At 39.1% G+C, this 144,179-nt stretch overlaps 8 protein-coding genes and 5 long non-coding RNA genes across 21 annotated transcripts; 5 read left to right on the top strand and 8 right to left on the bottom strand.

Annotated features, from left to right (window-relative positions):
- Positions 1–6,124: 6,124 nt before the first annotated feature.
- On the bottom strand, positions 6,125–10,253 carry LOC133742573 (short-chain dehydrogenase reductase 3b-like). 4 transcript variants are annotated; one of them, XM_062170257.1, is made up of 3 exons: positions 10,151–10,253; positions 7,191–7,288; positions 6,125–7,093 (listed from the first exon to the last, which is right to left on the bottom strand). In XM_062170257.1, exons 2-3 carry the CDS (start codon positions 7,202–7,204, stop codon positions 6,316–6,318), a joined length of 792 nt encoding a protein of 263 aa, XP_062026241.1. In that variant the 5' UTR covers positions 7,205–7,288; positions 10,151–10,253; the 3' UTR covers positions 6,125–6,315. The 4 variants fall into 4 exon arrangements, with proteins under 4 accessions (XP_062026241.1, XP_062026240.1, XP_062026239.1 ...); XM_062170256.1 differs by having other exon boundaries at positions 7,191–7,285; positions 10,075–10,238; XM_062170255.1 differs by having other exon boundaries at positions 10,075–10,237.
- A 1,644-nt stretch (positions 10,254–11,897) lies between these two features.
- On the bottom strand, positions 11,898–18,179 carry LOC133742575 (uncharacterized). The gene is made up of 5 exons (XR_009862634.1): positions 17,909–18,179; positions 16,795–17,189; positions 13,264–13,324; positions 12,049–12,754; positions 11,898–11,945 (listed from the first exon to the last, which is right to left on the bottom strand). It is a non-coding gene; the product is annotated as an uncharacterized LOC133742575 (long non-coding RNA).
- Positions 18,180–26,657: 8,478 nt separating this feature from the next.
- Positions 26,658–27,995, top strand: LOC133744545 (uncharacterized). Its single transcript, XM_062172639.1, has one exon. It carries the CDS (start codon positions 26,658–26,660, stop codon positions 27,993–27,995), a length of 1,338 nt encoding a protein of 445 aa, XP_062028623.1.
- A 30,787-nt stretch (positions 27,996–58,782) lies between these two features.
- Positions 58,783–59,865, bottom strand: LOC133742572 (nicotianamine synthase-like). Its single transcript, XM_062170254.1, has one exon. It carries the CDS (start codon positions 59,817–59,819, stop codon positions 58,965–58,967), a length of 855 nt encoding a protein of 284 aa, XP_062026238.1. The 5' UTR covers positions 59,820–59,865; the 3' UTR covers positions 58,783–58,964.
- A 3,269-nt stretch (positions 59,866–63,134) lies between these two features.
- LOC133742576 (uncharacterized) lies at positions 63,135–64,400 on the top strand. The gene is made up of 3 exons (XR_009862635.1): positions 63,135–63,273; positions 63,431–63,516; positions 64,195–64,400. It is a non-coding gene; the product is annotated as an uncharacterized LOC133742576 (long non-coding RNA).
- A 3,356-nt stretch (positions 64,401–67,756) lies between these two features.
- Positions 67,757–76,134, top strand: LOC133742570 (probable serine/threonine-protein kinase At1g09600). Its single transcript, XM_062170253.1, has 10 exons — positions 67,757–68,782; positions 68,871–69,489; positions 71,113–71,397; positions 72,123–72,440; positions 73,321–73,548; positions 74,053–74,153; positions 74,617–74,713; positions 74,834–75,304; positions 75,390–75,777; positions 75,931–76,134. Exons 2-9 carry the CDS (start codon positions 69,073–69,075, stop codon positions 75,594–75,596), a joined length of 2,124 nt encoding a protein of 707 aa, XP_062026237.1. The 5' UTR covers positions 67,757–68,782; positions 68,871–69,072; the 3' UTR covers positions 75,597–75,777; positions 75,931–76,134.
- Positions 76,135–77,483: 1,349 nt separating this feature from the next.
- LOC133707364 (uncharacterized) lies at positions 77,484–81,448 on the bottom strand. 3 transcript variants are annotated; one of them, XM_062132921.1, is made up of 6 exons: positions 81,207–81,448; positions 79,316–79,453; positions 79,096–79,215; positions 78,769–78,871; positions 78,190–78,690; positions 77,484–77,730 (listed from the first exon to the last, which is right to left on the bottom strand). In XM_062132921.1, exons 2-5 carry the CDS (start codon positions 79,408–79,410, stop codon positions 78,217–78,219), a joined length of 792 nt encoding a protein of 263 aa, XP_061988905.1. In that variant the 5' UTR covers positions 79,411–79,453; positions 81,207–81,448; the 3' UTR covers positions 77,484–77,730; positions 78,190–78,216. The 3 variants fall into 3 exon arrangements, with proteins under 3 accessions (XP_061988905.1, XP_061988906.1, XP_061988904.1); XM_062132922.1 differs by lacking the exon at positions 77,484–77,730 and having other exon boundaries at positions 77,840–78,690; positions 79,316–79,460; XM_062132920.1 differs by lacking the exon at positions 77,484–77,730 and having other exon boundaries at positions 77,840–78,690; positions 81,207–81,447.
- A 2,596-nt stretch (positions 81,449–84,044) lies between these two features.
- LOC133746564 (glucuronoxylan 4-O-methyltransferase 1-like) lies at positions 84,045–85,395 on the top strand. The gene has a single exon (XM_062174733.1). It carries the CDS (start codon positions 84,106–84,108, stop codon positions 85,009–85,011), a length of 906 nt encoding a protein of 301 aa, XP_062030717.1. The 5' UTR covers positions 84,045–84,105; the 3' UTR covers positions 85,012–85,395.
- A 13,702-nt stretch (positions 85,396–99,097) lies between these two features.
- Positions 99,098–103,005, top strand: LOC133745185 (ras-related protein RABD1). Its single transcript, XM_062173203.1, has 8 exons — positions 99,098–99,254; positions 99,334–99,406; positions 99,553–99,600; positions 99,690–99,737; positions 100,274–100,345; positions 101,073–101,228; positions 102,320–102,423; positions 102,742–103,005. The coding sequence occupies exons 1-8, from the start codon at positions 99,241–99,243 to the stop codon at positions 102,830–102,832; spliced, it is 606 nt and encodes a 201-aa protein (XP_062029187.1). The 5' UTR covers positions 99,098–99,240; the 3' UTR covers positions 102,833–103,005.
- Positions 103,006–114,872: 11,867 nt separating this feature from the next.
- LOC133745527 (ras-related protein RABA2a) lies at positions 114,873–117,372 on the bottom strand. Its single transcript, XM_062173611.1, has 2 exons — positions 117,138–117,372; positions 114,873–115,702 (listed from the first exon to the last, which is right to left on the bottom strand). The coding sequence occupies exons 1-2, from the start codon at positions 117,300–117,302 to the stop codon at positions 115,217–115,219; spliced, it is 651 nt and encodes a 216-aa protein (XP_062029595.1). The 5' UTR covers positions 117,303–117,372; the 3' UTR covers positions 114,873–115,216.
- Positions 117,373–118,319: 947 nt separating this feature from the next.
- Positions 118,320–121,639, bottom strand: LOC133746409 (uncharacterized). 2 transcript variants are annotated; one of them, XR_009864111.1, is made up of 4 exons: positions 121,378–121,639; positions 121,120–121,270; positions 120,292–120,361; positions 118,320–119,748 (listed from the first exon to the last, which is right to left on the bottom strand). It is a non-coding gene; the product is annotated as an uncharacterized LOC133746409 (long non-coding RNA). The 2 variants fall into 2 exon arrangements; XR_009864110.1 differs by lacking the exon at positions 118,320–119,748 and having other exon boundaries at positions 119,755–120,361.
- Positions 121,640–126,586: 4,947 nt separating this feature from the next.
- LOC133706635 (uncharacterized) lies at positions 126,587–128,889 on the bottom strand. 3 transcript variants are annotated; one of them, XR_009844641.1, is made up of 4 exons: positions 128,626–128,889; positions 128,368–128,518; positions 127,540–127,609; positions 126,587–126,996 (listed from the first exon to the last, which is right to left on the bottom strand). It is a non-coding gene; the product is annotated as an uncharacterized LOC133706635 (long non-coding RNA). The 3 variants fall into 3 exon arrangements; XR_009844640.1 differs by lacking the exon at positions 126,587–126,996 and having other exon boundaries at positions 127,003–127,609; XR_009844642.1 differs by lacking the exon at positions 126,587–126,996 and having other exon boundaries at positions 127,003–127,601.
- A 10,034-nt stretch (positions 128,890–138,923) lies between these two features.
- LOC133706767 (uncharacterized) lies at positions 138,924–139,993 on the bottom strand. Its single transcript, XR_009844711.1, has 2 exons — positions 139,386–139,993; positions 138,924–139,250 (listed from the first exon to the last, which is right to left on the bottom strand). It is a non-coding gene; the product is annotated as an uncharacterized LOC133706767 (long non-coding RNA).
- Positions 139,994–144,179: the final 4,186 nt, after the last annotated feature.

The following is a 144,179-nucleotide window of genomic DNA, read 5'->3' as shown; positions in this document are numbered from 1 at the left end:
ACTCAATACTTTTCAAACAATAGAAAAACATCTTTTTCCACAATATTGTTTCTATGAAAAGTCTCATTCAACAATAATATGAACCCATCATGCATATTATTCATCACACGTCATTCACAAGAATATATATATTTCATGTAAATATATATATACGTAGTCATTCGCTCAAGAATGCCTACTAATACCAACTATAGTTTGCAGTTAAATAATTAACGCCAAAACGATAATGGTAATTCCGTTCATTAATGAACCTTGTGAGATTACTCACCTCGAATTCCCGCTGCGTCTTCAACAAAGAACAAAGCGGCCAATCCGCCAAATAACCGTCCAAATACTTCGTCAAGTACCTAATCACAAACGGTTTCCACTTAGTAACGATTCACATTTGATTTAAGTCTGAAACCCCTGTTTTGAACTAAAATCCCCAAAGTGGCGCCAATCGAGGCAAAACCACATCCGAGACCTCCCAAAGTCTCCGGAATACGTCCACGATCGATATGACCCAAACACAAGCCGATCGGACGCTCGAATCCTCACGGATTGAATAAATCGATCGGTATGAAACCGTAAAAATCATAACAATTCCATATGAACTCCAAAATTTGCATATATAATACCAAAAACAGTCCCCTACAAGGCCGGAACACCATCGGAACGCCGCCACAGGCGGTGGCGCACCGCCGTCGGCCAAAAACTCATTATTTCACAAAACTCCCAACATCAAAAAGCTTCATCTAAACATGCTTATGAATTCTCATAACTAGCTCGAAGTCAGAAAACAAGCATAAGGGATCGATAACTACCTCACAAGGTTTGGATTCATGCTCAATCTGAGTTGAACTGGTTTTTGATAGGAGCATAAAATGCGACGTTTATAATGTTTAAACCCTATATTTTGCTAAGTTATTTCATTTAACTTGATCAATTTAACTTAGTTAGTGTTTTACAGGTGTAAATGGAGTCTCAAAGTCCAAAAATGGCTAAGGAAGGCACAAGTGGCTTGAAAATGGAAAGAAATGAAGAAATGGAAGTTCTCCTAGTTTGACTAGGAGAAGGAATCCCAGTTGGAGTAGGAGTCTGAAGCTGACTTGGACTAGGAGTTCTACTTGGACAAGGAAACCAATTCTATTTAGATAAGGAATACTAGTGTGACAAGGAGTACCTGTTGAATAAGGATTACTCAAGAAGGTTCCAGAAGAGTCCAGAATATTTCGGCAAAAGGAAGCAGTATTTGACTAGGAAACCGGATTGCATATGGATTTCTAGTTGCACTAGGAGACCTGTGGAAGCTAGGAGAGCCAAAGGAGTATTCATGAAGCATCTAGAAGTGGCGTGGAAGACATGTGAAAGGCATGTGATGTGAAGGAAAACCGAGTTGGACACAAGTTATGCTTTAAAGTCAAATCCATTACATATTCGGAAATCTGCCTGTGCAGATCAGTCAACTTCAACGAAGTGCCAAAAATAGTTCAGAGCTCAGAAAATTATGATCTTTATATGGTTGGAAAGCTACGGATGTCTAGTTTCCAGAAATTTTTACATCTCGTCGATATCTATTTTTTAGAGGAAGTTATGGTCGATTTAGTGCACTGAGGTCAATCTGGCCGAGAATCTGTTTTGTGTCAACAAAGTCCTAAATCAACAAGAACTTGGAGAAGTCAAGTAGAAACGAATTGGGAGAGCTTTGAGACGTTCTCCTATATATACCTAGTGTATTTGATGTTTCAAAGGGAACAATTTTCTCCACAATTTCGATTTCTCACTTGTTCTCTCAAGTTTTCAGGTTTTCACAATCTTCAAGGAGCTTAGCCGTGCCATCCTCTTCCATTGCCGTGATCTTCACTTGTTGCGACAACTTGGAGCTACTTTGGGTCTTTGGGACGTAATTAAGGGTTGTTCATATGCTTTACCATACATTTATTCACGGTTTGGTGTATTTGTTAGATAGAATTTCTGCTTTGGATTTTCTATGTGTGAATCTAAACTTTAATTTGAGTATGCAACCTGATTTTCGAATTCAATTTTGATATGGTTTTCAATGTTTGATTTGTTTGTGTGTTCTTGAGTCTTGTTAGTTGTCAACCTTAATGGAATAATAATCTGATTTTGTGGTAAATGCATGTAACTATTGTCTTAATGGCCAATAAAGGAATACTTGCATGTTATGAGCTAGTAATTAGGTTTGATGCTTTGTGAAACCCAATTCGAATAAGTAGTAAAGGCTTGCTTTGAGTCGAAATCAGATTATGCATGTGATGATAAGTTGTGACGTGCTTGGATTTGCATGTTTATCAATTCTTTCTTGAACTTAATGATTTGAAAACGGATTTTCAACGCAGTTGCTTTGATTGTGTGATGTCGACTTTTCAAAATAAATTGTCTTGGTGCGTTGCTAATTCAATAGGCTTAAGAAAGAAAGTTAAAAGGGACATTGGTTGCTTTGATCTTTGTGTCTTGGTTGATATTATTTCATGATAACTAATAAAGATTAAGGGATGCATGAATGAGTTGATTCTTGAGTTGTTCTTGATAAATTGTTCTTCGAAAATTCTTCTTTTCCCACCTTTGTATAGAAACGATTTTTACTTTTTAATGTTTTCTAAAATTTCTGTTTTCAATCTTCAAAAACCCCCCATCTTTATGTTTTCTTGTTTGTGTAAAATAAATAAAATTAACTTAGACTTTTTAGGTAGCATGTTAATATAAATAAAATAAAATAAAATAAAATAATGTTTTTAAAAATTCGTAAATAGTAAATATGTGTTAGTGTTTTCTAGGAATTGTTTTGGTGGTTTTTAGGAATTTGTTTTGTGTTTGTTAGGGTTTCCTAATTTTTAGGGATGTCTTCCTATTTTTTAGGGTTTGCTCCTATTTTCTAGGGATTAGTTCCTTAAATTTAGGGATGTTGTTTCCTACTTGTATTTGTATTCCTAATTAGTGTATAACTAGTATTCCTACTTGTATTTGTATTTCTCATATAACTATGACTTGTAAAATGTATTCTAGTAGGAGTAGGATTCCTAATTTAACTCTAACTTGGATTCTTTGTAAATTTCGAATTGTTGTCTATATATACTTATTATTTTCGTTTGTCTTGTAAATTCTTTCTCTTATTTTCGTTTCACATGTAAGTACCCTTAATCCCCGGCTTGAACGATCCCTGCTTATCCTATACTAACGCTCGACATTTTCAGGGTTTAAATTGGCGAATGCTTTTGCACGTACCAGTTTTCACATGTATCGATCCAAACAACCACCAAGGATCGATCAAGGAGGCTACTCTGAGCTCCCCAAGCTTGGCCAAAAGCCTCGCTGACGTCGGAACAAGGATTTCCTCAACTGCACCTCCTTACTGCACTTCCTCCACCGAGAATCGCCGCAAGAGGACACCACAGGGACGACCAGACGGAGGAGGCGAACCAGCTGTCCAAAATTCACGGCCAGAGATCGCCGGAGCTCACCGGAAAAGCCGGGTCGGATCACCGGGTTCGGGTCGGGTCAGTCGCAAATCTCAGATAGTGAAGGCGTCGAACGAGAGAGAAAAGAGAGAGAATGAGAGTTTCCGGAAAAGGAAACCAAATGAAAAATAGTAAGTTTCTCCTTCGGGAAACTTCTATTTATACCAAAATGGAAACTTCTTCCAATTGCCATAACTTTCTCATACGAACTCCGATTCTCGCGTTCCGCATGTCCACGAACTCGTATCGACGCGCTCTACAACTTTTGTGAAGGAAGTTTTCGGAGAATCCCAACGTATCAAAAGGCAACCTTTGTGCCCCCCCTAAATCCACATTTTTCAAATAAAAATTCGTCCGAAACACTTCCGCTCCGTCCACGAGCCACGAAACCGACCGATACCCACAATTTAAATTCCGAAAAATCCTCGGAAAGTAAATACGAATTTCCGGGGCATCACAGTTCATTTACGAACAAAGTCACCTTTATTGTTTTGTGAGTTATTTAGTTAACTGCAAACTATAGTTGGTATTAGTGGCATTCCTGAGTGAATGACCACGTATATATATTTACGTGAAATATGTATATTCTTATGGGTTGATGGGTGATTTAAGCAATAGGGATTGATGGGTTTCATTCTATTGTTTAGGGCTTGACTTTTCGGGAAACATTGTTTTAGGAATTGGGAATTTCTATTGTTTGAAAAGTGTCAAGATTTGGTGTGAGTTGTTTAATGTTTTGATCTAACGACCGGGGGTCGGAAGATCTGAGAGTCACAAGTGGTGATTTCTCCTTTTGATTTGATTTAACATTTTGGGTCCAGTGGGACTTGCTTAATGTTTTGATCTGACGACCGGGGAGGTCTGATGATCGGAGGTCACGGGGTGACATCTCCTTTTGAGAGTTGATTAACTTTTGGTCCTGAGTAACCGCTTTGAAATGTTTTGATCCGATGACCGGGGAGGTCTGAGGATGTGGGGTTGTTGGGAGTAACCTCAGGCAAATATATCGGGACTTCACGCCTTTGGCCGGGCTTGTGGATACGATCAGTTAGAGTTTTAGTCTGTTGCCATTTTACATCATGGGGGGTAGCGGGGAGCTATTCGATGCTCATGAGTACGTGTTTTTAAAAGGGAGTGTCGGGGATTCTTTCTTTTAAATGTCCAAGGAGGACTTGCATGTGTATCATATTAATTGTCAGAGTTTCAATTAAAATGATTTCGTCACGGTGTGACTTTTATTGTGATTTTTGGGAAATGCATATTGAATTGTCAGAGTTTCAATTAATATGATTTCGTCACGGTGTGACTTTTATTGTGATTTTTGGGAAATGCATATTGAATTGTCAGAGTTTCAATTAATATGGTTTCTGTCACGGGGTGATTTGTGTTGTTTTCCTTTGGGAAAAGAATGTGTTGTTTTGGGGAAAACAGGGTGTGTGTGTTTTTGAGTTACTCATACGGGCTTGCAAAAGCTTACCGGGTTTGTTGTGTGACAACCCAGTACACTATTCAAACGGTGTAGGGGTTAATCCTGCTGGTTAGGATAATCGGGGTTGAAGTGGAGGTAGCGCCTTTGCAGCTTTACAGTAGGAAGTTATTTTTGTGACTTTACCGTTGATAAGGACTTCCGTTGTATAGTTAGCTCTGAGCAGCATTTACGTTTTATTTTGTTGTTGACAATTTAATTCGTAAGCTTATGTAATATATGACTCTGTGGAGCGGGTCAATATTGACACAGTGGGTTCAGGGCATCAATATGTAATTTGTTTAAAAGGGAAAAAGTTTACAGGTATATTGTATTGATGGCTGAACGATCACGCATATATAATTATGGGATTGTATATCGATTTTTATTTGTGTTAAAAATCAGGGGCGTGACACACAAATACTCCGGACGTGATGATTCAGACATCGACACAAAATACCAACGATATATTTTTTTTCTAAGCAAACTTACAACAATGTCCTGAACCCACAATGTCAATACAGACTCAATCTTTAAAATCATATATTACATTCACACAAATTACAAATTAATTGAATCTTCAAAATAATAAGTAAATGTCCTCATAGACAAATCCACAACGGAAGTCTAACTTACAACAGCGGAAGCCTAAAACCATAAGTACAATTCTATGCCCATGCTACAACGACAAAAAAGCCTCAGCTTCAACAACAATGATTCTGACTTGCAAATTAACCCATATACCATGGAATAGTGCACTGGGTTGCAACAACAAACCCGATAAGCTTTTTAGGCTTGTATGAGTAAACTCAATCACAACACTAAATCAAACACATGATTAAAAAATCTCAACTCAAGATTAATTATAGCAACCTCACATACCACCACCAAATCACCTTCTCACATCAAGGAAACAAATCAACACAATGATTATTTTCAAAACTCAATATCCTTTTCTTTTAATGAAGACACAAATCACCACAATGACATTTCAAATCAATTGAAATCTCAACAACAACATCACACAAATCACATTTCTTTTCTCTTAAAAGAAAGCATTTGACACCTCATAAGTCATAACTAGAAACCTGAGCGAGCCTCGATTTCTTTACTATTATCCCATTGCTTATAACTTAAAAATAAACAAAGAAAAATCAAATCAGAGGGAATTTAGGAGACATATATAATGAGGCAACGAGACTTGAACGGTGGGAAACATGATCCATAAACATTGCAGATTACAAGGAAAGGCACATGGATTTACTGCTAACGGTGTTTGACTTGAACAGGGAAATTCTGTTTAATTCAAAAAAAAAAAAGCAAAAAAGAATGAAATTCCAACCATGCATTAAAAGTTGGTTCCTTGAGCAGACAACTAACTCGCAGCTCGAGTTAGTTGGCGGGTGGAACACTGTGATCAACCACCGAGAAGCCTCCATCAACAACCAAGTTGTGTCCGCTAACGTAACCGGATTCATCTGAAGCAAGAAACATAGCTGCCTCTGCGATATGCCTAGCCTTCAACACAGTCCCCTTCAAGTTTGCAATGGCACTACTACTGGCTTCGACCTCTTTCGGCTCCAAGTTATAAGCCTTGCACGAAAGAGGGGTTGCAACACCAAATGGGGAAATGCAGTTCACTCGAATCCCATAAGCACCAAGCTCACTGCAAGCCGATCTCACCAACCCGATTAAGGCATGTTTCGATGTTGTATAAGCATGTGGAGCTGTACCTCCAAGTGAACTTGCAATGCTTGTAGTGCATATAACTGAACCTCGGATTTTTCTAGCAACCATGGCACGCGCGGCGTGCTTGATTGTCGCTGCAACTCCACGGACATTTATGATCATTGTGTTGTCGAAACCTTGAATGTCGAGGTCTAAAATGCCGGTCATTGGACCCATAATGCCTGCATTGCTGAACAAAACGTCTAGGCTACCGTATTTTTCCAATGCGTAACCTACTGTTTGTTCAACTTGGTTTTCGTCTCTGACGTCGCAGTGGAAGTAAGAGACTCTTTCCGAGGCTATTGAGGCTACAACTTGAAGACCCAATTCATCTTGAATATCAGCTACGACAACAAAAGCTCCATTCGCTGCAAAAAGTCTTGCTGCTTCCTCACCAATGCCACCAGCTGCACCAGTGATGAGAGCCACCTTGCCCTCCAACCTAATGGAAGCATTGGAGATTTTGTGTTACATGAAAATACCAGATCTTAATGGAAATTGAGATAATTGTAATGGTAATAATTGTAATTAATGGTTACCTTGACTTAGACATTGATGATGATGATGAAATGGGTGTGTACGTTCTTTATTGATGTGCTCCTCAAACTTCCAAATGAGTTTTCTTCTCTTGGATCTGCTGTATATAATACCCCAGTTGTCTCAGTCTCACATATTATAATGCCTGTATGCTAGGTTACAGAGCTCAAGGCATAGACATGTGAGAAAGAAATTATATATATAGAGTGAAACGAAAATGAGAGCTAGGTGAAAAAAAAAACATGCAGAAATCTTGTATGGTGTCTTGTAAAAATCTTATTAATGAAGAGAAATAGAATTGCTTTGATTGATGTTTGATTACAAAGGATAACAAATATATAGACTACAAAGCATAGAGATGTGCTAAACAAGCGTGGCAGACAACATTGATATGCCAAATACAAATTGTGGTCTTGAGCTCCTAAATGTCTTTTGCATGCTTTGTCTGTTGGTGGAGAGTTACTCTTATTATCCCCCCGCAAGCTGATGCGGGGATGAGGAGCAAGCAGCTTGGAACTTGGAACTAAGATTTGCAAAGCAATGCCTGAGAAGTACTTCTGTAAAGATATCGGCAACAGTGGCTAGATTGGAGAGAAAACAGAGAAGAAGTAGACATAAACACAGTGGCTGAAAACACAGAGAAGAAGCAGCAGAAGAGGTGACACACTCCAAAGATGAGAGAGATTGAAGAAGTAGTGTGCAACAGGTTGAATTTTGAGAGAAGAGTAAATCCACTGTACCGCAGACGCACGAACCCAAAGGGCCCCTCAAATCTGCGGACCTGGAGCCGGGATTGAAGTGCAAGAAAGGAAGACGATGAAGAAGAAAGACGAGCCACGCTGATGTAGAAGAGAAAATTGCTGTGCAATTAAAGTGTGAAAGAAGAACATGGTCAGAGAAGGAGAGAGGAAAGTGAATAGTCCACACAAGCAAATTGGGGAGAAGAGAAAGATGATGTGAATAACGATGAAACAAAAGAAAAGGAGAGAGAGAGTGGGCAAGCATGGACTTCCAGACCCAAGAAGTAGTGGAGGGGAAGATTGGCAGTAAGCAGATGAGTTGCCAGTGAGAAGAGTAAAGAGTGAGGAAGAGTAAATTCACTGCACCGCAGACGCACGAATCTAAAAGATCCCTCAAATCTGCAGGCCAGAATGGAGATTATAAAAAAAAAAAAAAAAAATGTGAGCTCAGTGTTGGGTTGATTCAAGGAAGACGACGACGGTCTGGACGGGAGATGGATTTGATGATATAGCAAATGAGTAATGCAAGTGGTTGTTCTTTTGGGGTGCCGATGAAGTAATTACCATGGTACATATGAGAAGAAAACCATGAGTGGGCAGGCTATGGTGCGGGAATTTGACCTTGAAATTTCAGTTTTCAAAACGATGAGGAGAAGAAGAATGAGATGGAGAAGCTATTAAAAGAGAAGTTTGGAATTTAGATGACGAAGACTTGGAAGTTCGCTAAGTTTGAATTTCGCTCAACTTGGAATTTCTGTCAAGTTGGAAAGAAAATATGTGTACGAAACTGGAAGAGAAGAATTGGAAGATTAGAGAAAGAAAGAGATTTAGTTTGTTTAAAGAGGAGGAAAGACAATAATCACACATGCATAGAAGGAAAGAAAAATATGTAAAGAGATTGATAGAAAGGCAGAAAACAAAAGCATGGAATAGAGAGACTAAGCCAAAATAATAGCAAGAGAAGAGTAGGGTATACAGGTCGGACAAGAAAGGAAGAAAGAGTTGGCAAGCATGGGAAGAAGAAAATAAACAAAGGAAAAGGGAAGATGTGGCAGACAAGACTTTTGTCTTGATGCATTTGCTTTGTCTTGGTGTGGCAGACAATGGGGAAGATGTGGGGAAAAAGAAATAGATGTAGAGCATGGAAGAGAGGGAGATAAAGAGAGGGAATTAAAGATGAGGAAGAGATGATTAGATAGAGAAAGAGAGTTTGGAATATAATATCTCAAAGGATGAGGAGATGAGAAGCAAAAGAAGAAGATACGAAGTAGAAGAGAGAGATTGTTGCAAAAGAGCGGCCAGTGAAGAAGAGAGAGAAAGAGCAAGGCCTGCATCACTGGGATTGATTTAAGATAGCAAAGTCTGATGCCCGGATTTGAGTTCATGGTCATCGGGACGCTGCTCCGGCATGGTCATCGGGACGCTGCTCCGGCATGGTTCATCGGATACGCTGCTCTGGCATAGTTCATCAGGACGCTACCCGGCATGGTTCATCGGAGACGCTGCTCCGGCATGGTTCATCGGAGATTGAACTAAGAAGAAGGTTCATATATGCTGCAATCAGCAGAAGAAATTGGTTGCTATTTTTCAAAGAAAAAAAAATCCAAGCTTTAATTCGGAGGAAGCTATGGAGGAGAAGGGATGTTGGGATATGGTGGGGAATTGAAACATGGTGCTTCTGCCATGATTGTGTTGAATTGAAAAAAAAAGAACTAAGAAGAAGGATTCGGAGATGCTGCAATTGGTTTAGACCCGTGGGTGCATGGAGAAAATTACTCCATACACCCAGGGAAGGTTTTGGAGATCAAAGGATCAAGAGCTGTTAAGCAGTAGCTCTGATACCATGAAGAGAAATAGAATTGCTTTGATTGATGTTTGATTACAAAGGATAACAAATATATAGACTACAAAGCATAGAGATGTGCTAAACAAGTGTGGGAGACAACATTGATATGCCAAATACAAATTGTGGTCTTGAGCTCCTAAATGTCTTTTGCATGCTTTGTCTGTTGGTGGAGAGTTACTCTTATTAATTAAGTGTACATGGAGAAATCCTGATCAGTGTACAAATCTTGTTAAGTAACTTACTATTGAAAGTGGGAAGCAAGAAAATTGAAAGAATTACATTAACTGAATGATAACTTACCAATTCAAAACCTTAAATGCATATGCAAGGTTTAGAGAGCGTTTACAGAGAGTTTAACTGGTAAAAGAAAACGTACAGATGAAGACTAGGAATATTTTGCTCGGTACATGAGCTCCTAAGTTTACAATGTTTGGTGCAAGAAAAAACCTGCCTCAAACTGAGGGGGTAAACATTCTTATATAGGGTGAGGAGGTAACTACCATGCTAAGATTGGCTAGCTCATGAATAGTGTTTTTCTGACTGCAGACTTATTCTGAAACCTTTCTGACTGCAGACTTTTCTTCTGCAGACTTATTCTGACTGCAGACTTTTCTGCAGACTTATTCTGACTGAAGACTTATTCTGACTGCAGACTTTTCTGACTGCAGACTTTTCTGAAACCTTTCTGCAAGGTATGGAGCTGAACTGGATTATATAAACATGATGAGGCTGCTGAAGATTGAGCTGAACATGAATAATGTTTTGCTTGAGTGGAGGTACTATTCAGTAATCATAAGGGTCTTGACTTGTTTGTTATTCAAATGAATAACTCCCAACAATCATAAGGGTAATTAATGCAAAAGGCAAACAAATTACTGTCCTTCAACAAGAAATTAAATTCAAACGAATTGAAAACCAATTAAAGGACAATACTCTTCAACAAAGAATAAAAAATGTTGACGAGCAACTCAAAGCAGAAATTTGTTTAGAAATACCCAATGCTTTTTGGTATAGGAAGAACCACATAGTCAAACTTCCTTATATCAAAGATTTTAGTGAAACAAAAATACCTCCTAAAGCTCATCAAATCCAAATGAGCCAAGAAGTTATGGAATTCTGCAAAAAAGAAATCGCAGAAATGCTTAATAAAGGAATTATGCGAAAAAGTAAATCGCTTTGGTCTTGTCCAGCTTTTTATGTTCAAAAGAATGCTAAATTAGAAAGAGGTACACCTCGCCTAGTAATTAATCACAAGCCATTAAACAATGTACTCATAATGGATAAGATATCTCATCCCCAACAAATGTGATCTCATTAATAGACTACATGATTCAAACATTTTTTCAAAATTTGACATGAAGTCAGGTTTTTGGGAAATACAAATTAGTGAAGAAGACAAGTACAAAACTGCTTTTGTAACTCTTTTTGGTCATTATGAATGGAATGTAATGTCATTCAGTCTTAAGAAAGCTCCTTGTGAATTTCAGAATATAATGAATGATATATTCAATCAGTTTAGCGACTTTTGTATAGTATACATAGAGGATGTCCTTATTTTCTCTCGATCCAGCACTAGACACACGTAAATCAATTTCTCAATATAGTCAAACTCAACGGCCTAGCTGTATCTGCTTCTAAAATAAAGTTATTCCAAACTAGCATTAGGTTCTTAGGATTCAATATCCAACAGTCTAAGATTAACCCTAATGATAGAGTCATCCAATTCGCAGATAAATTCCCTAATGTTATCTTAGAAAAAAACCCAGGTACAAAGATTTCTAGGTTCATTAAACTATGTCAAAGATTTCTACGGACTTGCGAAAGAAGTCACTACTACAAAACTGAGCTATAAACACCATTGTGAATGGTGTGTATTGAAGTTAAAGACAACCATGATTGGTGTCTAATAGCAATAGGCACCTTCTTTGACACTAATTAAAGAATTGTTGGCTTGGTGGCGTGACATATACTTAAAAAGACACTATCACTTTTTTGGTGACTTTCAAACTGTGGGCCCCATCACCAGAAAACACACTTTCTAACAATGGTGACTGCAATATTTCATATTAAAAAAATTAAAATTAATATACAAATTCAATGATTCCTATCAAACCAAAGAAAAATTTATTCTAGGCATGATACTGCAATTTCCTCTTCTCCTCCATGGATGACTACATCACATAAAATGAAAGCAATATTTAGAATTAAATATTTTTGTTGTGGAGCAATTAAAATTCTGAACACATAAGCTTAAGGAAATGGTTATATGATTACCTTATATATGTCTGATCTCTAGAAGAAACTGTCAAGCAAGTAATCTGTCAATGTGACAAAGTATGCTGCCATACCATTTGCCTGCAAAATTCACAGGTTATATTAGAACAGGAAACTTCGAATATACAAGTGCAACTATAGTACTAAAGTATAGCAGCCAAGTCAAACAAAGGAGAGCTCATGGCCTAGTCTCCTTGATTTTCCTGCACCAACAAATCATTAAACTGCTCAAGCATGCAAGAAAACACCAACTTCAATATACAGCTCCATTGGATTAAATAGAAAGCAATAGAACATAATGGAGTCCCTAGCAGTAACGTGCATAATTCTATACAGGCACATGTGAGTTTTATCCTGACTGTTGCTTTAGAGTAAGAGCTTGAGGTCAGAACATACTAGAGTTGCAAAACAACTATCTTGCTTGTGTTTACAAGAATTAGATAATTGAAAGTTTATAGTTAATACTTATCTTAATAATTCCACAACAAAAGATGATAAACAAGACTATGAGTTAAACATTTTGAAATCTACTGGCTTGTATAAAGGCAAAAAGTGTGAAGGCAAAGCTAAGAAATAAGCATTTTTGTAATCACTTTAGCAAAGCAATTTGAGAAAAGAATCAAGTGTCCAGCACCTTGCAGACAGGCCGATTCCCAGCCGGATATATTGTAAAAGAGAGCCAACAGCATGTACCATTATATACCATCTGCATCAGGTATAGAAAATTCCAATCAGCATATAATAAGTTCTTCGTTGAGTCAACTAACAGAAGTACAACACTTGATGTTTGAAGTCTAATTCTTTGCCAGCAGTTTCTCATCAACCAAACACAGCATTCGAAAACAACAGAAAATGAAACAAAAAGCCATCAAGTTCTCAATGGATCTGCATGAGACATAAGCTTCATATACAAGTTCAAGAATTTCTATAATTGAAACAGCAAACCATAAATTAAAAAGAATATAAATCATCAAGGACGTATAAGCAAGAAATCCTATCAACTTCAATCACATATGCTGTATCTTTCAATACCTAAATGCTGAATGGCATATATTAGAATTCCCAGCTTATAGCACCAAATTGATTCATTCATCTTGTATTCATTTTAAAAGTTACAATCTCTAGTGCAGTAGATCTACCCACATATGATCACATAACTCCGTAGACAACCCAAAATAGTCAAAGCAAATAGACATCTCAGAGAACTGAACTCACCAGGTCAACAACGTCAAAGGCTTCGCGGTAGCTATCAATAGAATTCTCAACATTGTCATTCCTGAAACAGCAGTAACAAGGTTAAGCAACCAAATCAATCTACGGCTAATCACCATCATTCCTACATGTCTGACATGTTTAACAGATTTAAATATAAATTTCACAGCTATTCAGTACATAATCGTATTTTTCACTACTAGATAATTGAAAATAAAAACGTCATTGCAAGCAAAGAAGTTTATACAAATCTAGCACTGTCAAAAATAGAGGAAAGCTTAAATTACTTGGCTTAATATGTAAAAGAAATTAAAGATATAAAAGAGCTTATTCACTTTGTTTAGATTAATGAAAGCACATAAAACAACCAAGGTAACAATTTTGAATATTAGTTCTTCACATATGTTGCACCCTCTGAGAATTATAAAAAAGGAAGAAGAAAGAACAGGACCTGATACAACTGTGCTAGGCCAAATTGTTGAACATCCTCAATTATAATGGTGTTTGCATTCTGTGATGCCCCGGAATTTCGTATTTACTTTCCGAGGATTTTCCGGAATTTAAATTGTGGGTATCGGACGGTTTCGTGGCTCGTGGAAGGAGCGGAAGTGTTTCGGACGAATTTTATTCGTAAAGTGTGGAATTAGGGGGGTTTCAAGGTTGACTTTTGATACGTTGAGATTCTCCGAACACTTCCTTCACGAAAGTTGTAGAGCACGTCGATACGAGTTCGTGGACATGCGGAACGCGAGAATCGGAGTTCGTATGAAGAAGTTATGGGCTTCGGAAAAACTTTCCATTTTGGTATAAAAGGACAAAAAAATCCGGAAATTGCAAAAGAGCCCAGATTTCCCAAAATGGAAACCCGAGCTCGGTCACTTCTCTCCCGAGCCTGCGTCGCACCCTCCACTTCGCCGGCTTCGTTCTTCCTCCTCCGGCCACCATAGGACTCGATCCAAGGCGGGTTGTGTTCGCCTTGCTGCCCTCTACACGTCTGTGGAAGCAATCGAGGGTGGGTCGAGCTGCAGCTCGTGCTACAACGTCGAGAAAAACCCGAGTAGAGGTCGGAATCGCCTCTATTCGCCGATCTTCGTTCTCCCAGCTCCGGCCACCTTTGGCGGTGGTTCCAAAAGGGATTCTGCACTTCAAGGGACGTAGATCATTTCCCCCAAGGTGGCTTGCATCGATTTCATTTGTGGAGATCGAATTGGAGCGAATTCAAAACTAGGGTTCATCGGATCCGTCGGCTTCTAAGGTAAAATTCGATCGATTGGTTCATATTTGGACGTTGTTGTAGTTATGAAAGTTGAAATTGGGGTTGAGATGAAGAACTTTGGTGTTGGGAGTTTTGTCAAATTCCGAGTTTGGTTTGGCGGCGGTGCCGCCACTGTGGTGGTGTTTTCCGGCGGTTTCCGGCCACCTCAGGGATAGTTTCTGTTCCTGAGTTCGATCTACTCGTCGATACGAGCATTTCGATATATTGTTTGTAATTTTTGGAGATCGTATGAGCATGTTGTGATTTTTACGGTTTCGGACCGTTCGATGTTTCGATCCGTGAGGATTCGAGCTTCTGATCGACTTGTGGTTTTGGCATATCGATCGTAGAAGTATTCCGGAGACTTTGGGAGGTCTCGGATGTGGTTTCGCCTTGATTGGCGCCACTTTGGGGATTTTAGTTCAAAACAGGGGTTTCAGACTTAAATCAAATGTGAATTGTTACTAAGTGGAAACCGTTTGTGATTAGGTACTTGACGAAGTATTTGGACGGTTATTTGGCGGATTTGCCGCTTTGTTCCTTGTTGAAGACGCAGCGGGAATTTGAGGTGAGTAATCTCACAAGGTTCATTATGAACGGAATTACCATTATTGTTTTGGCGTTAATTATTTAACTGCAAACTATAGTTGGTATTAGTAGGCATTCCTGAGCGAATGACTACGTATATATATATTTACGTGAAATATATATATTCTTGTGGATGATGTGTGATGAATAATATGCATGATGGGTTCATATTATTGTTGAATGCGACTTTTCATTGAAACAATATTGTGGAAAAAGATGTTTTCAATTGTTTGAAAAGTATTGAGTTTGATGTTACATTTTGGAGTCAAGCGTGACTCATTTTAAATGTATTGGTCCTTGTACCAAGAGTCACAGATGGTGAGCAGGGATGGGGAAAGCCGGAACTAGATGGTCGTAACGTTTTTAGGTCAGGTGTGACTTACTTAACGTTGACTTGAGACCAGATGGGGTCTGAAAAGCATGGGTCGCAGATAGTGACCAACGGTTGATTCTAAGACCAGATGGGGTATGAAAACCAAAAGTCACAGACGGTGATAGGTTGCAGATGGTGACCAATGATTATCTGTGTTATGTGTCTAGGTTAGACTGATTGGTTGTTGGTACATCATGGGGTTAGCGGGGAGCTATTTGAGGCTCATGAGTACGTGTTTTTAAAAGAGAGTTTCGGGGATTCTTTCTTTTAAATGTCTTGGGAGGACTTGTGAATCATTTTCTATATGTCACAGATGGTGACAGGTCGCAGATGGTAACCAATGGTTGATTCCGAGATTTGATGGGTTCTGAAGATCATATGTCACCGATGGTGACAGGTCGCTGATGGTGACCAAGGCAAGAGATAAGGAATCGCGCAGTTAGCCGGGCGAGTGGTTACGATAAGCTAGAGCGCTAGTATGTCTGCCATGGTACCTCATGGATCTAAGTAGATTACTTATGACTCCTGGGTACGTATTTTGTCCAGGTTGGACTAAGAATCATATGCTATTTGTTAGGTTAACGATAGGTATGATTGATGTGCTTATGTGTTTTATCCAGATTGGATCGATTAATCATATTTGAATTGTTAGGTTAACGATTTATATGATTTTGTCATGGTGTGACTTTTGTGATTTCCTTTTTGGAAAAAAGTATTGTTTTGGGAAGCATGGTATGTTTTCCTTATTCGCGAGTCGAAAGATGTTCCTCGTGTTGGCGTGAGTGGTGCGGGCTTTTATCCCGTAATTTGGTGTGAGTTGTTTTGAGTTACTCATACGGGCTTGCAAAAGCTTACCGGGTTTGTTGTGTGACAACCCGGTGCACTATTCAAACGGTGTAGGGGTTAATCTTGCAGGTCAGGGAAATCGTGGCTGAAGCTGAGGTAGCCTGTTGGCAGCAGAACTGGTAGGAAGTAAATTTGATTGGCTTTGCCATTGTTGCGACTTCCGCTTTGTAGTGAACTCTGAGGAGTATTTACGTTTTATTTTGTGATGGCAATTTAATTCGTAAACTTATGTAATATATAACTCATGTTAAGCGAGTGTATATTAACTTGGATTGGTTCAGGGCATCAGTATGTACTTGTTTTAAGGGAAAGATGTTCCAGGTATTTGTATTGATGACTGAACGTTCACGCATATATAATTATGGGGTTATATATATCGATTTTTATTTGCGTAAAAATCAGGGACGTGACACATTCTGAATGTCAAGCCCACTTTCTACTATATTAGTGCATGTGAGAATCGTAATTTCACCTTGTGAAAATTTCTCCATTGTTTCCTCTAGCTTCTTTCAATATTGCTGCAAAAAGACACATCTATGAATACATACTGCAGAGAAAGAAATCCCATCTGATGGATCCCACCCTGAGCTCTAGTTAATGATGCATAACAAATTACACATAGCTTTGCTTTTCAGATCTCGATGCTCCCTCGATTTCATGACAATTTTACAAAGTAATTTATAACTCATGGCACCAGGCTATCTAAAAATGACAGTTTCTCATCAGGGGTCTATGCTTTGATCTCATAGCAGCTCCCTTAGGAGATACCAATTGCTAAAGAAAAGGAAGAGCGTACTTTCCCAAGTTCAATAGCTATTTCAACATCAGGAAACGACTGTTCAAGAAAACCCATCACTTCTTCAAGTCCTGCAACATAGAATAGAGGTGAAATATGTTGAGAAGAAAAAATAAAAAAATTAAAACAAACAAACAGAGCACCAAGAAATCACAGGAGTGCTATGGGAAAACCAGTTCCTCCAGCAAGTTGTACAACAGTAATAGAATTTCTGTTGTCCTATTGACATACAGCATAACAGGTAGAAAATGAGCATGCATATAATTCCCCATTCATTTTTAAGCATAAAAAACGTGTTACATACATTCAATTAGACTCAACATGTGTATCTAACTGCAAAACTAATGCTACCAAGGAAACAACATGAGTACATGACAAAAGACTCTGATTAACTTGTGTATAAATAACATATATAGTATATATCAATCAGTACACAAATTTCAATACTCAAACAACACAAGCCATCACAATTGAACTTGTTGTAACTCAAATTGCCTATTCACGACCCAGTAGCAATTCTCATGTTCTTGGAAAACCCAACACGAACACCTACTTTTTAAGAGAGAGTGAAGAATAGTGATGAACCTATTCTTCGATCCTGATAAATAATCTATTGCAGAAATTAAAGGAGTTTAAGATCTGAAATGTAATTAGACACCAATAAGTTTGAGAAAAAAAAATAAAAAATAAAGCCAAAACCTTGAACAATTCCAATTTAAATCTAAGTAGATTGATAGATGAGCATGAAACAAGCTGACTGCAACAACAATAGAATAGAGAACAAACTTACCCCAAGGCAAGTTGAGAGAGAACGAACATGCAAAGGCAGATTATGGGAAAGTACTCTCGCGATTGACTTAATTACCAATCGACGACAACGACATCCAGAACTGTCGATCATATCATAGCTGATCGAGTAACGCGCGCGTATAGTTTGTAGATCGTTGGTTGGTTCCTACGGCAGATGGGTTGAGCGGTGATGGTAAAAGAGAAGGGAGAAGGGGAGAGTGAATTCATCTCGACTTTCATTTTTATTTTTGAGGACAGGGCTTTGCCCTTGTTTTGGTAGATAAGTAGGTAGATTTACTAAATAAAATTGCGGTTGGTGACTTTGAATAGTTTGAAATCTTCCTTTTCTATGTTTCTTTTAAATTTGCAATCACACATTTGAGAGTACTAGAAAAGGCAACCGCGCGATGCGCGGGAATTGGATTCGTTAGTTGTTAACAATTTTTTATGTAGTGCTTAGTTGTTAAACAATTCTTTTTGTAATTCTGATCAAAAATGTCATAGATCATAGTTACATAAGTTTGAGAAGTATAATTTTAGATTGTAGCTTAAGCAGATTATGGCTGATTCATAAACAAAGTCTCTATAATTACAAAAATATGATTAATGAAACTCTTCCATTTTTAAGATTAAAAAAAAAAAAAAACCTACTTTAGGTATCATTTGTAGAAATTTACAAATACAAAACAGAATTGTTTTCCTATAAAAAAAAAAAAATATATATATATAAACTGAAAAGATATGGCAAAATTGAAAAAAAAAAAAGACAGATTGTAATTTTAGTTAAAAGTTGGGGGCAACACCGTCATTCTACTGTTACATGAACAGTGGATCCATCTTTAGTATTACCGGGAGGCAGAAGGGAGGAAGATAGAGGAAAAAAAGGACAGTGGCAGAGTCGTAAAAAAAATTCAAATGAGGGTAAATTGTCTTTTTTTCATGAATGAACAGTGATTAATTAATGGTAGCTTCGTATTTTTCCATAAATGGGAGGGTAAAATCGACTGTTCACTGTACTTAGCACAGTGTAACAGTGCATTCACGCTTTATATATGTATAATTGGTGAGTCTTTTTTTTTTTTAGAATAAGATCCTTTATTGAATGAAACAAAGTTACATAACACGGGAATGACCCGTGGTGGACAAGAATTCCCCACTCTCCTCCCTAAAACCTAAACCAGTTACGGGTCCGTCACCATAAATGACTTCCATGAGCCGAAGGGGCCCAACCCCTAAGCACCTATACCGCCCAACGACTCGGGCTACCGAGAATTCCGAAAATATCGATACCACCTCATAGACAACCGCTAAAACAACCAACGTCCTCTTCCATACCGTGTCCCAAAGATACCAGACCACGTGCCAGGATCGCTCGTCAGCACATTGACCATAAGATAACACCAACAATAAACCACTTCGTCCCCAGAAATGACACCACATCCATGACACCTCAATTTGACCCAACCCTAGCCCAAAAGAGTAGGGACATGCTAATGACCGAGAAAACCTAACCAAAGCACTAACTAAAAACACAACTTTAAACAAAATGAAAAAACAACCGCCATACTCCTCTTCCTTCTCCCCAGGAGGCTCGCCGGCAGACACCCACCACAAGGAAAACCCTTCGAGCTCACCTTGCCAAAGAAACCCTAACCACGCAGCAAGCCACGTCAAAACTCCTAACTGTTTTCGGCCAGATCCAGGGGTAAACCTGTCACGCCCCGAATTTTGAATAAAGGAATTCAAATCCGAAACGCGAGAACAAACAATCACAAGAAGACTCTTAGAAAAATTTTCAAATAAACTAAGCAACAAACAAACTGAACTCACAATGTCAATACCGACTCGTTCTTTAGAGTCACATATTACATTACAATAGTTTACAAATTAAACTGAATATCAATTCAACGTGTAACCACACTTACCAACTCACTACACAGCGGAAGACTACAAGTATAAGCGCCCTTCTACACCCACGTGACGGAAAGTCCACCTCAGTTTCAATAACGATCACCCGATATTCTAACCTTCACAATAAACCCTACACCATAGAATAGTGCACTGGGAATGTAAACAACAAACCCGGTAAGCTTTTCAGCCCTTATGAGTAAACTCAATTAAAATGACTCACATCACTCATGCTTATAATTTCTCAATTCGTGAGATAATTAAAGCAACAATATTTAATTCCACAAAACACAACCAAACATCAAGTTCATATCATATCATATCATCACAACGACAAATCACACTCACTTCTCTTCAACATAAAGAATTTGTCAAAACGATGACCTCACAACTCATTCCCCAATCACTACAGATCACAACCCACAACTGTACCCATAATAAGAATTAAGCAAAATCAGTAATCCCTGCATAGAAACTTAGTTCAGGAGATCACATGAAAACAAACAAAAGAAATCATATAAATCCCTGCATAGAGTTTAGTTCAGGAATTTACATTAAAACAAACAATACAAAAAGCGGTAATCCCTGCATATAACTTAGTTCAGGAGATTACATAAAAACAAACAAAAGAAATCATATAAATCCCTGCATAGAGTTTAGTTCAGGAATTTACATTAAAACAAAAAATACAAAAAGCGATAATCCCTGCATATAACTTAGTTCAGGAGATTACATTAAAATAAACAATTCAAAAGACAGTAATCCCTGCATATTACTTAGTTCAGCAGATTACATAAAAATAAACAATTCAAAAGGTAGTAATCCCAGCATATAACTTAGTTCTGGAGATTACATTTAAAGAAAACAATAGAATTCATAGAAATCCCAATCTCACGTAAACACAAACGAAAAACCCCAAAAACCTTCTCTGAACTACGACAGACTCGAGCTCAACTGAATCGTAACCTGTCACCTCTGCCGAGGTTCAACCTTACGACCAAACTTCAGACCCTTCGGTCCTCAGAATAGAAATCCAGGTTACCACTGTAACCTTCAAACTTCAGACCCTTCGGTCCTCAAAATAGAAATCCAGGTTACCACTGTAACCTTCAAACTTCAGACCCACCGGTCCTCAGAATAGAAATCCAGGTTACCACTGTAACCTTCAAACTTCAGACCTTTCGGTCCTCAGAATAGAAATCCAGGTTACCATTGTAACCTTCAAACTTCGGACCACTTGGCCCTCAGAATAGAAATCCAGGTTACCACTGTAACCTTCAAACTTCGGACCCTTCGGTCCTCAGAATAAACCCAGGTTTACCACTGAAACCTTCTGACTCACAATTGTCACATCACAACTCCAAATAACTCTTTCAACAATATAATCATCAAACATATACATATCCCAACACCACACCATCCATATATATATTCCACGTAAATATATATATACGTAGTCATTTACGCAGGAATGACCACTAATACCAACTATAGTTTTATAAATTATACTTCTCGAAATCATTTTATATCAAAACATTGTTTTAACTTACCCATGAACCGTTGTCGATCAAGTTCATATATTTTAAAACAAAAATTGGTTTCGAAAATGATTTTTCATTCTAACAATAAAATATACTAAAATAAAACATAACTAATTTATCAACCGAAACACCGTGAGATTTACTCACCTCTAATCCAGCTGCGTCTTCTATACAGCTCAAAATCACAATCACAACCCTCCGCCCAAACAAAACCGTCAATCACCTAAACAAAAACGATCTTAACTTAGCAATTGATTCATAACACACTTAAACGACGATCCAACGGTCGGATCATCGCCCATGACCACACAAAGGCATTGGGACAGTCATACGATCAATAAATCAAAACTACAAGTCGATCAGACGGCCAAATCCTCACGGATCGAAAACCGAAACGAATCGAAAACCCTAAAACCCTAACATGCATCAACTTTCTCCAAAATAACCTTATAATATATCAAAACGACCGTATCGATGCGTAGATGCATAAACTGAAAACAGAACACAAAAATATGGTCTGACGCGCCGCCACAAGCGACGGGTCAGCAGGCGGTCAACGGCGGTGGTCAACGTCGGGTCAACCACCTCCAATGGCAAAGTGACCAACTACAAACTTGTTCAAAATGAAGAGATGAGCCACCTTCATACCTGGAGCTAAGTGAGATTCGGTCTAGATCGTCCTAGATCAAGCCTGGAAGTTGGATTAATCTCTGCCGTCTGATCAAGATTCCAGATCCAACCAGAACCGTCAAAAGTTTCAAACCTTGATCAATCACTCCTCATACAAAATCGTCCTACAAGGTAGGTATGAGGATGATCAGGAGGAAGAGACGATCCTAAAAATGGAATGGATCGGCCAAGGGGATACCGGAATCGGTGAAATCCGGCCGGATCCGTTTTAGGGTCTGTGGCTGCTCCGATCTCCAAGTTCCGGTGGCTGCTGCCGTGATCGAGCACCAAGGGGACGACGGCGAGGAGGAGGTGAAGCCGTCTGCAGTGGTCTCGTCGTCGGCGGACGTTGGACGGAAGAGATCGAACCGGGTCGGTACACCGGGTTCGGGTTGGGTCGCGCGGGTAGGGAGGAGAGAGAACGGAGCGAATTTGGGGATGAAAATGGGATTTTCGGAACTTTTGGGATTTATGAAAAAATCCGGAAGTTTCTTAAAATCGCTCATAACTTTCTCATACGAACTCCGATTTCCGCATTCCACATGTCCACGAATTCGTATCGACGCGGTCTACAACTTTCGTGAAGGAAGTTTTCGGAGAAACCTAACGAATAAAAAGTCAACCTTTGCAACCCCCCTAAAACCATACTTTCAGAATAAAAATTCGTCCGAAACACTTTCGCACCACCCTTGAACCACGAACTCATACAAATGAACACCTTATTAATTCCTGGAAACCATTAGAAATTAATAACGAATTTCCGGGGTCTTACAAAACCTAGATCTCCACCAACCCAAACCACCGAGAATCAGATCGGAGATCATAGTACCTTGCCACCTCAGAGTGATAGCACTCCAAGAGTCTGTGTCCTTCAGCTGAAGAGCCTGAAACCACCGCTGCAAACTCCGCCGAACATCCCTACGCAGAGAAGTACCCAACGCCATACAATCCAAGGCATACCGCCGCCGCGATCTGGCCACTGGCCACCTGCTCCACACCTGCGTCACCGTCGATCGCCCAATACCCATCATCCACGCTAGCGCTGCCGCCTGAGAAGAGTGAAGGATTGTCCACGCCCCAATCCATCTGATAGAACGCAAGACTGAGAGGACAGAGACCTTAAGAACCCATCCGACAACACCCGCCGCTCGTCGATGAGGCAGCGAACCACTATCGACGCGGGGGAGCCGCCGGACAGGATGCGACTTTTGTTTTGCGATTTCCAACCCTAAGGCTCTGCTGTTTTCTCGGAGAAAAAAAGTATAATTGGTGAGTCTAGGAACTAATTTTACAGGATTGGTGAGTTTTTTTTGGGTGCTGTCACCATTAATCTAATTGTGGGGACTAAATGGTATCTTTAGCCCATATTTGTTGTACACTAGTGTAAACCTTTGCTTGATAGAGTACTTCAGACTAGTCCTCTTCCTTGGACAATAGTCCACAATTCTTTATTCAAAGAAATTAAGCAATATGTCAGAACTCTGCCTTGTCTTGGCATTCCTTCAGTCAATTCATTCAAAATTGTTGAAATTGATGCTTCTGAGATTGGTCATGGAGGCATTCTCAAACAGCAAGTCTCCCCAGATCACTTGCCTTGAACAAATTGTTCATCTCTATTCAGGTGTCTGGACTCCGTCACAAAGTAACACTATAGTACTATCAAAAAGAAGATTTTATCTATTGTTTTATGTATTAGTAAATTTCAAGGTGATTTGTTAAATCAAAAAATTTTAGTTCGGGTTGATTGCAAAAGTGCAAAACATGTTGTAGAAATGGATGTTCAAAATATTGCTGGTAAACAAATATTTGCCCGATGGCAGGCCATTTTAAGTATTTTTAATTTTGAAATTGCATACATCAAAGGGAGTGAAAATTACATTCCAGACTTTCTGACCTAAGAACTCCTATAGGGTTCAGATGTCAGACCCAAGGCCTTCAATACAGCATAACACCAGGTCCTAATCTAGGAGACGTCTCCCAACATCTCTCAACCGAGTCAAACAAGAACCATTTGATCTCACCCATGGTGTACCAATCAAACAAGAGCCATCTTCAGTTAAACAAGAATCACCCTCAAGTATTGTCCATTATCCCGGTCATCTTCTAGTCTCACTTAACAACCGACTCACTACTATTGGTAGACTATGAAAATATAAGGACAGAATATGATTTTATGGAAAACGAGGATTGCAGTGCACTGATCAATCCTTACTGGGCAGCAGAAACCAAAATAACAAACTAAACACCATATTTTGGTTACGCAGTGAAAACCTCAAGTATGAGATTAAAAACACTGCGGGGCTCTTACTCTTGAGAACCCAAAATAAAGATCATCATATTGAAAAGGATATGTTCTTTTACAAACTTTGAATAGCACTAGCTCGGCTATAAGATTCACACAAAATCTAATACAAAGTTTGTCTTCCTTCTAGAACTCCTTCACTTGAACGATCTTCAAATCTTGTTCTTCTTTCTTCACCGTATCTCTACTGATCTCAAGAGAGTTTTATGCATATGAAAGCATGATCAATAACACTTATACATGGACCAAGCGTATTGACACTTTGTGAAAACTCAAACTCAAGCAAACATGCAAGACTCTATCAATATTCTTGCCTCTCTAGATACCCACCTTCTGCCGTGTATATTTCTCAAATATATGCAGTACCAACGGCAAAAACCTCTGACCTAAAGATTCTAACCTAATTCTCATTTAATTATGAAAGAAACTTTCCATATAAGAAATTCAACAAATCTTAAGGAAAATCAATTAGGAATAGACAAGTCCTAAAAACCCTAGGGCATCAATACTGCGATTTTAACCACCAGAAGAATCTTTAAAAACGTAAATACATAAAATCAAAAACCTACTTTCCAAAATCGGACTCCACATGAAACTGACTGCAGACTCGGGGATTGCAACACCTGTTGCAATCCCATGCTTATGCAAATGCATTTACCTGTTTTCCTGAGATCAGTAAAGACTCTTTGAGCTTTGTATGGGAATGTTGTGATCATTCTCTTTATCGTCATCACTTAACTGGGCTGCTTGGACCATTAATGCCTTGCCAGCTCTTTCAATTATGCTTTGGATTTTTCTTTGGACAATGAAAGCTAGTAGAACCTGGCGACTGGACTGCAAGGGTTTGTTGTGAATGTGGCATTTTGACTCGGAATTCTTGATTAAATTGAGTGATAACTCGCTCATGATGAATGAATCGATCCCACCACTTGACTAAAATATGGCGAGTTTCAATATCATCTTTCAATTTATACTGTCACTTTAGGATCCAAAGAACTTTGTATTTAGACATGAAGTGGATTAATTGTTACTGGGAAATGCTCTTGATGTTTACTTAAGTTTTGAGTGGTTGTCAAAATATTTTATTGAGTCTTGCAAAGGCTCCTGGAGGAGGTCGAAAGGGAATCTGTGAGAGTTCCACCAGCTAACAAACTATAACAGAAATTTTCCGTTGAAGAATTTGTCAAAATTAAGAAACCAGGAGTAGCTAAAATCCTCAGTTTGATGGAGGAAGATTTTTGACCAAGCCTCTTTGTAATCATAGTATGAAAAGGAAAGGCCATCTTCGTGCTTTGATAGACGTAAATAGGATCACTCCATTCAGCTTGACTAATAATTTTGACTATGTATAATGAGCGGTATAACAGTTTTGACTCGTTCATTTGCCTTGATGGTTACTGATTTTGTTTGAAAGAGGATTTCTGAATAGAATTTAAGTGAGTGAGAATGATGACTAGAAGTCTAATGAAAGCCAGGGGAAATAGGATTTCGTAAGAGACTTGATAGATTTCAAGTGACTGAGGCATGGTTCAACATAAAAGAGGGTGACCATGACTGTGGTTACATAAGAGCAAGTTCACCCGTTGGGTCACCAGGTCATGGTCACCATGTCACCAGGGCACCAGGGCAGGACACTATTCACTGCCACTGGATCTTTGCTTCCACCCGTTGGGTCAGGGTCACCAGTTAGTTACTGTTCATCGAATATTTTATTAATTTGTTTTTGTAAAATGAGAAATGTATGATGTAAATAAATAGTATTGATAAACAATTTGAAAATGCAATCAAAGAAAATTTTTTTGGTAGACAAATTATATGTCCACCGACACTTTTTTTTTTTTTTTTTTTTTTTTTTAACTCCACCGACACTTTTATCACATATACACTACTGACAAAGTTTTTGAAAAGTGTGAAAATATTTAAAACTCCACCGACACTTTTATCATGTACACCACCGACAAAGTTTTTGAAAAGTGTGAATTTTTTTTGCTTTTCCACCGACAATTTTGTCCACTGACACCACCGACAAAGTTTTTGAAAAGTGTGAAACTTTTTTTAACTCCACCGACAATTTTGTCCACCGACACCACCGACAAGTTTTTTGAAAAGTGTGAAAATATTTTAAAATCCACCGACACTTTTATCACATGCACACCACCGAAATTTTTTTTGAAATGAGTGAGAGATAACCCACCGACACTTTTATGTGTGAAAAAATTCAATAAATAGACATGATACGCTCACTACATACACATACCATTCGAGCTTAACAAACCTTCACCCTTTCTACTTCTCTACCATTACATATTTCCTAAATTTCCCTCCTTGCAATGAACAATTTGTGGGATCAAATTCGACGGTCTCAGGATGAAGATGATGAAGAGATGATGGCCACCAACGCCATTGTCATCGCTGCAGTTGCAGAAGAATCTGGAAACCAACACCGAGGGCGCGGTTCTCATCCGGGTCGTGCACCAAATGAGGAACGACTTAGAGAAGAAAGGGGCAAAGGTATGTTGGCCGACTACTTTGTCGACCGGCCAGTGTTCAAAGATCCGGTGTTCCGAACACGTTACAGGATGAGTCTCAATCTCTTCAAGCGTATATCTACTGACCTTTGCCAGTATGATCGTTACTTTGTGCAAAGGTCAGATGCTACCGGCAAAGTCGGACTGCTTCCGGAGCAGAAGATGACAGCTGCCTTGCGAATGCTTGCTTACGGTGCAGGGGTAGATCAATGTGCTGAGTATTGTCGGATGGCGAAATCCACCTCCGTCGCAGCCCTTCAGCACTTTACACGAGGAATTGTTGATCTTTACTCAGCAGAATACCTCCGCGCTCCTACTGCAGCGGACCTCAGACGACTTCTTGCCAAAGCTGAGAGGAGAGGTTTTCCAGGAATGATTGGGAGCATCGACTGTATGCATTGGCAATGGAAGAATTGTCCGACAGGTTGGGCTGGAGAATATAGTGGTAGGAAACAGATCCCCACTATCATCCTGGAAGCAGTCGCATCTTACGACACCTGGATTTGGCACGCATTCTTTGGAATGCCCGGGGCATGCAACGACCTGAACGTCTTAGCAAAGTCTCTGTTGTTTAATGAGCTTACCGCCGGTAGAGCACCTCTGATCCAATTCCAAGTTAACAACAGAGCTCACAGTCTAGGGTACTATCTCGCCGACGGTATTTATCCTCGATGGGCGACTTTCTTGAAAACTGTTCGAAATCCTACACGCCCCAAGGAAATCGAGTTTGCAAAGGCTCAAGAGGGGTATAGGAAAGATGTAGAGAGATGTTTTGGTATATTACAGTCAAGGTTTGGTATTGTTAGAGGAGCTGCTCGTGGGTGGCATAAAGAGGACCTTCGATACATTATGTTAACGTGTATTATATTACACAACATGATTGTCGAAAATGAACGACCTGAAGACAGCGATGATGAGTTGGAGTCCGATGATGAGGAAGCTAACAATATGAGGCCCAGGATTGCTGAGGTATGGGAGGGACCAACCGGTAGAGACTTTGATCCTGTTGGTAGAGATGCTCATCATATGAACGGATTCATGGACCGCTACCAACAAATTAGATCTGACCAAAGTCACTCCAACCTTCAGGAAGACCTCATTCAACACTTTTGGGAATTTCAAGGCAATAGGAGTATCTAGATCTCCTATTTGTGCGTGTTTTCTATTAGTTTTTATGTTTTTAATTATGTTTGTGTGGTTTCTACTTTAGTTTTTATGTTTTTAATTATGTTTGTGTGGTTTCATTTAGCTTTTCATTTCTTGTTGGTATTATTAAAATAAATTTTCATTTCATCAATCTAATATTACATAAGTGCTAAACCAAGCATTGGAATCATAACAATACAATTATTTAAAATATATAACTCCCTAATTTTCCTAATCCTCATCTTCATTAGGAATCCAATTTGTGTTTGTGTGGTCATCCATATGGTTGGGGTTGGTGGATTCACCCGAAGAGAAAGGTGGGGAAGGGACACCACCGGTGAATGGTGGTTGTGGGAAGCCACCGGGGAAAGGAGATTGTGGATAATACCCACCGGGGAATGGTGGTTGTGGATAGCCACCGGGGAAAGGAGGTTGTGGATAACCACCGGGGAAAGGAGGTTGTGGATAGCCACCGACAAAAGGAGGTTGTGGATAATATCCACCGGTGAATGGTGGTTGTGGGAAGCCAGATCCACGGGTTGCATCTTCATCTTCTTTCTCCGCAATTTTTTTTTGTTTTCTTTGCCAGTACCTCTTTTTGGTTGGCGTCATCTTACTTGTGTCCATCTCCATAATACGCTCTTCCCTCTCTTGATTTTTGAATTCCCGATCTTGAATATCCAATTGCAAGCGTATATAATCTCGTTGTTGTTGGTCACGGATATGTCGAGCATATTCCTCATCACGTTTCTCCTTGGCAGACAACATTGATGTTTGGTTGGTTGCTATAGTCTCCACAGCGGCTGTCAGAGGACTGGAATCATTAGATGCTTTCTTTCCTTTCCGAACAGCTTCTTTGGCAGCCTTCTTTCCTTGAGGCCTCACCGAAGGATTGGGAGTTGCATCGGCGTTTACCTCATCTGCATCTATGTCCAACTGGACATGAGAATCAGGAACGGATTGTTGTGTGTGCATCCGTTCAGTTCCTCCCCTGGAGGTTCCTCCAGCCGAAGAGGAATGGTTTGGAATGTCATCAAATTGTTGAAACCCCTTAACAATCTCGTAACATTCTAAACTAATGAAATCACCTTTTTTTGGTTTTCCTTTCGATTTGGTCATCGCAGCTCTCCACAAATCTTGTGTTTGACGTAGCTATTTAATTTAAACAAAAAAGTATACATCTATTAGTACAAATATAAAAGAGGTACAATGTATCAACTATTTAAATATAAGGTGAGTATAATGTATACTTTAAATAAAATGAAGTCTAAAGTATGATTATGAAGTCCTAATTTGAAGTATAATTATCAACTAAATTTTAATATATCAACTAATAATTTAAAGTATAATTATCAACAAAATATTTCAACTAATAATTTAAAGTAAGATGTATCAACTAATTAAATTTTAATATACACTAAAAGAATCATAAAAATTAATATTCGTGTTACACTACAAATTCATACCTCATCAATCATATTCGCACCACTCTTGTACCATAGCTTTGCTTGCCTTAACGCACAATGCCAAGCATAAAGTTCGACTTTCAAGGTTTTCCACCTCCCTTGAAAAGCTTGCAATGATCGGACATATCCATCCCAATGTTCGGCATAGTGTTGGCGTACCTCTATCCATAGATCATCTTTTCTTCGTTCCGTACCCTTTGCCGGATCTTGGCTAACAGCCCTCCAAGACTTGCACAATTGAATGTCTTCATGAGTCTGCCAACGTGTCCCGTCAATACTTGGATCTCCTACGGGTTGGACAATCGTATTGCCTCGTACACTCATATTGGAATAAAAAAATTGTAGAGTATGAAAGCTTTGAGGAGAAGGAACAAAAAAAATATTGAGGAAGAAAGATGATTTTTTTGGTGTGAGAAGTAAAATAGGAGGTAAGGTATTTATAGAAAATTTTGGTTATATTTTTTTTTGTTACCGTTGAAATCTAACGGTCTTTTTTTTTTTTTTAACCTCTGCAAAACGGTATTTTGATCTCCAGCCGTCAGATCCATTTCACTTTCATAAGCAACGGTCCAGATCTGTGGACCGTTGCATTCAAATCTGCACAGGGCCACCAACGGCTACAAGCCACGTAGCCGCACATATCCACAAAACGACAAAATAACGAAAGCAACGCGCCTGTTGCTTTTGTCGCCGCTAGAAGACAGGAAACTGAAGCTCACTCCCCCCCAAGGCGCGTCTCCCCGAGCTGCTTCCTTTTGGGCCAGGCTGGCATCCTGGGTCACGGGCTCAGTCACCCTCGTCCCCGAGTTCGTGACCTGGGCCTCCCACTGTGGTTTTGCCCCAAGCCCGGTGGAAGTGTGAATAGTGGAGCTGGGTCACCAATTATGCTGCTTTTGACGTGGTGCCCGGGCAATAGGATGCCCGGTGAACTTGCCCTAAGGGGACACCTTAATGTAATTGACTGTGGCTTGTGGAACCAATTGAGAATTAGACTGGAATGGATAACAAAGAAGGATGTCTTAATGCTCTTTCCTAGTTAAAGCGCTTATGCCTATTTATACAAATCCTATGTGTACGAAATTGTGGCTATCTTTTTTTATGTCTTTTGATGGTCTCTGGACTAAATAATTGACAGGTTTCATGTTGCTTACTAAGAGCATAAACTTGCTCAATAGTTTTGACACGGTGTTCACTTCTGAAAAAAGCAAAATATTTTGGTAAATTTCATTACTAAGAATTCGAGGTATGTTCTAATCATTAAAATCAATATTGTCATTTGACTGGTATTCAAATTGTTCTTCGTTAACTGTGTGGGATCTTATTAAGACTGGATCTAAAACTAGAACTTACTTAATGAGATCTACAGAGTCTGCTCATCTAAACAACTTTTTGAAAACTAGACAAAAGTGTTTTTAGAAGAGTCTGTGTTGGAATCTAATGTTTAGACCTTGACTTAAGGCTTCTTCAATCACCACTCATGCCGCATCCGCTCATGTCTCACCCGAAACTTAATGTTTAGACTTGGACCTACTGTTTGGTTTAGAAGAGAGAACAAGAAACAAGATTGAATTGAAAGGCTAGAGGAAGAACACAGGATAATCTGAACACAAATTAACCAATTACCAACCACTTGAGCGGAAGAGTAAGGAAAGAAAAACAAAACAAGTCTTAGCTCAAATGCTACCAACTGGGCAGAAAATTCCACCTCTTGGGGTTTGAATAAACAAATAAATGTTATAAACAAAGCAGAGAATAGTAAGGAAAAAAAAACAAGTCTTAGCTCAAAATCCACCAACTAGGCGGTAATCCGCCTCCTGGGGTTTGAATAAAGACATTTATGTTATGAACTTAAGCTGAATAACTAACAACACTCACAGTTCTGATACCATAGTGAAACGAATTACTGACTTGTTTACTAATTTTCATGTCAATACACGTTTTTATGCCTTCTCTTTGGGCGGTGGTTACTATGTTTCCTTAAGTTAGGTTATCGTAATCTATAGTGTCATTCTCATTGCTTAGAATTTGCCTAATTTTATGGGCAAACATATTAGGTAGACCGCTGATGAATTTTTCTTTCCAAAAAAATTGATTGCTATCATCTCGTAGCATGACTCTAGACAAAAAAGGTACATCTGAAATCACCTAAGGTGGGACAAGTAAGATTAATGAGTTGGTCATGAATCCTAGAGGTGACATTACTGGGTCTTCTTATAAAAGTATTCAATTATCGTGAAAAATAATCTATTGACTGCATAAGGTATTCCCATCCCAATGGATTCATCAAAAATTGAGAATCCTTCTTCATCATGTTTGACTGCATGTTAGATTGCTCACTTTGAATCATCAATGAGGTGCTTGTCCCACCAGTAATTAAGCATTCAGTGAAACCTGTTACCAAGAGATCAATTATCTCCATTCGGGATAGGTTGTGGGTGGTAGTATATATAGCTGTTAGCAACCATTGACATGTGTTGCAGCTTGTTTAGTATTTCTTGTTCAGATAAACCATCTTTATTCCATTCATAGAGTTTATCCGAGTAGACAGAGAATTGGTTTTGAAGATATTTTTCTTCAAATTGTATTACCGGAGGTGTTGGCTTATTATACCAATTTCTGGTTGTGTGTGGCATTCCTTTGTTAGTTATTCTCTTCAATTCGAGATTTTTAAATGTTTGTTCTATTTTGCTAAGTACTAGTGTCAGTTTCAGACTCAGAATTTTCTACTGAATCAGTTTGAAGATTTATTACCTTAATGACTGAAGTTTCCTTAGTGGAGGACTCCGCCTTTTCATTTTTTAATTTTCTTAGCATCTGTTCAATTTTTTTCAATTGTAATGGTGCTTTTAATTTTTTGTCCTTTATTTATTTTAGAAAAGTTGACTAAAGGTTTTTGTTTGATGGAACTCATCCCAGAAGCGCTCCACTTTTTGCGGAGCTGGATTCCGAAACCCTAGTTTCGTGAAGCAGGGCGGCGGCTTTCTCCATTTGCCTTTGACGCTCTGGCGTCGCTATCTCGGTTCGGTAGAGCAAGCGGGGAAGACTTTTCCCGTCGAATTGCAGTGGAGAGGCCAAGGTCGCGGATCTGAGGCAAAGCTTTGATGAGCGGTGATCGGACTGGTGTCAACATCGGGTTCTGGATTGGTGTGCGTGCAGTCGTCGCAAACGTGGGTCGGCGGTGGTGATCGGATCCATGTAGCGGATTTGGGAGCGAAGTCGGGTCGAGGCTTGGAGGCGAACTTGATTTCCGGTGAGGTTTGGTGACCACCCTCACCAGGCTCCGCCGTGTTTTTTCAATGGTTGAAGGGAGAGGCCGACCGCCGGAAGTGCTGGAATGGCAGAGGTCGGTTGTGTCGGGATAGTAGCGGCTCCGGCGAGCCTACCAAGGATCTGGTGCTCTGCGGTCCAAACTTCGGAGTAAGGGCAGTGGGAGTTGGGCTGAGCTTTTGGACTTAAGCCCACTTTCCCTCCTCTTTCTGATTTGGGCAAAAGTTGGGTCGGGCCTTTTGATAGGCTTGTTGCGGGTTGGGCTCAACATGACCCTATATCAAGGCTGTTCACTGCATTGACGGGTGGAAGGGTACACCAAGATGGTCTTAGGACCCAAGCTAATCAAGGCAGATGCGGAGAAACTAGGGTTATATTAGAATAAATTTAGTTAGTTTTGACATTTTCCTTTGGTTTTTAGTTTTGCATTTTCCTTCTTGGTTTTTTAGTTCTTGCATTCCCTTTCGGGTTTTAGTCTGATTGCTTGTGCAGTCAGTTGAGCAATGAATGTAATGGGTGATCTTCGGATCCCCTAGATTGACCATGTACGGTCGTTATGATCTTTTCGATCATTGGAATATATTCCATTTTCCTCAAAAAAAAAAAAAAAGGTTTTTGTTTGATGATTTGGAATTTACTTAGAAGTGTGTCAGTTCTATTTTCTATTGCATCTAATTGTTTTCCTTTAGTAATTGAACTTTAGGGGGGTGTATTGTATTTGGATTTGTGCAGACTCATTTAAAATGATAGACTTTTTGAAAAGTCCACAGACTCTTTAAAAAGTTGATAGACTGTTATGGATTTCTTAAAACCATTGATTTTAGCAACAGACTTTTATTGATTCATGAAAATCTATATACTTTATTATGAATGACTTCTACAGATTTCCTAGGATGTACAAAATATGAAAAAAAAAAAAACAAATGCAATCCAAACACAAAACAAAATAATAACTTGTTGTCTCTTCAATGCTCCAGTATCTTCTAATAGAAATTGACTCAAATAATGATTGTTAGTCTGTCTAGCGAGTTTGTTATCATTCCTAATCTCCCAACAACATAAATATACAATATAGATCACTTGATGTTTATGGTTAATTATTCTCATCAATTTTGTTTTCGCCGATTAACATATATTGTAGCAATATTGATCAATGTCTTGATCTATAATCAATCAATTGAAATTCAATTGTTCAACCTTTTTTTGAACCATAATATAAATTCAAATTGATGAGAATAATTAATTAATAAGATAAAATTTAGTATGGTTCAAGGTCTTAGGGTTAGACCACAATATTTGAGTTTTAGGGTTTCATAAATCATTTTTATTGCTATTAGGGTTCGAAGTATCACAATTGAAAAAAAAAAAAAAAATCACATTCAACTAGGGGTGGGCGTCCAGACCCGAAAAATTGAAAACCTGACCCGAAAAACTGAAAAAAGCCCGATTCGGTTCGGTTTTGACTTTGAAAATATCGGTTCGGTCTAGGGCCCGACCTGAATATATTTTCTCGGTTCGGTCTCGGGTCTCAAATGTGCAGAGACCGAAAGCCCGATTAGGCCCGATTTTCCTCCTTTGGCGGTCTCAGCCTTTGTCTCTCTCAAAAACATCTGAGCCAATCAGCCATTCAGCCCTTGTTCTTCCCCAATGTCTGAAAACCCAGCCCCATTATCACCGATTCAACCCCAAATGGCAAACCTGTTAGCAGTTTTGGTTGAAAGCCTGAAACTCCAAACCTGTTATAGACTCCAATCAGCAGCAGAATAGTGAGATCTAGAGATCTGGGCACCTCTTCAGTCTTCACCCAAGTCCTCCGGGTCAACCCTGCCCAATCCTCACTCCTCCTAACCGAGCCCCTCTTCACTCTCCCCTCCATCCAACCCGCTGTCGACGAACTGCATAATGGGGATTGAGGAGGAAGGGAGAAAAAAAATATAAAAAAAGAATGTATGAATAGAACTGCAGAAGAAGAAGAAGAAGAAGAATAAGAAGTGTAAAAGAAGACTAGAAAAGAAAGGAGGAAGGAAGGAAAAAAAAAGAAAAAAGAAGAAGAAGAATATATGAATAGAAGTATAGGACTGCAGAAGAAGAAGAAGAAGAAGAAGAAAGTGTCGAAGAAGAGTAGAAGACCAGAAAAGAAAGAGAGAGTAGAAAGTAAAAAGAGGGCAGAGCCTTTTATTTTGTTTTATTTCTACCGCGTAGGACAAATAAATATAAACGTCGAACAATATGTTCAGAGAACGTCTCATGCTCCAGTGGTTGGGAGCAAGGATTTGGTGCAAGTGGTCGGGGGTTCGAACCTTGCCTCTGACTGAATTTTTGTAAACTTTGCACATTAGGCCCGAAAGACCGAACCGACCCGAATGTGGTCGGTTTCTGTCGGTTTTCTTTCTTGCAAAAGCCCAAACCGGCCCGAACCGAATACTTCGGGCTCGGTCTCGGTCTCACCAAATTTCGGGCCCAGCCCGACCCGAGCCCAGACCTACATTCAACAACTACAATGAACATGTTGGGTATCAAAAAAAGTTGATATCATTAAAAATTAGAGAAAAGACAAAAAATTAAGAAAGAGAGATGATGAAGGACAAACTTCTTCGTGCGTAGAGAGAATAACTTTGATAGACCTTTTTTTTTTTTTTGAAGAGGAAACTTTGATAGACTTTTTGAAATCTTTGGTCTGGAGGTTGGACAATTATTGGAGTTTGTTATGTATAGTTAACACTACAAAGTCCATGATTATCCATGATTTTCTAATTCCATAAGTATGAATGATATTTTGAATACCTCTGTACTTTTATTCATTTTTAAAAGTCCTAATTGAATACTCCTAGATTTTGGTGGAATTCATGAAGTCTTTAAAAATCCTAATTGAATACCTCAAGACTTTCATGGACTGTTAAAAGTCTATATTGAATACACCCAGACTTTTAAATTCCATAGATTTTTTTAAAACTTCCACTAATTCCATATACAATACACCCCCCTTAGTTTGCGTAATTGTTTTGTTCAATTACTTTTGTTATCAGTTTTTTCCATTTTCCTTTTGTTAAAATTTTAAACTCATTGTTCTGGTATTGGTTTCAACAAAATCAAAAAGAAACATGTTGATTTTATTGTGTAGCATAAAATTTCTCCATTTTTTAAAGATGACTTCCCTTTGGCTAGAGTTCTAAGCTTGTCGATAATTTTGTCTTCGTGAAATATTATCTTTTGACTCTATATCTTCTTCTTTTTTATCAAGAAGAAACTTCATTAATAATGAACTGGATACAATGAGTTTTGGCATCATCTCATACACAGAAATGGCCACTGGACTTCACACTGGAACTCCAACATGACTGACTAACAAAGCCAAACAAGCCCCGACTCAACTACAGACTTAACTTGCACTACAATTAAAAGGCACAGACAATAGGCGCAGGCACACAACTTTGTCAACACTAACTCGCCACCCAGAGTCCTCCTGACCTGCCTTTGATCGACCAAGTCTACACTAGCTGTACGTGACTTCGAACCCGACCAAACAGAAATGCTAGACCGTCAGACCTGAGACTAAATTAAACCGAAGACCATTGCCACCTTAATGTCAACACCATCAATCCACAAATGCTCCAAATCACCATCACCTCCGACTCGAGATCAGACGGGAACAATCCCACTAGAAAGCCAAGGATGATTGTCTATGCCAGTATGCCACCGCCAGACATTTTCGCCACCGCTGCTGACCTAACTCTAGAACAGGAATGACATCTAGATCGCTGAATAGAAGATTGTCTATGCCACAATTGCAGTGCACCCGACCCAACAGCTAAAACTTAAAACAAAACCTAGAAAGTAACTTATTGCTGAAAAACAAACCAAAAGAAACTAAACCCTAATTTAACATGCAATAAAACAAAAATTAAAATTAAAACATTTTGGGACCTTAGCCCAACCACAGACCCAGGCCAAAACTCCATCTAGCCCAAGCAACAAAGCCCGAGCCCAGAACACAAGTGCAGTCGGCCTCCATTCTTCACGCCCAGCCCAAGATCTCGCCTGCACCACCACGCCCACCACTCCGCCATCGACGTCAGGTCTCCACCACCGCCGCTCTGACATCGCCGTCGGACCACCACAGGAGGACACCCTCCAACTCTACGATCTCATCCCTATGCAGCCTAGATCCAGATCGGGGATCCAGACCCGAGAGGAAACCTGCCCAAACACCGCCCCTCTCCATCCCTCCACCCACTCGTGGTAGCACCGCTGGATATGGAAGTCCACCATGAGCGCGCCCAGACGCTCGAGCCCCTTGCCGGATCTGCACAGAAAAGTGACGTCAAAACGCCCAGAGACGCTATCCAAAACTCTCTGCCAACCATCCTGCCAAAACCTCAAGCCAACCCCTTCTCTGTAGACCAAAACCCCAGGCAATAAAGCACCCGTCCGACAGCCAGCAAACCTGGACAACGCGGCGAAGCCGGCACTGCCCATGGCCGCTGCCGGATAGGAACGTTTGGAGATGTTGGGTCTCTCTTGCGGCGCTAGGGTTGGGCTTTAGTTTTCGATATGGGAGTACTTCTTGACGCCGAATCTTAGTCAGCAGAAGGAGCAAAACTACATCTATTTTTTTGCCAGAGACTTCTGCCAACTCAAATTTTGCTAAAAAGTAAAAACCGTGCACAAGGCTTCCAATGAATCATAGATGTTTGGTAAGTTTTTGACTCTATATCTTTGTTTAAATGTTTCTAATTTATTTTAAATATTTTGTTAATTGTATTTAACTCAGGGTGGAACAACCTCAAAATCAATAACTGTGGGTAGGGCTGGCATTTTCAGCCGAGTCAAACCAGCCAGCCGTGTTCAAGCCGAGCCAAAGCATTCGGTAGCCGACATTTTCGGTAGCCGAACTATTGGTACGGTATTACCGAACCGAGATACAGCTGACGGTACGGTATTGGTATTGATTTTTAGAAAAATACGGTATACCGTACCGAACCTTATATAATATATATTATTTATTTATTTATATATTTTTTATATCTATTGATCTGAACCGTTGATTATTAATAGTTTTATTGCATATTAAATTATAACCGTTGGATTAAACTAAAACTTTCCAAACCCTAAGGGTGGATTCAGAAAGATCATTCAGTCCCTCACAGCCTCACTCTCGAGTCTCTCTCAGACTCAAACCCTTTCCACCTCTCGTTGACTCGATCTCTCCTTCGAAGCCCAAACTATCCAAGAATCAAACACAGAAAGTGTTAATCTGTTCATTCAAATCGTGTCTACGGTCGGTGAGTCTTCATTCAATTTTTGTTAATTTTTGGTTAATTTTTGTTTTAATTTTAGTTAGAAGCTCTTGGGTTCATTCAATTCATGTTCTAAGTTGAGTGATTTCTAATGTATTTGACTTTTTGCTGTTTTGCATCTTGCTTGCTGATGTTGAATCTCAAGTGGATTCGATCTTTGTTGCCACTAATCTCAAGTGAAATCGAATCGGTCTCTTTCAAGTGGATCGATCTCTATTGCTGTGAGTTCTGAACCCATTACTTTATTTTTTTGTCTGAATCGATCTCTGCAGGATCTCTCAATTATGTAATGTTCTAGGTTTTCACGTTTTGGTGATTAACTAATTCTGGGCTTTGTTTTTTGTTTGGGTCTTTGCTTTTGGATATCAGGTCCCGATTGGCATTGCTTTTAGAGATTTGGAAAGCTAATAATTATTATAGAGGTGAGGTTCAGTCTGTGACTTTGTAACTTTGTTTGATAATTGATTGTTTCTGTCATTATAGAGATTGAATGTTGATATACTGATATAGAGCTCTTATTTTTGTTTGAATGTTTGATTAGGTTGCATTTTTGTGGTCCAGTTTTAATGTAATGTTTGATTAGGTTGTAATGTAATGATTATGTGGTATAGTTATGTGGTCTAGTTTTAATTTGTAATGTTTCGTACTATTAATCAGGCATTTTCAAACTTAACAGTTCATGCTTCCATCATCATTGATCGAAGGTTAGTCAAACTAAGGATACTTCCTTAGTTTTGGTTCTTTTTATCTTTGCATCTTGTTGATGTGAATTGACTGAATTGAGGGAATTCTGACATTCTGTAATCAGAAATCAGTCAATGACAAGTCTTTTGTGTTATTTTTTGTTCCAACATGTTTTTTTTTTAATGTGTCTCTTACTCTATTTTTTTTTTTTCCAATCTCAAGCATTGAAGGCTTCAAGCTCGAGTAGAATAGGAGCATTGGAGCAAACGTTTGGAGCAAGAGGTCAGTTTATGTACCAAACTATGGAATGATCAACGATGTGATATGTTATATATGCTAGTGCTAAGAATTAGACAATTTGTGAACTGTTTTTCACCTTTTTGTTACATGTTATAATGTTATATATGCTAGTGAACTGTTTTTGACATTTTTGTTGAATTAGACCAATTAGTGAACAAATTTGTGAAGCTTTGATGCTATGTGAACTTGTGATGTGTGAACTGTTGTTGGGTTTTGTTAATTTATGGTTTTTGTTTTCTTTCTTTTTCTGTAGCTATGGGTACACAAAGTGGAAATCTGAGTCAAACCAGTAGCTCAAGCCCTTCTATTAGTTCTGCCATGCATATAGAGTCTACTGCAGCTTTAGGGCAGTCCCCTTTAGGACCACCCACTCAAACACTCCCACCTTCAGCTTTAGGTTCAGGTTCTGGTGTTGAATCTGAACCTGGCAGTGACAACATACAACCCCCTGCTGTAATTGGGCAGAAAAGAAAAGAACCTGCTAACAAAAGTCCTCTTTGGGCACATTTTACTAGATGTAAACTCCCGAACTCAGACCAAATAGATACATGTTGGTGCACTTGTAACTATTGTAATGAGAAAGTCTTGTGTGATAGTAAAAAGAATGGGACAAGCTCAATGTGGTCACATACTAGGAAATGTGGCCCTCATCCATTAAACGGAGAATCTGATCCCAAGCAGGCTAAGTTGAATAAGGATAATGTGAGTGGAGCTCCAACATACCATAAGTATAACCGGAAGAGGTGTGATGATAGGTGCATAGATATGATTATCAAGGATGAACTTCCTTTTAGGCATGTAGAAAAAGAAGGATTTGAAGCTTTCTGTAAAGAATTGGAGCCATCTTGGCCAGGAATGAACAGAAAGCAGGTTGCTAAGGGTGTCTTAGATAGGTTTAATTTTGAAAAGGCTGTATTGTTGAGTCAATTAAGGGCAAATGAGACAAGGATCTCAATTACCACCGACACTTGGACATCGATTCAGAATATAAATTACTTGGTGTTAACTGCCCATTTTATGGACAGTGACTGGAAATTGCACAAAAGGATCATAAACTTTTGTACAATTACTAGTCATAAGGAAGAGGAGATTGGAAGGGTAGTAGAACAGTGTTTGAGGCAGTGGGAGATCACTAAAGTGTTTACCATCACGGTAGACAATGCTAGCGCTAATGATGTAGCTGTGGCATACATGATGAGAAGGTTGAGGGGTTACAAGACTTTGATGTTTGGGGGACAGTTTTTACATTTAAGATGTGCATGCCACATCATAAATTGAATAGTTAGGGATGGTTTGAAGGAGTTAGAAGCTGGGATTGCTGCTATATGGAACTGTGCTAAGTATGTTAGGAGTTCATCGCAAAGACTTGACAAGTTTAGGGAGTTTGCTGTTTTGGAACAATGCAGGGCAAATGCCAATGTTCCATTAGATGTAATCACAAGATGGAATAGCACATATCTCATGCTTGAAGCTGCACTCAAGTATGAGACTGTGTTTGGAAGAATGGCTGAAGAAGATTGTCAGTTTAAAGCATATATATTTCGATGAAACTGACAAAAATGGCAGAAGTAGGGCTGGATCCCCATCTAATGAGGACTGGAGGAATGCACAAGCCTTTTGCTTGTTCTTGAAGAAGTTTTATGAAGCTACGGTTCGGCTTAGTGCTTGGAAAAAAATCACAGCAAATATATTATTTGTTGAAATGATAACTTTGCAAACTGAGATTGACAAGGCCATGAATGCAGAAGATGAAGTTTTAAAGAGGGTTGCCACTTCAATGAAGACCAAGTTCAACAAATATTGGGGAAGCTTCGAATCGGTGAACAAGATAATCATGATAGCTAATGTTCTTGACCCAAGATACAAGCTACAGTGGGCAAAAGTAGCTATGGAAAAGGTCCATGCAAGCTATGAAACGATTAACTCAATACAAGGGGACTTGAAGAAAATATTGCTGAACATGTATGATGAATATAAGGGCAGCGAAGGCAGCAACCAAACTGAACAAAGCATGGCAGAAGATTTTGGATTGGATGGGGATGACTTGGAGAACCTTGATGAAGTGAGCAGGCAAATAGCAAGGGAGAGGATGGCTGAGCAATCCCAATGCATAAGAAATGAAGTTGATCAATATTTATCGGATAGGTATGTGAGCCTCTTCGCAAAAAAATTTGAAATTCACAAGTGGTGGAAGGCCAATGAGCAAACCTATCCAGTCCTATCAAAGCTAGCAAAGGATATTTTTGCTATTCCATGCTCAACAGTGGCTTCGGAGAATGCATTCAGTTTAGGATCAAGAGTGGTGGATCCTTTTAGAGCTTCATTGACACCAAAAATGGTGGAAGCCCTTGTTTGCACTTCGGATTGGTTAAAATCTGATCCCCCAAACTTCTATAAAGATCCCACTGAAGATGATCTTGAGATGTACCACACTTTGGAGGAACTTGAGAGGGGTAAGCCACTGAAAATGTGGATTTTCTTCTTATTCATAACTGAGCAAGCATAATATTGTTATTAACCTCTTTTTTGTTCTTTTGCAGATAATGCTTTTAATCAGGGAATTGATGCATCATCAATTAACAGTACCACTTCTGTTCAAACTGATGTCTAGCACTCTAGCAGCCTACAGGTGCTTGTAAGGTATGTAGCTGTCTAATTCCATCTCTAACTAGCTTGTTTTAATTATTGTATGTTTGTGAAGTTAAAATAGTTGTTTGACACTTTGACTTGCTTCAAACCTAATTGAGATTATAACTTATAAGTGATGCAGTCTTCTCTTAAGTGTTATTAGATTTTTGGTTCATTGCTGAGCTTCATTGACACCAAATTTCATGTGTTTGGCAACATTGCAGTTTGGCAGATTGCAGATTGCAGATTTTTGGTTCAACTGCTACTGTCTATTTGATGTTTTGTTAATTCCCTTGTTTCTTCACATGAACTTTCAATTTAGTTATTCAGATTATTGTACATTTTTATGAACTTTTTCAGTGAAGTGATTTTATGAACTATGAATTGGAATTTCTTAATTTGTATAAAGTATGAAGTATGAACAATTAAGTGATGAAATGATGCAATGAAGTTGATGTATCATGAATGAGAGTTATATACTTATTTTTCTGATTTTTTTTCATTTACTTATTAGTCTGGGTTTTTTAAAATTACAGATGGGTCACATTGGAATTTTGGCCCAATCATAAACTCGGTTGGAGGCCCAACCAACCGATACCAACCAAGTCTCTCGGTATACCGATAAGTTGGTATACCGACTTAGGTGGCCGGTAGTGGTTCTCCATTTTATGTACCAAACTAGGTCGGTAAGGTACATGGTTTTGGGCCTGCGGCTCTGGTACCGAACCGAGCCCAGCCCTAACTGTGGGAGAGGTTTGTTCACCATATGCTATTTGATTTGTTTTATTTGTATCTTCGTAGCAGGGGTAGCTAACTTGTGAAGCTGTTTTTACTGTCTCCAATTTGAGTCTTTTTAATTCATCATCAAATTCTCTTATTTTAATATTTTTAATTTCTTTATCTTGGTCAGAATCTCTTCTTGATAGATTGTCGCATAAGTAGAATCTGCAAAACAATGTGAATGTCTTGAAGATTGACCTAATTCTTGAATATGAATGGATTGTTTTGGTCGTTGTTCACTAAAATTGATTTTTACAGTACCATCAAAGTACTACTGGATATAATCAAGATTTGGAAGATTATGAGGGATCCCCTTTTTTGGCCATTTTAAGGGATAGCTTATTAGACTCACTTTTCGATCACATATCCACATCTCAACCGTTCAGTTTTTAGGTCTATATGAGTAGATCACCTTTGCAAATTCTCAGCCAAATTGATAACTATTAAGGCATTCATAACTGCAATTTACAATTATAAACATGAACGGTTCAAATTGGACAGATGCAGTTCGTTTATTGATTTAATCTAGTTCGAAACCTTAACAATCATTAATTTGGTTGAAACTTTACAGATGATGGTCTATATATATATTAGGACCTGATCAAAACTGAAAGGTCAAGATGCCGAAATGCGATCGAAAAATGAGTCCTTGTGAAATGACAAAAAAAAAAGGATCCCTTAGTGGAAGGGCCCTCTATGTATAACGTAAAACTTATGCCTTAGGGAGACTCTCCCGAAAACACCTCGGAGTATATATATTTCGCTATGCCAATAATTGTTTCAGACAACATGCTTCCAACAATTGCAAAATTTTTAACTAACATTTGATACTTTGAGATAAGCCTGGCAATTCAGCCCATGACCCGTTAACCGCCCGTTAACCGCCCGCTAAAAACCCATTTATTTCCGCCTGATAACTTAACGTGTTAATGGGCTGCCAACCCGTTAACAACCCGTTAATTAACGGGCGGAAACGGGCAGCCCGACGGAACCCATATAATCCGACTAAAAAGTGAAAAAATCCCTTCTCTCATTCACACAATCACACAACGTCACACTACTTTCGCATCGCTCAGTCCCGATCTCATCACTGCACTCTCTGGCGCCTTCGCCGGCCGACTGCTCCGGCCTTTTCATCTTTCCGATCTCCGCCTCTCTCATATCTCTCAGGTACCTTTCTTCTGCTACTGCATGACTTCGATTTCTTTTTCAGCTATTCTTAATCAGTTTAGGGATTTTGATGTAAAATTTGGGGTTGATCCTTTGATTTGATGTAAAATTTGGGGTTTTAATGATAAAGTTTATATTTGGATTCATGGTAAACCTGATGTTAGCTTGGGGTAAATGAGGTGTTGTTTCTCTTTGTTTTCGGATTCTTGGGTGAGTTTTCTGAATTGGGTTATGTTTGCCACTGCATTTTATTGCCTCAAAATTTTCAGCTTTTGTGTTATAGGTTGCTGAGCAATTCGAAATGGGTTTTCTTGGATGAGTTTTCTGAATTGGGTTCTGTTTGCCTCTACATTTTATTCAGATATAGGCCGTATGGAATGGTTTGAATGGTTTAGATCGTGAGGAACTAATTGTAGATGCTCAAGACCCATGTAGAGATATATTGCACCTTTCAAGATACATTGCAGAGCTTTAGAAATATATGTTCATAATCAAGTTGGAGATAAAAACGTTTCGTTCATGTAGAGGAGAAGATGTAATTGCTTTCTGATTTTCTATATTATATGTATGTCCTTTCATGACTGATGAAGATCCTAATTTAGTCAGAGTTCAACAACTTAATGGGGGCTGCTCATAGTTTTGCGCCTCTCTTATCAAGCATTCTAATTCTCAAATAACATGTTACTGTAAACTTCTTTATGCCATTGCCTGTTGTACCTGTTATATATTTTAATCTGCCTCTCTTTCTTTTTGTGTAATTTAGACCAAGACCGAACTGATTTAGAGCAACACACTGAAGACGTGTTGGATTTGACATTGGACGGACAAAGCCACACCAACTAAAGACCTTTTTAGTTTCATGTAATGATTTGCTTTGAATTTGTAATATTTTAGTTTTACATAACATTGGATTTAACCTATTATGAGAATTGTGAGCCTAATATGTATTAACTTTTGATAGTTCGATTTAATGATTTTCTTTGAATTTGTTGATTTTCAAAGCAGCAATGAAAAAGAGTTTTAATGGGTAATGGGTTGGAAGAGGGTTTAAAAAAATAAAATAAAATTTATTATTTTTTAGAAGAGTTTAATAGATAATGGGTGCGAAAAAGAGTTTTAAAAAAATGCAAACAAAAATAATTTCATTTTTATGTTAGCAGGTCTTAACGGGTTTCAATGGCCAATTTATTGTTAACGGGTATTTAACGGGTTTTAGTGGGTAATTGATTAGAAAAGAATTTTAAAATTAAAAAAAAAAAAAAAAAAAAAAAAAAAAAAAAACCTTTGCGGTCTTAACGGGTTCCAACGGGTAACCCGCGAACCCATCGGGCTCAACCTGTTATAACCCGTTATCTTAACGGGTTATAACGGGTTGAGCCCGTTAAGACCGCCAACCCGTTAAGTCCGCCCGCAACCCGCCCGCAACCCGCCCGTGACCGCCCAGTTGCCAGGCCTACTTTGGGACGACTGCAAGAATTATTCTATTGTGTATGATTGCATTAGGCAACACTTATTACAGGGTAAGTGTGATGTTGTCCCAATTTTGTAAAGGCAGCACAACAGAATTACTCATTGTTGTTGTCCAAATAACTAGTTTCAGACAACAATTAAGCCTCATTTGTTGTCACGCCCCGAATTTTGAATAATAAATTCAAATCCGAAACATGAATTAAACCACTTAATCAAATAAACGTTCTGAATTTTTTCTCAATATAACCTCACCACACGGTACACAAACTCCAAATCTCGAAACATCGAGTTCATTATTACAATTCACTCTCACAAGCAATATTGTAAAGCTCTAAATGAGCATAATACACCTCACAAAGTAATTTAGATCGACACAATTGCAGCTACTCTACGCAGCTCGATCTCCATCCTGATTCTCTTGACCTGTAGTAGTACCCGCTACACAATTTGAATAGTGTACCGGGATTGCAACAACACCAAACCCGATAAGCTTTTGACAGCTAGTATGAGTAAACAAGAAAGAACTGTGATTTATTAAATTACAAGACCAGGCCACCACAAACCCACGTTACTTTCTCACTCTCATATATATATATATATAGACACTTATGAGTTACTCTCAATTTCCCTCATAAGGTCACTCAACATTTGGCAGACAGACTAGAGCTCTAACTGATCGCAACCACCAGCCCGGCGCGAGAGCGTGGTTCACGATTTAATGCTATTAATAACCACCAGCCCGGTACAAGAGCGTGATTCACTAATAGATGCCATGGTCACCTTGTGACCTAGTGATCTCCACAGATCACAACAATTTATTGTTCCTCAACAATAAAACTCAACACCTCTCACAATATATTGTTTCTCAACAATAAACTCAATACCTTTCACAATATATTGTTTCTCAACAATAAACTCAATACCTCTCACAATATATTGTTTCTCAACACAACTCCAACAATACATATTATTTCACGTAAATAATATATATACAGACATTCACACAGGAATGCCTATTAATACCAACTATAGTTCATATGATTGCAATAAAATAACGTAATTAAATGTATTGGGTTCGTAATATGAACCACGTGAGGTTTACTCACCTCCAATTCCCGCTGCGTCTTCTAAAAGCCAAATATCAATCTGAATCGTCCGCCAAATAAATCCATCGATCACCTAATCCAACAAGATCTTAACTTAGCCAACAACTCACAAGCATACTTATACGACGATCCAACGGTCGGATCGAAATTAAATGATGATCCAACGATCGGATCCTCACGGATCGCCTTTAGGATCATCCTCCAAAATTATATGAAAATCAGACGGTCGGATTCTCACGAATCGCCTCCCTAATCACTGTTTAGCAATTATACGAAGATCCAACGGTCGGATCTTCGCCCATGACCACACAAAGCCACTGGGACAGTCATAAGATCGACATATCAAAACTACAAGTCCATCGGACGGTCCGATCTTCACAGATCACCAATCGAACGATTGAAATCGATCGAAATCGTAAAATTCATAACTTAATCATACGATATACAAAAATTGCATATAATATATCGAAATGATCGTATTGAAATGTAGAATCTAAAAATGTAAGGAAATCACATTTTTGACCCCCGGAGGTGGCCGGAAAGGGCCGCCGGAGTTAGTGGCAGAGCCGCCGCCGACCACCGCCAATGGTGTCGGGGCCGGGCTGCTCCTCTTCATCTCAACAATCTTAAGAACTTTCTTAACTATCATGTAAGCTGGAAATGACCGGAAGTGGTCGAAATTACCTAAAACAGTCGAGGTGGCCGGAAATTTTCCAGAAACCGGCGAAGAATTGCAGAAACCGATGTGCTATGATTTCGACGTGAAAACTTCATCCTCCGGCCTCGATCCCTTCTGGAGAGTTGTTAAAAACATCAAGGTGAACTCACTGGTTCAAGAATCAATCAAAACGATGCACTACAGCTCGAGATATCACGATCGAAAGGTTTTGGTTTTCGATCGAAAACCGGTCGAGCTCCGACGAACGTGAAACCGGTCACTCCAGTTGCGATCCTCCTGGTATGATGATCAGCATGTTGAGGCGAGTTCATAGAGCTAAGGATCGGAAGTTTTGGTGGCCGGAGCTAGGAGAAAACCGGCGTTGACTACAATCGAACTCAAATCGGTTCAAGCTCCCCGCCGCCGCTACAGACCGCGCCGCCGTGGAAGGCTGCCACATACGGGTGCGCAAGGACCAGGCGAAGCCAAGGGAAGAAGTTTGGTGAAGATTGGTGGCCGGTGGAGGAAGATATGGCCGGTGGAAGTTTGGAGGCGATTTTCGGCTTCGGGAGGAAATCTGCAGCCGGTTTCCATTTTTGGAAATTCTGAAAATATTTTCGGAAATTTCCGAAAATGGAAGCTTTATACTAAATTGGAAACTTTTCAAAAAAACATAACTAATTCATACGAACTCCGATTTTTGTGTTCCGCATATGCACGCGATCGTATCGACGAGCTCTACAACTTTCGTGAAGGAAGTTTTCCCAATTTCTGTACGTATAAAAAGTCCATTTTCGCGTGCCCCTAATTAACGTACGTTTTCGAAATAAAATCGTTCGAACTAAATCTACACTTCTCCAAGCTTCGTACATTCTCCCATGACCACGAAATCATTCTAAAATGTTCTCGGAAAATAACTTGAATTTTTCGGGTATTACAATCCACCCTCCTTAAAGAAATTTCGTCCCGAAATTTAAGCGCAGGTTAATTGCTCTCGATTACGGTTAACCTAACCATCGAATCTCCATCTTTCCCAAAACTGTAGTAATCTACAAAGCCACAGCCCTTTGTATAAAAATACATTCCTATGGCCACTAAATCCTTTCATCACAAACGTAAACTCACACAACAAGAATTCATAAATGAAATCCTCATTCCCACTTAAGTCATCAACATGACATTCCTTCACCGCATCATCTCTCAAAATTACAACACAACAATTGCCTCAAGCAACCCACACTCAAATCACCACGTGACATTGCACATATAGCTGTTTTCACACAGATCGTCATCCTGTACTGGCATACAAGCACAGTAAACACTCCCACAAAGCGTTTCGCTTCTCAATTAGCATCACTCAAAACAAATCATTCTCAAAAGCACACCAATAAAACATGTCACCCAGTGATGATGACTTGGGCTTGCTCAATCCTTGGGCTAAGCATTAGGGCTGGCCAATTGGGCCGAAGAAACCGAACCATCCACATTTCGAACCGGCCCGAACCAATTTGGGTTTAACATTTGGGCCTACCATTCGGGCCGAACAATTGGGCTTAACATTTGGGCCTACCATTCGGGCCGAACAATTGGGCTTACTATTTGGGCCTACCAATCGGGCCGAACAATTGGGCTTATTATTTGGGCCTACCAATCGGCCGAACAAAACGCATTTTGAATAGGCCAAACCAATTTGGGCTTACTATTTGGGCCTACCAATCGGCCCACCAACTTTCAACTCGACTACGGTATGAAATTGTACATACCGTAGGTATACCGTATATACGTATGCATACCGTACAGACCGTATATACGTATGCATACCGAAGCATATACAAAACCAAAAACTTTGTAGGAGGCAAGGTTCGAACTCCAGACCTCGAACACGAAGGTTTTGCTCCCAACCACTGAAGCAAGAGCTGCCTTCATTAATATATGCTCACGTGTTATATTTATTATGTCATAAGCGACATAAATAAAATAACGGAGGAGGCAAGGTTCGAAACCTCAACCTGCTGCACGAAACCTTTGTCCCCAACCACTGGAGCACAAGCTGTGCTTAATATAATGTGTACAAATGTTATACTTATTATGTCATAAGCGAACAAATAAAAATAAACGAGGCAAGGGTCGAACCTCTGACCTCTTGTACAAGAGCTTTGCTCTTCAACCACTAGAGCACCAGCTGCTCTCGCTGTTGTCCTCACAATTCTTTTATTTATTCTATCAAAAGCGATAGAATAAAAACAAACTGTCAGTACACTCCACGTGCCACGACTTATCCCTTCCGTGAATTATGAAAAGCAGATCACTTTCGGCGAAAGCTGTCTGCCACAGCGTCTCGAGATTAGCTCGGTCCCCTCACACGCTCTCCACGCGCCAACAGCTTTTCCGTGTTTTCAGGCGACTTTAATCCAACGCGTAGAATGAATCTCAGAGATCGTCCATCCAACGGTGGAGATCTGCTCACCTCGTTCTATAAATAGGTGCATTCTGAGGAAGCGACTGTTCATTCCAAAGGAAAAGAAAATTTCTCTCGAGTTTCAGCCCTTTCTCTCTCAACCCTTCAGCCTTTCTTTCGAAACTCAAATCCTTTCTTCATCAATTTCAATCCTTCTCCTCCCGATCTTCTCTTCCATCTGGTAAATTCAGTCTCTTCTTTCCTCTGAACTTTCAGATCTCCAACACTACTTCATCAACTTCAATCCTTCTAACAACAATCTTCCTCAAACACTCAACAACGTCGTTCTTCAATTTTCACTTCCTCTCAACCCAACACCATGGAACCACAAACTCTACAACTAATGGAGCTTCAAACCCAGCAACAAATCGAGGATGGAGGAAACAACCAAGCAGCCGGGAGTAGTGCCAACATGGATTTCTGGCGAAGCCGTACCAGGTGGATTCCTACTCCAGATCAAATAAGAATCCTCAAGGATCTTTACTACGACAAGGGAGTTAAGACCCCTACTACAGAGCATATTCACGAGATCTGTCTCCAACTGAAACAGTATGGACAAGTTGAGGGCAAGAACATTTACTTTTGGTTCCAGAACGTCAGGGCTCGAGTGAAGCAGATGAAGAGGTGCAATCAGGCTGCTCAAGTGCCCATGGGAACTAGTTCTCCTGGTACTGGTGGATCCATTGATCTCAATTTTGGGTCCACTGGTTCTACTGGTGCTGGTGGATCCATAGATATTAATTTTGGGTCCACTAGTTCTACTGGTGCTGGTGGATCCATTGATATTAATTTTGGGCCAGCTAGTGGATCCATTGACATCAATTTTGGGCCACGGGTCGACTGCAGTGTTGACCCATATTTTTCCTCACCCTTCACTACTAGTACTAGTACTACTTTCTTTGGCATAAATGAAGAACAAACTTTCATGGAACAACGAGGAGAAGATCACCAGGAGATTGAAACTCTTCCTCTGTTCCCCATGCACGGTGAGGACGTCCTTGGTGGCCTGAAGACTACTTCTGAGGGAGGTAGCGGCTATGGCTACTATTCCGGTGGCTTGGGAAGTTACAACGGTGGCTCTCACGTTTCTCTTGAGCTCAGCCTCAACCCATCCGGAGCTGGTGACTTGGCTTAGTATAGCATAGTTCCTCTTTTCCTCTTTTTTTTTTTTTTTTTTTTTGTTTTTGTAATCTAACTAAATCAATAAGATTGAATGTATGTCGTCTCCTTTATGTTAATCCTACGACGACACCAAGGATCGAACCTTGGTCACCCATTGCTCTTTCAAAACCTTAGCCAACTCTGCTGCACACATCTCTCATATTGATGTATCACAAACAATTATTCAGAATCTAACAATCAGTTAAGTCACACAGAGATCTAGCTAGCATCATCTGAGTTAAACCACACACAACACTCGTACTTCTAGTAATTCTTAAAGCTTTCTAGATTAGTCTCCACCCCTACGTAAGACACAATTTGATTCACCAATCAATACTGGTAAAACACCTAATATCTCACCTTGACTATATTCTTCTTCTTCTCTGCGTTAGTACAAACCGTCATGTCTTAGTAGGTATCCATAATCTCAACACTTAGATTGTTCAACAAGCAATCTGTACCATCTTAGCATCCACTAATCGATACTGGTACAGCACTCAGTATCTCACCCACGAATCACATAACTGCTCATTTGGTGGTAAGTCAACATCTAGTGAGTCATAATTCTGTAATTATAGCACCTTACACTAACCACGTCACAATCCATAATCTGTCCTCACAACAGTATCCGGCCTCATAATTTAGTTATACAACACTAGCACTCCTAGGGTTGAAAACAACGTTATTACCTAAGCTCATACATCAACACAGTGTCTCTTCACAGTCAATCCTATCACGAGGTCATATCAATCTTTCCATAAGTCAAACCATACACAAAATCCATCATAGTAACAACGAATCATGCATTACTACTCAACAATAGTCAGTGAAGCAGCACTCCACAATAATTTCCAATACCATCCGCAGACCTCAGACCACACCCCAACATTTAGCTAATATAAAGAAGCTATCCTAAACACCAAACAACTGTGCATGAATGAATTAATGCTCCATTATAACACAATTCCATCACTAAGCAACCAATAACTGCTAGGTACTCTTCAACTCAAAACAACTGCATATCCAACTAATGGAAAGTATCACAACTACTAGTCAAATACTCGTAACAACTTTAGATACAAGCATTGGTCAAACACTATCACCCCAACAACCAAACGACTACAATGCACATAAGGATACTGTTTTTTTTCGTGAAAACTATCCTCAACAACTCCAACAGAGTTTGATCCAAAGGTTCCCATTCCTCAAAGGCTATAACTCAAAGAAGCTACACAAGCTCCACCACTTCACTTACAAAGTCAACCTATGCCATGATAACTTAACATACTACCCTTATTAAAGGTAACATAAGTATCTCCCAAATTACATCACTACACTCGAACACCAATATAGTCTTGAGAATTCTGCCTCATAATCTCTCACACTCCTATCATCTTGAGTTGGTGAGATCAATTCTCTTTTCAACTATTCCTAGGGTCTCAATCTCTTTCACCATTTCAACCCAAGAATAACATCCATCACATCAACTACAGGTAGACTAGGCAACTCAACCTCTAATGCCTCCACCTCATCCTCAACTGTCTCCATAGAAAGATCATGTCCCTACATCAGACTCGACCTCTACCTCAGGTTCTACCTCAACTCTTAGTTATGCTTCCCAATTTGTCCATTACTTCGGAAGCATAACAATATATGGTTAATACTTGTATCCGCATTGGATACGTGCGTAGGTCAATACCACGCCTTCAACCAACACTTCAACATACAAAAGGACCTTATTTCCATAAAACAATCCTCACCCTCTCATCATAGTTAAATCCAGAGGTTCCTATTCCTCGAAGATCACAACTCGCGGAAACTAAACTTATTCTAATACGAACTTAGTAGACAACTCTACCGTCCTACGGACTTACACGTTGTCTAGACCCCATACTAAGACATACCCAATGATTATACCAGTACCGAAGAGTATATGATGGGGATCCACTGCAGACGGGCCATCACTCGGGAGGTACTGATTATCACCAAATATGTACCTTACGCTCTGATACCAAACTGTCACGCCCCGAATTTTGAATAATAAATTCAAATCCGAAACATGAATTAAACCACTTAATCAAATAAACGTTCTGAATTTTTTTTCTCAATATAACCTCACCACACGGTACACAAACTCCAAATCTCGAAACCTCGAGTTCATTATTACAATTCACTCTCACAAGCAATATTGTAAAGCTCTAAATGAGCATAATACACCTCACAAAGTAATTTAGATCGACACAATTGCAGCTACTCTACGCAGCTCGATCTCCATCCTGATTCTCTTGACCTGTAGTAGTACCCGCTACACAATTTGAATAGTGTACCGGGATTGCAACAACACCAAACCCGGTAAGCTTTTGACAGCTAGTATGAGTAAACAAGAAAGAACTGTGATTTATTAAATTACAAGACCACCACAAACCCACGTTACTTTCTCACTCTCATATATATATATATATATATATATATATATATATATATATATATAGACACTTATGAGTTACTCTCAATTTCCCTCATAAGGTCACTCACTCTCATATATATATATATATAGACAATTATGAGTTACTCTCAATTTCCCTCATAAGGGCACTCAACATTTGGCAGACAGACTAGAGCTCTAACTGATCGCAACCACCAGCCCGGCGCGAGAGCGTGGTTCACGATTTAATGCTATTAATAACCACCAGCCCGATACAAGAGCGTGATTCACTAATAGATGTCATGGTCACCTTGTGACCTAGTGATCTCCACAGATCACAACAATTTATTGTTCCTCAACAATAAAACTCAACACCTCTCACAATATATTGTTTCTCAACAATAAACTCAATACCTGTCACAATATATTGTTTCTCAACAATAAACTCAATACCTCTCACAATATATTGTTTCTCAACAATAAACTCAATACCTCTCACAATATATTGTTTCTCAACAATAACTCAACACAACTCCAACAATACATATTATTTCACGTAAATAATATATATACAGACATTCACACAGGAATGCCTATTAATACCAACTATAGTTCATATGATTGCAATAAAATAAAGTAATTAAATGTATTGGGTTCGTAATATGAACCACGTGAGGTTTACTCACCTCCAATTCCCGCTGCGTCTTCTAAAAGCCAAATATCAATCTGAATCGTCTGCCAAATAAATCCATCGATCACCTAATCCAACAAGATCTTAACTTAGCCAACAACTCACAAGCATACTTATACGACGATCCAACGGTCGGATCGAAATTAAATGATGATCCAACGATCGGATCCTCACGGATCGCCTTTAGGATCATCCTCCAAAATTATCACGAAGATCCAACGGTCAGATCTTCTTGAATCACTCTAACAAACATCTCCATAAAATTATATGAAAATCTGACGGTCGGATTCTCACGAATCGCCTCCCTAATCACTGTTTAGCAATTATACGAAGATCCAACGGTCGGATCTTCGCCCATGACCGCACAAAGCCACTGGGACAGTCATAAGATCGACATATCAAAACTACAAGTCCATCGGACGGTCCGATCTTCACAGATCACCAATCGAACGATTGAAATCGATCGAAATCGTAAAATTCATAACTTAATCATACGATATACAAAAATTGCATATAATATATCGAAATGATCGTATTGAAATGTAGAATCTAAAAATGTAAGGAAATCACATTTTTGACCCCCGGAGGTGGCCGGAAAGGGCCGCCGGAGTTAGTGGCAGAGCCGCCGCCGACCACCGCCAATGGTGTCGGGGCCGGGCTGCTCCTCTTCATCTCAACAATCTTAAGAACTTTCTTAACTATCATGTAAGCTGGAAATGACCGGAAGTGGTCGAAATTACCTAAAACAGTCGAGGTGGCCGGAAATTTTCCAGAAACCGGCGAAGAATTGCAGAAACCGATGTGCTATGATTTCGACGTGAAAACTTCATCCTCCGGCCTCGATCCCTTCTGGAGAGTTGTTAAAAACATCAAGGTGAACTCACTGGTTCAAGAATCAATCAAAACGATGCACTACAGCTCGAGATATCACGATCGAAAGGTTTTGGTTTTCGATCGAAAACCGGTCGAGCTCCGACGAACGTGAAACCGGTCACTCCAGTTGCGATCCTCCTGGTATGATGATCAGCATGTTGAGGCGAGTTCATAGAGCTAAGGATCGGAAGTTTTGGTGGCCGGAGCTAGGAGAAAACCGGCGTTGACTACAATCGAACTCAAATCGGTTCAAGCTCCCCGCCGCCGCTACAGACCGCGCCGCCGTGGAAGGCTGCCACATACGGGTGCGCAAGGACCAGGCGAAGCCAAGGGAAGAAGTTTGGTGAAGATTGGTGGCCGGTGGAGGAAGATATGGCCGGTGGAAGTTTGGAGGCGATTTTCGGCTTCGGGAGGAAATCTGCAGCCGGTTTCCATTTTTGGAAATTCTGAAAATATTTTCGGAAATTTCCGAAAATGGAAGCTTTATACTAAATTGGAAACTTTTCAAAAAAACATAACTAATTCATACGAACTCCGATTTTTGTGTTCCGCATATGCACGCGATCGTATCGACGAGCTCTACAACTTTCGTGAAGGAAGTTTTCCCAATTTCTGTACGTATAAAAAGTCCATTTTCGCGTGCCCCTAATTAACGTACGTTTTCGAAATAAAATCGTTCGAACTAAATCTACACTTCTCCAAGCTTCGTACATTCTCCCATGACCACGAAATCATTCTAAAATGTTCTCGGAAAATAACTTGAATTTTTCGGGTATTACATTTGTAGGTAACAAAGGATTATGGGGTCCTCCTTTGGATAACAGGGTAGTATGGCCTCCACCAAGATTACATGGAATCCCTCTAAAGTCTGCACATGAGATTGAATGGGATCTTATCGTTGTTAAGACTGGATTTGTATTTGGGCTGGGAATTGCCATTGGATCACTTTTCTTTTGCATGAGATGGAGGAAATGGTACTACAGATCGTTATGTATAACATTGTTCTTATGATATTCCCTCAGTTGGATCAAAGAATTGGTAATCATAGAAGACATGTTTACATTGCGTGAAGGTGGAGACGTTGAAGGGATCATGAAGAGCAGTTCAAGACTTCAAGTGGAATCTATTATGTGATTTATGTCAAAAAAATTCAGGCATTTTTTTTACTTTGTGAGTTAATTGGTCATCTTTAATATTTTAGATATGAATATGCTCTATATGTATTGTGTATTTATTAAATTTTCATTACTCAATAATTAAAATTCTGATTTAAGATCTAATTGTGCTACGTATTGGGAGTAAGCAACTGCATGATACAGACATATAGAAATGGGTAACGCTTTGTTTTTAGTAAGATGCTTATTATAGAGAATCATTATGGAGGAAGATCTAGGCATCTTACGAACCTAGATAAGTTAGAGGAAGAGCTGGATTGTAAGCACAAAGATCTGTAAACCAATGAAAAAATAGACACATGTACAAAATAATAATTTTTATAATAATATTTAAAGTGCAGGTTACAATCTTTGTAAGTAGATCCTCTGATTCCATCTCCGGATTTGTGTTCGATTCAAGGGTGTCGACCAATTAATCTTGAATCAATTGATGTTCACGAAGGTACCACATGAATTGGTGTTTCTCGATTTTTGGTGGTGAATGAATTGGCTCTTCTAATAACTTGATGATTCTTCACGGAGTATAGTGACCTCTGAGCTTTCCTTTGTAACTTAGTCAGGAATGTCCAAAAGTCCCATTTTCTGACTTGAAATGGGGTATTTATAGGGTTTGTGAACAACTCGCCCTATTTTGTAAATCCTGAGCATTGATTCAAGCCTTAATTTGGTTTTAATTGGAATAACAGATGTTTCCATGTAATTTAATCCTTATTGATTATGGAATAAAGCCAATTAATTTTGGCCTTATTGGCTTAATCACATTTTAATTTAAATGGCTCCATAATCACGTTTAATTGACCTAATTTAATATTTAAATCAGAACCAATTACAGATAATCAATGCTTTCTTTATTGGACTTACGCCAAAAGTTTACATTTTCCGATGTATATCACTTTCGTGGACCACTCTAGTTTGACGACATAGAGTCCACGTGTAGTTTTAGAAATTTTTCTAATTCTATTAATTTTATTGGACTTACGCCAAAGGTTTACATTTTCCGATGTATGTTACTTTCGTGGACCACTCTAGTTTGACGACATAGAGTCCACGTGTAGTTTTAGAAATTTTTCTAATTCTATTAATTTTCTTATGTCTACATGGATACTTTCTATACCATCTTGATTCTGAACCTTAGTTTTTTTTTTTTTTGGAATGGTGAGAGATGCTTGTTAGGTACATCCAAAAGGGAAATTGGTGGCCATTGAGAGATATGCATGAATATGATCGATATACCTTACGCGTTATTAAACAGCGACAAGAGTGGTCCGCAACCCATTATTGTATCAATATTGTCCCAACTTAACCATTCATTAGTGTTGGGGTGGATTTGTACAGAGGTTGCTAGGATTGCTTGATTGGGTTGATATCCTGTATTTACCCCTTCTGAGTTCGAAACTGGGTCCAAAGCTTCAAGAAGCTTTGTAGCGTCTTCCCCTAAACTCTCCCGTAGTAATGTAGGCCTGCTGCGGTGTAATCTACTGCAGTGAGGAAAGAATAGATTTTGGTGGTGGTTGATGGGTTTAAGGTCGTTTAGAGCTTGAAAATGGTTTTGGATTGGAGGCTAGGAATGCTTAGCTTATTGCTTAAGGCTTGTTTGAAAGATGTATTGTTTAGAGGTTCTGAACTCTATTGCTTGGAGGTTGTGTGATGTCCCCTTGTAGCAACTAGAAGCTTTAATTTATATGCTGGAGGAGGTGAGGCCAAGATACAAGTTCATGGGAGAAAGCTATTGGACTTGAAAGAGAACTACAATGTTAAAACCAAATCTAGAGAACAAGGCAACAACCAAATGATTTAGAGGAGGTGTTTGTGTACTATTTTACGTGAACTATGGAATTGGAGCAATAGACTTCTAGGAAGAGCTGCTATGGTTAATTTCTAAGTTGAATTGTTAAAGGAGAGCTGAGAAGAGCTGCTATATCTCATTGGGAAGAGCTACACACTACTTTTGGAATAGCTTGTAGCAAGCTAGAACTGAGAACAAATAAATGAGAAATTTGATTGAGACTTTGTAGTTGGCGTAAAAGAAGATTAGTTACTGCGGGGTAAAAGCATAAACTGTCGGCTGGAAAATCTAGCTATTGGTTTTATGGGTAGGGCATATCCGCATATGACTATGTTTAGGCTAATGGGTTATTCTCTCTTCTTTGCATGCCCATGTAAGGATTTAGATTGTCGGGCCTGGATTTTGGTCCCAAGTCCAAAACTGCCAACAACTGAAAATCGAGAATGGGCCTCATGTACTTGCGTAACCTTCCACACCACACTCAATCTTGTAAGCCCCAAGAGCATAATTGTGGCTTGGGTCCACGTGCGTGGCATGACACTTATTAAGGTAGAACCGAAAGTGAATTACAAGATCGAGAGTTCTTTCTAGCATAATGGGCGTTAAGCTATTAAGGCCCATAATTTGTAGTTTTGCGTATTAATGTCATCTATATATTTGTATTGGGCCTCGAATATCTATTGAGCATGAATATTGATTTTTTGGGTATCAACAATTAGGTGTTGAGTTTTAATCACAAAAGACCTCGGTACAATTGGGTGTGATCCACCCATTTATAAGTTACATTATCTTTTGTCACCTTTTTAATGTGGGATCTTTCCTTTTCAACACGCATACTTACTTATACTACTATTTTCTTCATCCAAGACTCCAGGCTAGCTAGATCACAGGAACATGATAGATATATCCGACATATATCACACAGATATACTAGAGAATGAATACTAACGTACATATATATATATATATACAGATCCAATCCAAAGCGGAGCTCCGCTTTGAAAATAACGTGTGAAGTTCGAGTTTTATGTCACTTTTCTGTCGCATATCCACATCTCGACCGTTCATTTTTTAGATACTAGTGTATAGATCATCTCTGCAAATTTTCAGCCAAATTAATGATCGTTAAGGTATCTAACTCGCTTAAACCAATGGACGGACTGAATCTGTCAACCTGAACCGTACTAGCTTTAAGGCAATTATCAATGCCTTAACGATCATCATTTTAGCTGAAAATTTGTAGAGACGATCTATACACTAGTACCTAAAAACTGAACGGTCGAGATGTGGATATGCGACAGAAAAATGACCAAAAACTCGAACTTCACACGTTAATTTTCAAAGCGGAGCTCCGCTCTGGATTGGATCTGTATATATATATATATATAACACTTTTCTTGATTGATATAATAAGAAAACAACATTGTTTGTATCCCATAGCACAAGAACTAGAGGAGAGTACCTACCACTATCTAGTAGCCCTCAATTTATTGTCTACTTGCAGAAAAGAAAAGAAGTAAACCACACTTGGAGAAGTATAAATCACTAACGTATGCGTAGAAGACAACTTAAAAGATAGGTTTGCGCACAAGAACAACAGAGTTTATGACCTCATTATTGGGATGGAAGATTGTCAAAAGCTCAAAGCCCAGCAAGTCATGCTCCTCAATAACAGGGTACAAGAATGCCCTAGCCCCTTTCGCACTCCTCACAAGCAAAAAGCTTCCGTCCTTCATATACTTCCTAATATGCCCGAGAATCTTCACCTTGTCTTCCTTGTTCATTCCCACCAGAGCGGCCAAAAATATGCAATCATACTCGGCAAGCCTCTCCCGAACTTTCATGATATCACGAGTTTCAAACTTCATCCTCTTCTCTAGATCAGCGTCTGAGGCAACAATCCGGCGAGCCACCTCATTGGCCTTGTCATCGATATCAAAGTTATCGAAATGAGCGGACTTCATGTGATGGGTAGCCATTACAATGGAAGTGAGAGGCATTGGTCCTGACCCGATAAAGGCGACCTTGTTAGGATGCACCACCCCACTGTCATTAAGAATTTTGTTCTCCAAATTGGCCAGCAGGACATAATTACCATAGTAGGGGAAAAGATTAAGGTTGTTCATGGGTTGAGAGGTTTTCCCTAGGAGTGTGGCAAACTCAAGCTCTAACAGACCTTCAGCTCGGCTGCAGAGACTAATGAGACTCTCGCGCATAATTTGGACCTCTTCGGGTAAGTCATGAATATCCAACGAAGATGGAAGAGTGCACAACTTGACCAGCTGGGTGAAGAGGGAGTTGACTTGCTTCGAAGGGCGAAGGGAGTCGAGCTTGGATATGCTTGCATGGAGTTGCATAATGTGAGCTATGAGAAGCTCAGTAGGAATTTCGGATTCCATCTTGGTGATCTGGAGGGAAGCCATGTGTATTGCAGTTGAGATTGAAATATGGATTGATTAGCTAGGATGGACGTTGTAGATTAAAGTGGTTGTGTTTTTCTGGAGAGGCTTATCCATGTATTTATAGGAGTTAGAATCTGGATTGTTACGTAACAAAATCTCAAATGGTCAACTGAAGTGGTGTGCTTCATGCAGTAGGATCTATTTGCCACACTCGCATATGAATATATTATACATGGATTTTCCTTAAAGTTCAGTACCATATCTATGTTTTGGTCTACTATAATTTTTATATATATTACTATAGTTCACTATTTTCTGCACTTTTTACTGTAGCGTAGCTTTATTTCCTAACTTTTTAACGTGCAACTTTTTTTGTGTAATTTTCTGAATACGTACAACAACTTTTAGATTTATAACTTTTTGAAGTCCATAAAATTACAAACATTCATGACATTTCTGATTTCTTCAACGCATCTTTATCCAACCTATTTCACTTTTACCATGTTCTTTTTAAACCGTACTAAATCTTTTACTATATCTTCGGATTAACTATTTTATGAAACAGTACCTCAACCCAATATAAGCATTATAGAAGTTGAATGCCATCATATCCCAAATATATTTATTAATTGTTATACCAAGTCCTATGGTTTAAGGTGCCATGGAAAGATTCTTTCCACACTTACATTCTTCTAAGAATGCAAAAAATAATGAAAGCAAAAGATGTTCTGTTGCAAGTTCGCGTTCACACTTTAATGTGAATGGAATTAGAACCAAAGCTTGTTCAAGTCTAAAGAGGCATGGGAAATGCCTCTAGCAGTCTCCCAGAGGGTCAAACTGTATGACCAAATTAAGTTCAAGATATTTTATTTGCATACTCAGGCAAAGGAAAAAAACTGTGGACATAAATAAATTTTGACAAGAAAATAAATTTCATTAATTAATTTAAAGTAACCAATGGTCAAGTAGTTAACGAAAAATCATTACTACTCACTAAAACATTGTTGTTAGAAGTGGCAAACAGGCCCCTTCTATTTGGCTCGACAAAGAAGTGACAGAACCCAGGTTTCATCATGAAATCCGAAGTGGCTGCAAGGCCCAACTTAGAAGAAATTCCACTGAAAATTTGGTGGAACTTCCCCTAAAAGCGGACTACCCAAAACCTGTAAAAACATTTCAGTACTCCTCAATAAACTTATCTATCCTTAACTTCTGGAGTCTACCTGGTCCCCACAATTCATAAACAACTTACCAACAAGTAATATAAAACAAATCTGAAACTCAAATCTTGAATACCAAATTATATTTCTACTAACACAACTCACTACTAGAATTATGCTAATAAACATCGGCTCCTAGCCGATGTAAAAAAAAAAAAAATCTAGCGATGTCTTAGTAGGTAATGTTAAAGATCATGAAAAAAAAAAAAAAAAGACATCATTTTTAGCCAATGTTCCATACAAAAAGAGACATCGGATAAGCATCCAGAATCGATATAAAACCGTTAGTATGATCACAAATTGGTGTATTCAGCTATTATTAAACCTTCATATATTTGAATTTAGTGCTTAATGAAGTATATGTCCAACAACACAACTATGCTTATTAAATTGTTTCTCATAATACAAACGATGTATTTTAGTCTTTGGCACATCAGTTCTCATTATATAACTATGTCCAGTAACTCCTAGGACATCGTTTATTCGATCTATATTGATGTCCAATCTTATATAAAACATTGAACTATATATTATATTCGATGTGCACTGATTTCTGGGACATCGATTCTGTCATAATATTTCGATATCTACTAGCTAACGGGACATCGATTTTTTCTTATAGAACTGATGTATCAGTTCTTAATTGACTTCATTTTTATAGTTAAACTGACTTGTAACTATTGCTAGGAAATCTAATGAGAATAGGCAAAATGAGAATACATATTGTAAGTAAACAAAGTTTCATTAATATTGATGCTCAAAGTACATAACAACATTCCAAATACTTCTATTCATAAAATTTCAAAATGAAACAAAAATTTAAGTCTAAACAGTTCATAATACTAGAAACATAAACAAAAGCAAGCCTTGCCATACTTATATCCCATTTGTTCTTCTCTTTTCTCCTGCAAATAAAATGAAATGAACAATTAGCATGTTCAATTGAATTTGTCATCATGCACCTAAGAAATTTGTTTTGATCAGTTGAGGACTTTGATGACAATCTTACATTCATGCAAGAATTGAAATATATGCAATATTTCTGATATATCCCCCGATATCTCCCTTTTTGGAGGGACCGATATATTATAAGAGGAAAATATCTTATCTTCCACTGTTTCTGCGAAATTTCTCCGACATCGTCAAATATCTCTGTTTCTACTGAAATCTGATCGAGGAATAGGTCTCAGCTAAATCCTAATACGAGTCTCGGTACCCCCCAAAGCGAGTGAATGTTCGTTGTTTATCCTGCAAGAACCAACAGGCGTCAGTGGGTAGACCGGCCTATAACCCTCCGATGCCTAAGTCAGTATCTAGTAAGATGTTGACAATTAGGGGAGTGAGATAGTGGTGACTACTTGATATGGAAGTTGGGAGGTCTTATGTAGCCTGTTTTGGGATTGGAGTCCTGTTCATTTTCGGTGTGGGAGAATGTACGCTTCCAGAAGTGGCAAATGTGCTTTGCGCGCTTTCAGAAACAGGGATAGGAATGTAGGAATGGACCTACGGACCTATGCCCTATATAGGCGTTTGGCCTTTGGCGACATGCCGAGGGGGCTCCACATCCTATTTTAGGTGTTCGGATCCTCCTATTTTGGGGGTTAGTGAGCCTTATCTCCTAATATTTACAGTTAGGAGCAAGGTGGTATGAACAAGGCCCCCCAAGTCCCTAGTCAAGAGTTCTCTTGGGTAGGGAGTTTGTTTCTCTGTAAATGCTGGAGTAAGGCGAGCTGTTTTCCGAAAACGGGGTGCCTATTCTCCCCTAGTCCCCCCAAGTCCCTAGCCGAGGGGAATCTTGACTGGGGTGCCTAGGCGGGCTCGCTAGGGGCCTGGCTCGGCGTCTGGAGAACTATCGATTTTTGGCGTTGCCTTGTTTTGGCACGTGTCGCTGCTGTAGTGGTAGTTCGTGGCTACGGATTTGGTGCTTTGTGAATAGTATTGGTTATAATAACGCTCTGTACGGGATCGAGGCAACGGCGTTTGGTTGTCCTTGTGTCAGTCGTGGGAGGACACATGGCAAGATCTTGTGTCGCGTGCCTCTGATCCAGCGGGTGAGAGTGAGGACTGCTTCATTATATAAAGGCTGGAGAGAGAGAGAGTTCCAGCTACTCGACTTCTTCTTTACGTTTTTGTGACAGAGGAGTTTTGTGTTCGTGAAGTTTGCCCGGAAGCGCCTGCCGTCGTCTGTGTCTACTAATGTTCCGAATTCTCCTGCGTTTCGCGGTTGTGGTTGGATCCTTCCTTTGCTCAAACAGGTATGGTTTTTCTTCTCTCTGGTTTTTTGTTGGTTGGGTTGCTCTCTTTTTCCCATTTTTTTTTTTTTTTTGGGTTTTGTTCAGTCGGTGAGTAGTCATGACGATATTATGTGGTGGAGAATAGATGTCTTGAATGTATTCTTCTTTGTTGTCGCAGAGGGACATTGATTTTGAGTTGCGTGGCTGAGGTCATAATGATTATGATGGTTGCTATGGTGATTCGTTTTACCTTCGGACGCGAGAGTATGGATTTTGGGTTTCCTTCTATCATTTGAATTGATTGTTTTAATATAACCTCCTGAACTAAACTATACGTAGGGGTTACTATGAATTTGATTTATCTTGTTTTAAGCTGTGATTGCCTTGTTATTGTTGAGGGTTCAAATAATTTGAAGGGTCATAGTGGTGACGATTGTCCTCTATAGAGAGAAACGGGAAGTGATTTATATGTGTGACTTAATGATTTCACCTTTGATGTCACATGATGTCGTTTCACGTTGATTGAGAGTTGTGCATATCGATTTTGTTAGGTTGAGATAACATAAATATGTGTTTCTGTTTGTTTGGTTGAGTTTACTCATACAAGCTTAAAAAGTTTACCGGGTTGTGTTGCAACCCGGTGCACTATTCAATGGTGTAGGGGAAATCTTACATTCATGAAGATGAAACCTCATATACTTAACAGCCCCAAAAATGTTCCAATCATTCTTCGTTGATCAAAGTTAATATATTGTACAAAGAGTTTTACATAATCTAGTTTCTCCTTTAGGTTGATCAGAGTCCAATATTTATATCGAACATTTGTATGTTAAAAAAATGCCTCCAAGTCAAACATGGATAGCATAATTCAAAAATGCAAGTGCTAAATGTACCTATGACATTATAAATTTCTTAGAAATGCATATCTACTACCTGATGTAGGTCAAGGAAATCATGGCTGAAGTTGAAGTCTTGTGGTTGCATCTTTAGGTGTTGGAAGCTAATTTTGTTACTCTGATTTTATTAGACTTATGTTTCATGGTAAGCTCAAAAGGAGCGTTTACTTATTATTTTGTTAATGCAACTTAATTCGTAAACTCTGTGTAATGTAATATATAACTCTAAAGAAAAAGTCTGTATTGACATTGTGGGTTTAGGATGTCATCAAGTACTTGTTTTTAAAGAAAAAAATTGACAGGTTTTTAGTGTTGATGTCTGAACCATCACACCCGGTGTTTTTGTAGTTGTTTAATTGTTTATTATTTGTGCTTAAAAATTAGGGCGTAATAGACGTTGATTTCCGATTACATTGTTGAGATAACATTGATTGAATGTCACTATGGTGACTCGTGTTTTCTTTTAAGATAAAAGAACATTAATTTTGAGTGGGTTGCGTAATGAGAAATTTTTCTATCCTACTGGAGAACCATCTCAGCTTGCCACATGGTCTGACGCACCAGTAAAAAATTGCCACGTGGAAGTTTTTAACAGCTCATGTTACAGCCCTGTTACCTCCCGTTAGCTACTCATCCTTCTACCGTTATCTGCCAATTCGTCTTCTCATTATTCTCCAAAGATTGCAGTTTCTCTCATGGAGTCAAAGATCTTGATCAAGGTAAACAGAACATGAAGTTATTTTAATAAAGATCTTCTCATATGATTACATCGATCATGCATGTAGTTAGATTTTTATACATAATCATTCATCTCAATTCCAATTGAAGTGTATATTTGGTCTTATATATATATTCTGCAATCTCTTGAAAAATTCTTAGATAAAATCTTAATTCCAATCGAACGGATCTACTGCAATTGGGCTGATGAGTTTGAATCATGCAAGCATGATGCCGATGCTAGATCTTGCAGCTTTCCACGAGGAAGATGCAGATGACCAATTCGAGTATGGGCCACGATGAGGCAGAGATCTAAGGCTTCCGGACAAGTCTCTGCACCGAGGAACGAGATCCATGTCTCTGATGAGAAACATGGCTTTTGATTGCGAGATATACTGTGCTAATGAAATTAGTGAAAATGACTACTGCTTTGTTAAAGATATGAAGGACAGTGATTTGGGAAAGAAGCCCAACAATGGAGAAGCGGAGGAAGGAGAGTAGGAAGCTTGGAGACTTCGGTTTAGATTTAGTCTTCACCCAAATTTGACTGCAGAATGAATGAACAGTTCAAGAGAGAATGAAATTATATTCGGGATTTTTTAAATAAGGTTTGTATCGGTTAACGATGGTAGCTAATGGATGGTTTGAGCTGTCAAAGCTTCCACATGGCAATTTTTTACTGGTTCGTCAGACCATGTGGCAAGCTGAGATGGTTCTCCAGTAGGATAGAAAAATTTCTCGTTGGGTAATCTCCTAAACTATTTTCCTACGCAAGGATTACGGTGTGAATTTTGAATATGTCATAATGTTGACAATTAGTGAGTTGGAAAAGAGTCTTCAGTTGACTTGTTTTCCTTGAGTTTAAAGATGATGATTAATTTATGTGGAGTTGCTTTGATTGATTCTTTTGTAATCTCCTGAACTAATTTCTATGCAGAGATTACTGTGTGGGTGAATTACTTAATTTTGCTGTAATCTCCTGAACTAAATTGTGTGTGGAGATTACTGTATGTGTGAATTGTTTGAATTTGGGTAAACCCTGATCTAATTTCTATGTAGGAATTACTGATTTAATTTTTGGTTAAATTGTGGGTGCTTTTATTGTTTTAGATTTACATGGATTTGTGATTTTATTTGTTGGGTTAACAAATTATTTGAAATTTGTTTGAGGCGCATTTTCAACATTCTAAATGCTTTATTGAATTTGCATCGGGTAGTGAATATGCATTTCTAAGAAATTTATAATGTCATATGTACATTTAGCACTTGCATTTTTGAATTATGCTATCCATGTTTGACTTGGAGGCATTTTTTTAACATACAAATGTTTGATACAGATACGGGACTCAGATCAATCTAAAGGGAAAAGTAGATTATGTAAAACTCTTTGTACAATATATTTACTCTGATCAACCAAGAATTACTGAAACATTTTTGGGGCCGTTAAGTATATGAGGTTTTACCTTCATGAATGCAAGGATTAAAATATATGTATCTACATATCTATCAAAACTTTGAAAAATAGAGATATCAGAAATATCGAGGATATATCGGGGATATCTGAAAAAATATATCTTTTTTTTAAGAGTCAATTTATTGAATATAAAACATATGAATGTCAACTTCATCTACATCTAAAAAGAGACTCTATGTGGTTAAACAGTCGCTTGCTGGTCTATGAAAGTACAATAATTAGACTAAGACATATGACTCATATAGTATGAATTGCTTCACCATGAATTCTACTCACCCAGATTCATCTTTAGGGAATTTCTTCTCACCTGGATTTCACTCCTCACTCAGATTTCCCTCGAAGGGAATACTCCTCACCCAGATTCAATTTGAGGAGATTTCTCCTCACCCATATTCGCCTTGAGATCTTTTGTCACACAGATTTGCATTTAGAGAATTACTTCTCACCTAGAATCACCTTGAGGGTACTGCTCCTCACCTAGATTTGCCTTGAGGAGATCTCTCTTCACACATATTAGCATTTAGAGAATTACTTCTCACCCAGAATCACATTTAGGGGATTTCTCATCACCTAGATTTGCCTTCAGAGGATTTCGCTGCACCCAAATCTATCTTCAGAGGTTTCACTTTGAGGTATTTTTCCCAAACAGGTTAATTGGTCTCTTTATTATGCCATATATATTCTGACTAGAAACTGTTGTTAAAATTTCACACTCTAATGTAATCTCTATATTACATTAATGTATGTTTTTTTGTGAATAACTGAGTTTTTTTTTTGTTCAGAGGGGAGACAATCATGCTTGAAAGAGATAATTATGTCGTTCAATCCCTAACCTATTTAAGAAATCTCCCACCACCATAAAAGAATATAACTATTCATATGATTTGATACTAATAAATGTTCTTAATGAATCATATATGGTTAGGGTTTATTTGTTGTGACACGGGAAGTAATTCATGTTCCACATGTTTATTTTCTCTTGGTGCTTCTTGGTTCACATGTGCCCTTTCTCACACATAGTATCTCAATTCCCTTGCTTTTGGCACACTTTAATTTTTAGTTTCTTCATACTACAACTATTATTTTCCTAAATCTCTAATAGTGGTATCTTATCCTTGTTATGTTCTGATTTTCAGAATTTATGAGTTCATGTGTTGATCACCTTTTCCTATATTTTTCCTTTTCTCTTCTGTTTTCATTTAGGGTGCAATATAATTCTTGATGATGATTAAAAGGAACCCTAAAGCCTCCTACTATTGATGTTTGTCTAAGAGCTTATTTGAAAACCTAGAACTAGGATCATTGGCAATTCTATCCAAACTATTGTTTTTTGGTTAGTTTTGGATGTAAACACACATTTATGCATCTACTTTGGCTGCTAATTAAGTTCTAGTACTTCTACAAATGTTGGTTTTGCTTGGTTTGAGTTGGTTTGTGTCAATTTCGAGTATTCCCTTGCTTTAATGTTGGTTTATATTGGTTTCTATCATTTCTAATTTATGTTTCCTTAAACCATTTCTGATTTGACGAAATACCATGTATTTCAAGTGCTAATTATGTTTTCATCATAACTAGGGTTGGATTAGCATTAGTTTAATTTTTGTAGGCAAAGAGGTTGAAATCTCCATTATGCCCTCCCTGGGGTTTTTCAGCCTGCAAATGTGGGGCTCCATGTTGGCTCCAACTGAACGACTGACATCACGATTGGAGGGAAATTCAAAAAATGGACGTGACTGATGCGATTTGAAAGTATAGGGACCAATGTGATTAAAAAAAAAAAAAGGGATCAAACTGATTATAGCCCCATAGTTCAAGAGACTAAACTGAATTTAATCCTTACTTTATCTACTCGGAGTAGAGCTTGCAGAATATGATGATTCTGCTGAATTAATTAATATTTTGCATAATATCGTCAGCATTGAAAGGTGCGCGTGGTGTGCGAGACCTCCTCTGCTTAGTGCTTGCGTCTAGATCTCTACCTAATGGCTCATTGGCTGTAGCTTTTCTTCTTCTTCCACTCACGGGGAGGCTGTGTTTGTTTTATTGTTGTAATTCATATTTTAGTTTGGTTAAAACGGTTTGGATGAAAGTTAGAGAGCAAAGAGAGAGGGCATAGCCGCGAAGCAAGAGGCTGTTCCCCCTCTCTCTCTCTCTGTACTCGTGTGAAGAGTTGGGTTTCTTGGCTGTTCGTAATTCTAGGACCACCCAGATCCTAAAATCGCTCGCTCTCTCTCTCTCTCTCTGGAATCTCTCTTTTCTAGAATCCTCAATCTGTTTGTTGCTTGTCTGTCACAACCCACATTGGTGTTTCCAAGTCACAAGCCTGTCCTGTCCCGTCCCGTCCCGGGGCTTTCTTTCGTTGTAACTTGTTCTATTTGTGGACTCAAAACACATTCCGGAGCCTGTCGATCCATTTCAGTCTATCACATTCTGCATTCTTCAGGTTTGGTTATTCTGATCCCCACTCGACAACAATATTCCCCTTTCTTCTTCTGCATTCCATTGAATTGCGGATCTGCCTTTCCATATAGGCTCTGGGATCTTTCAACTTTGTTCTTCTTGGTTGAAACCTTTGATTGGGTGATCTGGGGAGCCATCTGAGATTGTATTTTATCAACTGATTCTGAAATTATAGCTTAATGCTGCAATGAGATATGGCATTTTGCTTTGGGAACTAGAGGATTATTTTTGCTCACTTCTTTCTGGTTGGAATAGGAACTGTCTGGTAGAATTATGGGATGCATTTGCTCGAAAGGGCTATTAGCCAATCAATATGTTTTGAAGAATCATCGTAGGGACAAAGAATTAAAATCAAATAAGTTGTCAAAGGAATTAGATGGAGCAGCCGTCGGGGTAGATGCTGGTGGAAATGATGCAACTACACGGTTGATAACCAATCATCGCACCGAGGACAATGCAGGGTCGACTCCCATTTCATCAGATGAAGGGGAGAACAAGATCGGGGTTACCAAAGCAGGGGCAACTGCTCCGAAATTCCCATCTGGGCTAAATAGGATAACTAGCATAACACATGGAGAAAGAGGAGCACAAGTTGTTGCTGGATGGCCTTCTTGGCTCACTGCAGTGGCAGGAGAAGCAATCAGTGGGTGGGTGCCTCGCAAGGCAGATTCATTTGAAAAACTGGACAAGGTTTGTTCAATTGCTTCTTCATTTTGCATCTTCTTATTATTCATTATTTTCATGTTTATCTCCTTGCTTAGTAGTTTAGGTATTGTGAAACTTATGTTTAACTTAATATTTGATATGTTTCATTTACTTTTTAAACTAAAACTTTGGGGTTAATATTGGGGAGATGTGTTCAAGATTGTACCAACTCAATATTTGATATGTTTCATTTACTTTTTAAACTAAAACTTTGGGGTTAATATTGGGGAGATGTGTTCAAGATTGTACCAACTCAATATTTGATATGTTTCATTTACTTTTTAAACTAAAACTTTGGGGTTAATATTGGGGAGATGTGTTCAAGATTACAACTCAATATTTGATATGTTTCATTTACTTTTTAAACTAAAACTTTGGGGTTAATATTGGGGAGATGTGTTCAAGATTGTACCAACTCAATATTTGATATGTTTCATTTACTTTTTAAACTAAAACTTTGGGGTTAATATTGGGGAGTTGTGTTCAAGATTGTACCAACTCAATATTTGATATGTTTCATTTACTTTTTAAACTAAAACTTTGGGGTTAATATTGGGGAGTTGTGTTCAAGATTGTACCAACTCAATATTTGATATGTTTCATTTACTTTTTAAACTAAAACTTTGGGGTTAATATTGGGGAGTTGTGTTCAAGATTGTACCAAGACCAAATGTGCTGATTTTTCTTCAACATAATGGCATTGAGTTAATTTATTAGTAGAAATAAACATCTTGCAAATATTTCTATCAATGAAATGCATGTACGTTTCTGTCAAACGTTCATTCTACTATTCCATAGATATGCATGTACATCCTGAGAGCAAACATATATAGTCAGGTCAAAGGGGTTAAGATGCGATCTTACTTCAATAAACTAATTAACAGTAGAAACTTCTCCTGAATGAGGTAGCAAGCTTCAACTACTAATAGATTCTCTTGATTCTCACTTGTGTTGATACCTACACTGAGAACTCCATGGAACTAAGATGTAAAAAATTATCCACCTTTGTCATTGTTTTATTTCCAGAGTGAACAATCAATACACTCTGAAGTGCATAGATAAATATATTATTACATATATAGATTCTTTTGTACCCTATGCACTCAGTTGGAGAATGTTGCACTGTGTATATCTGATTTGGTAATGTACCAGAAATGTATGTGTTAACAATTTATGGCTCCAAGAAATTTGTATAATCTCTGAATTCATTTTTGGTCCCACTTTCTGTAAGCATACCTTTCTTCTGACTTTGAGAGACAGAGTCACATATCAATGAGCAAATGGTGGCTATTCATAATAGTTGAGCAACTGAGCTCTAATAAAAGGCTTCCTCCACCACATAGAGAAAAACATTTGTAAAACAAAGAAATGAAATGAGTTCAAAAAGACAAGCACTCGTACTAGATTTAATTCTACCAGTCATATTCATTTGTAGATTCATCTGTTGGTTGCTAATATTTTATCTGTTAACCTCTAGGTCCCGACTTTTAGCTAAGCAAATTTTTTGACAATTTATTCACTTTATTTAGTTAGTATCCACATTTAGGACCTTTTCTTTATTCCTTTTCTATTTAAAATTATAGATTTTAAATTTTGTCAATACTGCAGATTGGACAAGGAACTTACAGCAGTGTGTACAGAGCCCGTGATCTTGAATCAAACAAAATAGTTGCATTAAAGAAGGTGCGATTTGCCAATATGGATCCAGAAAGTGTACGTTTTATGTCGAGAGAAATTCTTATTTTGCGCAGGCTTGATCACCCCAATATCATGAAGCTTGAAGGTCTGATTACATCAAGGGTTTCGGGCAGCTTATACCTTGTATTTGAATATATGGAGCATGATCTTGCAGGGATTGCATCAAGACCTGGGATCAAGTTCACTGAAGCACAGGTACTTGCTTTGCCAGTCAGATTTAAGTGTGACATAGTAAAAGTTTATACTAAGAATAACATTTTGTGTATGGATTTTGAGCATAAAGTTATGAAGAAGTTTGTTAAGCTCACAAACTGACACGACAATATGAAACTGACATAAGTATCACCACAATCAATAGGTTAAGAAATTTCTTTCTAACTCTAAGAAAACATATAAATGAACTGAGAGAGGACTCAATATGTGTACTGCAAATTACATCTGCAAATTTTTAAGAAAATCTTTCTGTGACTAATGGATAATGTCAGTTTATGAATCACCAATTTGAACTGTGCTTCTAGCTCCCAGAACCTTTATGAACCCAGGAAAACTCAGTATGAAGGTCCTTAAAGTTTTCCTTCTATTTGCAAACATGATTGTCTGGTTCTTAACTTTGGTGGAACTGTAACCATTTTTCCTAAAATGTCATTGCACATCAGTTTTTTATGTTTGATGCTGAATACTTTATTATCTGGAAAAGGAAACCATTCAAATAGAAAGACCATAACCTAAAGGAAAATAAACTCCTCATCATTTGCAGGAATATTATTGTTGTTTACAGCACCCTGGGATGCTGTATTAGCTGTCAATATGATTCATTTGTATCATGGAGCAGCTGGGTTAATTTCAATAATCTTATTTATATACAATAGCAAAACGTTTGACTATATTTCCTTTGTTACATGTTTGCCTCCGGCCTGCAGATCAAATGTTACATGCAACAGCTTCTTCGTGGACTTGAACATTGTCACAGTCATGGTATTTTGCACCGTGACATCAAGGGATCAAATCTTTTGATCGACAATTATGGCAACCTAAAGATCGCTGACTTTGGTCTAGCAACCTTTTACCGACCTCGTCAAAAGCAGCCTCTGACTAGTCGTGTAGTAACCCTGTGGTACCGACCACCTGAACTTTTGCTTGGCTCTACAGACTATGGGGTTTCTGTGGATTTGTGGAGTTCTGGTTGCATTCTTGCAGAATTGTTTCATGGGAAGCCTATCATGCCTGGAAGAACAGAGGTACTTTTCCCAGCCTTTTCATGATCATGATATTAACAACCACACACACTTTCATACCACTACATATATATATATATATATTCGTTTGTTTGCTTTTTATTTCTCACATGTGGAATTAAAGCGCACCAAAAAAATAATTGATTAATATGTGCTTCAACTTGGAACATTTAAAATATATACCTGTTTTTCAGCTGCTCATCTAACTGGAACTAAACAAAAATTCAGATTCTAATTGATGGATGAAAATATGTTGAAATTTTTCACTAAGAATAAATGGCAAAAAATCACTAATGGTCACTGAGTTTTGATGTGTTCGACACTTAACCCACTGACTTTTTAAAAATATTACTTAACTCACTCACATTCAACATTATCTTACTCTTAACTCACTATCATTAAATCCACAGTTAGAAGCTGTTAAAGTTGATAATATATTTGTCTAAACACTAAAAAATATATTTTTAACTTGAAATTTTTATTTTCTGAAGTTATTAGATTTTCTTCTTTAAATTTTTCTTATAGTTTCTGAACATTTCTAGTGTAAAAGGAATTTTGAAAATTGAAATTTAATTTGGAAAAAAAAAATTCAATTTGGAAATGATTTTTTCAGTATTTAGACAATTATACCCTGAACTTTAACGACTTCTAACGGGAGATTTAACGACAGTGAGTTATGTGAAAGACGAATTTAAATGTGAGTGAGTTAAGTGATATTTTTGAAAACGTACTGAGTTTAGTGTCGAATGGGTCATAACTCATAACTGAATGACCATCTGTGATTTTTGTTTGGTTAAATCATTTGTGCTCTAACACAGCAATGGAAGAAATTATGTGGACATCTTGGCTAATTTAGTTCAAATCTTATTGTTTATGTTTACAGGTGGAGCAACTACATAAGATATTTAAGCTCTGCGGGTCACCTTCTGAGGAATACTGGAAGAGATCAAAATTGCCACATGCAACGATTTTTAAACCTACACAACCATACAAGCGTTGTGTTGCAGAGACCTTCAAAGATTTTCCGCGCTCAGCAATGGCCCTGTTGGAGGTTCTTCTGGCAGTAGAACCTGACCGTCGTGGAACAGCTTCTTCTGCACTTCAGAGTGAGGTAATCATGGGCTTTCTTTGCTATTTGAAACTTTAATGTCTGCTTTTTTTTATTTTATTTTTATTTTTATAAGTGTCAAATTGAAAGAATATAGAGTTAAAAAAATGAGAAGAACAATATACTTCTTGTCTTTGCTGTAGCTTCAATGATATATTAAGTATCAGTTGTTGGAGCTGAGTACTGACATATCAATCCTAGTCGTTACTTAAATGGAAAGCTGATTTTCCGTATTTTAATTAAGGTTTGCTCAAAATTGCTAGACAATTGTTAAACGAAACCGTAAATACCATGGTATGTTGAAAAAGAGATCATATTGTCCGGTAGACATCTTGGCCTTCCATCTAGAAGTACAGCTAATGATTTGCAAATAGCCATTCTGCATTTCAGGGTTCTTTTGGTATTTTAATGGCGGTTGGGATGTATGGGTAACCTTACCGCTAGTTCTGGAAGTTTGATCTTCTGGGTTTATTTATGTTTTATTTATTTTATTTTATTTTTTTTCAGTTCTTCACATCTATGCCGCTTCCCTGTGATCCTTCAACTTTGCCCAAGTACCCACCGAGCAAAGAGTTCGATGCCAAGCTCCGAGATGAGGAAGCTAGAAGGTAAGCCATTTCTCAATTCTACAAGTATTTTCAAGCCTTTTTTTCCTGGCAAATTTTGTCCTGTTGTGCTCTGTCTTGTTTTCTAGCAAAAGCTGTTATTTTATATTAGTTTATGTCCATCACATTTTTCTGGAAATCAGTACTACAAGGCTTTGTTGTTGATAAGATACAGAGGCTTTGTTATCTGTAGCCATGATGCCTTGGAACAATGAGGTCACTACAACTGCAAAGAGAGAGATTGCTGTTTTGTTTTACATTGTAGAGTGCTTTTCTTTCTACTTTTCTTGTAGAAAAGCAAAATCCTAGTTTCACTATTTGAAGAGAATGGATATGCTTGTAATTCTGTGTGTATATTACCTTTATATATGCATATATTAGGTTGGTTATTGTTATTCTTGGCTTGAGTTGATTTACTATATCTTGCTTAGAAAATTGAAAACTGATTTGTCCATCTATAAATCAGGCGAAGAGCATCTGGTGGTAAAGGACATGGAGGGAGTTCCAAAGAATCAAAGGCTGTGCCAGCACCAGTTGGCACTGCTGGGCAGGAATCAACAGAGGTATCATTATTTTAATTTTGCAATTATTTCATCATTTGAAAGTGCCCTAACTTGAATCACTGTCATTGATTTACTGATTTACATTCGATTTATTTATTTTTTGTTTCATTTTTTAATTAGAACCAACAAGGGCAACATAAGCCAAAAAGCATCAGCGAGAAGTACATTCCTGAAGAGGATAGTGGCTCTGGCTTTCCTCTTGAACCTCCCAAAGGAGCCACATCAAATGGCTTCTCCCATTCAGGCCATTCAATGCACCCAAGTGCATATGGATCTACACGGAATCTGGAGATGCGAGGCCAGTCTAAGAATGGTGCAGAGTTGAGAAGGCAGAACTCATATATGAATGGTGGAGCAGCCCAATCTTCCAGATTTTCCAGTTCAGCTTCAGTTCGAAGTGATTCGCGGTTTGGTGGTGTTGTAGAAACTACTGCAAATCCACACTGGCCAGAGGAGCGTATTAACACCAGATATAATCATTTAGATGACGGGAATTCCTCTGCAAAACACGATTGGTCCCTTCAATTTCTGAATAGGCCAAAGTCTTCACAGAGAAAGGATGAACAGCCATCTGGAAAGGATTCAGCAAGGGTAAAGGAATTATTGTCATTGTTCATTATTTTATCTTTAAAGTTGACTCACGGACATTACTAAATCACTTCTCTTGTTGCATCAGGGTTATGCTACCAAGAAGAACCGGATCCACTACTCTGGACCGCTGATGCCCCCTGGGGGAAACCTTGAGGAGATGCTCAAAGAGCATGAAAAACAAATACAACATGCTGTCCGCAAAGCTAGACTGGACAAAGCCAACACCAAGAAAGCCTATGGTGAAAATGGACAAACCGAGTCCCTACTTCACAATGTGAGAAACGGCAGGTGATGGAAAATGGAAACTTATACTCCTGCAATTTGGATAGCAAGAGCTCCTTCGAATGGAAAAAGTGCTAATGTTAAAGAGAGAATCATTGGGGAACTTCACAAATCTGGCCACCAAAAGATAAATGGAATATATGGAGCTTCATCAAGTTTCATCGCGTCGGATGCATATTCACTTTTGGAAGGTATGCAATATAGTTATACTAATCATCACATGCTTGAGAATGATTGAGAAATAGTTAATCTGAGAATGATTGAGAAATAGTTAATCAGGAACTTGAAGTATATCAAATCCCTGGGCAAATATTGACATACCAGAAAAATTGTTTCATTGCCAGATGATGAGAAGGTCTCTGAGGTGGTGTTCAGATGCTGGAGACAAGCTTGTGTACAGCTGAAACCTGAGTAGCTCAATCAGCTTTGTCTTATTCTCTGTAAAACTTGAATACCCCCTTTTGATCACATCAATAGAAGACAGTTTCTTGCTCCAAATTCATCAACATAATCCTCTCTTTTATTTATTTAGTTTTTTTTTATGCTTCTTTTGGAATGAAGATACTCAGTACTCACTGGAGCAAAATTAATTAGGAATGTTATAGGTTAAGCAATTGTCTTCAGCTTGTTTCTACTTTCTAGTAAATTAAGCAATTGTCAATCACTAACACATAAAACAAGTTCTTACAAATCCTGCAGTGACTGTTTTTAATTTTTTAATTTTTTTGGTCCTCGTGTAATCTTTTAATAGAGTGCAAGAATTTGTCGCTGTAAGACCCACACCGTGTCTCGGTGCCGTCCAATCTTAGTCTGTTACTTTGTTCGGAGGGTCTAAAACTATGGCCATTTTATAAACATAGTCAAGTTGAAATTTGTTATGGTAAGAGAGTCTTCATGTCTTTTCACGCCCACTTTTATTGAGAAAAGAGTTCTCCAGTGCAAGAGTTTGAAGCTGTAAGAACCACACCGTGTCTCGGTGCCATCCATCTGAGTCTGTTACTTTGTTCGGACGGTCTAAAACTATGGCCATTTTGTAAACATAGTCAAGTTGAAATTTGTTATGGTACAGAGTCTTCGTGTCTTTTCACGCCCACTTTTATTGAGAAAAGAGTTCTCTTAATAATGATATGGATACAACAAATAGGCAATCATGGCCATGATAGTCAATTAATGAAAAGAAAGGCAGACTACAGAGAAAAAAAGAGGGGATGTTTGTAGTTTCCTTTTTGGCAAATTGGAAAGAAATAAAAAGAAGTATTAATAACAAATACTTCCCAAGGCTATTTATATTTTCATACCCAACTATTAAATTTTTGCAATTGCATATTTTAGGTTTCCTTCCGTTAATATTTTGATAACCTGACCACTAATATCATTAAAATTAATAATTTTTTTTTTTTCAAAATTATCAAATATTAGTAGGTTGGAAAAATATTCAACAAAACACTAAAATTACAATACACTAATTTTTGAAGCATATATTATTATTATCAAAGCATATATGTTAACCAAAAGATTCAATCACAGCAACCCATTGATCTTAGTGTGCATTGGCGAACAAGGGTTTTCAGGTTTGAGCCACAACATAAACACTCCTAGTGATGAAACGTTGATGAAATGATGATAATGCCCTTGACTAGTAGCAGATTTTAACAGTGTCGTGGTGAGGATATCAAAATGCTCTCAGAATAAAATTTAAAGTATGCAAATGCAAAGATTTAATAATTAGGTGTAAACATGAAAATAGATTCATAGTTTTGGAAATATCTTCTAATTAATCCTAAAAAGACTGAACAAAAATCAGATTAAATTATAATATAAAGAAAACAAAAACTAATCGACACACGTATCAAGCTTGACAACCCCTCAAGGTAGTTGTTTGTCTTTTAGAGGTCCAACTTGGGGATAATTTATACAATTCCCTATCCACAGAAATATAGGAGATAACAGATATGGTGAAAAATTTGGGGTTGAACACAACCCTGTTCCTTTGATTCATGAAAGTCAAAATACAAGTTGGTGTCCGGGATTCAATCTAAGAAAAAAAAGATACTCTGATCTATGCATGTGCACATCAACAAATTTTTTGACAGTCTTTGAAAGTTGTTGAATTTGAAGAAGGAAGAGCAGCTTTTCATGGAATCCTAACATTCATTAGTAATGGTCAGAGTCAGTAGCTGCTTAGAACTTGCACCCATCTGACAAAGTAAAAGAGAGAGAGATAGAGGAAATGAAGATGAACAAACACAGCAGTCAAACAAATCAAATCTCAAAATTTTATTCTAAATTGATCTTGTAGTATAATTATTTCTTACAATAGAGCAAACCGAACGGAAATTTGAACACTGGCCTCGAATCTAATAGTAATCCATTTTTTCTTGCAGAAAAATCCCATTATCTTCTAAAAGCTTGCTGCAAACAGCAATCTATGAGATCCACATTTCTTTTTTTTACGTCAAAGCATGCAAGGCATGTGGACCAACAATGCAATACCATGTGAAATGATTCATTCACAAGAGTCTAGCATATTACAACCTTAAAATATGCAAGGACAAATACTTGAAAAAAAAATATTTGGAAGAAATCTCAGGAGGCTAACTAACCAATCTCAACTGATGAAGCTTAAAATGTTACCGGCCACCCCAACCACCACTGCCACTACCACCGCCACCCATGCCACCACCGCCACTGCTTCTCCAACCACCGCCAACCATGCCGCCGCCACCACTGCCACTGCTTCCCCAACCACCACCGCCACCCATGCCGCCGCCACTGCCACTGCTTCCCCAACCACCACCAACACCACCACTGCCACCACCACCCCAACCACCACCGCCACCGCCACCACCACCACCACCACCACCCCAACCCCCTCTCATTCTGTCCTGATCCTCAACTGCCTTTTCCTCTTGCAGTTTCCTTAAAATCTGGCGAATTCTTGGATTGTGAAAACGGTCATAGACATACTTCTTCTCCTCAGCTTGTATCTCCTTGACAACACTGGGATATGGGTTGGGAGGAGGCCTCTTTCCTTGTTGACGTGCAATTTTCTTCAACGCAACATATGCCTTCTTCTTTGCCTTTATCTCTGCCCGGTATTCCATCTAGAAGAGACCAGGAAACAACTGTCAGAAGCAATAAAGAGGAGCATATATTCAAACAAAGGAAATCCATATACATACATCAGCCACCGCCATTGCTTCCTGTTCAGAAACCCCCTGCTCCTTCAACTCAAGAACCCGACGACCAAATATACGGGCTGGAGCAGGATCAAAAGCAGAAAACCTGTTCAAACATAATGCCAGAGTTAGGTTAATGTGAGCATCGATTTCTGAATTACCACACACCAATCATCCACAGATGTAGTACAACAGCACCCAATTGTAATTTATGAGGAGGACACAACTCATATAATCACATACTGCACACTGATAGGGTGATAGTACATGAAATGAAGGGAGGAAGACACAAGGAAAATTTGTTAACAAAAAATTAAGGATAAGCTATACTTGATTGCGTCTTCATGTTTGGAATCTGGATGCTTCTTTAAAAACTTTTTTATGTAAACATCCTCTGGGAGAGTGATCCTCTGAATTGCATCAGCACGAGGAAATGTTGGAGGTGGTGCTCTGAAAATTCCAAAATATCATAATTAAATACACAAAGCGCAAGATTTTCAAGAATCACTATTTTGTGAAGAAAGAAAGAAAGAAAGAGAGAGGGACAAACTGTTCCATGGCTTTGTACCAAACAGGCTCAGCCTTGGCCAAGCCTTTGACCAGCTTTCTGGTTTTAGTAAGTAAATCTCCTTTCATGAATGACATAATTGCTTCCCCTGAGATACTCCAAGCAATGACTTTATTTCACCTAGAAATTAGAAAGTAGCATACGAACTCAGTACAACCTTCATTTGGTTGAGTAGAGCATTGGGATTTTCGAGTGACATTTCAATGTAAATATTGCATCTTGATAACAATACAACAATGAAAAGGAAAAAAAAAAAAAAAAAAACTTGTAAAGACTGAAAAATTAAATGGTGATTATACACATCCAAACCTTAATTCTTTCAAATTGAACAAACTAAAGTATTACAAATTCAAAGCAAATCATTACATGAAACTAAAAAAAAATCTTTAGTTGGTTTGGCTTTGTCCGTCCAATGTCAAATCCAACACGTCTTCAGTGAGTTGTTCCAAATCAGTTCGGTCTTGGTGCATGGTTGAAGTTAAAAAAAAAATGTCGATTCAAGATCATTCAAATAGTGCAAAGAATCTGTCAAAGTGCTTCCAAAGAATTATGTGTACCCTCATAATCAAGCATATGTTGGCCATGTACAAAACAATTGAAAAGTGGGCATGGTGGCATCATCCAACTTATAATAAAAGCACATTTCTTTCACTCTGCTTTAGGTACTTACGCTTATCAAACTAAGCAAATGTAAACTTCTCTTCTCCTTTCCATAAATTCTTGTTTCCAGAAAATTTTTTACAAACGTACAACAACAAAATAGCAATGCAATGGGAAACCAAGATATTTAGTAAAAATTATTTCATTAACAGAAAACAAGTCTAATACTTAAACACTTCCATTAATAGAGTTAAAGCAGAGGGTTTACAAACCAGAAAAAAGAGGCAGAAGCCGGTTCAGCTAAAGATAGAGATGCAGAGGCTCTTTGGGTGTTGAAAACGACCCAAAAAAAATGTGCAGGTCTCAAAGAGAACGGGCAACAAAGCACCAACAAAGAAGTGAAGAAGAAAATACAGAAACCTCTATAAAAAACCCAAATCTACTTATATATTTGTGCTCAGCCACTTTAGGCTCCATAGCCTCCTCAATCCAAAGTAAAGCACCCAAATTAAGAAAGACTAAAGGTTGAAGAAATTATTGTTGTTTCTTTCTGGCATACTCTATTGGTCTTGACCAACACACCGACCTTTTGGAAGTGTGGTAAACATATGAAGCCTTTACTCTGTCACAGTTTAAGTCCAAATAATCTTATGAACTGAAAACCTGTAAGATGTCGAAATGGAACTATATGTTGAGTTGTTGACTCAGATACATTTGAGATCTAATTCAGAACCAAATGCTGATCTTGCCCCACTGGGACAAGCTTAACGAATAACAAATCTTAGAATCAAGGTGCATAATAGTAACACCATTTTGCATCTTTCCATACTCTAAACTGTACCTCTATTGGTTTCTAGAGGCAAACAGAACCCAATTCAGAAAACTCACCCAAGATAACCCATTTCGAATTGCTAAGCATCCTATAACACAAAAGCTGAAATTTTGCAGCAATAAAATGCAGAGGCAAACAGAACCCAATTCAGAAAACTCACCCCAAGAATCCGAAAACAAAGAGAAACGACACCTCATTTACCCCAAGCTAACATCGGGTTTGCCAGAAATATCACAACAAAAACCCAGAAATCTATCTAAACTCTAAACCAGCTAACAACAACTACTCGCTCAAAATTCCAATACAAAACCCACATCGATTCAGCGCCATTACAATACCAATCAAGTCAGGCAAGTAAGTAAAGTCTAAAGGGGTCAACGAATTCGAACCCAAAAAAGAACAAACCATCGAGTTGTAATACAATATCAAATTGTGCGGTACCTGAAGACTGAAGTGGTCGAGTTGAGGGTTTCAGCAATGGCGTCGGAGTATTGAAAGAGAAATCCTTCAGGAAGCGACGACGTTTAGGTAGAGGAATTGAGGAAGTGAGGTTGAGAAGAGGAATTGAGATTCAAACTCGACTGAGTGACAACCTCCTGTTAGTGAGCGAGGGTTTCTTTTTCTTCTGGCCGGGCTCGATGGGTTCTGTCGCGCAGCCCGTTTCCGCCCGTTAACTAACGGGTTGGCAGTCCATTCATGTTAAGTTATCGGGCGGAAATTGTCATAGGCTGAATTGTTAGAGCATCTTCAACAGTAGAAATTGTTTTTTAGTTAAATTTAGTTAAGGTTGTGAAATATAGCTATTGATTTAGCAATGTTGCTCCAGTAATAGTAGCTATTTATAAATAATAACTATATTTTACCAAATCATAAACTGACATGTGGACAAAAGAAGAGAGAGAAATATAACTTTTGTTTTAGCTATGTAAGATACTCTAGCTAACTATTTTAGCTATAATTAAATTTAACTTACCTATAGTCATTTGGAGCTGAATTTTGCATTAGAAATAGTTATATATAGCTAAAAATTGAGTTTAGCTACTCTGTTGGAGATGCCCTTAACAGGTCATAGGCTGAATTGCCAGGTGACTGCTATATCGGAGGGATGAGGGATTTTAAAGGTCACGTGCCTCTCACGTGTTTAGAGCCTCCATCAAAATTATAAATTATCAAGCTGGGCCTTGAGTTTGTTTCTGTCAGATTTTGTGTTGTGGGTTTTAGAGGCAGGAGCAATCCAAACAATGATGGGAATACCAACAACACAGATAACACATCAAGCTAGGTAGGGACTGCACCGTCGACGCAAGATTTTTGCACCTTGTCAAAACCGATGGATAGCGGTGAAAATTCTGAGAGTGATTTTAGAAACTTAATGAAGAGACATCTCGTTGAGGAGGAAATATCATGTTGAGGTGGAAATATTAGTCGAGGAAAAAATATCTTATTGAGGAGGAGATATCTTGTTTAAGAGGAGGAGATATCTTGTTTAAGAGGAGATATTCTGTTAACAAGGAAATATCTTGTCGTGAAGGATCTCAGTAGAATGAAACCTTTCAAGGAATATCTGAGTGAGGAGAGATTTTCTCAAGAAGAGATCCGAGTGAGGTACGATCCCTTTGAGATGTAATCTATTCGAGGTGCAATCTCTTTGAAGAAGAATCATCTCGAAGTGGATGAAAATGAGGTGGAATTAGTCGGCGTGTTAGCTCATCTGAGTCCGTAGCAAGCGGAAGCACTTTCTCACGTTGTCCAGCGAATGTCGTCATGGGTCTACTCATGCATAACTTGTAGACCAAGCACACCATTACGTGCACTAGTCTAAATATCAGCTTGAGCTCGCCTATAAATACTTGTTGAAGTAAATTTTTGAGGTAAGCAATCAATACCATCTGCACTCATTCCAACTCAAGTCATTAATGACTTAGGCATCGGAGTATCTTTTGCAGGTACTAGCCCCATTTTTCAAATTCGACTTGCCATACACAAAATCAAATAGCATAGATTGCTGACCAATTTCTCAACCACAAAGCTTTTACTCCCGCTCCAGTCAGAAAAAGTAGGTGAAGAAACGTTCTACAAAATTTTTCCACACCAACAATTTTCAAACCCCAAATCCATCCCAACAAAAGCAAAGAAATGCATTCCACAATAAGCAGCTTCTTGGATATGAATCCCTCTGCAATTGTACATCAACAAAAATGACTGACACAGTTTTCACCTATAATCATCAAAATCAAATAGAAAAAATTCTTGAATCCGGGATGCTGCATAAAAGAAGAAGAAGAAGATCGAAGAAAGAAGTGATCGAACCAATTATTTTGGTTCGTCAAGAAACTAGGCAATGTTCTCCGTTTGGCGTAGCAAGTGCAATATGTACCATTTCCATGCCTAGCTCATATGCTTAATTTCAAAATCATCATAGCAATTTCATTGAAAAATTGCAATCAAAATTAATAGTTGCATGTCTTCCATTAACACTCTAAAACAAAGTAGAAGCCACTAAACTTAGAACAGGTTAACTTGAGTCCTTGAAGAACAAGTTATCTTGCCCATATACTTGCAACAATTGAGGAGATTGTATATGGCTAGGCATGATTGGCCATATCCAATATCACTCTATTTGGCCCCAAATGATGAGAAATGGGAAAAGAACAGACGAAAGAAGAGAGATAGTGATTTGGTGTGTGTGTGTGTGTGTGAAGACAGAAATTGTGAGAAGATTGGACCCAGATTGATAGATCAGGAGAGAGAGAGAGAGAGTTTGGCCTCACGAGAGCGAGTTTTCCCAATGCAAGGTAAAAACGAAGAAGATGAAACGGTTAATATTTTATCATACAAGTTAACTATTTCAATTATTGCATCCAACGGTGGTTGAGCATTTCTTCTTCCTCCATGTAATAGGTCTTCAAAGATATACTATTCATTATAACTAACGAACAAGTTAGATAACAATAATAGGTACATCAAGATTTGGTGCGAAAATGACAAAACCTTATATTTATGTGTGTGTGTGTGTGTGTGTATCCGACACATGAAGAAACTATTCATTAAACATGGATTCTCCAAAATGATTTGAAAATGGACAACGTAAACAGCTGCAACCAAACTAAATTGTACCAACCCTTATGTGTCTTGCTTCACCAAGAATCATGTAAAGCAGCTCTTATGTCTTCTTCAACCATTCAACGTTTCACTTCCCTTCATGTTCAAGCATTAACCCAACAGATCAAGACCAACTAAATCAATACTATAAAATCTTACATTATATTTCCAAGAACTTCAACCTCGATCATCTTATTCTCTCCCCTAGAATTCAAGCACGCAAGACCATATCAAAAGCATGAGTCGATCACCAAAAACCTATCCAAGTTTCAACTATAAGCTTCTTCTCCTCGGAGTTTTCCTGGCTTTCGTTGTCCTCTTTTTCTTGAGATCAAGCTTCTCATCATCTGATTCCAATCAAAATCCATCTACCATCTCCCCAAAGGTACCTTTACTCAATGCTTCGGCTAAAGATTTAAGTAGCACTTCTACAGACTGCTCACCAAGTACTACTGGTTGCAACAAGATCCCATCCTCTCTAGCTCAAACCATAATCCACTACACAACCTCAACCATCACCCCACAACAAACCCTCAAGGAAATCTCAGTGACAGCAAAGATTCTAGACCAGAAATCACCATGCAACTTCCTTGTCTTTGGCCTTGGCCACGACAGCCTTATGTGGAGTGCACTCAACCATGGGGGTAGGACAATTTTCCTGGAAGAAGACGAGTCCTGGATCGAGCAAATCCGACGCCGCTTCCCCACATTGGAATCATACCATGTCACATATAACAGCAAGGTGAATGAGGCTGATAATCTCATGGATGTTGGGAAGGGGCCTGAGTGCACTGCAGTTGGTAGTGATATTAAGTACAGCATGTGCCAATTAGCTTTGAAGGGTCTACCGAGTGAGGTTTATGACATCAAATGGGATTTGATAATGGTGGATGCACCCACCGGGTATCATGATGAAGCACCGGGAAGAATGAGTGCCATATACACAGCTGGAATGATAGCCCGAAATAAAGAGGAAGGGGAGACTACTCATGTGTTTGTTCATGATGTGAACAGAGTTGTGGAAGACAAGTTCTCTATGTCATTCCTTTGTAAAGGTTACATGCAAAAACAGGAAGGGAGGTTGAGGCTCTTCACTATTCCTAGTCACAGGGATGGTTCCAGCAGGCCATTTTGCCCTGAATGATCGGCATTTTATTGTTTTATTTCGTCAATTTCTTTTGGAGACGAATTGTTTAAGGTTTATTTCAATGGTGCTGGCTTCCGTGTGAGATGATGGTGCTACCTACAAGGCTACGATGCGCGCAACAACAGTTTTGATAAAATTGGAATAGTGATTGGCTCTCTCTAAATGCTTTTCCACATGCATCCATTGTACTAGTCCTTGCCTAGTAAGAATAGATATATACATATGGCAGTTTGATGTTCATTCTTACCCAGATGAGTATTGAAGTTTTTTTCTTCCTTTGGTTATTTTCGGTTTGTTCTTGTGTTTCTGTCAAAGATCAAAATTGGAAATCTTGTTTAAGATGGTGTGTGTGTGATTCATGATGTGGTTTCGGCAACTTACGTGGACAATGAGGGACAACATCACTATGAAGGTTTACAACAAGTCTATTTGCTTAAACTGTTCTTGTTATTGACTAAAAGTCGAAAATACGTACATTTTTTATTTGGTTTCCAAACTAGCTACATGAGCAAAAGTCACAGAGGAATAATAAATAAATGGAACTACTCTTAATTAATCCTGATATTTAATGTGCTTCCTAACTAGGCGCTTCACAAAGTTATTTGATACAAGTGGCCACGACCAGCTTATTTCAATCATTTGAGACACACTCTTATTCCACAAGTTATCTGTATTCATGCTGGTGGCCACGGCCAGCTTAGTACAATCATTTGAGACACACTCTTATTCCATATATGTTGAACATTGATGGGGGTAATTCTGAAAAAAGGAAATTAGCGATCTTGGATTGAGGGGTTTGAAGTGTTAGCTGTAAAACCATATATTCATGCTCACAACCATATGCACATTAACTTGACAATGATATGCTAAAAGTGAGCGCGCAATTTAACCCTGCAAAAATGTAGTTGTCAGTATAGAATAAGTATGGATCGTTCTAGCCGGGGATTGATGGTACACCTGTAATTACAAAAACAAATAAAGAATTAAAAATACAAAGTATAAATTTACAAAAAGAACATATACAAATAACAAAATAAAAGGGGGGGGGGGGTTTAAGAATTAGAGTTTTGAAAATTAAAATAAATAAAAGAAAGAAAATATAAAAACACATGTACAAGAATGAAACGTAAGAAACAAAGATCAAAACCAATTCCATGTAATCAAATTCGATTCAAACCCTATAATTGATCATCTAAGTCATGAGAAAGAAGTTGTGTCACGCCCCGGATTTTGAATAATAAATTCAAATCCGAAACCTGAATAATTACAATTACAAAAAACCAAATCTCGAAACTTCGAGTTCATTATTACAATTCACTCTCACAATATATTATAAAGCTCAAATGAGCATAACACACCTCACAACTTACAATTGTTGTAAAACTCTAACAATTGCTCTAACCGCACGATCACCGTCCTGGTTCTCCTGTCCTGTAGGATTACCCGCTACACAATTTGAATAGTGTACCGGGAGTTGCAACAACACAAAACCCGGTAAGCTTTTTACAGCCAGTATGAGTAAACAAGAAAGAACTGTTGATTTATTAGATTCCAAGACTACCACAAACCCACGTTACTTTCTCACTCTCATATATATATATAGACACTTATGAGTTACTCTCAATTTAGCTCATAAGATCACTCACTCTCATATATATATATAGACACTTATGAGTTACTCTCAATTTAGCTCATAAGATCACTCACTCTCATATATATATATAGACACTTATGAGTTACTCTCAAATTCGCTCATAAGATTTCCCAACATTTGGTAGACAGACTCATATATATATATAGACCCTTATGAGTTACTCTCAATTTCCCTCATAAGGTTACCATATATATATTGACACTTATGAGTTACTCTCAATTTCACTCATAAGTTCACTCCACATTTGGCAGACAGACTAGAGCTCTAACTGAACGTAACCACTCGTCCGGCCACAGACGTGATTACGATTTAATACTATTAATAACCACCAGCCCGGTACGAGAGCGTGATTCACTAATAGATGCCATGGTCACCTCGTGACCTAGTGATCTCCACAGATCACAACAATTTATTGTTCCTCAACAATAAAACTCAACACCTCTCACAATATATTGTTTCTCAACAATAAACTCAATATCTCTCACAATATATTGTTTCTCAACAATAACTCAACACAACTCCAACAATACATATTATTTCACGTAATAATATATATACAGACATTCACACAGGAATGTCTAGTAACACCAACAATAGTTCATATGATTGCAACAAAATAAAGCAATTAATTGTATTGGGTTCGTAATATGAACCACGTGAGGTTTACTCACCTCGATAATCCCGCTGCGTCTTCAATTCAGCTCAAAATACGATCCACAATCGTCCACCAACTCAAACCGTCAATCACCTAGTCCAATAATGATCTTGACTTAGCCAACAACTCAAATATGTAATTAAACGACGATCCAACGCTCAGATTCAAATTAAACGATGATCCAACGGTCGGATCTGAATTTAATGATGATCCAACGGTCGGATCCTCACGGATCGCCTTTAGGATCATCCTCCAAAATTATCACGAAGATCCAACGGTCAGATCTTCCTGAATCGCTTTTACTAACATCTCCACAAAATTATATGAAAATCCGACGGTCAGATTCTCACGAATCGCCTTCCGAATCACTATTTCTCAATTATACGAAGATCCAACGGTCGGATCTTCGCCCGTGACCTCACAAGGTCACCGGGACAGTCATACGATCAACATATCCAAAATTGAAGCAAAACCGATGGTCAGATCTTCACAGATCGTAAACCGAAGATAAACGTAAAAACGTTAAATAGTAACGTCAAAACGTAAATCCACTATTTATCAACTTTTTCTAACATGACCATGTTATATATCAAAACGCTCGTATGGATGCATAGATCATCGCCTAGATAATGAAAACTCGAAATATGGTCTGATGCGCCGCCACAAGCGGTGGTCAGTGGGCGGTCAACGCGGCGGTCAACGCCGGTCAACCACCTCAGATGGCAAAGTGACCAACTACAAACTGGTTCAAAATGAAAGGGTGATCGACTTCCATACCTGGAGCTAAGTCTGGTTTGGCCTAGATCGTCCTAGATCAAGCGTTGAAGTTGGATTAATCTCGTGCGTCTGATCAGATTCCAGATTGAATCAGGGACGTCGAAATCTTCAACTCGTGATCTTTCACTCCACACTCCAAATCGTCAAGCAAGGAGGATATGAGGATGATCAGGGGAAGGAGGAGATCACGAAAATGGGGAGGATCGGCCCGTGCAACGCCGGCACGGCCAAGATCCGATCGGGTCAAAAGCTAGGCTGGGGGGGGGCTTCGATCCACGTCTGGGGGCAGCGGCGATGCAAGGGGAGGCCAGAGGGAGGCTGTGCGTGCGACGGCGAGCTCGGGGAAGGCCGGGTCGTGGCCGGAGGATGCCGGAGGACCACCGTTTGGCCGGGTCGGGTCGGTCGGAACCCGAGGGTTCTGAAGGTCGAAGGAAGAGAGAGAACGGAGGAAACCGGGGGCTTTTCCGCAAAAAGAACTTTTTTTCGTCCTTAAATGAAAATAAAAAATCAGAAAATTTCCTATTTATAGAAAATTCCCAATTTTCAAAAATTCATAACTTATTCATACGAACTCCGAATATTGCGTTCCACATGTCCACGAACTCGTATCGACGAGCTCTACAACTTTCATGAAGGAAGTTTTCCCAAATTTTGAACGTATAAAAAGTCAACTTTGTTGACCCCCTAAAAACGTTCGTTTTCGAAAATAAAATCGTTCGAACTAATTCCACAACTTCTCCGAGCCTCGTACTCGCTCCCACTATCGTGAAATCATTTCTAAAAATCCACGGAATTTAATTTGGATTTTCCGGGGTATTACAGTCTACCCTCCTTAAAGAAATTTCGTCCCGAAATTTGAGCGTAAGTCAATTCCTCTCGATTAAGGTTGACCTAACCATATAATCTCCATCTCTTCCAAATCTGTAGTAATCTACAGAGCCACAATCCTTTGTATAAAAATACATTCCTATGGCCACTAAATCCTTTCATCACAAACGTAAACTCACACAACAACTGCTCAACAACACTCCACATCACATACACAAAATCGTCACATGGATCATCTCATAGATCCTCACATAGATCTTCACATAGATCATCACATAGATCATCACTCTGTACTGGCATACAAGCACAGTAAACACTCCCACAAAGTGTTTCGCTACTCAATTAGCATCACGGTAAATCTCCATAGTAAAACTTAAGCATGCACCACTCTTCACAACCATAGAGATGCATCACTCAAAACAAATCATCCCCAAAAGCACGCCAATAAATTATGTCATCCAATGATGATGACTTGGGCTTGCTCAATCCTTGGGCTAAGCACTAGGGCTGGCCAATTGGGCCTGAAGAAATCGGACCATCCACATTTCGAACCGGCCCAAACCACTTTGGGTTTAACATTTGGGCCTACTATTCGGGCCGAACAATTGGGCTTACCATTTGGGCCTACCATTTGGGCCTACCATTCGGGCTTACTATTTGGGCTTACTATTTGGGCTTACGATTTGGGCCTACCAATCGGGCTTACTATTTGGGCTTACTATTTGGGCTTACGATTTGGGCCTACCAATCGGCCCACCAACTTCCAGCTCGGCTACGGTATGAAATTGTACATACCGTATATACGTATGCATACCGTACAGATCGTATATACGTATGCATACCGTACAACTGTATATTCGTATGCATACCGTACAGACCGTATATACGTATGTATACCGTACATACCGTATATACGTCGTATATCAAGCATATACGAGATCCAAAAATATTTGTAAGAGGTAAGGTTCGAACTCCCGACCTCAAACACGAAGGTTTTGCTCCCAACCACTGAAGCAAGAGCTGCCTTCATTAATATATGCTCACGTGTTATATTTATTATGTCATAAGCGACATAAATAAAATAACGGGGGAGGCAAGGTTCGAAACCTCAACCTGCTGCACGAAACCTTTGTCCCCAACCACTGGAGCACAAGCTGTGCTTAATATAATGTGTACAAATGTTATACTTATTATGTCATAAGCGAACATAATAAAAATAAACGAGAGGCAAGGTTCGAACCTCTGACCTCTTGTACATGAGCCTTGCTCTTCAACCACTAGAGCACCAGCTGCTCTCGTTACTATCCATGCAACTTCTTTTATTTATTCTATCATAAGCGATAGAATAACAACAAACTGTCGGTACACTCCACGTGCCACGACACGTCTCTTCCGTGATTTACGGAAAGCAAATCACTTTCGGCTAAAGCTGTCTGCCACAGCGTCTCGAGGTTCGGCCTGTCCCCTTACACGCTCAACACGCGCCAACAGCTTTTCCGGGTTTCGGGGCGACTTTAATCCAACGCGTAGAATGAATCACAGGAATCGTTCATCCAACGGTGGAGATCTGCTCACCTCGCTCTATAAATAGGTGCATTCTGGAGAAAAACTGTTCACTCCAAAAGAAAGAAATTTTCTTCCGAGCTCAAGTCTTTCTCTCTCAACTCTTCAGCCTTTCTCTTCTCAAATCCTTTCTTCATCAATTTCAATCCTTCTCTTCTGATCTTCTCTCCCATCTAGTTGATTCAATCCCATCTTTCCTCTGAACTTTCAGATCTTCAATCTTTTCCTCCAAATCTTCAATCCTTCTTTCTCAGATCTTTTCTTCCATTTGAAGATTCGATCTCATCTTTCCTCTGAGAATCTCAGATCTCCAATCACCAGTTCAACAACTCCAATCCTTCTAACAAAATCTCCCTCAAACACTAAACCATGTATTCCTCGATTTCCACATCCTCTCACCCCATGACCCAAGAGCCACGAACTCTGCAACTAATGGAGCTCCAAACCCCGCAACAAATGGAACCACAACAACAGCAACCAACAGAGGAGGGAGGAAACACCCAAGCAGCTGGAAGTAGTGCCAACATGGATTTCTGGCGAAGCCGTACCAGGTGGATTCCTACTCCAGAACAAATAAGAATCCTCAAGGATCTTTACTATGTCAAGGGATTTAAGTGCCCAACTACAGAGCAGATTCACGAGATCTGTCTCCAGCTGAACCAGTATGGGTATGTTGAGGGTAAGAACATTTACTTTTGGTTCCAGAACGTCAGGGCTCGAGAGAAGCAGATGAATAGGTGTAATCAGGCTGCTCCAGTGCCCATGAGAACTAGTTCTCTTGGTACTGGTAGATCCATTGATCTCAATTTTGGGTCCACTGGTTCTACTGGTGCTGGTGGATCCATCGACATCAATTTTGGGCCAGCTGGTGGATCCATTGACATCAATTTTGGTTCCACCTATTCTACTGGTAATGAAGGATTTCTTGATTTAAATTCTGTTTCATATTCTTCCTCACACTTCAACACTAATACTAGTACAACTCTTTTGGCACAACAGGAGGACAAACATCCCTGCAACAACGAGGAGGAGATCACCAGGAGGTTCAAACTCTTCCTCTGTTCCCCGTGCACGGCGAGGACGTCTTTGGTAACCTGAAGGCTACTTCCGAGGAAGGTAGCGCTTTTGGTTACTATTCTGGTGGCTCAGGCGGTTACCACAGTGGCTCAAACGTTTCTCTTGAGCTCAGCCTAAATCCATCCGGAGCTGCTGACTAGGCTTAGTATAGCATAGTCCTCGTTTTTTTTTTTTTTTTTTTTTTTTTGTAATATAAAATCAATAAGATGGTGTGCATGTTTTCTTTTCTTTTTGTTTAACCAACAACAACACCAAGGATCGAACCTTGGTTACCCAATACTATTTTCAAAACCATAAACAACTCTACTGCACACATCTTTCATAATGATGCAATAAAAACAATCACTCAAAAAGAATCCAACAATCAATTAAGTCGCATCGAGGTCTAGCTAGTATCCTCTGAGTCAAACCAAACACAACAATTTCATCGATAGGATTAGGGATTTATAAAGCTAAACACATCCTGAGTTAGCTAGGAAAAACCCACGTCTTTAGAGTTACTCTTACAACTCTTATAGAATCTCGATAATTTCATCTATCAATTGCTTCAACAAAAACTCACCACAATTCAATCCCTAACATTTAGCGATTCAGAAATCGAATCAAACTCCATATCACATAGTAATTCACTTGAACCACTATGGATACCTAACAAAGTCACTAAAATCAATATCTGAAATTGCGTTTAACTATATCACCTAAAATCAATCACCAAAGGCAAACCCTTGCCTGACTCTAACATGTCCTCCATGCTTCTTCCTGCACCATACATAGGCCTCAAAATTCAATTTCATTCACTTGAACAAAACTATATTCACAAGTCTGCTATAGACATCAGGGAAAAACCCATACTTTTACTCATAACTTTTCCTTCTAAAAGTTCATCACGTAGTGTATATAAAATCACCACACAACCTTCTTAGTCTACACTAAGAATTCAATCTCACACAAGGTCAGCATAATTGCCTCAGAGTCACTTTAATCACGTATCACATGTCAATTACCAAAACTCCACTAAGACGTCTCTTTATAAAACAAGATATCTAATCCTTGATACGTACACCTCATCTAAACATCTGTACGTCCAACTTAAGAAGACAAAATTTATAACAATTCATACTCGTATCCACACTAGGTACGTGCATAGGTCCACACCATGTCTTCAACCAAACACTTCAACAATCAAAAGAACCTCATTTCCATAAAACAATCCTCGTTGACTTAACAGAGTTGAATCAAGAGGTTCCTATTCCTCAAGGATTGTAACTCGCGGCCACTGAACTTATTCCAATACGAACCTACAAGACAACTGTAAGGTTCTAAGTACAACCCCTTCGAATCTCCATCACCTAAGGAGTATAGTATGCTTGGCTAAGACATGTATAACACTTAAAACACAGTATAAGTCAAATACAAATTCATATTAACCAAGTCAATACTATAGGGAAGGTATTCACGTTCCCTAAACGACCTAGCGGCCTAAACAACTCCCAACACTCACGCATACCCAATGACTTAGCCAATACCGAAGAGCACACGATGGGGATCCGCTGCAGACGGGCCATCACTCGGAAGGTATTGACACATCACCAAATATGCACCTTACGCTCTGATACCAAACTGTCACGCCCCGGATTTTGAATAATAAATTCAAATCCGAAACCTGAATAATTACAATTACAAAAAACCAAATCTCGAAACTTCGAGTTCATTATTACAATTCACTCTCACAATATATTATAAAGCTCAAATGAGCATAACACACCTCACAACTTACAATTGTTGTAAAACTCTAACAATTGCTCTAACCGCACGATCACCGTCCTGGTTCTCCTGTCCTGTAGGATTACCCGCTACACAATTTGAATAGTGTACCGGGAGTTGCAACAACACAAAACCCGGTAAGCTTTTTACAGCCAGTATGAGTAAACAAGAAAGAACTGTTGATTTATTAGATTCCAAGACTACCACAAACCCACGTTACTTTCTCACTCTCATATATATATATAGACACTTATGAGTTACTCTCAATTTAGCTCATAAGATCACTCACTCTCATATATATATATAGACACTTATGAGTTACTCTCAATTTAGCTCATAAGATCACTCACTCTCATATATATATATAGACACTTATGAGTTACTCTCAAATTCGCTCATAAGATTTCCCAACATTTGGTAGACAGACTCATATATATATATAGACCCTTATGAGTTACTCTCAATTTCCCTCATAAGGTTACCATATATATATTGACACTTATGAGTTACTCTCAATTTCACTCATAAGTTCACTCCACATTTGGCAGACAGACTAGAGCTCTAACTGAACGTAACCACTCGTCCGGCCACAGACGTGATTACGATTTAATACTATTAATAACCACCAGCCCGGTACGAGAGCGTGATTCACTAATAGATGCCATGGTCACCTCGTGACCTAGTGATCTCCACAGATCACAACAATTTATTGTTCCTCAACAATAAAACTCAACACCTCTCACAATATATTGTTTCTCAACAATAAACTCAATATCTCTCACAATATATTGTTTCTCAACAATAACTCAACACAACTCCAACAATACATATTATTTCACGTAATAATATATATACAGACATTCACACAGGAATGTCTAGTAACACCAACAATAGTTCATATGATTGCAACAAAATAAAGCAATTAATTGTATTGGGTTCGTAATATGAACCACGTGAGGTTTACTCACCTCGATAATCCCGCTGCGTCTTCAATTCAGCTCAAAATACGATCCACAATCGTCCACCAACTCAAACCGTCAATCACCTAGTCCAATAATGATCTTGACTTAGCCAACAACTCAAATATGTAATTAAACGACGATCCAACGCTCAGATTCAAATTAAACGATGATCCAACGGTCGGATCTGAATTTAATGATGATCCAACGGTCGGATCCTCACGGATCGCCTTTAGGATCATCCTCCAAAATTATCACGAAGATCCAACGGTCAGATCTTCCTGAATCGCTTTTACTAACATCTCCACAAAATTATATGAAAATCCGACGGTCAGATTCTCACGAATCGCCTTCCGAATCACTATTTCTCAATTATACGAAGATCCAACGGTCGGATCTTCGCCCGTGACCTCACAAGGTCACCGGGACAGTCATACGATCAACATATCCAAAATTGAAGCAAAACCGATGGTCAGATCTTCACAGATCGTAAACCGAAGATAAACGTAAAAACGTTAAATAGTAACGTCAAAACGTAAATCCACTATTTATCAACTTTTTCTAACATGACCATGTTATATATCAAAACGCTCGTATGGATGCATAGATCATCGCCTAGATAATGAAAACTCGAAATATGGTCTGATGCGCCGCCACAAGCGGTGGTCAGTGGGCGGTCAACGCGGCGGTCAACGCCGGTCAACCACCTCAGATGGCAAAGTGACCAACTACAAACTGGTTCAAAATGAAAGGGTGATCGACTTCCATACCTGGAGCTAAGTCTGGTTTGGCCTAGATCGTCCTAGATCAAGCGTTGAAGTTGGATTAATCTCGTGCGTCTGATCAGATTCCAGATTGAATCAGGGACGTCGAAATCTTCAACTCGTGATCTTTCACTCCACACTCCAAATCGTCAAGCAAGGAGGATATGAGGATGATCAGGGGAAGGAGGAGATCACGAAAATGGGGAGGATCGGCCCGTGCAACGCCGGCACGGCCAAGATCCGATCGGGTCAAAAGCTAGGCTGGGGGGGGGCTTCGATCCACGTCTGGGGGCAGCGGCGATGCAAGGGGAGGCCAGAGGGAGGCTGTGCGTGCGACGGCGAGCTCGGGGAAGGCCGGGTCGTGGCCGGAGGATGCCGGAGGACCACCGTTTGGCCGGGTCGGGTCGGTCGGAACCCGAGGGTTCTGAAGGTCGAAGGAAGAGAGAGAACGGAGGAAACCGGGGGCTTTTCCGCAAAAAGAACTTTTTTTCGTCCTTAAATGAAAATAAAAAATCAGAAAATTTCCTATTTATAGAAAATTCCCAATTTTCAAAAATTCATAACTTATTCATACGAACTCCGAATATTGCGTTCCACATGTCCACGAACTCGTATCGACGAGCTCTACAACTTTCATGAAGGAAGTTTTCCCAAATTTTGAACGTATAAAAAGTCAACTTTGTTGACCCCCTAAAAACGTTCGTTTTCGAAAATAAAATCGTTCGAACTAATTCCACAACTTCTCCGAGCCTCGTACTCGCTCCCACTATCGTGAAATCATTTCTAAAAATCCACGGAATTTAATTTGGATTTTCCGGGGTATTACAAGTTGATCATGTGAAACATTCGACGCAAATGATTTCCCATATTTTACTTTCCTTTACTAATTAACCTAAGTGAAAGCACCTAGATCAATCCTATTAAACATGCAATCAAAGTCTAGAAAGCTAGCTAATCAAAACATGTTCAACGCAAGAAGCATAGAGAAAGGTTATCAACTTAAGTGCACAACCTAGTTATGAATAAGTGATAGGAGCATTTTAATGCGACGTTTTAATTGTTATTTCCTCATATTTACTTAGTTATTTTCTTAAATAAATCTTTCTTGTTTAGGAAATTTACTATTTTTAGAAAGTTTTCATTTTTAGTAATAGTTTCTATTTTCAGGTCCTATGGAGCAAACAAGCTGAAATGAGCTCAAAAAGGGAAAGAAAAGCTAGAGAACGTTGGAGGGAGCTCAAGGACTGCATAAATGAGCTGAAACAAAGGAATGAAGTTTTCCTGGTCCAACCAGGAAATCCTGTTTCAACCAGGAAACCCTGTTCAGAAAAGGAAACTTTGTCAAAGCAAGACTCCTGAGCAAACAAGGAAGCATGAGCGGAAAAATAAAGAAAATTGACGTTGGAAGAAGATTCCTGGAGGCACTAGGAGACCTTATGGCTTGAAGATGACACATGGAGGCCCAAGAATCTTTTGGATTAATTTGGATTTCGGCAAATGAGAGAAGGCCCATTGGATTTTGGGTTGTTGGACGTAAAGGAATATATTTTTGGGAATTAAATCTGATTTTTCCGTGGGAAATCATGAAGATAATGTGAAAAATCAAGAAGAAATCAAGGAAAAACGTTGGAAATATTCTAGGGAGAGTTTCAAGGGATTGTGCAACAAGAAAATGCTCAAAACAAGTCTAGATTCGTTCCTAAATCCTCTTAATATATTTTGGACAAAAATAAGGAATAAAATCTGCATTTTGTCATGAAAATGAAGAGAAAATCAAGGGGAGACGTTAAACGTAGTCCATGGAGAGATTTAAGGAAGAAAAGGTTCAAAAACAAATCCAGATTCGTTCCTACAATTCCTAAAGGAATTTTGGCCGAAAATAAACAAGAAAATCAGAATTAATTCATGGATATTTCGGCAATAATATATTAAGGGATATGAACTTGATTTTGGAGAGTTTTGATTGGTTGGATGACACACCAGGGCTTACATGGCACTACGGGATTGGTCGAAGCTATGTGGAATTATTAAATAATTCCTTGGGAAAATAATAGAAGATTCATGAAGCTTGGAGGCCAAGTCCAACGTCCCTTATATATACTACCCATATTTTGACGTTTTCACACACCCCATAATTCAGAAAATATTCTCTCCATAACGTCTCTCTCTCTCCATCCTCTAGTGCATTCAACGTTTCAAGCAAGGAAGAAGAAGAAGAAGAAGGAGCCGTGAGCATCATCATCCATCCTCCACCTTGAAGACTTGCTTCCAAGATTTAAGAATCCAAACGCCAAGCATCCATCCCCATCTCCATCTCACGATGTAATTCAACCTCTTTCTTTGTAACCTTGTTTGATTTTCGTGGAATTGTTTCTAGTTGACAACAATGTTTGAACAAGTTTAAATCCGAATTCTTATGATTGAATAAATTTTTGATTCTTATAATTGTGATTCTAAGTTGCTTTTGTGAGATTGGTCAATTAAATTTGCTTGATTGATATCTTTTGTATGTTTATTCTAATTGGTGGCCAACTTATGATATATGCATGTAATTGATGCTAGATTTAAGTTTATGATTCACCTAATAGTTTTGTGAACTTGAATCAAAAGTAGTAAAGGCTTTGGACAAATATCGAATTTAATTGAAAATGATTGCAAATAGATGAACTTTTTCATACTAGGTTGTGCACTTAAGTTGATAACCTTTATCTTGTTTATTGCGTTGAACATGTTTTGATTAGCTAGCTTTCTAGACTTTGATTGCATGTTTGATTTATTCTTCACTTAAGTTGGCATAAATAACGATTCTTACAATTGTTCTTCCAAGTCATGAGAAAGAAGTTGATCATGTAAAACATTTGAAGCAAATGATTTCCCATATTTTACTTTCCTTTACTAATTAACCTAAGTGAAAGCACCTAGATCAATCCTATCAAACATGTTTAGGGTTTAGGTATCTAACTCTCGTAAACCAATGGATGAACTGAATCTGTCAACCTGAACCGTATTAGCTTTAAGGCAGTTATCAATGCCTTAACGATCATCAATTTGGCTGAAAATTTGCAGAGATAATCTACACACTAGTACCTAAAAACTGAACAGTCGAGATGTGGATATGCGACCAAAAAGCGACCCAAAACTCGAACTTCACAAGTTAATTTCAAAGCGGAGCTCCGCTCTAGATAGGATCTGTATATATATATATATATATCTTCTCTAATTTGTGGAGTTGTTTCAATGTTCAACTTCTTTCTTTCCTCCTCGGCATGTTCATATTCCATCTGCGATCAAGTAATAGAAAGTATGAAGTAGTGATTCAATGGGCAGATACAATAGCTTAACAAGCTTGAACATCAACGGCAGTAAAATAAATGGCAATGTTATTGTCTGCTATGATTGTTTTACCATCTTATCTATCTTATACGTTTTATATTTATTATAACATAACTTCATTTCAAAGAAAAGTGGAATATTCGTAAAAAAACATGCAGTGGATATGACTTAATTTGCACTCTATTTAACATATCAATACTAAAATTATAATTTTCTACTATGATATGTTTCTGATACTTTTCACTGATATCTATATGTATTAATTACAAGAATAATACAAAATGATATCCATGTGAGATGCAAACATGTCACGTCCATATGTCAATTAAATATTTACACGGACATTTGTGGGAAAGTAGCAATTGCTACAGATAACTGTGTAAAACTTCATACAGATATCAGTGTCATTTTCACATTCCTCAATTCACACTGATATCAGTGTGCATTTGAGCTAAGTATTCAAATTATAAATTATACAGACTTTATAATTTGAGGGCGCTCTTATAGACAATTTTTTGTATCAACCCGAACATTAGTCCTAGGGGGAGATGGTGAGCTATTCTACGTCATCTTCTCAATTTTGGTGAAACGACACAGCAGCAACAGCAAGGTCCAAAATTGGCTATTCTAAGCAATAATTGCGTGGTGACATCATCTAAAAAAAACAAAAATGAAAAAGAAAAGAAAATTAAATTATTTGTGTAAGTAGTTGAGTGTCGTGAGCAGCAGTAAGAGAGAGAGAGAGAGAGAGAGAGTTCTAGTTTTCGGTCGTGAAATTTGCTGTCTGTCTTCAAAATTAAAGCCGCGCCGAAACAGCCAAACTCTTTGTCGGCAGAAATCGAATCAATCATCATGAGCAACGAATAGTAAGCCACACACTTTCCTTCCTCCCAAGCAATCCCCCCCTCAATTCCTTTACGAATATACTTTTCGTTTCGGTTTCAGTGATTACTTGTTCAAGCTCTTGCTAATTGGGGACTCCTCCGTCGGAAAATCGTGTTTGCTTGTCAGATTCGCTGTGAGTTTGACTCTCTCTTAGACTTTGTTTTCTTCTTTATCGAATATGCCAGCTAGTTTTGTTTCTGTGAATTTTTTTGGGAGAGATTGGAAGCAATGTTGAGGTTCATTTTGCTGTATTTTTGTTGTTGTTTCTTTTGGTTTCAGGACGATTCCTATGTGGACAGCTACGTCAGCACCATTGGAGTTGATTTTGTGAGTACATGTATATATCTGTATCTGTATACATGTATGCGTAGTTTACCTTTGTTATTTATGATTCATATTTTCTTGTTCATTTTCAGAAAATCAGGACTGTGGAGCTGGATGGGAAGACTGTCAAGCTGCAGATTGTGAGTAGGAGTTGCTTTGTTTTCCACTTTGGTGGTTTTTTGCCTATTGAATGAAGCAAACAATATTAAATGGGAAGGCAATCAATTTCCAGTTAGTTTTACATGTGTGTTTGGGCAACATTAAAAGTATTGTCGATGGTATATTTGGTTCTAGTTCGTTGGCCTTTTAGTTTAGTGGATCAGAATTAGTTTGTTTAAAAATGCTCCTTGAAGTGTGTGTGGGAACAGGATATAATAAGTTCTCTATTTTGCATGCCTTTGCTTTAGTGTCGTTGGGGATCATAGATTTTAGATGCGAGCACTTTCTTTTTAGGTAATCGTAAATTCTTCATTATTGTCATGACAAAATTGTGCTAACAAAGTTTAAATATGAACTTTTGAAAGTTCTGACGTATTCGAGATGTGAGTTATCAGAATTGATTTGGGAAGTTTATAACGGAAAGTATGTGCAATGCCTAACTACAGAGTCTGTTCAATCTCACTTGCTCGGCAATCTAGTTGGCGGTTAAAGTATTCTTGCTTTTCTTTTGTTATAGTGGGATACTGCTGGACAAGAGCGATTCAGGACCATAACAAGCAGTTACTACCGAGGAGCCCATGGGATAATTGTAAGATTTTCTTGCTTTCTTTTATTTACTTATTCTCCCCCCCCCCCCCCGGCTAGGGGTCAGGTTGAGGAAAACTCAAGGGTAAGAATACATCTTGAGCTTGTGGTAGTATCATTGTATACCAATGATTTTGTTGCTGGCTTCTGCCTTCCAAGTTGCTGTTTCTTATGCAATTAATCAAGATGTTTCAGATACAGATGTAGCTGCAGCTGTTTTTATTATCAAAAACGTGTAATTGAAATTTTTTTTCCCTTCACCATTGTGGTCCAGTCCATGAAGCACTAGAACTTGGCTTGTTAATTGAAAATTTTGGTCTCTGAGATTTTTGCAAACTAAGCAGTAATATGACTTGAAACAGTACCGAATTTTGAATAGAAATTTTTTAGCAAGTGAGTAGGACATATCCGTATTATCTTGTTGTAAGACCACATAGTAAACATCTACATGCTTACGAAGCCACTGCAACTGATGAATCAAACATGCATGTCAGGTCACTGTAAGTGTTAAAGATTACTGATAGTTTATTACTACTTTGCTGTATATATCTAAGAGTACTTTTGAAGCTGTTCTGCAACATTAACTATGGGTCAGTTTTGGATCTTACCACCAGTCGAAATACCAGTATCTTATATTGATAAGGAAGATGAAGTGGTAGTTTGTCATAATAATGTATGGGTTCACTCTTTTTTGTAATGAAAGAGTCTTACTTGTATTGGGGCTGTAACAGATTGTCTATGATGTTACTGAGATGGAAAGCTTCAATAATGTCAAGCAGTGGCTGAATGAGATTGACAGATATGCAAACGAAAGTGTGTGCAAGCTTTTAGTGGGAAATAAATGTGATTTAGTTGAGAACAAGGTTGTTGACACGCAAACAGGAAAGGTAATTATAAATTTTATTTCATGGACATTTATTGATTTTTTTTTCTCTGAAGGTTTAAATTCTTTATAGATGCTGATTCTGATCTCCACACATTTTTTGGGCAATTTATATGATCAGTCTCCTAAATGCAACAAACCCGCTGCAATTGATGTTCTTAAACATGGTTGAGGAATTTATGTTACCTTTATGTGTATCTATTAGCATGCACCCCTGATCCAGTAGACATGATATTTTGACTTGCTGGTTTTGTTCAAGATTCTATATGTCTTTCTTATTAATCTAAGATTTATTTATTTAATTTGTAATACTTAAGGATCATGAATATGGGGGTTATGGTTAATGCGTGTTGACATATTTTTGTTTCAGCTGTCAAAAGTAGTTCCCCACTCATTAGTATTCTAGCATCTACTTTGATTGTAGCTATTGTAGTCAAGGATCTCTGATTGTCTAAAGGATGTGAAATTAAAATAAACGAAGGAATTTAACTTAGCATTCAGTGCTACTTCATTATTAGCAATGCAAAAAGGTCGCTAAGCTTTAATCTGGTCAGGACCTTCACTACAATTAGGTATCTGTTCATATGATTCAGTCTTACACCCTTTCGATTCCCAGACCTTGGTGACTCGAGACTTTCTCCATCTTTCCCTACCTTTCAGACCTGTTCAGCCCCTTGACAATCTACTCTTTCTGAATCCTTTACCTCAGGCGGTGCATGAGTGGAGCTTGTACTGTACTATCTTATTTGGGCTGCTAGCCAATTTCGGTAATTACCACATGGTTCCAAGCCCTCTCTTTCTCTTTTCTATCTATTTTTCACGAGTCTTTTCACAATGCACTTGTGTATGAGGAGAGAGAGGGGTGGGGTGTTTGTTTTGCAAGAAATGGGGTGCCTCCCTAATGGTGTCTATAATATCAGCATGTATGTTTTCTGTCTTAATGCATATTGCTGCAGATCTGAAAGTTATCAATGTGTTTATGGAAAGTTGAAGTCTATCAGATGGATTGTTTCTGTGTTTGAGAGAAACAAAAGAGATTAATAACTTCTGGTTCATGTTTAAACTTTTTTTTTCTCATGTCTAAATGAGCTGTAGGCTTTAGCTGATGAGCTTGGTATCCCTTTCCTCGAGACAAGTGCTAAAGACGCTATCAATGTTGAGCAGGCTTTCTTAACCATGGCTGGCGAGATAAAGAAAAAGTAAGATCACTAGTAAACTCTTTCATGCTATGAACTCTACGGTGACAGCTTCATTTTTTATACTCCCATTCCACAATAATAGCTCTAAAGGTGATGGTAAAATAGATCACATAGCATGTTTCTTCTTTGAACACCAACTACCCTAAAAGAAGATGAGGCTGATATTTCATAACTATTTGTTTTGGTCCATCATTGACTTCCAAGGTGATAGGGAGTTGAGTTTTAGAAAAATTATCCTGATACCCATTTATCTCAATGATCTTTACTAGATTGTGGTTGTACTTGTTTGTAATCTCTTCCATTTAAAATCTCTTGCAGAATGGGCAACCAACCAACTGCTAACAAGTCAAGTGAAACTGTTCAAATGAAGGGGAATCCCATTCAGCAGAATAGCAATTGTTGTGGTTAGCCGTTCCTAGTGCCAGCTCTGTTGTAAAAACTTGTAAGACAGTGAAACTATGTTGACCGTGTTGTCTGTGGATCTTTTCAGAAACAATAACATATTGACTGGTACCCTTCCCATTAGGACAAAGATGCAATTATGTGGTTATTTAGTTATTTATCTACATCATTTCTCCATCATATTCAACGTTGTAGAAATCTAGATGAACTAAACTAGGCATGTTAAACCGAGAGAGAGGGGCATGGTATGCCCAATCTGCTCTTTTTCGACTTTTTTTTTCCTTGGTTTATAATTCATACGCTAGCAGGAGCTTCCACTCGAGATTTAGAAACTGTTCTTCTCTAATTAATGGAACCGAGGCTCATTCCAAAGGTTGGAGAGCAAGAAGTTATTGTCAGTCTGTCCTACAGTGTATTCAGGTATATTGGTCTTCCAATATGATGTTATCTAAGAAAGTATCTTGAAATTGAGCAAAGGCTTAGACCTTTACAGTGGTCTGGAGCAGCTTGGTCGTCCTTCCCCTGATCATTACCGGGGCACTTCATCCTCTCAAGAACCATTTGCAGTTTGTTGATCCAACTCTCTACCAAAGTCGGATTAGTGTACCAGTGAAGATCTTAGCTCCGAGTTGTCTAGCTTGCTCTAAACTATAATTGGGACTAGAGCTCCGGTGCACTGCTATAAAGCGCTCGAAAAACCGCTCCAAGGGGCTTGCTGCCCATGTAGGAGCTCATCCTCCTCTGTAGGTGGCCAGGTGCACGAGGTTAGCATCTAGGAGGCATAATACCTGAGGAAGAACCAAAGTTAGGAAATTGAAGAGAAACAACACCTGGACACGTACCTTAGGCTATCTCTAATTTGAAATGTACTATTCATCCAAATAGTAATGTCTAAAATTTTTCCAATACTAATCGTTCGAGGTCTAAATTATAGATTTTTATATATTTTATTATTTTTAATATATATGGGAGCTGTAATTTGAGTTTTGAATCAATCATGCAAGTTGAGTGGGCAAGCTGCTTGGTCTAAATGGTGGTCTAAATATAGACCCAGATATGGACTTTAGACCTCCATGGAACATTTTTGTAATAGACCCAATCCATGATTGGAGATGGGTTTTGTTCAATCATGGTCGATAATATTGACTTTAAACCTTCTATTGGAGAAGGCCTTACACTTGATGATCATACCACCACCAAAGAATATAAAGGAGAGCGATTTCATGAGGAGGTTGATTACTTCGTAGATTGACGTTGAGAATGAGATTTTTTTTTTTTTGGTTTGGGGGGCGAGGATTAGTTTAGTTCTCTATTTGAATTTACTTTAATTTTCATTCCCTGTAAGTTGGTGAGCGGAAATTATTTTTCATTCTTTCATTGAATTCTAGTTGGACTACTGCACTGTGAGCTCAATTGTGTCCATTTTGAGAAGGTGATCTTAATTAATAGGCTTAATTATCAAAATACTCCCTAAACTTGGTTATAATTGTTAGTTTACCACCCCAACCGGAAATTTAACTTCTAAACGTGACAAAAAAATTTCAATTTACATCATCTCTGTTAATTGTAACTTTTTTTACTCAAATGCGAGTCATGTGCCCTGCACATGAGGAATACAATAGTCATTTTATAATAATCATTTTTTAAAATCAATTTACGTTAAAACAAAATATATATTTTTTGAGTGGAGGCTTAAGACCTTCCACTTATTAACACGCACCTGGTGCAATGTTTTTTAAAAATAAATTACACTATTCTCCTAATAAGAAGAAAAATTAAAAATTATGGAATTTATTTTGTCATTCACCAATATCTACTAATTTAATAGACAAATAGAGTTGGAATAATTTTCAGTCATCATGAATAACAACATTTATCTGATTATGTGCTAATCTTTAATATTTTTCTTCTTATTTTTTTTTTTTGAAGGGAATGTGGATTTCATTAACGCATGCCAAGATGACCATTACATATCCTTCTGCTGCCTTCAACTAGACAGATCAAGAAGTTGTAGCAAAACTACTGTGATACATAGAAATAGACCACCTATATTCGAACTAATTGCTCACTTAAAGTGAGCCTATAAACTATGGATAAACAGAGACATAGAATATAGGCCCCCACCACATAGGGATGTTAGGTTCCTAATACAAGGGAACTTAGTGTAATTAGACAAAAAGCTAAAAACATAGGGTTGGGCCAAGGGCCTAAACCCTAGCCCAAACTTAGAAGTTTATGGACTAGGGTAAACCGAAGCCCAACAAACGGTGCCAGCCCAAAAGGGGAGTCCACCAAGGAATGCACCAGGCCCATCATTGGTTCGGGCCAATCCACCTTGTCCCTTCCACCACGCCGTCGTACAGCACCCGTCCGGCCAAGATCCGCCCGACCCACATCGCAAGACCTGCATCGCCACGCCCGCCTAGCCACACCATCTCGTCCCGGCGATCCAAGCCGAGCAGTGCCAACGCTTCCGCGACTTGGATCAGCACAGAAGACCCATCCCTGCAGGCCCTGCAACCGCACGCGCCATCGATCGGGATCCATGGCCAACGTCGATCCCAGAAGCCAGCAGTATGAATCGATGACCGGACCAGTGAAGCACGCTCACCCATCGCACCATCCCAGCCGAACTTTCTGACGGAAACCGAGCCAAAACCTTCCGACAATCCCATGGCATTAGATCTCCCGTCCGGCAGCAAAACCATGACGACGGTGTGGCAGGAGGCCAGCCCCGACATCCAGCCGCCGCCGGACGAGAACGAGATGGCAAACTGAGGGTCTTAGGGTTTTTAGGAGCTCTCCACCACCTCTTGGATCTTTGAGAGATTGACTTTTTATGATTTATAATATTTTTCTTCTTATTGGGATACTAGAATGTAATTTAATAAAAATGTGTAGTATGTGGGTTAATAAGTAGGTGGGCCCATAAATCTTCACTCTAAAAACTTTGTTTTTCATTTAATGTATATTTGTTAAAACAGAAGAAGAAAATAAGTATTATAAAATGACTAGGTTACACCTCATGTGTATGGTACATGTCTCATATTTGGATGGAAAAAAGTTACGTCAGATAAAACATGTTCTTAAAATTATGGTTTATTAAAAAACAAATTCATTCAAGATTTTGGTGTATCGTCATATGAAACACGTTCTAAAAATCATGCTCTACAAATGATGAACTTATGGTACAAGAGAATTTCAAGAAAAAGTAGTGTTAACTGTCACGCCCCGAATTTTGAATAACAAATTCAAATCCGAAACATGAATTAAACAACTTAAACAAATAAACGTTCTGAATTTTTTTTTTCTCAGAAACAACCTCGCCACTCACGCTCAAATTCAAAACTCGAAGACCTCGAGTTAATTATTACAACTCACTCGTACAAAGTAAATTGTAAAGCTCTAATGAGCATAACAAACCTCACAACTGAAAATCAGAGTATTACAAAGCAGCTACTCTACACGGTTCGATCACCTTCCTGAATTCTCCAGTCCTGTAGGATTATCCGCTACACCGTTTGAATAGTGTACCGGGATTGCAACAACACAAAACCCGGTAAGCTTTTGACAGCCAGTATGAGTAAAAGAAAGAATGAACTGTTGATTTAATAAAATACATTTCCTTTAACTCAAGTATAGAAATGTAGAAACATCACAATTACAATGATCACCACAAAACCACTTCACTTTCTCACTCTCATATATATATATATAAATATATATATATATATATAAATATTATACACTTATGAGTCACTCCCCGTTACCCTCATAAGGTCACTCAACATTTGGCAGACAGACTAGAGCTCTAACTGATCGTTTCCACCTACCCGGCGCGAGGGCGTGGTTCACGATTTAATGCTATTAGTTTCCACCTACCCGGTACAAGGGCGTGGTTCACTAATAGATGCCATGGTCACCCCCGTGACCTATTGATCTCCACAGATCAATATATCTCAACAAATCAACAATTTATTGTTTCTCAACAATAAATTTAATACCTCTCACAATATTGTTGCTTTTCAACAATAACTCAACACAACCATAACGGTACATAATATCTCACAATTTCAACAATACATATTATTTCACATAAATAATATATATATAGATAGACATTCACACAGGAATGCCCATTAATACCAACTATAGTTCACACAATGACGACAAAAAATAAATTAATTAAAAGTACTCGGTTCGTAATATGAACCACGTGAGGTTTACTCACCTCGATAATCCCGCTGCGTCTTCAATTCCGCTCAAAATACGATCCACAATCGTCCACTAACTCAAACCGTCAATCACCTAGTCAGATACGATCTTAACTTAGCAATCATTCATAAACCACACATATACGGAAATCCAACGGTCGGATTCTAATTTAATGATGATCCAACGGCCAGATCGAATTTATATAATGATCCAACGGTCGGATCCTCACGGATCGCCCTTAGGATCATCCTCCAAAATTATCACGAAGATCCAACGGTCAGATCTTCTTGAATCACTCTAACAAACATCTCCTCAAAATTATACGAAAATCCGACGGTCAGATTCTCACGAATCGCCTTCCGAATCACTATTTCACAATTATACGAAGATCCAATGGTGGGATCTTCGCCCGTGACCACACAAAGTCATCGGGACAGTCATACGATCAACATATTCAAATTTGAAGTAAATCTGACGGTCGGATCTTAGCGGATCGTAAACCGAAGATAAAACGTAAAAACGTTAAATAGTAACGTCAAAACATAAATCCACTATTTATCAACGTTTTCTAAAATGACCTTGTAATATATCAAAACTCTCGTAAGGATGCGTAGATCATCACCTAGATAATAAAAACTCGAAATATGGTCGAATACGCCGCCACAAGCGGCGGTCAGTGGGTGGTCAACGCGGCGGTCAACGACGGTCAACCACCTCCGATGCAAAAGTTGTCAACTACAAACTTGTTCAAAATGACGAGTTTATCCACTTTCATAACTAGCATGAAGTCTGAAAACGAAAGGAAGTGGTTGGAAATTACCTAGAACAGTCGAGGTGGCCGGAAAATTTCCAGAATCCGGCGAAAATTTGCAGAATCCGGCGAGGTTCGATTTCGACGTCAAAACTTCAATTTCAGGCTTCGATCCCTTCTGGAGAGTTGTTAAGAAACTAAAGGTGAACTCACTGGTTCACGAATCACAGAAAAATATGGTCTGTAGCTCGAGATATATCGATCGAAAGCTTCGGTGGTCGGGAAAATTTCCAGAATCCGGCAGGTGTTCCGATCCACGTAAAAACTTCCACAAATCGCTTCGATTCCTTCTGGAGATTTGTTCAGAAACTCAAGGTGATCTCCCCAGTTCAAGAATTACTCGAAACGAAGCTCTACAGCTTGAGATATCTGGATCGAAAGTCCCGTTCGATCTAGCTCGGGGTTGACTTCAGCCGCTGCTACGAGCCGCGCCGCCGTGCTAGGGTGCTTCTGGGAGTTTCAGAAGGTTGAGGCGAGCTCGTGGATGGAGTTTTGCGAGGAGTGGTGACCGGTAGCTTGAGATATCAAGCTTGGAACCAAATCGGGGCTGGACGAACCCGGTCTCTTCGCCGCTGCTTCCGGCTGTGCCGTGACCCAAGACCGCAGCAGGTAGCTTCGCAAGGCTGAGACGAAGCCACTGAAGGTTGTCCGGCGTCGATTGATGGCAGGTGGAGGAAGGAAAAGAACGGAGAGCGTTTGCTCTGTTTTTGTGTTTTTCGGACGAGAGAGAGAGAGAATGATTTCGGACAAGAGAGAGAGAGAATGATTTCGGACAAGAGAGAGTTATGTTCTGTTTCTTCAATTATGCTCTGGTGTGGTCAATGACAGAAGCTGGGGCATAACGAATTATGGGTAATCATGAAAGCTAAAGCATTACAATCATGAAAAGTAAAGCACCGGTAATCATGTTTTGCTTTGATTAAAGAAACAACCGGGTATTACAATCTACCCCCCTTAAAGGAATTTCGTCCTGAAATTTAGGCGCAAGTTAATTGCTCTCGATTACGGTTAACCTAACCATCGAATCTCCATCTTTCCCAAAACTGTAGTAATCTACAAAGCCACAGCCCTTTGTATAAAAATACATTCCTATGGCCACTAAATCCTTTCATCACGATGTAAATTCACAAAACAACTGCTCAACATCATTCCACATCAATTACACAAAATCATCACGTGGATCATCACATAGATCATCACTTAGATCTTCACAGAGATTATCTCATAGATCCTCACATAGATCATCACCCTGTACTGGCATACAAGCACAGTAAAGACTCCCACAAAGCGTTTCGCTACTCCATTAGCATCACGGTAAATCTCTATAGTAAAACTTAAGCATGCACTATTCTACACAACAATAGAGATGCATCACTCAAAACAAATCATCCCCAAAAGTACGCCAATAAAATATGTCACCCAGTGATGATGACTTGGGCTTGCTCAATCCTTGGGCTAAGCATTAGGGCTGGTCAATTGGGCCGAAGAAACCGAACCATTCACATTTCGAACCGGCCCGAACCAATTTGGGTTTAACATTTGGGCCTACCATTCGGGCCGAACAATTGGGCTTACTATTTGGGCCTACCAATCGGCCCACCGACTTCCAGCTCGGCTACGGTATGAAATTGTACATACCGTAGGTATACCGTATATATGTATGCATACCGTACATACCGTATATACGTATGCATATCGTACAACTGTATATACGTATGCATACCGTACATACCATATATACGTATGTATACCGTACATACCGTATATACGTCCGTATATCAAGCATATACGGGATCCAAAAATATTTGTAAGAGGTAAGGTTCGAACTCCCGACCTCGAACACGAAGGTTTTGCTCCCCACCACTGAAGCAAGAGCTGCCTTCATTAATATATGCTCACGTGTTATATTTATTATGTCATAAGCGACATAAATAAAATAACGGGGGAGGCAAGGTTCGAAACCTTAACCTGCTGCACGAAACCTTTGTCCCCAACCACTGGAGCACAAGCTGTGCTTAATATAATGTGTACAAATTTTATACTTATTATGTCATAAACGAACATAATAAAAATAAACGAGAGGCGAGGTTCGAACCTCAGACTTCTTGTACACGAACTTTACACTCAACCACTCGAGCACGGCTGCTCACGTTATTATCCATACCAATCCTTTTATTTAAACCAACTGTTTCAACTGTTTCAACAATTCGGCCCAAAACATCCAAAACTGTTTCAGAAACTCGGCCCATCAGGCCTCCACCCACAGCTACAGTGATGCCTTGATCCGAGACAGGCCCAAGTACGGCCCACTTGTGTCACGGCTTATCCCTTCCGTGATTTACGGCAGTCAAATCTGCTTTCGGCTACAGCTGTCTGCCACAGCGCCTCGAGATTCCCTCGGTCCCCTTACACGCTCTCCACGCGCCAACAACTTTTCCGGGTTTCAGGGCGACTTTAATCCAACGCGTAGAATGAATCACAGGAATCGTCCATCCAACGGTGGAGATCTGCTCACCTCGCTCTATAAATAGGTGCATTCTGAGGGCGCAACTGTTCACTCCAAAGGAACGAAAATCTCTCCTGAGTTCCAGCCCCTCTCTCCCAACTCTTCAGCTTTCCTCTTCTTTCAAAACTCAAAACATTTCTTCTTCGATTCAATCCTTCTCTTCTGATCTTCTCTCCCATCTAGTTGATTCAATCCCATCTTTCCTCTGAACTTTCAGATCTCCAACCCACCATCATCATCCTTAATCCCTTTAACAACAACTCCTTCAAACACTCGACAACTTTACTCTTCGATCTTCACATCCCCTCAACCCATCACCATGGAACCACGAACTCTGCAACTGATGGAGCTACAAACCCAGCAACAAATCGAGGATGGAGGAAACAACCAAGCAGCCGGGAGTAGTGCCAACATAGATTTCTGGCGAAGCCGTGCCAGGTGGGTTCCTACTCCAGATCAAATAAGGATCCTCAGGGATCTTTACTACGACAAGGGAGTTAAGACCCCAACTACAGAGCATATTCACGAGATCTGTCTCCAGCTGCAACAGTATGGACAGGTTGAGGGCAAGAACATTTATTTTTGGTTCCAGAATGTCAGGGCTCGAGAGAAGCAGATGAAGAGGTGCAATCAGGCTGCTCAAGTGCCCATGGGAACTAGTTCTCCTGGTACTGGTGGATCCATTGATCTCAATTTTGGGTCCACTGGTTCTACTGGTGCTGGTGGATCTATCGACATCAATTTTGGGCCAGCTGGTGGATCCATTGACATCAATTTTGGGTCCACTAGTTCTACTGATGATGGTAGATCCATTAATCTCAACTTTGGTTCCACCGATTCTACTGGTAATGAAGGATTTCTTGATTTAAATTTTGTTTCATATTCTTCCTCACACTTCAACACTAATACCAGTACAACTCTTTTGGCACAACAGGAGGACAAACATCCCTGCAACAACGAGGAGGAGATCACCAGGAGGTTGAAACTCTTCCTCTGTTCCCCGTGCACGGCGAGGACGTCTTTGGTAACCCGAAGACTACTTCCGAGGAAGGTAGCGCATTTGGTTACTATTCTGGTGGCTCAGGCGGTTACAACCGTGGATCTCCAGTTTCTCTTGAGCTCAGCCTCAATCCATCCGGAGCTGCTGACTAGGCTTAGTATAGCGTAGTTCCAATTTCCTTTTTGTAATATTAAATCAATAAGATGGTGTGCATGTTTTCTTTTCGTAATATGAACCACGTGAGGTTTACTCACCTCGATAATCCCGCTGCGTCTTCAATTCCGCTCAAAATACGATCCACAATCGTCCACTAACTCAAACCGTCAATCACCTAGTCAGATACGATCTTAACTTAGCAATCATTCATAAACCACACATATACGGAAATCCAACGGTCGGATTCTAATTTAATGATGATCCAACGGCCAGATCGAATTTATATAATGATCCAACGGTCGGATCCTCACGGATCGCCCTTAGGATCATCCTCCAAAATTATCACGAAGATCCAACGGTCAGATCTTCTTGAATCACTCTAACAAACATCTCCTCAAAATTATACGAAAATCCGACGGTCAGATTCTCACGAATCGCCTTCCGAATCACTATTTCACAATTATACGAAGATCCAATGGTGGGATCTTCGCCCGTGACCACACAAAGTCATCGGGACAGTCATACGATCAACATATTCAAATTTGAAGTAAATCTGACGGTCGGATCTTAGCGGATCGTAAACCGAAGATAAAACGTAAAAACGTTAAATAGTAACGTCAAAACATAAATCCACTATTTATCAACGTTTTCTAAAATGACCTTGTAATATATCAAAACGCTCGTAAGGATGCGTAGATCATCACCTAGATAATAAAAACTCGAAATATGGTCGAATACGCCGCCACAAGCGGCGGTCAGTGGGTGGTCAACGCGGCGGTCAACGACGGTCAACCACCTCCGATGCAAAAGTTGTCAACTACAAACTTGTTCAAAATGACGAGTTGATCCACTTTCATAACTAGCATGAAGTCTGAAAACGAAAGGAAGTGGTCGGAAATTACCTAGAACAGTCGAGGTGGCCGGAAAATTTCCAGAATCCGGCGAAAATTTGCAGAATCCGGCGAGGTTCGATTTCGACGTCAAAACTTCAATTTCAGGCTTCGATCCCTTCTGGAGAGTTGTTAAGAAACTAAAGGTGAACTCACTGGTTCACGAATCACAGAAAAATATGGTCTGTAGCTCGAGATATATCGATCGAAAGCTTCGGTGGTCGGGAAAATTTCCAGAATCCGGCAGGTGTTCCGATCCACGTAAAAACTTCCACAAATCGCTTCGATTCCTTCTGGAGATTTGTTCAGAAACTCAAGGTGATCTCCCCAGTTCAAGAATTACTCGAAACGAAGCTCTACAGCTTGAGATATCTGGATCGAAAGTCCCGTTCGATCTAGCTCGGGGTTGACTTCAGCCGCTGCTACGAGCCGCGCCGCCGTGCTAGGGTGCTTCTGGGAGTTTCAGAAGGTTGAGGCGAGCTCGTGGATGGAGTTTTGCGAGGAGTGGTGACCGGTAGCTTGAGATATCAAGCTTGGAACCAAATCGGGGCTGGACGAACCCGGTCTCTTCGCCGCTGCTTCCGGCTGTGCCGTGACCCAAGACCGCAGCAGGTAGCTTCGCAAGGCTGAGACGAAGCCACTGAAGGTTGTCCGGCGTCGATTGATGGCAGGTGGAGGAAGGAAAAGAACGGAGAGCGTTTGCTCTGTTTTTGTGTTTTTCGGACGAGAGAGAGAGAGAATGATTTCGGACAAGAGAGAGAGAGAATGATTTCGGACAAGAGAGAGTTATGTTCTGTTTCTTCAATTATGCTCTGGTGTGGTCAATGACAGAAGCTGGGGCATAACGAATTATGGGTAATCATGAAAGCTAAAGCATTACAATCATGAAAAGTAAAGCACCGGTAATCATGTTTTGCTTTGATTAAAGAAACAACCGGGTATTACATTAACAATGTCTAACATGTTTCGACATTGTCATTGCATTCCACGGGTGCCCCCCATACCACCTTTCAATGTGCCAAACCATGCAAACCCTAATTCTATTCAAATTGTCATATTTGTTGATCTCACGATTGATTTAGCATGATCTTCAGAATGTACTCCAACAGACAGAATACCATAATCTATAATGTGTTTTAGAGAAACAGGAATTGAGAAAATCGCTGTGTATTCTCATTGATAATAGGGGTATCTTTATATAGAGGATAACAATGCATAGAATCTAAATCATACAAGGAAAGGTAATCATACATTGAATAGGAATATCTAGATCCTTCTAATTAAACCCTATTACCATTAGATCAACTAACCTAGGGTTTGGGCCAGACACACAAATAGGGATTTACTTGAACATAATGAATTTTTTTTTACTTTTTTGAGTTTCAAAGTCAACAAGCAATAAATTCATAAAAAGAATCCCTTCGGTATTTCAATGTTCCACATCAAGCATATTTTAAAAGTCATGATTTATGAATAGTATGCTCATCGCACAAGTGAATTTCAAATAATACATGTAATTCAGAATATGACCCCATAACACGTCCAAACTATGTTAATCGTTATTTTTCCTCAAATAATTCTATGCCATAAACAGATAAACTAGTTGTTAGTAAAGCACCATTTTCAAAATGCTATACCTTTTTTTGAGAATATTTCATAATGCTATTCCCAATTACTTGAAAATATCGACCTTTGTTTCCTCTAAGTAATTAGTAATAACTTATGTTGCGGACGTGAGAACCACACTCATTAGTTACATTTAATCATCTAAAATATAAATATAAATTTTATTTAACCATTCATCTGTTTATCTATTATTATTTAGAGTTTTTTACTTCAACAGTGTCTGAACTCTTCGAGGACTTTTGAAATGATACCTGAACTTTCAAAGTTATCAATGTGATACCTGAACTCATTTTTTCGTATCAATGTCATACCTGCGGTCGATTTCCGTCACAGAACCGTTAACTATGACCACGTGCCCAGCACGTGAGGCACAAAATAAGGGTAAAAATGACCTTTCCCACTTCCTTTAGTTCTTCACATGTCCCGTCGTACCTTCAGTTCTTCTTCACCATTTCTATTTCCTTTTTCATCTGCAAAATGCAATCAGATGGGATGATGACATTTCCTAGAAAAATGCAAAACCCAAAGCAAAACTTGAATCCAATTCTCTGATGGACGGACACCGTTGAAGTATATACTTTTGAGGGTAAATTAATCTTTTAACCTCATTAAGTGCCTCACGTGCTGGGCACGTGGTCATAGTTAACGGTTCTGTGACGGAAATCGACCGCAGGTACGACGTTGATACAAAAAAATGAGTCCAGGTATCACATTGATAACTTTGAAAGTTCAGGTATCATTTCAAAAGTCCTCGAAGAGTTCAGACACTGTTGAAGTAAAAAAGCTGTTCTCCCATCATAAACTTAAATTATAAGTACCAGAAAACTATAATATAGATGCACCTAGAGCAATAAAGCTGTTCTCCCATAACTCGAGTAGAGCTAGTCCATTTTAAACGGATTCTAGCTCATTTCAAAGATTTGAAAGGTTTCAACTCGGGCTGTGAGGTATTTCTACAATACAGTCCAAGCCTTTTGAGGCTCTATCTACTGATCACCGGTGTATACCTCATGAAATATACCCCGTTACATAACAAATCCAGGCAACAAACAAGAAAGTATAGTCCAAAGGAATATGCAACAAAAATAACTTCACACAATAACCCACAGCCGAAGAATAAGGGAAAAAACAAAATAACAAATAATAATATGAAACTAAAGTACGAATGTCTTAAAAAATAATCAACCTCAGGTTGATGAACAGCAAGGCTTCTTTGTATTGACCTCTGATCCTCCAGTGACAGCAATGGTCTTCCCTTCTTTAATGCTTGCAGGTGTTGGCTCATCTGATGAAAGAGTCTTTTTACTAATAATCCGATAAATCTCGGCAAGAATTGTCTGGAAAGCCTTCTCAACATTAATTGCCTCAAGAGCAGATGTTTCGATGAATGAAAGGCCTTCTCTTTCGGCATAACCCTGGGCGTCCTCTGTGGCAACGGCACGTAGATGCTTCAGATCAGTCTTGTTCCCAATCATCATGATCACAATGTTTGAGTCAGCATGGTCTCTCAATTCCTTCAGCCACCGGCTTACATTTTCAAATGTTGTTGGTTTTGTTACATCGTAAACAAGTAGTGCTCCAAGAGCTCCTCTATAGTAGGCACTAGTAATTGCTCTGTATCTCTCCTGTCCTGCTGTGTCCCATATCTGAGCTTTCACAGTTCTTCCCTCAACCTGACAAAAAAGACAACATTTTGCTTTTCAGCTTATTAAATAAACCAGAAAGCTCATTCTGTTACTTGAGGGCAAGAATTCATGAGCAGGAAATGTAGGATAGATTACATAAAACAAATTTGGACACATAAAGTTGTTTCATACTATAAGAACAAATCAATTCTAGATCCTTTCATAAGGTTGTGAATGGGAAAGAGTAATTTTGATGCATAAATTAGAGATTAAGGTTAAAGCAGTGATCATTGAGCAAGGGGAAGGTAAACAGGCTTTAGAAAGATCCTCTCAGAAGGATGGGTGACAATGGTCATTTCTGATAGTAAGGATAAATGTTGGTGGTGAGGTTTTTGTATGACTGGATTTCAAGTGTTACTGAGGAGTAGCATAAGTCATAACAAGGGAAAAATCTATAATCGATTAACTAATGCAATATTTGTCTGTCTAATTCCAAAGAACCTGGAGTCATGGAAGAAAACTGAGGTTCTTAGTAACGTGTTAGCTCAAATGTTGTGTGTAACTGTGCCAGTTCTATGTGGCCAAAATTTCATCAACTCAAGAGGTTTTTGTAAGGAGAGATATTATTATACACGACTCTAGTTTCATATGAGCTGGTGGAGGATAGTGGGTCTTTGGCTGTACGAAGTCAAATCCATACACAACCAAATGTAAGGCATCTTGGGCAAGTACTCATAATTTGATCATTGTCTCAACTCAAATTAGTAGGTCAGGGCAAGAGCAGGCAGAGAAATCACAGAGCTTTCTTTCTGGGGCTGAAAAGAAGTTTTAAGATCTAGTGTTGTACTTGCTATTTTACATTTGTTCTGCGGATTTACTTCTGTTTATTATCAAACACAAGCAGCTAAAACATTTCACAAGAATGCTGTTTAAGGTTCTTAATGACATTTAATCTAATATCTTTTTGAAGATACAATTTGCGTAGCGGATAATAGGAAATGCAAAATTCATTCAAAAAATGAAATAATCCAATATATTCTTGGGTGTCATTATAAATTGCCACAACAACGGAGACAGAATGATTTTGGTCACAAAATGGTCACTAAACGTAGTTGAATTAACAAGTATAGATACAGAAGCATTACATAAGGTATCCATCCCTGAATTTCCTACCATACATTGCCTAAATCCTTTAGTTTTCTCCTAGTCACCGAATTCAATTACCCAAATGCAAACTAGTGTGAAACACTATGAAGTGAGTGAAGCAGTCACAAAACCAAATCATCTTGTTTCATTGCTAACTCAATAGATCCATTAGTACAAGTCTGGAACCAAACAACACAACAGATCTACATCATAAGACAATGAAACCGATCCAAATTGTAGTTGAAATATGCAAAATTCTCGGAAGAGGCAGATCCCAATTGAATGAAATGACATAAGAAACAGGTAACGAAAAAGGGTGTGGAAAGAGATGGTGGACCTGGAGAGTACGTGTGGCAAATTCGACGCCAATGGTGGACTTGGATTCCAAACAGAACTCGTTGCGAGTGAATCGCGAGAGGAGGTTGGATTTCCCAACGCCCGAGTCGCCGATTAATACCACTTTGAACAAATAGTCGTATTCCTCGTCCGCTCTCCTCGCCATATCTCTCTCTCTGTGTATTCCCTAACAACAAGGAAGAAGAACAAGTGCCGCTAATTCAGTAGTCTCCCACGAAAAATATGGGGTGGTTTTATTTGCAGGGACCTTTCTTTTCTGTGTCCAAACTGCCCTCCGATGTTGATGGCATTGCAGGGCACAAAGGGAAACATAATTACAGAATGTAATCTCTGTCATCTTAATAGTAAAGTCGCAAGTATACCTTTTTAGAGTTTCTTAAACTGAAATTTAATTAATGCTCTTGAACGAGTACACCATCACCCCGTTGTATCAATTCGGTTTTGTTTTCTTGCACAAACTTTTAACCGAATTGAGAACATTGTGTTTTTATTTTTGAAAATCAAAACCAACTAAAGAATTCAAGATGAGATTAGTTTTAACCGCATTGATTCTTTATTTGTTTGAGAATCCATTATGGCAGATTCTAGTGGTTTGGTTTGGTATCTTACACCGCAAGCATCAATTATATTTGATTTCAATGGGTCGTCAAAAAGAGCTAATTCTCAGTGTACAAAAACATATTCTAAAGAACAAGTTCCCAGCACCCCAAGAACATCTACCTTTTTGGGAAGTTCACGCACTTTTATTCTAACAAAAAAAAAAACTAGTACTCCGAAGTAGATTAAATGGTTTAAGTGTTTAACAGAGTAGCTAGTCTTTTTGCAACCTAAAAAAATTAACTAATAAGCAGAGCCTTAGAGACCCAAATCTTCCAAACCCTCATCAAAGGGGCAGCCCAACTCACATTAAGCCCTAGCTCTTTGAGACCAAAACAAAGGGACCAAAGAGTAGGGTAAAACTTCCAACCAATCTCGGCCCAAGAGGCCCAACCAGATGCATTCCCATTCCAGTCAACATCCACCACAAACTTCCAGCTGCTGCAACAAATCACATCATCACCACCACAAGACGCTTTACTAGCATCTCCACTGCCGCCGACCTATCCAACACCATCACCCGCCGTTTGATCCTGATCTACAAAGAGAAAATGGGCAGAAGCACTAGAAACAACAACCTCACCTACAACAACACCACCACCAGACCATGCCCTGTATTGAGGAACAAGATTCTGTGGTACCAGCTAAGGAAAGATAACGTAGAGTTAGGGATTTGATAGCTATTCATATGTTGTAATTGTGTTGCTGTATTGTATCTGTTGGTGCTTGCTTCTAGGCTAGGATTGTGGATCGTACAGGGGTGTAACTTGTATAAAGATGTAACTTTCTATTGTGAATGATAATAATTGGATTCTTCAGTTTATCATTTCTTTCATGGTATCAGAGCAACGATCTGGAACCCAAGAGTGAAACAATCCCACCACAACCAAATTCTTAGAATTATATAATAAGCCTTCATGCCAGGGGACGAAGAAAGAAAGGTCGTTCAACATGACAACTCTTCGACTACGCTGAAGATGTCAGAACCTTGGGAAAATCCCAATCATCCTTTGTTCATCCATCATTCTGATCAGCCTGGAGCGGTCCTTGTTGCAAAGCCTTTGGTGGAAGACAATTATACCACCTGGGCTCAGTTTATGAACATGGCCCTCACAATAAAAAACAAAAGGGGATTTATTGATGGCACAAACCAACGATCAACCTAGAGAGTTGAAGAACAGATGCAATGGGACCGGTGCAATACTTTGGTTAAAACCTAGTTGCTCGGGTCTATGTCCAAAGAGATATCTAGTAGTGTCATTCACTGCAAGACTGCAAAAGGCATGTGGGAGGAGCTGAAAGAAAGGTTTTCCCACACTAATACGGTACAATTATTCCATATTGAGAATGCTATACATGATTGTGAATAGGGTGCTGGCTCTGTGACTACCTTCTTTACCAAACTCAAAGGCTTATGGGATGAGAAAGATGCCCTTTGCGAGATTCCTCTGTGCACTTGTGAAGCATCCAAGGAAATCAAGGATTATATGGATACACAGAAGACAATGAAATTTTTAATGGGGCTAAATGACAATTTTGCAACAATTCGCAACAATGTGGTGAACATGGAGCCCTTTCCCACTGTAACGCCCCAAGCTGCACCTCACCAGCTTAAGCACGTCACAGTGCCGCAAACCTCTAAAACATAAACCGAACGCTCGATTTACATTCTAGAGAACCGCTAGGCATTTTGTTTGAAAACTTTTCGTATAAACACAGCGGAAGCTACAAATATTTTTGAGGTGAAAAACTTGAGTTGTTAAAACCTATTTCCCTCGTCCAGTACTTGGATAAGGATCACACGAAGTATGAATTTCAATGAAAGAGAATTCAACTAAATTTGACACGATGCTAAATATCCACAAGTTCCGAAACACGAAGTTCGAGAAACAGAATCTAAAACAGAATCCAAACAATGATTTACCGAACTTGTTCCGCACACCCAGCTCCGTCCGCTACTGTCCCGTCACCAGTGCACAGTACCTGCATCCACACTGTTGTAGGGGTGAGCTTTCGTCCTCGCTGCTCAACAGGAACTCTATCTCGACTAGATTTGAAAATCGGTAAATAAATTATTGAGGCCTCAGTATGAAAACATGCTTAATCCAAGTGTTTAAGAGAAACGACAAACTTTAATGTTTTTCAATTTGAAAACTGATGCATGATGCTTAAATAACTACGGCGCCAAATCCAAGTTTTACCTGATGGCCGGTCCCATAGACCCACTACACGACCTTACCTCAATTTAATTTATCACCAGGTAAGCGTAGCGAGAGCGTCCGCTACCTAGCTACACACACGGATCGGGTCGTCATTGCGATCGCTCACCGTCCGACCGGTGTAACTAACCCTCCGGAGGTTTTGGGGATCGAACCCAAGGAAGTCAGAGCCACCCTTCGCTCTCAAGCCATCACATTTCTCACATGGTTTGGTTAGTATGCATTGCATTTGAACATAACCAAACCATACCAACTAACATGCATCATTTAATAACAATATAAGAAAATCACTAACCGAGGAGAGTCCTGAATCCCTACCTGGATTCCGATGCGTTCTCTCACGTACTCCGAGAGTTGCGAACCTTCTGTTCCTCGGGTAACTGAAGTCCTAGATTCCGGCATTTCGATAGTTAATAACTTTTGAACAGTTAAACGAAATCTCGACGATTAACATATCGTCCAACCCCAACTTTTCCTGGTTTGACCAGGAGTTGACCAAGGGTTGACCACACTTGACCATTTGACCATGTTTGACCAATCGAGGTAGATTCGATATTAACCTCAATTATCGAACATTGACTTGAAGTTACGTTATCGACCAAACATATATACTTGTATATTAATTCCTTTCACCTTCTATTTATTTAACATATACACAAGCATAGAACATTAGAACATGCTTCCAATCACATCAACAGTTTATCTCAATCCCCCTACATTCGGTCTTTTACTTCTATTTCGTATTTTATCACATAGTAATTCGACAGAATTTACTATGGACACCCAATATTTTTCCATCATATTTCGACTCAATACGGGTGTACCTAATTTACTCTGGACACCCATATATTACTTTAGGCCACTTCCACCACATAATTTCAATTCAACATTAGTCTTGAACAAAAGTCATTCAACTCAAGGCAAACAACCCACTCAACACAACCCGACCAATTTCTCCAATCACAACTCAACCATTCAACCAAAACATGAACGCACACTCTGTACATGCAAAGTACATCACATTGCCAACACAACATAATCTCCCAACTCAATTAAACCCAAGCAGAAATAATTCAAAAGCTCTTCAGTCCACAATTTCGAATTCATCACCAGAGCAATCTTCCAATTCAAAGTTTGGAATTATACCTTCGGTAATCAACTACAACCGAGCCAAACTCACTGCCAAAACTCGACTAGTGAGGAGCTGATGGCTTCGACGCAATTCAACCCAAAAATTTGTGATTAACAAAGCCCGGACGAAGCCAAGAAGAGCCGGAAAGCTGCTGGCGTCGTGGAACTGCGGCGGAGGCCGAAACCCAGAAACGAAAAATCATCAAACTTAAGCTAAATCGAAAAATAATTACACAAGCGTGAAGATTACGATGAGGAGAGGAGGTTTTATACCACAAACGGCCCAGAAGGTGGTCGGAGACGCCGAAATTTGCAGAGGTTGGCGGAGAGAGTTCGGGGCTTCCAGTCGTCGGTCCTCCGTCTACAGCCGGTGCATGCACGATCCGAGGCCACAGACGTGACGGCGACGTCGATGCGAAGATAATGCCGGTGGTCCGCCGCTGTGAGGTGGCCGGACGGAGTAGCCCCGGTCGGATCCTCTTTGCAGGTCTCCGGGTCGCGTTTCAGGTCAGAGAGAACTCTGGTTCTCTTCCTCTCTCTCGATCCTTCTGGATCTCCCAACAGAGCAACACTTGGATATATATAGACTGATCCAATTAAGGATGGACGGCTAGGATCAAGCGGTGGGTGAATCAATGGCTGGGATTTCTCCACCAATTTTCTATTTCTTGTTTTAAATTCTAAAATTCCACAACTTCGGAAATTCGCTATAAATAGTTCGGTTCACCGAAAAATTCTCTGAAAATTTCCACGAACTCATCGTGACGTGTACTTCATTATCCAACTTCTAAATTGAGGATTTCACTTCACAAATTTTTTTGAAAATATTCTCGAGTACTTAACTTTTATCGAAATCGATAAGTAAATTATCGAACTATTTCACTTAAGCTCGATAAATTTTTCCGGGGCTCACAGTTCCACCCCCCTTAAATAAATTTCGTCCTCGAAATTTCATGATTGGTCAAACGGTCAACCATACTCTACTTCTCATGTCGGACTCCAGTACCCATAACATTTCCGATTTTTGATTTCTTGTGGTCCAACGCGACTTGTTCTAGTCATACGTATCAACACCGGAGCTAACATTTCTCTTTACCAAGTGTTCCTCATTTATCACCCACAGGATACACTTCGCTCCGTTTAATTTTATTCTTCTGTACCCACAAGACAACCAGACTGAGTAATTCACAATTTCATTACTCTCCTCACAACACTACCATACTCATCATTTCCACAGACAATTTGTGTCTATACCAAATAAGACTGGGTAACTACTAACCTTGTTACCCCAACATAATACTGCCACAGCTGGCAACTCATAGCCGACTCACGTCTTCATTCAATTCCCGCTCATTACAAGCACAACGTTCCAGGAATTACAGTTTTGTCAAAAGACATACTTAAGTACTCGTAGTCGAATACAATTACCCGTAGGTAAAATTATGTTCCTCACGCGGGACCCACGTCAACTATGAGGAACAAGTCGACGTTGTTGCTGCGGTCCGTAGCTTTGACGACCATTAGACACTAATAGAATACACTCTCTGTTAGGAGTTTATCGGTCGTTCACTAACATATAACCTGCAGTTCACCGTGGAAGAAGCCACTGTCCTAAGAAGGACATACACATGCAGAACTAGTTGAGCATCCGTCTTTCCTAATCACGCTTTACAAGGAATACATGACGGAGCCTAACAACCGATTCTGAAGTTATTCCACGAATTCCCACGTGATGACACTATACGGATTCTCTCGTGGTGCATTCGAGTTCGTCAAGTAACCGTTTATGACCTCCATCTTGGCTAATGCATCCACTCCACAAACTTGAAAGTGAAGTACTCTTTCTAACCATGTTGACGATACGCGCCGTTTAGCAACATCGACTCATGTTGCCCTTCCCGCAACAACCACGTGCCAACAGGTCCTTGGACACTAGTTTGTCGAACCGATGATCAGTCTTGAAACGAGCTTCATCAAGTGCTTCCGTCACTACCCGACGAAATTCGAGGATCACCGTTAAAGGCTTACCTCTGGAAGACTGAAGGCTCACACGCTTCCACATATAGCACAACGTCGATCTCGAAAGTTTCGCCAAAGTCAGAGAAGCTGATGGTTAAGCAACCACGAACAACACTCATAACGTACCTGGCGTCAAAACACTTTCTCAGGTCACACGTCATTCTGACCATGTCAAGCCATGTCGCTGAAGTCACAAGTTGTGTTCCTGATGTTGACGACGCAAGCTTTCCACCTTTTGTTCTTTGCACGTCTCTTTCTTGCCTTTCGGTTGCCAACTGTCTAGTAGTGTAGAGAATATCCTCCCTTACTACAATTTAGGTTGAAATTGGCTTATATGGATAAGCAACCGAAAACAATGCCAAAACTTCGCTTTGCAACTTTCCTAAGAACAGGAATTTGAGCTCTAGAAAATTTCAAATGATTTTCAATACCAAATCTGTAAACTTCCAAGAAGGGAAGTGAAAATTTTACCAAAACAACTTGTAGAGAAGTTTTCAAAATTTTCCTTTCTCGTAAAGCAGATTTGGAAAAATGGCCACGACTTTATGTCTAGTTGAAATGAAGTGAAATTTTCCAGATCATTGGCCAAAATGCCGAACATTGTTGTGTTAAAATTTTCAAAATTTCGAAGCACTGGAAGTCATTAGAAATTGATTCCAAAGTTACTGCAACGGGAAAATCAGCAAAACTTTGAGATTAAAAATCTCAGCCTTGAGACTGTTTCGGAGGGTTAATATTCCTCACCTTTGGGTGAAATTGGTTGGAATTGAAAACAATTGTGAAATCACTTTAATCGAAATACTTTTGCAACCGGAAAAACTCTCTCAAAACACAAGATCTTTTAAACCTTGGAAACAATTGAAATGGAGAAGTCTAAATGTTGAACTAGCATGATTTCAACCACAACCAAAACTTTAATAATGCAAGAAAACTGTAGAACAACACCAACCACAAAAAGAAAATAAAAGTCAACAAAATTAGCAAGGAAGAAATACTTGCAATCTTCCTAGGGTCCTTACCGATAACACGCGTTGTTGTAAACGGCCAGATTCGCAGAGATTCGCCTGCCCTTCCTTGATAGACGTATCACTCGATGACCTTTCGTTGTCGACTTCGGCAAATGGTGGAGCTCCGAATGAACTCAACCACGCAATAGTTAACATGTCGATACCTAGAGTCGAGCAATTTGATCCAGGGAACAAAGTAGGCTTGTTTCCTCGTACAGACGCGAATCTCGGCGTTCAGAAACTCGGGTCAGTTATAGACGTAACTAACACGAGGTTCCCACCTCACATACGAGTGAGAAGAAACATAGTTCGCGAAGCCGCTATAGAGGTTGCACGGTGATACACACCTCTTCTCCTTCTTCCTTCACGATACTCTTCGGCCCATGCTGACTACGCATTAACTTGCTAAAGCATTCCCGAGGAGGTCCACACACTGCCAAGTGTATCTTAAGGGCCTTTAGTCAAACTTATAAATTTTCTAATCACGTAGCTTCCTCGGCTTCCCCCAGAGCAATGCCTTCTTATGGTACCACTCGTCGAATCCAAGATTAGATTTTGGGACGGAGGCCGATCAAGTAGCTATTTGCTCTCTTCTCCGTGCCTTCAGATTTTACAATCCTAAGATTCCACAAGCAACGTCGATTGGCGAGCACTAAAGCACAGTAAACTCCTCTAACTTCATTTTGAAGTCAACACGTCCAAGCGAGAAATTTCATTCCGTTATTCAGTGGATTAAATAGCTGAAGATCCATTTTTCCGTGACTCATACACCAAGGCACGAGTAATGTCATACACCAAGGCACGAGTAATGTCAACAGGTTGTGCTCGACAAGATCTTCTCGGAATAACGATTCGAACTATCCGAGATTCCTTTGTTAAGCGACGTTTCAAGTTTAACACGAAAGCAAGAATCAACTACGTATAATCGATACGACAACTGGACCGATACAAGGTGCCACACCATAATGATTTCATTTCCAAAATAAACATCCCCACTCAAGCAATCAACCAAAAGAAACCCACAAGACAGTTTCCTTGTACAAACATTTTCTTATGGAGACTCAAAGTTTGTCGTTCACGTACCTTTTCCTTTTTACTTTTACCTCATACTGGGCCCACGTAATCTTTGTCGCGGTCTGTGCACTGTGGAGGAGCTTTGGGTGGCAATACTCGTTCAAATTCAATAAACAAATAAAAGGATGAACAATAACTGGACTCGATAAAGATTACAAGACAGATGCAACATCGAGTCCTTCCAACAATAGTTCAATGAATAGGATTCACGTGATTATGAACAATTTGAAAGTGAATCCTTAAACCAATTCAACATGATGTATAAACATATAACAGTTGGACTTGAAAAGACTTTAAGACAAATCACAACAATCGAGTCTGTGGAAGCAATCAAGTGAACTAGACTCGACAAGATATCCAAAGAGGAATCAATTACCAAGTCCAACCTTAATAGCAACAAGCACAATTTCAACAGACCGGATTCACTGAACAAAGCAATGACAAGCAAAAGTTCAATTACAAAGACAAGTCGGAACATAAGTCAAAGGGATCCAAAGGGGAAAACAAACAATAGTTCCGACTCACAAGAAGTTGAAGTTTCGGAGAATACCGCTAGAGTAATTTATTTGTCGCAAGTTGTATTCAGTAATTTAACAACTTTCAACCTCGGTATACATTAGGGGGATCCGGTGGCCAGTCGGGCCCTAAACCGAGTGAAGAGTTGTAATTATATGAATACACACTAGCAACAATCCTTCCAGGTAAACTTTCTTTTTACCCTCTCACAACCAAGGAGTGAACCGGAATTTCATGGTAAAGAAATTCCTAAAGTCTCCCACGTAACCGGAAATCCAGACTCTAGACGAATTTCGAAAAAACTTTTTAAATCAGTGCAAGGTTTCGTTCAAAAACCTCAAATGTAAAAACCCACGTTGAAGTTAAACAACGATTTCCACTAAAACTTGCCTTTTCGGCACAAACCATATTTCCGACAAAACACATGTCAAAGTTGGCTTGGGTTAAACACGTAAATAGTAAACACCGAAATCCAAACCTTCTGAACAGTAACGGGAAGTAAACCCTTTTTACCAAAACGCCTTTCAAAGCACTTTCGCTTTTGGCACCCCTTCTTTTTGGAAACACCTTTAAAACCCACTCGTGAACCGTTTTTCGAAATCCTTTTTCCGGAAACTTTCTCGAACGTTTTTCGAAACTAGGTCTTAAAAACCGAAGTCAAACCTTTTTAAGTGTTAGGTAGAAATTTTTCACAACTTTTCAAGTCAAAGGTTCGGAAACACGTTCTCGAACAAGAGTTTCCCAAGTCGACTTTTTACCAAGACTTGGAAATTTTCACAAGCCAACAAAAACTTTTTTCCGGTATCAGAGGTTTTTAAAATGTTGAAATCGAAGACTCGGAAGCATTGCTCTGATACCACTTTCTGTAACGCCCCAAGCTGCACCTCACCAGCTTAAGCACGTCACAGTGCCGCGAGCCTCTAAAACATAAACCGAACGCTCGATTTACATTCTAGAGAACCGCTAGGCATTTTGTTTGAAAACTTTTCGTATAAACACAGCGGAAGCTACAAATATTTTTGAGGTGAAAAACTTGAGTTGTTAAAACCTATTTCCCTCGTCCAGTACTTGGATAAGGATCACACGAAGTATGAATTTCAATGAAAGAGAATTCAACTAAATTTGACACGATGCTAAATATCCACAAGTTCCGAAACACGAAGTTCGAGAAACAGAATCTAAAACAGAATCCAAACAATGATTTACCGAACTTGTTCCGCACACCCAGCTCCGTCCGCTACTGTCCCGTCACCAGTGCACAGTACCTGCATCCACACTGTTGTAGGGGTGAGCTTTCGTCCTCGCTGCTCAACAGGAACTCTATCTCGACTAGATTTGAAAATCGGTAAATAAATTATTGAGGCCTCAGTATGAAAACATGCTTAATCCAAGTGTTTAAGAGAAACGACAAACTTTAATGTTTTTCAATTTGAAAACTGATGCATGATGCTTAAATAACTACGGCGCCAAATCCAAGTTTTACCTGATGGCCGGTCCCATAGACCCACTACACGACCTTACCTCAATTTAATTTATCACCAGGTAAGCGTAGCGAGAGCGTCCGCTACCTAGCTACACACACGGATCGGGTCGTCATTGCGATCGCTCACCGTCCGACCGGTGTAACTAACCCTCCGGAGGTTTTGGGGATCGAACCCAAGGAAGTCAGAGCCACCCTTCGCTCTCAAGCCATCACATTTCTCACATGGTTTGGTTAGTATGCATTGCATTTGAACATAACCAAACCATACCAACTAACATGCATCATTTAATAACAATATAAGAAAATCACTAACCGAGGAGAGTCCTGAATCCCTACCTGGATTCCGATGCGTTCTCTCACGTACTCCGAGAGTTGCGAACCTTCTGTTCCTCGGGTAACTGAAGTCCTAGATTCCGGCATTTCGATAGTTAATAACTTTTGAACAGTTAAACGAAATCTCGACGATTAACATATCGTCCAACCCCAACTTTTCCTGGTTTGACCAGGAGTTGACCAAGGGTTGACCACACTTGACCATTTGACCATGTTTGACCAATCGAGGTAGATTCGATATTAACCTCAATTATCGAACATTGACTTGAAGTTACGTTATCGACCAAACATATATACTTGTATATTAATTCCTTTCACCTTCTATTTATTTAACATATACACAAGCATAGAACATTAGAACATGCTTCCAATCACATCAACAGTTTATCTCAATCCCCCTACATTCGGTCTTTTACTTCTATTTCGTATTTTATCACATAGTAATTCGACAGAATTTACTATGGACACCCAATATTTTTCCATCATATTTCGACTCAATACGGGTGTACCTAATTTACTCTGGACACCCATATATTACTTTAGGCCACTTCCACCACATAATTTCAATTCAACATTAGTCTTGAACAAAAGTCATTCAACTCAAGGCAAACAACCCACTCAACACAACCCGACCAATTTCTCCAATCACAACTCAACCATTCAACCAAAACATGAACGCACACTCTGTACATGCAAAGTACATCACATTGCCAACACAACATAATCTCCCAACTCAATTAAACCCAAGCAGAAATAATTCAAAAGCTCTTCAGTCCACAATTTCGAATTCATCACCAGAGCAATCTTCCAATTCAAAGTTTGGAATTATACCTTCGGTAATCAACTACAACCGAGCCAAACTCACTGCCAAAACTCGACTAGTGAGGAGCTGATGGCTTCGACGCAATTCAACCCAAAAATTTGTGATTAACAAAGCCCGGACGAAGCCAAGAAGAGCCGGAAAGCTGCCGGCGTCGTGGAACTGCGGCGGAGGCCGAAACCCAGAAACGAAAAATCATCAAACTTAAGCTAAATCGAAAAATAATTACACAAGCGTGAAGATTACGATGAGGAGAGGAGGTTTTATACCACAAACGGCCCAGAAGGTGGTCGGAGACGCCGAAATTTGCAGAGGTTGGCGGAGAGAGTTCGGGGCTTCCAGTCGTCGGTCCTCCGTCTACAGCCGGTGCATGCACGATCCGAGGCCACAGACGTGACGGCGACGTCGATGCGAAGATAATGCCGGTGGTCCGCCGCTGTGAGGTGGCCGGACGGAGTAGCCCCGGTCGGATCCTCTTTGCAGGTCTCCGGGTCGCGTTTCAGGTCAGAGAGAACTCTGGTTCTCTTCCTCTCTCTCGATCCTTCTGGATCTCCCAACAGAGCAACACTTGGATATATATAGACTGATCCAATTAAGGATGGACGGCTAGGATCAAGCGGTGGGTGAATCAATGGCTGGGATTTCTCCACCAATTTTCTATTTCTTGTTTTAAATTCTAAAATTCCACAACTTCGGAAATTCGCTATAAATAGTTCGGTTCACCGAAAAATTCTCTGAAAATTTCCACGAACTCATCGTGACGTGTACTTCATTATCCAACTTCTAAATTGAGGATTTCACTTCACAAATTTTTTTGAAAATATTCTCGAGTACTTAACTTTTATCGAAATCGATAAGTAAATTATCGAACTATTTCACTTAAGCTCGATAAATTTTTCCGGGGCTCACAGTTCCACCCCCCTTAAATAAATTTCGTCCTCGAAATTTCATGATTGGTCAAACGGTCAACCATACTCTACTTCTCATGTCGGACTCCAGTACCCATAACATTTCCGATTTTTGATTTCTTGTGGTCCAACGCGACTTGTTCTAGTCATACGTATCAACACCGGAGCTAACATTTCTCTTTACCAAGTGTTCCTCATTTATCACCCACAGGATACACTTCGCTCCGTTTAATTTTATTCTTCTGTACCCACAAGACAACCAGACTGAGTAATTCACAATTTCATTACTCTCCTCACAACACTACCATACTCATCATTTCCACAGACAATTTGTGTCTATACCAAATAAGACTGGGTAACTACTAACCTTGTTACCCCAACATAATACTGCCACAGCTGGCAACTCATAGCCGACTCACGTCTTCATTCAATTCCCGCTCATTACAAGCACAACGTTCCAGGAATTACAGTTTTGTCAAAAGACATACTTAAGTACTCGTAGTCGAATACAATTACCCGTAGGTAAAATTATGTTCCTCACGCGGGACCCACGTCAACTATGAGGAACAAGTCGACGTTGTTGCTGCGGTCCGTAGCTTTGACGACCATTAGACACTAATAGAATACACTCTCTGTTAGGAGTTTATCGGTCGTTCACTAACATATAACCTGCAGTTCACCGTGGAAGAAGCCACTGTCCTAAGAAGGACATACACATGCAGAACTAGTTGAGCATCCGTCTTTCCTAATCACGCTTTACAAGGAATACATGACGGAGCCTAACAACCGATTCTGAAGTTATTCCACGAATTCCCACGTGATGACACTATACGGATTCTCTCGTGGTGCATTCGAGTTCGTCAAGTAGCCGTTTATGACCTCCATCTTGGCTAATGCATCCACTCCACAAACTTGAAAGTGAAGTACTCTTTCTAACCATGTTGACGATACGCGCCGTTTAGCAACATCGACTCATGTTGCCCTTCCCGCAACAACCACGTGCCAACAGGTCCTTGGACACTAGTTTGTCGAACCGATGATCAGTCTTGAAACGAGCTTCATCAAGTGCTTCCGTCACTACCCGACGAAATTCGAGGATCACCGTTAAAGGCTTACCTCTGGAAGACTGAAGGCTCACACGCTTCCACATATAGCACAACGTCGATCTCGAAAGTTTCGCCAAAGTCAGAGAAGCTGATGGTTAAGCAACCACGAACAACACTCATAACGTACCTGGCGTCAAAACACTTTCTCAGGTCACACGTCATTCTGACCATGTCAAGCCATGTCGCTGAAGTCACAAGTTGTGTTCCTGATGTTGACGACGCAAGCTTTCCACCTTTTGTTCTTTGCACGTCTCTTTCTTGCCTTTCGGTTGCCAACTGTCTAGTAGTGTAGAGAATATCCTCCCTTACTACAATTTAGGTTGAAATTGGCTTATATGGATAAGCAACCGAAAACAATGCCAAAACTTCGCTTTGCAACTTTCCTAAGAACAGGAATTTGAGCTCTAGAAAATTTCAAATGATTTTCAATACCAAATCTGTAAACTTCCAAGAAGGGAAGTGAAAATTTTACCAAAACAACTTGTAGAGAAGTTTTCAAAATTTTCCTTTCTCGTAAAGCAGATTTGGAAAAATGGCCACGACTTTATGTCTAGTTGAAATGAAGTGAAATTTTCCAGATCATTGGCCAAAATGCCGAACATTGTTGTGTTAAAATTTTCAAAATTTCGAAGCACTGGAAGTCATTAGAAATTGATTCCAAAGTTACTGCAACGGGAAAATCAGCAAAACTTTGAGATTAAAAATCTCAGCCTTGAGACTGTTTCGGAGGGTTAATATTCCTCACCTTTGGGTGAAATTGGTTGGAATTGAAAACAATTGTGAAATCACTTTAATCGAAATACTTTTGCAACCGGAAAAACTCTCTCAAAACACAAGATCTTTTAAACCTTGGAAACAATTGAAATGGAGAAGTCTAAATGTTGAACTAGCATGATTTCAACCACAACCAAAACTTTAATAATGCAAGAAAACTGTAGAACAACACCAACCACAAAAAGAAAATAAAAGTCAACAAAATTAGCAAGGAAGAAATACTTGCAATCTTCCTAGGGTCCTTACCGATAACACGCGTTGTTGTAAACGGCCAGATTCGCAGAGATTCGCCTGCCCTTCCTTGATAGACGTATCACTCGATGACCTTTCGTTGTCGACTTCGGCAAATGGTGGAGCTCCGAATGAACTCAACCACGCAATAGTTAACATGTCGATACCTAGAGTCGAGCAATTTGATCCAGGGAACAAAGTAGGCTTGTTTCCTCGTACAGACGCGAATCTCGGCGTTCAGAAACTCGGGTCAGTTATAGACGTAACTAACACGAGGTTCCCACCTCACATACGAGTGAGAAGAAACATAGTTCGCGAAGCCGCTATAGAGGTTGCACGGTGATACACACCTCTTCTCCTTCTTCCTTCACGATACTCTTCGGCCCATGCTGACTACGCATTAACTTGCTAAAGCATTCCCGAGGAGGTCCACACACTGCCAAGTGTATCTTAAGGGCCTTTAGTCAAACTTATAAATTTTCTAATCACGTAGCTTCCTCGGCTTCCCCCAGAGCAATGCCTTCTTATGGTACCACTCGTCGAATCCAAGATTAGATTTTGGGACGGAGGCCGATCAAGTAGCTATTTGCTCTCTTCTCCGTGCCTTCAGATTTTACAATCCTAAGATTCCACAAGCAACGTCGATTGGCGAGCACTAAAGCACAGTAAACTCCTCTAACTTCATTTTGAAGTCAACACGTCCAAGCGAGAAATTTCATTCCGTTATTCAGTGGATTAAATAGCTGAAGATCCATTTTTCCGTGACTCATACACCAAGGCACGAGTAATGTCATACACCAAGGCACGAGTAATGTCAACAGGTTGTGCTCGACAAGATCTTCTCGGAATAACGATTCGAACTATCCGAGATTCCTTTGTTAAGCGACGTTTCAAGTTTAACACGAAAGCAAGAATCAACTACGTATAATCGATACGACAACTGGACCGATACAAGGTGCCACACCATAATGATTTCATTTCCAAAATAAACATCCCCACTCAAGCAATCAACCAAAAGAAACCCACAAGACAGTTTCCTTGTACAAACATTTTCTTATGGAGACTCAAAGTTTGTCGTTCACGTACCTTTTCCTTTTTACTTTTACCTCATACTGGGCCCACGTAATCTTTGTCGCGGTCTGTGCACTGTGGAGGAGCTTTGGGTGGCAATACTCGTTCAAATTCAATAAACAAATAAAAGGATGAACAATAACTGGACTCGATAAAGATTACAAGACAGATGCAACATCGAGTCCTTCCAACAATAGTTCAATGAATAGGATTCACGTGATTATGAACAATTTGAAAGTGAATCCTTAAACCAATTCAACATGATGTATAAACATATAACAGTTGGACTTGAAAAGACTTTAAGACAAATCACAACAATCGAGTCTGTGGAAGCAATCAAGTGAACTAGACTCGACAAGATATCCAAAGAGGAATCAATTACCAAGTCCAACCTTAATAGCAACAAGCACAATTTCAACAGACCGGATTCACTGAACAAAGCAATGACAAGCAAAAGTTCAATTACAAAGACAAGTCGGAACATAAGTCAAAGGGATCCAAAGGGGAAAACAAACAATAGTTCCGACTCACAAGAAGTTGAAGTTTCGGAGAATACCGCTAGAGTAATTTATTTGTCGCAAGTTGTATTCAGTAATTTAACAACTTTCAACCTCGGTATACATTAGGGGGATCCGGTGGCCAGTCGGGCCCTAAACCGAGTGAAGAGTTGTAATTATATGAATACACACTAGCAACAATCCTTCCAGGTAAACTTTCTTTTTACCCTCTCACAACCAAGGAGTGAACCGGAATTTCATGGTAAAGAAATTCCTAAAGTCTCCCACGTAACCGGAAATCCAGACTCTAGACGAATTTCGAAAAAACTTTTTAAATCAGTGCAAGGTTTCGTTCAAAAACCTCAAATGTAAAAACCCACGTTGAAGTTAAACAACGATTTCCACTAAAACTTGCCTTTTCGGCACAAACCATATTTCCGACAAAACACATGTCAAAGTTGGCTTGGGTTAAACACGTAAATAGTAAACACCGAAATCCAAACCTTCTGAACAGTAACGGGAAGTAAACCCTTTTTACCAAAACGCCTTTCAAAGCACTTTCGCTTTTGGCACCCCTTCTTTTTGGAAACACCTTTAAAACCCACTCGTGAACCGTTTTTCGAAATCCTTTTTCCGGAAACTTTCTCGAACGTTTTTCGAAACTAGGTCTTAAAAACCGAAGTCAAACCTTTTTAAGTGTTAGGTAGAAATTTTTCACAACTTTTCAAGTCAAAGGTTCGGAAACACGTTCTCGAACAAGAGTTTCCCAAGTCGACTTTTTACCAAGACTTGGAAATTTTCACAAGCCAACAAAAACTTTTTTCCGGTATCAGAGGTTTTTAAATTGTTGAAATCGAAGACTCGGAAGCATTGCTCTGATACCACTTTCTGTAACGCCCCAAGCTGCACCTCACCAGCTTAAGCACGTCACAGTGCCGCGAGCCTCTAAAACATAAACCGAACGCTCGATTTACATTCTAGAGAACCGCTAGGCATTTTGTTTGAAAACTTTTCGTATAAACACAGCGGAAGCTACAAATATTTTTGAGGTGAAAAACTTGAGTTGTTAAAACCTATTTCCCTCGTCCAGTACTTGGATAAGGATCACACGAAGTATGAATTTCAATGAAAGAGAATTCAACTAAATTTGACACGATGCTAAATATCCACAAGTTCCGAAACACGAAGTTCGAGAAACAGAATCTAAAACAGAATCCAAACAATGATTTACCGAACTTGTTCCGCACACCCAGCTCCGTCCGCTACTGTCCCGTCACCAGTGCACAGTACCTGCATCCACACTGTTGTAAGGGTGAGCTTTCGTCCTCGCTGCTCAACAGGAACTCTATCTCGACTAGATTTGAAAATCGGTAAATAAATTATTGAGGCCTCAGTATGAAAACATGCTTAATCCAAGTGTTTAAGAGAAACGACAAACTTTAATGTTTTTCAATTTGAAAACTGATGCATGATGCTTAAATAACTACGGCGCCAAATCCAAGTTTTACCTGATGGCCGGTCCCATAGACCCACTACACGACCTTACCTCAATTTAATTTATCACCAGGTAAGCGTAGCGAGAGCGTCCGCTACCTAGCTACACACACGGATCGGGTCGTCATTGCGATCGCTCACCGTCCGACCGGTGTAACTAACCCTCCGGAGGTTTTGGGGATCGAACCCAAGGAAGTCAGAGCCACCCTTCGCTCTCAAGCCATCACATTTCTCACATGGTTTGGTTAGTATGCATTGCATTTGAACATAACCAAACCATACCAACTAACATGCATCATTTAATAACAATATAAGAAAATCACTAACCGAGGAGAGTCCTGAATCCCTACCTGGATTCCGATGCGTTCTCTCACGTACTCCGAGAGTTGCGAACCTTCTGTTCCTCGGGTAACTGGAGTCCTAGATTCCGGCATTTCGATAGTTAATAACTTTTGAACAGTTAAACGAAATCTCGACGATTAATATATCGTCCAACCCCAACTTTTCCTGGTTTGACCAGGAGTTGACCATGGGTTGACCACACTTGACCATTTGACCATGTTTGACCAATCGAGGTAGACTCGATATTAACCTCAATTATCGAACATTGACTTGAAGTTACGTTATCGACCAAACATATATACTTGTATATTAATTCCTTTCACCTTCTATTTATTTAACATATACACAAGCATAGAACATTAGAACATGCTTCCAATCACATCAACAGTTTATCTCAATCCCCCTACATTCGGTCTTTTACTTCTATTTCGTATTTTATCACATAGTAATTCGACAGAATTTACTATGGACACCCAATATTTTTCCAACATATTTCGACTCAATACGGGTGTACCTAATTTACTCTGGACACCTATATATTACTTTAGGCCACTTCCACCACATAATTTCAATTCAACATTAGTCTTGAACAAAAGTCATTCAACTCAAGGCAAACAACCCACTCAACACAACCCGACCAATTTCTCCAATCACAACTCAACCATTCAACCAAAACATGAACGCACACTCTGTACATGCAAAGTACATCACATTGCCAACACAACATAATCTCCCAACTCAATTAAACCCAAGCAGAAATACTTCAAAAGCTCTTCAGTCCACAATTTCGAATTCATCACCAGAGCAATCTTCCAATTCAAAGTTTGGAATTATACCTTCGGTAATCAACTACAACCGAGCCAAACTCACTGCAAAAACTCGACTAGTGAGGAGCTGATGGCTTCGACGCAATTCAACCCAACAATTTGTGATTAACAAAGCCCGGACGAAGCCAAGAAGAGCCGGAAAGCTGCCGGCGTCGTGGAACTGCGGCGGAGGCCGAAACCCAGAAATGAAAAATCATCAAACTTAAGCTAAATCGAAAAATAATTACACAAGCGTGAAGATTACGATGAGGAGAGGAGGTTTTATACCACAAACGGCCCAGAAGGTGGTCGGAGACGCCAGAATTTGCAGAGGTTGGCGGAGAGAGTTCGGGGCTTCCAGTCGTCGGTCCTCCGTCTACAGCCGGTGCATGCACGATCCGAGGCCACAGACGTGACGGCGATGTCGATGCGAAGATAATGCCGGTGGTCCGCCGCTGTGAGGTGGCCGGACGGAGTAGCCCCGGTCGGATCCTCTTTGCAGGTCTCCGGGTCGCGTTTCAGGTCAGAGAGAACTCTGGTTCTCTTCCTCTCTCTCGATCCTTCTGGATCTCCCAACAGAGCAACACTTGGATATATATAGACTGATCCAATTAAGGATGGACGGCTAGGATCAAGCGGTGGGTGAATCAATGGCTGGGATTTCTCCACCAATTTTCTATTTCTTGTTTTAAATTCTAAAATTCCACAACTTCGGAAATTCGCTATAAATAGTTCGGTTCACCGAAAAATTCTTTGAAAATTTCCACGAACTCATCGTGACGTGTACTTCATTATCCAACTTCTAAATTGAGGATTTCACTTCATGAAATTTTTTGAAAATATTCTCGAGTACTTAACTTTTATCGAAATCGATAAGTAAATTATCGAACTATTTCACTTAAGCTCGATAAATTTTTCCGGGGCTCACACCCACCGTCAACAAAGCATATTCAATGGCTCTCCGCCATGAGAAACAAGCAGAGCTGTCTAGTGGGAAGGCTTTAGTGCAACCAGAAGCAGCAGCATTTGCGGTGAAACGGAGCAATCGTGATTTTGAAGCTGTCGAAGGAGGAGTCAAATGTGAAAAATGCAACAAGACCAATCATTCCACTAAAAATTGCCGTGCTCATCTCAAATGCACTTTCTGCAATTTGAGGTACCATACCTTCGAGTATTGTCGAAAAAGAAAGGCTCTCATGGGGGAAGGTCAAGGGAGCTCCAAAGGAAATAATGTGGTCTCATTGCAGGACAACAAAAACAATGCCATCAACTTTCCTTTCTCTCAAGAGGACTGCCAGAAATTCTTAGGGCTCATCAAAGATAAGGCCACTCCTACCACTGTCAATCAAGTTGGTAACATCCCCAACTATGAAGAACTTTCAGGTAAAACTTATCGCATGAGTCAAAATGGTAAAGAAATCATATGGATTCTAGATAGTGGAGCTAGTGATCACATATATAGTTTGCCTTTCAGGTAAAACTTCCTTAAAGCCTGTAGTCAATCGCCTTGTTAAATTGCCGGATGGCACCACGGCTCAAGTCACACATATTGACAAAGTTGTCTTCTCACCTCATTTCATTCTTCATAATGTCCTTTGTGTTCCGTTCTTTTATTTGAACCTAATCTCCATTAGCAAATTAGCTTTCGATTCCTTTTATATAACAATATTTCTCAGACAAATAAAGCTTGTAACACAAGCGATTGTTCTGTGTCCTCTGGCTAAACAAACCAGAAAATCCTTTCCTTTACATGTTACTTCTAGTGAGTGTCCTTTTGATTTAAGCTGTATGTCCTCAGTTTATCATTTCTTTCACCCTGCCCAGCCTCTCCAACTTTTCCCAATAATCTGATCGAAAATGAAGATCCACCCCTATCCGATCACCATCACCGCAAAAAAAAAAAAAAAAAAAAAAAAAAAAAGAAAAGAAAAGAAAAGAAAAAAGAATCGTATAGGTGAGACTTCACTCATCGTCATTCACCATCACCAGCGTGAGCAAACTACCACTGCGGGAGATTACCGAATCCCAACCAATCCTCCACAGTAGCATCAAAATCCCGATGCAACCTCCCAAGGAAACCAATTGCCTAATCATCATAGCTAGCTCAGCCAACTACTTTTTTTTTTTTGTCTCCATCGCCTATCCCAACATGGCTTCTCTGGAAGTTGAAGAGAAGAAAATTGCAAAACATAGACCAAAACCTAAGAAAATCTCCATGGGTACACGAAGAAGGTTTGAGAATTTTTAGTTACGACAAACAAGCATGGACAACGCACTTAAACCTAGTAGAGCACTGCCCTAACAAATTAAGGAAATTATAACCCCATGGTTATAAAACTCTAACTTAACTCTTTAATAAAAGAAATAATAATAAAAAATAAAAAAACTTAACTCATTCAGGGAATGACGCTAACTTAGCTCGTTTCCAAATTCTATGCATGCAGACAAACTCTATCATTGGAACAACAAGACGTCCCAACTTCTAAAGCCCAGCGACTTTTGGCGAGGACGAAGAACATAGAAAGCTTTTAAAACCCAGCAACGTCTCATACCATCCATACTCAAAGCTATACCTATGGATACTATCTCTGACAAGGACGAAAAACATATTGAGCTTGGACTAGAGATAATATTTATTTAAGGTTTATGTTTCTTTTGGTTAGCGTTTGAAAATGATTTTAATTTTTACATTGGTCAGCTATGATTCTATTTGTTCTTATGTTCGATCAATTCATCTCCTCCTTGTTTTTGTTAATTGGTTATACATATATCGTATTCCATTAGCTTCATCAATTTTGAATCTTCTTGTTCTTATGTTAAATAATTTCATCTTCTTCCTCTTCGTCTTCTTCTTTTTTGGTCAGTTGATTATACATAAAATTAAATTATGTATAGTCCCTGTACTCTGACCCTTTTTTCGTTTTAGTCCGTGACATTCTCATTTAATTTGAAAAGTCCCTAACGTTACAATTTCCGTCCGATCGGTCCTCACCATTAACATTCCATCAAATCAAACCGTTAAGTTGCTAATATGGCACTCAAAGGCACACCAGCTTAGCAGTTTGCATGCCAAGTAACATACAAATTGTCCGATATACCCCCTGCCTTTTCCCCCATTCTTCACCAAAAAATAACTCCAAAGTGATTGAATTTTTCACTCCAAACCCATGCATTTTCCCCCATTCAAAGCATATATGTACCTGAGCTCTCTTCTCAGAGCTAACAAACAGCGCCCTAGTCTTTCTTACCGCACAATCGGGTTCGATTCCGGAGCTAACTAGTTTATGATGATGACAAAACTCAAAGAATCAGTAGTGTAGGGACGTGACATTCAATAAAAAGGAAGATAACATTATGTCAATATCAAGTCATAAAAACAGCAAAAATGAATCTTTGATGAAACATATAAATAAACAAGTTGCAGATGAAGTAACATCTATGATCCCATCAACAAAGAGTAAATTTTCTATTACTCCATGTTGCCTATAAATTTTGCACTCGCACAATAAGAAAGCTCTCATGCATTTAACAAAATGCCCTTCTACTTTTCTATTCTACAGGTAATAAGATTTATCAACCATTCTCGTACAAACAATCAAATTCAACCATAGCTAGAATTGTTCAAGTAGAAAACCTGAAGCATATCGAGGCATGAAGAACACCAGCTGAAATTCATTAGAAAAACAAAATCAAAATCCAAACCACCCTCACGTTAACAAAATCAAAATGCGATCTAGATCTAATTGCTCCATTTCCTGCCAAATTCACACAAAACAAACGAAAATAAAGCTGAAACTCACCTTCTATCGGATCATTTCGGCACCGCGGCTCTGGATTTCCCATCTTTCATGGCTGAACCTGTCAAAAAACGTAGAGAATCGTTATAGAATCGGATCGGACTCAATTCGAATCAGCTGAGTCAGCCAGATTTGAGTCAGCTGAATCAGATCGAACCTCAGACCCATCTCCATCCTCAACCCGACCTCAAACTGCAAATCGGGAAGCAAAACGCCACCGTATTTCCAGACCCGATTTGAGCATAAGCCATCAAGTCCAGGCCGGCTGGGTTTCGATCTGAGTTTTTTATCAAGAAGATCAATATGGGTCTCGATCTGATCTTCGAGTGCTTCTGCAATAAACACCAGCAACAGTTCGAGCTCCTCATGCAGAAGCAAATGAACCCCCCAACCTCCATAATCTTAGATTAGCAATTACCAAGTCTACAAATTCCTAAAATCTGGCAATCTCCTGGTAATTTTTCGACTTCTCTGACCTTTCCTTCCATCCATGTTCTTCATCTCAGCAATACAAAGCGGTCGGCGTCGAGGAGCCGGAGGTTGAGCTTGAAGGAGGTGAGATCGATGGAGATAAGGTTGAAGCTAGGTAGGTTCTGAGTTTGGCCTAAACACCCGTAATAGAGGGCATGGACATTATGGACATTTCGTAATTGGAAAGGCTTACATGGCGCTTAGTTGGTGTTGACTTTACTACCACATAAGCCTGCATACGGAGCAATTTGACGGAGTGTACAGATCAGACGAAAATGGTCACATTAGGGACTTTTCAGATTAATTGAGAATGTCAAGGACTGAAACGTTGACAGCGTCAGAGTACAGGGACTAAACAAAATTTAATCCTTATACATATATAGTAATTTATATGACTGATCAAGCTATTCTTCTTCTTCTTCTTCACTCTAATATTCAATTAATTTTTCTTCCTATTCAATTGAATCCATATATATGGTAATTTATATAGCTTCTAAAACCTAGCGACTTTTGGCGAGGACGAAGAACACAGAAAGCTTTTAAAACCCAGCAACGTCTCATACCATCCATACTCAAAGCTATACCTATGGATACTATCTCTGACAAGGATGAAGAACATATTGAGCTTGGACTAGAGATGATATTTATTTAAGGTTTATGTTTCTTTTGGTTAGCGTTTGAATATGATTTTAATTTTTACATTGGTCAGCTATGATTCTATTTGTTCTTATGTTCGATCAATTCATCTCCTCCTTGTTTTTGTTAATTGATTATACATATATCGTATTCCATTAGCTTCATCAATTTTGAATCTTCTTGTTCTTATGTTGAATAATTTCATCTTCTTCTTCTTTTTTGGTCAGTTGACTATACATATATAGTAATTTATATGACTGATCAAGCTATTCTTCTTCTTCTTCTTTCTAATGTTCAATTAATTTTTCTTCCTAGTCAATTGAATTCATATATATGGTAATTTATATAGCTTCTAAAACCCAGCGACTTTTGGCGAGGACGAAGTACAGAGAAAACTTCTAAAACCCATCAACGTCTCATACCATCCATACTCAAAGCTATACCTATGGATACTATCTCTGACAAGGACGAAGAACATTTTGAGCTTGGACTGGAGATAATACTCATTTAGGGTTTATGTTTCTTTTGGTTAGCGTTTGAATATGATTTTAATTTTTACATTGGTCAGTTATGATTCTGTTTGTTTTTATGTTCAATCAATTCATCTCCTCCTTCTTCTTTTTTTGGTTAGTTGATTATGCATATATGGTATTCCATTAGCTTCATCAATTTTGAATCATCTTGTTCTTTTGTTAAATAATTTTTTCTTCTTATTCTTCTTCTTTTTTGGTGAGTTGATTATACATATATAGTAATTTATATGATTGATTAGCTTGATCCATTATTCTTCTTCTTCTTCTTTCTAATGTTCGATTAATTTTTCTTCCTGTTCATTTGAATCTATATATATGGTAGTTTATATAGCTTTTTAGTTTTATTTTTGGAAGTAAATCATCATAGAGATTTCATTAATAGAAATGGTCAGGCCAGAATGGCAATTACATTCCCTCCCGCTGTCATCTATAAACAGACAAAAAGTTGTAGGGAAAACCATGGTGGTACATAGGATAGGTCCATTTATTAGACATGTCTTGCTCCCTTGTTTAAAGTAAGCCTATTCAACTATGAACTAGTTATGCATAGTAATAGGCTAAAAACATAACAAAAATTAAATTTTGTCCTTGCCCTTCAAGCTAGGGCTTGGAGGCTTGCCTGAATAAAGTATGCTCAACACCTCTTTAGCAGGAACCTTCTTTGCCTTTGAAGGATTCTTGTTCTTGGAGCCAAGGGTCTGCCCCTTTTATTCTTCACTTCCACTTTCTCAGTTTGCACAGCTTCCTTAGGGAGCATCACTTTGGCAGGCACCAACATTCCACCTGGTGTTTCAACAAGGTCAAGGGATTTGGTTGTGAAACGAAATTTTGGTATCTTCATTTTCTTCATTGAGGCAGCTACATTCTTTTTCCCCTCAAGTATGTCATCCATCAAGAATTTCAATTTTTTCGAAGAGGAAAATGGAGAAGAAGGGCGATCACGCTTGATGGTTTCCTGGATGGCACTATGAGGGGTCAGGATCGATGTATCCTCTACCTATACAGCCTGTGCATCTGCAAAAGGGACCGGTGCCTTAGCATCATCATCTTTTGATGCTTTCATACTATCTTAGCTGATCACCACTGGTTTTCTCATTTTGGTGGCATCTCTAACACCAAAGAGTTTCTAAGATACAAGAGGCACGATTGGTGTTTGCACCCGCATGAATCGGAAAGCTTCATTAGCAAAATGGCCTGCAATGAAAGCCTGAAAAGAACTAGGCAGGTTGATTCGGTCTTCCATAACCTGGGAAGACCTGTAAATGGCCTGCAAGCTACTCCGCCATTGCACAAACTCCATTCTCATGAAATATCTAATGACAACGTCAACACTTGCCAACAAGATTTTCAAAGAAGAATGAGATCTCCTCAACAACCTAGGAGCAAATTTTAGGGTTTTCTTTGGAAAGAAAGGCTTTGTAATTTCATGAGAAACTCTTACCCAGATATTGTGCGTGTTGTCAAACATCTTCACTTCTATGTCCAAAAAATTACCAAGGACAGAAGCAACATTAATGATGGTGTCCTTCACCTCCAAAGCTGGTGGGATATTCAAAAATATGACCCAGAAGAACAGAGAGTTCATCTGCACAGCCTGAGGAGGTGAAGGACACCATCATTAATGTTGCTTCTGTCCTTGGTAATTCTTTGGACATAGAAGTGAAGATGTTTGACAACACATGAGCACGATCAAAGTACCACGGTCCTCCCCAAAGTACCTTGTTACGATCTTTTTGAGGTCTAATGCAAAAAGAAAAAAATCGGTTCTGTGGTCTTTCATGGACCTTAAACCTGCTCTTGAGGACCCAGACTCGTTGGAATTGCCGCAGCAGGTTTTGCAAGCCAAAGGATTTTAATGTCAGAGGCATAGCGAGCATATATAGTTGGGAGTTGTGCTTCATAGTGGTGCTATTCATGCTTGAGATGTCGATGATGTCCGTGTCGGCAAGCGACAAAGACGCCGCGAAGCTCGTAGTAACTTCACCCAATGGAGGACATGTCGTCGAGAGTGGTCTAAATGATGGAGGAATTGCATATTCAAGGCGACGTAAAGGCGCGTCGTTTAGGGTTTTGGTTTGTGTCAGAGCGGCACGCTAGAAAAGCCAACAATAAGATTTATTGCTTTCCGATGGTAATTTATATAGCTTGATCAATGCTTCTACTTCATTAAGAGTTGATATCCTACTGTAGTGTAGAAAAATATTTAAAATTATGCTTAGTGGTCAAAATTTAAAGGTTATTGTTGGTAACATATTTAGTATTAATATGTATGTTGTAGGTTACAAAGAATACATAATGTATAAATAATGAGTTGTCAAGTGAAGTGAGGTTGCTTTTCTGGGTGAGGATGTATTCGGTTGGCAAAGTCATGACAAATTCAGTTTGCTAGATGAGAATGAAATTTACTTGCACAGTGAGGAAGAAGATAATTTAGTGAGGATGAAGTTGATTTAATTTGAAAACTGAGAAGACTTTTTCTTACTGAAATTACAATAAAAATTATAATTTTAGTTTGAGAAACTCGTTGACAACTTGGCTAAGCCGCTCATATCTTGCTCTCTTTAATGAGATTCAAGCCCTCTACGGAACAATAGCGGTGCACCTAAAATCTTTTGACTTGTCCCTCCAGGGTACAACAGGCCAACAACAAGTTGTATGGCTCACACCAATCTGCACGAATTGGAGGAATCCAAACCTCCACAAAATGAACACCTTTCTTTGGCAACAAAAACACAAAAGACAGTTTGGGGGATTTTTGACAAAAAATTGATGGGTGAATAGTTGTACATAGTAATGTTACATAAAAGTTAGGTGTGTAGATACATGCAACAAATGGTGGTATTTATAGGCTCATGAGAAACTCTCTATGATTAATAGGGTAATTACTAAAAGTCACAGGATAGAAGAAATAAAAGCAAAATAAATTCAAATAAACCACCAAGAGTTACACTTATAAAATTCAAAACGTTTCAAAATAAATTCTAAACTAAAACCCAAATTAAATTCAATAATAAATAAAAAATATCAAAATGTCAAAACACTTTTCAATCAAAAAGTGATGATTCTTCTCTAAAATCAAATGAAGACAAAGAGACAAAAGAATAACTATATGTTGGACTGGAGTTTAGTTTTGATAAGAATGCATATAGAGCTTATG

This window comes from Rosa rugosa, chromosome 4 (genome assembly GCF_958449725.1).
Source record: "Rosa rugosa chromosome 4, drRosRugo1.1, whole genome shotgun sequence".
NCBI lineage: Eukaryota > Viridiplantae > Streptophyta > Magnoliopsida > Rosales > Rosaceae > Rosa > Rosa rugosa.
Note: the sequence above shows the minus strand (reverse complement) of the source record. Positions and strands in the feature narration are given on the sequence as shown.

Excerpts from the sequence above, each read along its gene's own strand:
- LOC133707364 (XM_062132921.1), bottom strand. The coding sequence starts at position 79,410 with ATGTCATTCATGAAAGGAGATTTACTTACTAAAACCAGAAAGCTGGTC. Across the intron at positions 78,872-79,095 it reads AAACATGAAGACGCAATCAA|GTTTTCTGCTTTTGATCCTG; the intron begins GTATAGCTTATC and ends ATGTTTGAACAG. Across the intron at positions 78,691-78,768 it reads AAGCAATGGCGGTGGCTGAT|ATGGAATACCGGGCAGAGAT; the intron begins GTATGTATATGG and ends GGTCTCTTCTAG.
- LOC133742572 (XM_062170254.1), bottom strand. The coding sequence starts at position 59,819 with ATGGCTTCCCTCCAGATCACCAAGATGGAATCCGAAATTCCTACTGAG.
- LOC133746564 (XM_062174733.1), top strand. The coding sequence starts at position 84,106 with ATGAGTCGATCACCAAAAACCTATCCAAGTTTCAACTATAAGCTTCTT.
- LOC133742570 (XM_062170253.1), top strand. The coding sequence starts at position 69,073 with ATGGGATGCATTTGCTCGAAAGGGCTATTAGCCAATCAATATGTTTTG. Across the intron at positions 73,549-74,052 it reads CTTCTGCACTTCAGAGTGAG|TTCTTCACATCTATGCCGCT; the intron begins GTAATCATGGGC and ends ATTTTTTTTCAG. Across the intron at positions 74,714-74,833 it reads CTGGGCAGGAATCAACAGAG|AACCAACAAGGGCAACATAA; the intron begins GTATCATTATTT and ends TTTTTTAATTAG.
- LOC133744545 (XM_062172639.1), top strand. The coding sequence starts at position 26,658 with ATGAACAATTTGTGGGATCAAATTCGACGGTCTCAGGATGAAGATGAT.
- LOC133745185 (XM_062173203.1), top strand. Across the intron at positions 99,407-99,552 it reads GTTTGCTTGTCAGATTCGCT|GACGATTCCTATGTGGACAG; the intron begins GTGAGTTTGACT and ends TTTTGGTTTCAG. Across the intron at positions 102,424-102,741 it reads GCTGGCGAGATAAAGAAAAA|AATGGGCAACCAACCAACTG; the intron begins GTAAGATCACTA and ends AATCTCTTGCAG.
- LOC133745527 (XM_062173611.1), bottom strand. The coding sequence starts at position 117,302 with ATGGCGAGGAGAGCGGACGAGGAATACGACTATTTGTTCAAAGTGGTA. Across the intron at positions 115,703-117,137 it reads TTGCCACACGTACTCTCCAG|GTTGAGGGAAGAACTGTGAA; the intron begins GTCCACCATCTC and ends CTTTTTTGTCAG.